Source organism: Chaetodon auriga, chromosome 3, assembly GCF_051107435.1.
Source record: "Chaetodon auriga isolate fChaAug3 chromosome 3, fChaAug3.hap1, whole genome shotgun sequence".
Lineage (NCBI taxonomy): Eukaryota > Metazoa > Chordata > Actinopteri > Chaetodontiformes > Chaetodontidae > Chaetodon > Chaetodon auriga.
The window spans coordinates 15,510,630-15,654,808 of NC_135076.1; the positions used below are offsets into that span (position 1 = coordinate 15,510,630).

Sequence of the window (144,179 nt, forward strand, 5' to 3'; positions counted from 1 at the left end):
TGGAAGACAAGATGACAGCGATGTTAGAGGAGACTGAAGTCAGGCAACACGTATTATTCTAAAGAGTGGGCTGACAAATGAAGCCAAACACACATGTTGGGAGTGTGTCGCTGCTGCAGAGAATGAGGAGGGGCAGAAAGACAAAGCTTTGGCTGATATGAAACAGAAGTGGTCTGACCTTAAACTATAATGGGAAAAAAAGAGTAGCAATATGTAACAGCAGCATTAAGGCAACAGGACGGGGGCCTGACATGACTGAGCTCTCCCAAATGGACCTGCACCTCGTGGTAATCATTGGGGAAGACAGATATTGTTCATTAAGCTCCAAAGTTCACCACAGGCTTGGATGCATATACTTACCAATCTGCAATACCCTGCATAAACAGCAGGAAAATGATTTATGTCAGGTCTAGACTACGCTTAAGAGATAAGATCATTTCCACATCAAAGGAAGGTTTTATAAATAACTGTTTATACAAGGTTTCGGCTTAATACATGTTTAAGATCAAAATTTATCATAAGTCAGTTTTTTAAATGAGGCCCCTGAACTGAGGATTAATTAAGAACTACAGTCAGTGTGTATTCTTTGGATTACATTGTGACGAGTCTCATCTTTTGAAGAGCAACATGAATCAGTTATGGTGAAGGTCTACGCATTTGGCGGCGGAGATAGAGCTTCTCTTGTTTCATGAAATAATGAAATAATCTTTAGCTGTTTAACCAAATCAACCATGCCCAGACTTTTATTTCAATCACATTCTGTTGACTGAAATCAAGCCCTTCATACATTTGAGCAATTTTTCTGTACTGAAGTGAAAGACGAAATTCTATTGCAGTTAAACAGTATTGCGGTCTTTCTAGAATTAGTGCTCTGTACTCATTTTGACAACCAATTTGTGATTATACAGTATATTCTGCTTATACATGCTTCCTCATGGTAACTGTTATGGGACAACCAGCACAATGAGTGTAACTGTATGAGAAGACAAGGAGACATGTCCTCCCCATATCATCATTTCATTGAAATCAACTAGCTAACAACCCCATTCTCAGCTACACGAGTCGGTCAATATCTTATTTTTAACACAAACATTTCATCTGATTAGTTGAAAATGGAAAGTAGAGTCTGGGCACTTATGCATCTGAATGCAAATACTTAAGGGATTGAGATTTTTATCTCAGTGGCATTATTTATTTATTTTCATTGATGAAGCAGAATGGAAATTTAGCAAGAACAGAGCTCAGAGAGTCTATGCTCTTATCTGACCTTTATATCTGAGAGAGGGCTCATGCAGCCCTAAGAATGCCCCAATAATTCATTAGCTAAGCATCAGATTTTGAGGTCCTGCTTTTACATGTTTTTAAATGTATTTCCATGCAACAAGAAACAATGATTTTTATATGCTCACATGTGGCAAGCAGCTGCCTTAACCACTGGACAGTAATCAGACTCACATTTGCATCCAGATAATTATGGTGTACTTGATAGAATTTGCTCAGTCCAATTAATCAATGACAGCATTTTCTACTTTAATTTATTCTTTTTATAGCATATGCTGTTCAAATTGTAACTTATATGCTATTTTCTCATCTCAATACACATTCACAGTCAGGAGCTCATATTAAGTGCTTTATATAAGATGGATGAGTAGTATGCCATTAAGAACAACCTATTGTTGGTGCAGCACTCTTCTGCAGGCGTTGACTGTGCAATTAAGTTATTACATCCCATATTTGTTTTTACTCTTAGGTGGAGACATTCAGTGGTCAAACTAATTATGGTGGGAGCAAAGGAAGAAGTCATATGAGTCACATGGAGGAGGTTCGTGTCCCGTGTGAAACTGTAAGTCAGCGGTGATTTATTTTAACTTACATAATGTACTTGACTCACATCACATCATACCAGAAATGTACTTATATTAACTCAAACCATGATCTTTTCTTAAAGCTAACCAAGTAGTTTTGGTGCCTAAACCTTAGCAAACTGTGACTGCTTCACAACCACATGATAAGGAATATCCGGTACGCCTGTCGCTGGTACTCTCCAACAACTACACTGTGTTTGTCAGATTGGGATTCGTTGGCAATCGACCTATCAGGTGTTTATTTATGAGGAAGTGTTGGTTTCCATGTCAGTCCCTCCTCCAGAGATTAGAATTCCGTCCTTGACTCATATCCAAGTATTTCAGTGAGGGTCTGGATTGGAGAAGGGGTAGCAGGTAGTGCTAGAGACAATAAATAATAAATTCCTTTCAATCTGATCCCTGTACAGTCACACATCCAACACTGAGAATCAGATATGGTCTGCAAGGATGAACATTTAATAATTCAATTGGCTGCTATGGAAGGACATCTAAATACATTCATCTGGTTTGAGCATTCTGTTGAAATGACTCGCCAGAAAGTCGTGGAGAGCTCTGGTTTTGTACTGGAACAAGCACTTTTCTGTGGAAGTGGGTCTGAGATGAACCTCCACCCTAATCCAGTTACTCAAATCCAAATGTTACTAATAGTGCAGCTGTACTTCAAATAGCACTTGAAAGGTGACTGGGGGAGGGGAGGAAACGCAACAAGCAATTTGCATTTTTCAAGCACTGCTCTGGCAGGTGGAGTGCTAATGAACAATTCTATGATCCATTAATCGGGATCTCGTTTGTACATGGCTGTCATCACAAAGTGGCACTTGAGTTTGCATGTTTGCGTGGCTCCATCAGAAGGGTTAATGGAGACAATGGCGGTAATCAGTCCAAAACAAACAGCTCTCCTCCACCAATCAGGTGGACAATGGCCTATTGGGGTGTCTAGTTTAAATGTATCCCTGTGCTTCACAATATTCTCATATGCAATGCTTAACATGCATAAGAGCAGGCATTTTGGGAAGCTTGATGGCCCCACTATGACTCAGAGAATTGCTGAATTAAATTGCTGTTGTGATTATAGTCGCGATCTTCCTCAGAGATGACATACATACCACCTGAGGGAGAATCCTGCACCCAAGTCCCATAAAGAAAACAGTCATACTTTTAAAATCAGTTTCACTTTTTGCAAAGCAAACCACATGACCAGAATATAGTCAAACCTCAGTGTATATCATCCCCATCCATCATACAGTATGTAAGCCAATGCAGCCCATTAGATTCCCCCACCTTACATAATCTCCGCTCCCCGGCGGCAGTAGTCCTCCTTTCTGCTCTCCTTGTGAGACGGCACATTGACAATTACACCAAACAACTTCTATTCTCTGCCTGCTATGTAGGCCACCTTTTAACCAATATTGAGAATTGAGATGTCAGAGAGGATTACAAGGTGGGCTGACAATAGCACATACAGAGCAGGAGGCACACACCTAGGTGTCTTGTTGCTAACATAAAGGGAGAGTGGGGAGACACACTGGCCCAGCCTTGACCTTATTAGGTAACCTCTACAAAAGGAAGGTGACTGGTGAAAAAGATGACTCATGATGTCCAACAAAAGAAAGTGTTAGAAGCTCTTTACTCTGTGGCAAATGGATGGGAATGACATCTGGATCACAACAGTAATGTCCTCCTGTATAGCAAACATGACTTCCATATAATCTAAATAAAAGTGGCACGGCAGGAAGTTCCACCTGTGCAGAATGTACATATACATTATTAATGATTAACCCAGGGTTTGTAGATACAATAGGTTCAATCCAATGACGCTTTTGCCATGGCAACACATCAGCCATCTCACGCCTCATTCCCTTGACAACAGTATCACATCTTCTGTGGCAACCATTTAAGTGACGCCCGTCATCACAGTAACCATTGAAGATCATCAGAGTGGATATCTCTGTTTGATCAAGTTCAGTCACTGACCTTTGTCCTAAACTCCATTCTGTATCATACGTTAGTGGAATAAACGATGGAATGATTACAACAGAAAAACAGAGGAAGTCAATAAGACAGTGCCAGTCAAAGAACAGTGATGAAAAGTGAGATGTTGATTATAACAAAATGACACAAACAGCTTTACAAATTAGGCTGACTATGCCAGGTTATCACTGTAATTGCACTCCAGTTATTGTGCACCGCATGCATTTCCACCTCATACAGCGAACCATACATTTATGTCAGGGCCATAATATAAACACTTGACAGGGGGTAAGCCTTAATGAGTCAACATGGGGAGCCGTTAGCTGTGCAGTCCTGAATGATTTATTGTCATGGTGAAGATAACGGCCAGTTAACTTAATATATTACTCAAGACATGAACGCGTCTTCATCTCAGTTCATCATTTGTTTGTGTTTGTCGTGTCATTTCTTTTTGCCTCATCTGTTCAAGCTATTTTTTCTCTGCATGTTCCAATTTTCATCACTTGTACATGCAGTACATCATTACAGCAAACACATACACGGTAAGCAATAAATAAATAAGGAGGTAAACAAAATGATGACAAATCAGGGTCAACCAATACAAACTGATCATGACATTAAAGAGAAAATAGACAGTATGGATATATACAGTATGTGGCAGACAAAGGGTTGTCGTCAAATCATCCCATTTGGGAATTAAAACAACATCAATGCCTGTTGTGAACAGACTTGATTTTCCGCTTCACTATCCCTCCGCTCTGCTCTGTGGTAGATACTTGAATGAGCTCCCAGTGTTAGTCATGTGTCCCGTCCAACCGATGCGCAGTGATATGCAAAATGGCACCGATCTACCCAGGAGACAAAAAAAGGAGACAAAGCAAATGTCAAACTGTGTTCCTCTGAACTGGGACTGGGGGTGCAGGGGTGGGGGCTTGTTGGTGTCATGGGGAGGTTATGCTAAATTTATGTGTGTGTGTGTGTCTGTGTGCTGGCAAGGGCTTAAGTGTGCAAGCAGATGTGTGCAAACACACGTTAGTGAACTTATGCATGCATGCATATGCGTCTATGTTTGCACGTGCAATTATCAGCTTCATCAGACACTACCTTGTCACAACTATGTCCCCCGTCACCCAGCTATCCATGCAAACACACACACACACACACACACACACACACACACACACAAACACACAAGTCTCACAAGGCTTGATACTTAATGCATGGGGGAAGGAGGGTGTCTGGTGTTACTGTGGGGCCCTAAGCCGGTTAATGACGCCGGGCACCAGAAGCCCCACAGATGGCTAATCTAACCATTGTCTTCCCCACCCAGCCCCTTCGAGCAAACTCCCATCCTATTGGCCCCCCATGCAGCATGCTACTGTTTACCCCCATTCTAACCAATTCTAATCCTGTTTAGCAACATTCTCAGAACTCTGAATGGCCTTTCGCCCCAACCCTCTCCCCTCTCCTTTCTCTCTCCCCTCTTCTTTTGTTTTTTCAAATGATAAAACGGGACGGCTGGGTGAAGAGGGGCCACAGTTATCCTCACTTGTGTAAAAGGAGAGATAGGGCCACTGGGGAAGGGGTGGGGGTGCCGAATGAAAGCACGAGGGAGGGTGGGAAGACCTTGGAATGTTCGGGGTTTCTTTCAAGACGAGTTCATGCCCCAGCTAATTAACGATTATGCTTCATAGTTCTTGCATTCACTAATATGCAGGGATGATGGATATGGTGCTGACATCTTCAGCCCCCCGATGCTGCTCCCGGTGCCTCCCTCTCTCTTTTCTCGCATAGTCTGTCACTCTAAGTCCGCTGTGTCAATCTGGGCCCCAGTCTGGCTGACTGATGTACCCAGAATTCTTCTCCCTCTATCTGGAGGGAGGTGTCAGTGTGTGAGGACGGCATTGTATGTGGCATATAAAAAGGCCTCACTTGTAAATCCATTTCTCCTCAGCGCACATATGCATAACGAGATGACTGCACGTACGCGCACACGTACACACACACACGGCCTGTCTGTAACCTCTACCAAAGCGGGAATGTCACAAAGCAGCCCAGAGAGGATCAGTGGATTGGGCCTGTGTGTTCACGTTGCCCTCTCTGCTAGTCTTTTCACTTTTGTTTCCATACATATCAAAGCATTTTTCAGTTCTTTCGCCGAGCCTGCTAATATGACACATTGCCGTTTATACTGATTTGAATAAGTGGATAAGGGCCACAAAAGCCCACACAGAATAGGGACTGACTTGAAACTCTTTCATCGCCCGCTGAAAAGGACATTGTTACTGTCCGACCTCACCGCCGGGTTCCAGAGGCGTTTCAACAGCGCAGGGAGATTACAGGCGATGAAAGAATCCACTTAACACGTTTTGTTTTGTATTTTTTATCATTTCTTCTCCTCCTGTTTGCTCAGCAGCGAGCATATGAAAAGGAGAAATTATACACAAATGGGATTGCGGTCTATCTGTTGCACCCAGGTATTGACGTGCCATGACTTCAAAGGCCACAGTAGCGCTTTGAAGTGGAGCTTGAAGAGAGACACCTGGTTTTTTTTTTTACTTGTTGTAATAATTGTTCAACACACTGATACTTAACACTGCGCTGAATGACAGGCTTGGATTCTGTGGACATGACAATCAGTCTTGGTCTCCAAATCCTCATCCAATGACACAGCGGAGGGACGAACACCAGGGACACCAAATGATTCCTTACTGAGGCGATTTCAAAACGTAACTGCCCCGGCACTGGCCAGTGTTGGTAGGTACTCATCAAATTATGCCTTCAGCTGCAAACTGTGATCTTATTTTAAACTGATTTGATTCACTGGCACCTAGCTGTTGCAGTTTAAATCCACTAATGCAGTGTCATCAGCCACCTTCTGCTATCACGAGCTACCATATTCCCTTTAAAATCCGTGCAACAAGCTGTTCAGATAATTAAGAAAACCTACCATCAGTCTACCTGGCTGCTGTCTGTGCATGTATTTTTTTCACTCTTAAATATTCAAGAGATCTTGAGGCAATCACATCATGGATGTGAGGATGATGGGGAAGACCCTGCCTCAGTTAATCTGTAGCCGTACCTGTGACTTCACAGTCTCGCCTCTAAAGATTAAAATAAAAAGGCATTATGTTTCTGACCTCAAGCCAAGCACACGCAGTCCCCACCCCTCTCAATTGAAAACTCTAAAAGCATTTCTCACATCCTTTCTTCTATCTCTTTGCTTAGTCTTCATACGGTGTGCTTTTATCCAGTGCACCTTACAATACTAAAAGTGCATGCATTTGTATTATGGGTGGCAAGTTGAAGCCCTGCAGGAATAACACCTCTTCTTTTCATCTTTCCTGCTTTTGCTTTTTTTTGCTAAATCATACAACTGTAAATTAGAGAGACCTTTCCCAGTGCCATCTCATAAAATACTTTAGTCTCCTAAATCAGCTTTGGATATGGTGAGTGTTGGGGTTATGTTAACCCTTGCACATTGTCGAAAAAATATTGATAAATTTGTCATGACAAATGCGCTGGCAAATAGATTTCTGCTTTCATATCCGGCAGATGCAAAGAATTATTACCGTTCAAACGGAGCCATGGTGACCTGATGCATGCAGGTCCAACATTCATTCTGCTGCTGAGACTCAACCATAAGGTTAATAAGCAGGCTCAAAAGAAGGAACTTGGGTGATAAGCCTCTTTGATGTACCGCATGCAATACCTTTCTCATTTCACAGTCAGTCTTATTCACTGTTAATATGAAACATATTGATTCATGCAGGTTTAACGCTGACTAATTATTAAAGTGAGGCAACACTGGACTGTAAAGTAACTTAAACCAACTTAAACTGAGATTTTGTCTGTATTTTAATGCATTACAAAACCTGAATTTCATCAGAAAACAAGCTTTACTTTCAGCTGTTGCTCTCAGATAGCTTCTATTCTACTGTTGCAGAGCAAAAAATCTGTTATGTTGCCTCAGTGAGATTCCATTATGATAATGTCCAGTGCTGACTCTGCAGAACATTTTCATATTTCCCACTTTGCCAATATCCCTTCACTTTCACATACATGGCATAAAATTATTAGAATACATTTTATGAAAAATGTCAGTAATGTGGCTTAAATAGAGAGAATAGGAGCAGTGCTCTATGTGCAAGCATGCATGTCGAGGAAGTAGAATTGGTGCCAGTGGACAGTAAAAAAGAATTCTCCTTTTCCCCCCTAAATTATCAGGTCTTCCCTATCTAGTTAAAGCATTGACTTATGATCACATTCTGACAATATTAGGCTAGTAATAATGTCATTAATGTCAGAGTTTTAATAAAATCTGTAATGGAAACTGCCCTTTGCATAAGATTAAATTCGTGCTGTCAAGGATAAATGTACATAACTATCCTCATTATTCACCTCTATGTTACTTCAGTGTCAAAATAATCAAATTTTGTCTCACGTCCTAGTGTTTTATGAAGATGTAACATGTATTTTTCCCAATTTTTTGAGCCCAGCGCACATTATTTACATTTTAAGACATTCTGCTCATTCTAAAATTTTATGAGACCAATCAGCCATTACACAGGTATCCCATCCTCAGACTTGTAAAAGAGCACGGCAGGCCAGCAGCATCAGCAGCATGAATCTACAATGTGGTTTCCAAGCTGAGCAATAGGACCGCTCCAGCACAAAGAGAAGCTCTGTTCCCCCACTGATGAGCCAGCACAAACTGCCAGTCCCCTCACTGAATCATTCCCCTAGTAAATGTCCTTCACCATTGGCTTTTATGCAGCACAGCTCCCTCGCCCAGACTTCAGGCACTGTAAACGGCAAGCAGGGTCAGAGTAATTGAAATCATTAATCGTGTTTTATTCCACTTTGGGGCAAAGTAAGCTTGAATTGGAAAGAGGTAGGTAATGGCTTTGGATAATGTACCAGTCTTTGAGGGAAGCGAAAGAAACAATATTGAGTTGTATAGACTGCTGAATTTCAAAGGTGGAATAGTTGTAGATCATGTACTATTATGCTGTCATAATAAAATCATTGATTTATCTTTTGGAATAAATCTCATACTGTATTTATTTATCACATTAAATTAAAGCCACAAAGACATAAACAGACAGAGGAACACAGTCACCCTCTCACACACTCACATACACCTTTCCGTCTTATCAAAGTAAAACCATTCAGCAAAGGCAAACAAGAGAGCAGTAGAAAAAGAAATAGACAGCGACGTGGCTGACAGTGACAGTGAAGCTGTCAGGCTGAAATCAAGCAGTTGGGCATTACTAAACAGCTTTTCTTTTTGGCTATGATTCTGTATTTGTGTCATATTGAACCTTGCAGGATCACAGTCTCTTCAGAATGTACAAATCTTTACAATAATCTAATCACATTCAACCCTGTGTCACTTCAGAGACCACAGCACTTAACTGCTATCATGTGTGTCTGGACCAGACAGGGCTTAAGTTCAAAGGTGACTGTCTGGTTGATTGCGTGTCCACTGAACACAGCACCCTGGGGTGCAAAGACACAACATGTCCTGTACCCCTATGGGAGCTTAGCGGCATGCTGACCTATGGCGCCATGCTCCCAGTCTGGCTATGACCTCGTGATGTTCCCCCACTTGTTCAGACAGGCCAATATCAGCTTGTGTCTGACCTGTCTCCGCCTCACCCTGCTCCAGTTTCAACATCGATAGACACTCGGGATGGAGACTCTAAATATGGTGGCCTGTTCATTCCTACGATAGCTGCTCACCATGCACCAAGTTTGCAAAGGTTTTTCCGTCCCTGACCATGCTCATTACCATCTTTCTCTGCCTTTGCCTGGCTGACCGCTGGCCCACATGAATGAAAGAAAAATATTATTTTGACGCAACATATTAAATAAATTGAACATGATTGTAATAATTCATAGAGTGGGTTTAAAATGTTTGTAAATCCTTTTATTTTTACAGACTTAGGGGTTTTTTTTCCGGGCTTGGTTTTGAGCAACATCATGCCATTGTGATAATTGATGTAAATGACTTAAAAAATGCTTCCATGTTGAATGCATCTATTTATGACCAAAAAATCATTACCTGGCACAACAGCACCAGCATTTTGCTTTTGGCTCTTGTAAAATATTGGCTGAGAGGAGGAGGGAGAAGACATGGAGGCAGGAGTAATCTTTGCCCAGTGTATGTTTTATTTGTACTTCACACCAGGCAACCAAAGCAAACCTAAGCTAGGCGCATGGCTTTTGAGCAGCTAGTATGCTTTTTTACAGGAAGCCATGTCGTCCAGAAAAAAAGCAAAGTTAGTTCACAATCAATTAAGCCATACAAATAACATTTCTATGTGAAAACAAGGTCTAATCATTATCTATTTATCCTAACAAAGAAAAACTGACTGCGCCATTTTAGCACTTTGGCTAAAATGGCACAGTCTGGGTTCCCCTTCCTATAAAGCCCACGGGAAGATGTCACTTCCTGTTTGGCAGTTTGGACCCATGGCCTACAGGTAACATGGATGTGACGTCATGCAAGCAAACATTTGGGGGACTGAAACTGAGAATAAACGATATATTAATGATTGAATTAAATTGTGTGTGCAAGAGAGAGACAAATGAATGGACAGTTATTGTATTAACAATGTGAATGATGGCAGTATTCATACTAAACTGACCAGAAATGACTATTGTTAGCAGGTTAGCATGCTAAACTCCATGTGCTCATTATGCTAACTTTAGGCCTCAGGCCTTAAAGCTTCGTCCACATAGGCTACTGTATGTGAATGGCTGACTTTATGCTAGCTGTGCTGTAACAGGCCATCCTGGATGGGCTACATGGCTGTGTTAGCTAGGTAGACAATATCATAAATGATGTCTACCATTTTTACCGTATCCAGCATATTAATATTAATAGTAATTGTATTGATAACCACAATCTGAAAACCATTACACTAAAGTTGCAATTCATCAGTGCCTCACATCTTTAATTTCAACAGAATCATGACATGATACTTGTAAAGCTTGTATTTTATAGCTTTGCGGTGAGGTTGGGTGTGTTTTGATTACTGGCTGGAGGCACAGAGAGGATGTGGTTGCATCCTCCTGCTCCAAAGCAGGTTGATTGCCTCAGGACAGGGCAAAGCATGCCTGCATGCTGACACTGTGTGGCATGGCTAGGCAAGCTTGGAATGGGATGGAATGGGATTGCTTTTGCTCCCATCATGCCAGCTGGCGTACCTGCCCTTATCAGGTTAACTGGCTTGGGACAGGCTAAATTGTGCTCACTCACTGACACACGGGTCTAACAGCAAAGGCGAGAAAGAGAGTGACAGTTGCTTCTAGAGTGCAGTTTCTCTTTTTAGTAGTGGACACAGTTTGTTTATGGATTTGTATTTATGGTTTGTTGCCTGTGCATCTTTACCACATAGCTTTGTTCAAATATTAGTAACATGGGAATTTGCAACAAATGAATTAACTGACAATTCAGTACAATCAAATCAGTCTAATCCACATGACAGTGGCAACTAAAACCAGACATAAAGCAGTGCACAAAGCATTCTTGCCTATTCAGTTTCAACACCTTCCCGTTCCCAGAGCGTCAAATACCAATGCTTTGTCATGCACTTTGGCGTCTCATACAGAGGCAAAGGTACCCTTGAGCATCTGTATGACATGCACCAGGCTTTCAACTAACTGCAATGTAAACCCATCCACGACAATATTAGATGCCCAGAGCAACTGCTTCGGCTGTCCGCCACGTTCTCATCCCACTGATGCACAAAGCCTTCCTGCTGTAAAGCCTTTCTAACAAGTTTGATTAGGTTTAGACACCAAAACTATTTGGTTAGTACAGGAAAAGATCATTCACTTTTGGTTTCATTTTTTTGTTTCTCACAGGACACGAATCCTGATGGTCTACTGGGTGAAAAGGAGACCAGGCTCCACGTTTGTCACTCCCACCTCCAGGTTTGCATCTAGATTCGGCAGTGACTACAGAGTTAAGAGGTACGGAAGCTTTGCTTTACAGTCTGGTTATGGGCTGAGTCTGTGCTAACATACAGTGTGACAGGGATCCAGAAGATCGCTCATCAGTGACCTCTGGATGTGTGGGTGCTACTAACATATTTTCAGTATTCTATTGACGAGGTCTGCGTTTCTGTTGTTCTCAGACATTAAAAAGTGCAGTCATCTGTAGAAGTATTTTCGGACCAGATCAAAGCTGCTCAAGGCTGGCATTCATGTTAAGCTTGATGAAATGTGTCATTATTAAAGGTTACACCATATTGATATGCATATTTTGCCAAATTGCCCACAATTAGCTGTTCACTGGTTTGTTTTCTTTAATTCACAGTTAGCAGGTTAAAAATGACTTTAATCAGTGATTAAGGATGATATGACATTACCCAATGGTGTAATAAAAATAAATGAAACTATAACTTCACTTGAGCCTGATTAAATTCTACAAATTGATGACACGTGTTCTTATTGCCAAATCCTCAGCCAGCAAAGTACTCACCAACCTTAACAACTTTCAGACCTCACACAAATCAAGTTTAACTTTAGCTGATCCTAGGCGAATACAAATGATCTTAAAAGTGAGTTTAAAAAGACATTCCATCTTTTGCAAGGTTAAATGTTTTTTTATGCTTACCACTGATGAACCCCATCAGATTGTAATGAATTTCCTACAAAGTAATCCGAATAGCCTTTCTTCTGAACAGCAATTATACGACTAAACCCCTTCCGAGAGGTGTGTGAACCCATTTTGTGGCCTGATTGAAAGCTATTCATCACAGTTGGCAGCCTCCTCACTTCTGTGCCGTGCACGTTCGTGTGCCACGTCTCAGTCCTCCACAAAAAGCTTCTTACGTTACAGAAGAGAGCATAACAGTCTATGCCTGTATTTACTGCTCATGGCAAGCTAAAGGCCTTTTAGCTTTCATGTGGCAAACACTCTGGGAATAAAAACAAACTGCACTGAGTTTTTGTGGACGTGTCGGTGGTGACAGTGTAAACATTCTGTTGTACCACTCTCTTTGGTTATACACAATACACATCCAGCTGCACGCTTGGCTGTATACATATAATGTGGCATGGTAGAGGTACAATCTTAAAATAAAACACCTGGAAAGCTACTTTGTACTGTGTTCAACAAGCCAGCTAAACATAAATGGTTACTTTGATCAGCATCACGGTTAGTGAGCAAGACACAGCAGTAGCTGCATGGAAATGTGCACAAAAAATTGTCAATGTATATGCATGCATTACTTGTAGATAAGCAACAATATGAAAGACAATGTTGGAAGCATTCAGGTGTCACGTTGCATTGAAATGGTGGGAAGAGATATACAGTGTTAGAGATATGCAGCATGTGCAGTGTTTTTCCAAGGCTACGTTGATAGCACACACGCTTAATTTCCCCATTCATGAGTTTGTGACTGCAGGGAGGACAGTGCAGGGAGGCTCAGGAGGAGAGAGTCTGTGGAGGAAGAAGGAACAGCATGGCTTTGTGATAAACCCACAGTGCGTCATAATTTCTCACCAGAGCTGAACTCCATTTTAACAAACATGACCGCTCTTTGACCCTCAGAGCAGGGGGCAGATGGTGATGAGGATTAAAGCGAAGGCGACAGATGAGGGAGGGGGCCAAAGTCGTGGGGGATTGACGAGACGAGGCAGGAAAAGAGGAGCGTAGTGAGGAGTTAGCATCCCTGTTAGAAGTTAGCTGTATATATATTTTTTTCTTTTCTATATGCCATAACAAAGACACATTACCATAATCACCGCTTTCCCACCATCATCAAATCGATTCAATTCCCCTCCGCTCTTCTCAGAGTCCTGTGGGAGAAACATCAGTAGCGTTGTCTTCAAGGTGAACCTCGTGTGTGCAGGAATGCATGCTTCGTGCATACAGTGTGTGCGTGTGATGGCTGCACCACGATGAGCAATGTTTGTGTGTGTATGTGTGCATGTGGAGAAAGTTCCCTGGCAGAGGCAATAAAGTCTGGCAATAATCGCCTGTGCAGTGAGGTGTGTGTGCTGAGGAAAAAATCGTCTCAGCCAGTAACCACAGCCACATTATCTCAACTACACACAGTGGCAAGTTAAGGGTGACAGAGTTGAGCTTTTGACCAGAGGGTTGGCAGTTCAAACTGATTTGGAAAGTCTAAACAAGGTGTCCGAGATGTCTGCTTGCTTCTCAAACTCACCCCGCCGTTAGTCTTTTTCCACCCGTCTTCAGAAAGGAGATGTGTCCCTCCGAGATTTATAATGCTGATATGAAAAACATATCCAATAAAGACAATTAGAAAGAAATGTTTGCAGCTTTGTGCCTTGTTGTCTGGTGGTGTACTTTATGAACTAACATAGTTTCGAAGGCACATTTCAGCTAAAAACCATCAGTTGTAAATGCAAAAGTTTGGTATCAGCCCCTCAGACTCAAAGCACATATTCTTGTTTTTTGATGCACCACTTTATATCTACATGTTTAAGCCAAAGATACCACTCAGAATCCATTGACTGAAAAAAAATATTAATATCCTGGACATCTGTTACCTGAAGTAGCAGATGTCCAGTATGGCAGGTTTGGGATAAGTGAACACACCAATAAAGTTAAATTAATCCGTTAAATCAAACATTCACTTAATCAGTTGTTACATTAAACACATTGTGAGAGAGCCCAGAGGTGCATGTTTCATTTTATTTCCATGCTGCTCCTGCAAAGGCAATTCTGCAAATGTGACATATTCACAGTCAAGGGTTAGAGCTTGGTAGAAAATCAAATCAATGTTAAAATAAAAAATGTTCCCCTTGGAATTGAATAATGCACCATATTAAATATACATTTGTGCTATTGAAAGCGTTCTGTAAGGTGCAGGTGCTGCTTCTTTTCAGTTAAATGGTACATGGTGTGCCAGGAGAAGTGATAGCTATTGGATTGTGCTGTGCCTGTGCATGTCTTCCAACTGTCTGCCATGCCTCTCAGGCTATGATGCTTTATATCACATCACACGGGACCACTGGAGCATGTGTGGAAGGAGGTGTTCTTGTATTGTTGTTGTCAAGCATGTCTAGTTTTTTCTTCTTTTTTTTTAAAACCTGCCGCTAATCCTTTTTTCTGCTCCCGTCAGGGTGGGATGGTGTTCATATGTCAACACAGCAAAACCGGCTCCTCTGAAGACACGCACAGGTTCTGCAGCTGAGTGCGAAGGCACGAAAAGTAAACACGGACAGCCTCAGGTATGACCACACACAGTCACATGAAGACACACACAGTGGTCTGAGAGGTGGTCATCCAGGTCTGGTGCAGGTGCAACTGTCTGACAGACGCAAAAAATCCCGACACACGTAGCTCAACAAAGATACTCGAGTTGAGAGCAGCCGATGTCAAAATCAAATGTCAAAATCTCTTCTTGACGCTTATTGTTGTAAAAGCTACAATAGCTGAAAATCACTGGCTTTGTAATTAAAGCATCCTCTCTAATTTCACACCAATATACTTTAACAATTGAGTGCAGGATTAAGAGGAGAAGGATTAAGACTGCAAGAGCAGAACAAACAGGACATCACTGCTGTTAAAATGCTCCTACAGCCATTTCCCCTTCAAGTCTGACATTTTCTTCCTCTTCTATCAACACTTGCAACATAGCACTAGATAATACTGCTTCACAAATTAGCACATTCTAATCTTATTATAGAAGCTGAGTTCATGGGCAGCCTTTGATGTGTGCAGCATAGCTTTTATTTCACATTTTCCATGTGTTTAATATGACGGCTCTAACGATCTAGAATGTAATGAGAGGTAATTGCCGGCGCTAACTATGCCTCTATCGAAAGCCTTTATTGTTCTTTATTGGACACCATTTGCACCCTGATAGCGCGCCCTGCTAAATTAGGCTTGATGCAAATCTTTGTTAATGAGCGATAACTGAACACTGTGTGTTTAGGCTTGTCTCAATACAGCTATTAAACACAACGTTCAGTGGTGTAGCATGAGGGCAACAACTATCCGTAAAGCGTGGATGTCTGATTAGTTTATTTAAATCCGTGTCTAGTTTAACAGAATGATGGCTTCTCTGTTCACCAGCTGTCCTACATTTTTGCTTTCACAACTGCCCTCCTCCTTCTTGAAAAAAGAGGACACGTTTTACCCGAAATGCATCACGATCTGGCCTTTGTATGACCTCGTCGCCGTGATGCGAGTGTCTGGCCGCGGGCGGGGTCACATATCGGTCATTTTTGGCCAATCAGAATCCTCTGCTGTGGCTGGCTGCCTGTGATTGGTGCTGAGACAGAGCCCGGTAACACGATTGGAGTAGCATCGCATTGCGAACGCAACAAACATAACGGCAAAAAAAAAAAAAAAAAAATCCGACATAACATGTTCAGTCTCATAATCTGTGAAGTTGGACAATGTCCCACTTTTCACGATTCATCTTATTTTATTGGACAGAAAGCACTTTGGCTTTCCTGCTGCGTTTGCCCTACGCTCAAGCGCCACATTTTCACCCTCCGCCTTTTGTTTCGTGACAACTCTGGGCGACTCGGACTGTTTACAGGTCATTGGCAGTGCAGAGAGGTGAAGCCGAGCCCGTAATGAGTTGACACTTGGTTCCACATAAAAACACCTCGCTGGCCTTCAAACCTACACAGCTGTGCAGCCAACAAGAATGTTAGCGCATTATCTAACACCCCCCACTGCCTCACCTTTGTCTGCCTGCCACCTGACATTAGACTGCTTCACTTTGGCCTTGTTAGAGGTCCTTAGTGAGGTCAAGGGGGTAAGACTGGACACCTGATGCTAGATGTAAATGACTACAATTTTTGTGTGAACAAAAAATTAGTTTGCCCCTTTGATCTAATTTTTATGGGGTAATTTTGATCCTACATGGGGGAGAGTTTGTCAGGCCACTCTATTTAATACAGACTCTTTTTTTTTTTTCCAGGTCGATTTGAACCAGTTTGTCTCAATAAAACCATATGAAACAGGTTTTTCCAGCCGCTGGATACTGGTGCAAGTTTTTACCAGAGATAATGGTTCCATTTTCCTCTTTGCGTCTATCTTCCACCTCTTGATGGCTGAGTTTCTAGTTTTTCTTCATCTTAATAATGTTTTGCATTGTCTCTTTTGCTGATGCTATGGTTTGTGTGGGGTGATTATTTTCCCCTCCCGCTGATTGCATGATGATGATATTTTCTCTTGGTTTAGGCTGCGTGTTTGACTGTTTTGTGATCGAAAATGTTTTGCTCGGGAAATGCACAGGAAAGAATTGGCCTGTCATCGGCTTCAACATTTGTCTTTGGGAGGTCCGCAGGATTACGTGCCTGAATACTTAACAAAACGGTTCGGGGAATATAGTAATCGGAGGGTCAGAGTTTTCCTCATATTTTTAACTGACAAGTTTTTTTTTCTCCTTTATTTTTTGGTCTATTACTAAAATTAGGGTGATGCAATGTGTCACAAATATTCAATTATTGGTCATCTTGTCTTCACCTCTTAATCATTTAATCATTTTGGAAATCACTATCAAGGTAGATGTTGATTTCCCGGAAAAAAATAAACATGTGTTTTGATGGTGGGAAACGGTCTTGGAAATAATCCCATCTTCATTCCAGTCTGAACGTAACAGAGAAATTCATGTGTGCAAATAATGTGTTGCATTTCTGAGATGCAAAATCTTGACAGTTTTCTAAACCCTCTCATTCATTGTGGGCTCACAATAACACAACCCTTTACTGAATTTTCAAGAGAGAAAACAAATAGTTTGTCATTATTGCCAAGCTTGAATGCTGATGTATTTTTATCTTGTGCAGTATGTTTGCAATAAGGAGAGATAAGGCAGAAGCCAGGAATGTGCTCCTTTCAATACCGTCTTCCTTTTTACGCGCCCCTCTCAAACTTCCTCAAACATGCCAGACTATTTTTCCCTCCTTAAATCAAGGACAGTGGGGAGGACGAGGTGTGATTGCTTTCACGGCCAGGAAGTAATCACACCAGACCTGCCACAGCTCTGATTAAGACTGATAAATATCGACAAGCAGTTAATGAGATGTCAGGCAGGAACAAGGCCCTTCCCTTCATGCCTACCGATGACACCAATGGAGAGGAAAAATGACCTCGACTTGGCAATGTCATGACCGTCTTTCATGAGTGCAAAGCACAAGCTATTAATTATCTTTAGTTGGGCAGCAAGATTATCGATGGTGCAGCTGGATTATTCACATCAGAAAAGAAACCGTGGCCAGCAGATGTTTGTTGGGGTATCATTCTTCATAATTACATCAGCTAAACTCAGAGTTATTATCCTTCATTTCATTCAACACAAAGGGGTTTTTTTTTTTTGTTCCATCAGCAGGTTCAGACAGACGTGCAGTCAACATAACGCTTGTGCAGGCATGCCAATTAGCTGATTAAAAGATTATCTGAGATGTTTGTTGCCTATTGACTGTGCTGCTCATGCAAGTTGACGCCTATTATTGAGCTTAGAGTTTAAAACCAATATCAACATCAAAATCAATATAATTCAAATAGGTTCAGATTTACATTGCCATAGAGATCATTTATGCCTTTGGTTTGTATAATAAGACAGACTTGGTTTTCTGTCAACATCCCTGAAGCCTTTTGCAAACACTGCAGTGCATGAAACTCCCATAAAGGCACACAAACATGAGCCTGCTAGACGTCTGCTGAACAGTGATGAGGATATAAGCTCAGCAGGGGGCTGGAAGAAAGTAAATTCATTATCTCACCAAGCATCGTGTATACATTGCTTTATGTGTGAGCCCTGTACCCCCGAGTCACAGGCCCACGTCAGTGCCATTTCATGCTAGGCCATGTGATTTAAGCATTACGGTCCTGGGATTACCCTCTGTTTACAGTAAATTAAGGCTCTATCTTGATAACTGCAGCCATGAGGATATCTTATCTCCCCACAGCAGCGTTTTGATGTGCTTGTTCAATGGCCTCGCTGTACCTGAAGGCCGCCATACCTCTCATGTGTGATAGATTCCCACCAACTGTCCAGCTTTGACCGTGAACTCCAGGTCACCCCATGGTGCCCGGGTGCAGTCCTGTCGAACATTGTTTCCCTGGCAGACATACTCAAGCCATCAGACAGAAAGAGCATGCAGCTGCACCCAAACACCCAACAATAGGATGCTTGTTCTGGAACAGAAAAGGTCGGGTCCCCTTTTTGGGGAAGGGGGTGATGTGAGCGGGTGGTCAAATATTTCAGGGGTTTTGCAATAGGATAATCCTGCGTGGTGTTCCTTTGAATGGAGGCGATCGTCTGCAGACTTCGGGAGCATTCGATGAAGTGAAAAACTCACCCTTCCACTACAGGAATATTTATTTACTGTATAAAGCTATTAAAAAACAGAGCATGCCTCATATTAGATACAGTATGAAAAAAGTGGTAACCAAGAACTTTTTAAAAACATTTAGTTCTTTACTTTTTAATTCATTCATTGATAGACATGACTAACTAATAGGCCAAGACAAATAAAGGGAGAAACATGCTGGAACATAGTTAATGTGATGTTAAAGTAAGAAATTAATCAAATTGCAAAAAACCCTTGGATGTGAAAGTCAGTTCAATCAGGTCTGTAATTGAGTGCATGTGTTGGAAAGATGGTGTGGGGGTGTTGAAGGCTGGTATGATAAATAGAGGAGGAAAAAACAGAACAAAACGACCATTGGAAATGCAATTTAAGGAAATTAATGACAAATTCTAAGTCTTGTCGGCAAATCTCTGTGACTTGTATCATGCATATCACTTTTCTGTCTTTTTTTTTTTTTTTGCTGCGTGCCTGTTTCACAGAAGCCTTGACAACAGACAGGAAACAAAGGTGCAGACAAACATACACACACACACACATGCATGCACACACATGCTTCTTTGTTGGAAGTATTTGCCAATTAGCAAGTTGTGGGGTTGGAGTGGTAATTAGGCTTTCCAGTCGGCTGGTGTCTGTGTACAGCTTAGCTGAGACAGGTCCGAAGCTAAACACCTCGCTATTTGTCCAGCAATTATGTCAGGTCCCCATGTCACAGTACAGACGTGACCAATTAGCTGTGCCAGGCTAAAGTGAAAGAGAGGGATTATGGCAGAGGAGATGGGAGAGGATGAAACAGTAGACAGAGAGCGGGTGTGGGGGTGTTAGCGGGGAGCTCATAAGAGGGGGAGAGTGAGGGATAGCCTGTAGGGAATGAGAGAGAATAAAGGGAGACAGAATTTGGTTTAGGAAATGAGGGGAAGGAGTGGGTAAGGCAGCAGATTTCTTTTCTTTTTTTTTTCCATTGCTGTGTGATCATGTTTTGCATTGATCCTTGTCCTGACCGACATGTGGCTAAGACATGCTAATGCGGAGTGATATTTATGCTAATGCCGTCTCCCTGACCGAGTAGGGATAAGAAATTGATCTTTATTGACGTCTCAATAATTCTCTCTTGCATTATATGACATATTTTGATGAAACAAGCCTGCGTACAATCAATATTCTCCAGCTTGGAGTAATGTGACACTATGTCAGCAGCTGTAGGAAAGCATACAGTGTTCTAGTCCGTCTTGGCATGGGTCCATATTTACTTCATACTGACACATCGAGCACTGAAGGAGCACCTGCTATCTGGACTAGTCAAAACAAGTGAAAACCTATGATATGGTCACAGTCTGTCCCACAATATGTGCAGCAGCGGTGGTTAACTTTATCTCTTTACATCGGGTTTCCTCTGCCAAAGTGGTGCCACAACTGTTTCAATACCGAGTGGCGATATAAGAAAATAGAAAAAACAGATTGTATGTCCGTGAAATGCTGCTAGACCTTCAGTATATGTCCAGTGAGTCCACCATCTGACAACATCAAAGGAGAACAAGAAGCTGTAAAAAGTTGTGGAGATCTGAGCTGAAATGTATTCTGCCCGCTGCAACACAAAAAGAACCCACATAATCCTCTGTTGAAACTTCTCCGAGCGCATCTGCGGGGGGGGGGGGGGGGGGGGTTGAAAAAACTGCTCTACGCAGACACCGAGACCACCCGTTCCAAGACTCTGTATTTAATTGGACAGGGAAAGGGAGACGAGGGGAGCCAGGGGACAAGGCGAGGGGTGGATGAGGAGGAATATATGATCTGAGCATCTTTTCTTTCTTTCTTTCTGTTTTTTTTTTTTTTTTTGCTTGAAAACAAGACTGTTGGCTCAGGGCCTGCAGAGATGAGTGCAGCTCATATATATTAGTGGGCTAGAAAGACAATATGGGGAGCTCGAGTGTTGCATGGTGTTGACCGAGCTCGAGTGTGGATTGCAAACTTTTCTGATTTGGTGGCGACAACTTGTCTTGCTAACTTGTGAGGCTGGGAGGCAGATCGACCCTGTTGTGATGGCAACTTTTGAGAAAGTGTCTCTGATCTGGAATTAAGCTCCAACACTTTGGTATTCGTCTGGACATATTCGCAATTTAACTCAGCTAAATTTGGCAAACTGCTTTAGAATGGTGATCTTGAACTCGTAGTAACAACCTCAATAATGGCAAGGAACTTAGCAACTAAAGGAGCATTAGAAATAGATGAACTCTGTGTAACTTCTCCCAAGGATCAATATCCATTCATCAGGTGCCTGTAGCTATAAAGATGAAAGAAAGCATTAGAAAAAAATATTTTTTCTAAACACAGTGTTACTCTGAATGTCCTCGGGCTTTTCCATGGCAAGGGGAATCATGCAGCCTAAACCTGTCTGAAACACAAACATCAAATCAGAGAACTTTGGATGAAAAATGAACAATCCGTGCTTACAGGTACACTGAGCACACTAACACAAACATGCAGAGTTAAATCTGGGGGTGTTTGTTTATCTGAAGCAGATAGTTATCTGGACTGAGGCTTTGGTGCCACTTTATCAACAAAAAATGTTATTGTGATAACTGCTGAACACTATGTGAAGCTCTGGTAGTGATTATAGGAGCAAGAGATGGCCATAAATGATAATCAGTGAAATTGAATGTGTTTGTCTTGGGCGAGTTCTTGACTGGAGAACACGTGTGTGATTATGTGTTGGCATGGTCGCTCATGGAAGAACAATTTAGTCCTCATGGATGAATTATCAGTTCAAAACACAACATAAAGACTCAGTCAGGAGATCAGGTCACGTTTCTTAAATAATTTAATTGCAAAAGGGTCTTTTAAAAATATTTCTACAAGAATGCATCATCATTTTTTTTTTTTTAGTAATTTGTTGTGTATGTCTGCACCATTAAATACATCTTAATGCTTTTCAAAGAGGAATTAACAATTGCATTTCTCAGCGCTTTATTCCATCCCCACCTCCCAGTTCTCTACACATGTACAGTACTCTCTCAAACATATCACTTCCTTGTATGAAGAGGGGGTTTTCAAAAGTGACCAAAAAGACAGATGTGGGGTGAGCTTGTTAGAAGACAGAAGAAAAGACTGTATATATTTATTTAAAACAGACAACTGAAGAAAAGGAAGTTAGTAAGTGGTAAGGGGTTTCGGGCAGGGTGGGTGTGTTTGTTTGATGATCTGCGGAGGATGTGAAATGGCCAAAGAAAGGTGGAAGGAATGTTGGGATAGTTTGAATCCTATTGGCACACACAGAGATAACCACATCTGACAAAGCTTAAACTCTGCTGATCAAAGTGTTGTCTGTATAAAATGGCAATCCTTTTATTTCGCACACTGTCTCAAACACACACACACACACACACACACACACACACACACACACACTCACACACAGGCGCGCAAACATAACAGTCCATCTTAATTTCAGCAACATGCAGTCAGAAGGATGAACAAAAAACACAAGAGAGCGAGTTTTCCTCTCTGTGAATGCTGAATATTAAACACTCCGGTGAATGTGTGAAAAATCCACTTAAAGATTAATTGTTTGCAGTTGATGTGGTGGCAGTTTAATCATTTTAAGATGTGCAACAGTGCCAGTTGAGCTCATCACTCATGGCCCGTTGACTTCGGTGAACACAGCTCCAGACCCCAGTGCACCATGTGCACCTCATCAATAGTTCATGCAAGCTGCAAAGCGTTGCCATTTTTCATGAGTGGGCATGTCTGCCATCTGATTGTGTTTAGCCCCCATATGCCCCCCTTCTCTTTTTTTTTTGAATGCTCATCAACTGTGTCTTTTTCGGTGTCAAATGTGACTTTGCAGCAGCGTGGCTTAGCCGATTGAATGATCGAGCTGAGTGCAGGGATAGGGACTGGTATTCTATATTCTTGGGAGACTTCAGGTAAACGTGAGCGTTTTGATTGCATTAATTATGCTCTTCTATCAACCCAAAATGTAGACACTAAGCTTGTTTTCCAATCAAAATGCTGTTCTGCTTTGGAGGAAACAAAATAATTCTGCAGAATGATATATATATTAAAAAAAAAGTTTGCACATCTAACAGGCACTTTCAACACTGTCTCATCACGGTAACAAATCAGGCTGACGATGTACCAGCACTTCTCATCTCAGAAATCTGAACTGATGCTTTGATGGAGAGAGAAAAAAAAAAAAACTATATAAGACTTATTTCCTGTGTAGTTTGAGTACACAACAGTTAGTCACTGTGCTACTTCATTGTGTACTACAACTGCTACAGGTTAGTAAGCCCTTCACAGAGTGTTCTAGCAGTACTGAAAATGTCTGTATGTGGAATAAGATAAAACAATGTAAAACGGGAAACACAATGCTGTTTTGCATAACATCCTCCATGACTTTTGAAGGGACTTAAGAGAGGCTGACAAAAGTAATATGGCAAGACATGCTGCATGGACACTAACATCACGCTATCATTACACACCTAACTAATAATATTCACATATTGCATTGATCAGCTCCAGCCCGTACGATATGGAGACTGTCTGGAAGATCACACTGGTGTTGCAGCCCCATCTTTTCATCCACTACCTTCAAACACCCCTCTGTGAGAAGTGCAAATAGTACAGTCTCCGTGATGCAGCTGCTATCATTTAGGATGGGGGGGGGCCTGCAGATTTTGGCTGTCTGCATGCCAGGGCTGTTGATCCTGCACTGTACTAATCACGCAGCCTGAGCTGAGACAGGATGATTGCAGGCCATACAGGAAATGAAGAGAGATAATGATAGGTCAGCCCGCCGTATGTCTGCCCTCGCTGCATGCTCATATTCTAGTGATGCCAGATTGGCTTCTGAATTAATCGACCTGACAGACAAAGACCAATAGGTTTCTACTCTGACAGCCCTGGACTCTCTGGCGAGGGTCCTGCTGCCAACTGCAGGTCTAGTGATGGAGGTCCGCCTCCGGGGCGAGTGAAATGATTGGCAGGTAGGCTGCATCATCGCAGGACCTTCCTTCTAATGAGTCCTTAACAGTCCCACACGAGATGAGTTCAGAGGATCCTAGGTGATGGTAAATAAGTAAAATCAATAGGTAAACCACAGAGATGCTTCAGAGCGGTTTGCAGGAGGTTTTGGGTTGAAAACGATGCGCCTGGAAGACGATTAGTAACAGCTCAGTGCTTCACAAATGCTCTTTCTGTTGAGAATGAGAATAGATTGGGGAAGCTTAATATCCAGGTCTGGTGGCACACACAAGCTTGAACACACCTACACAGACACTCACACAATGGACGGAGAGCAAAAGGGCGACATGTTATTACCAGTAGTCTAACCATTGGTTGGTGTTCATCTCCTCCTCTCTACCTCCTGACTTCCCACCCTCATCTCTCCTCTTGCTTTGCCTTCTGCTAAGTTCACTCCGAGTCAAACATTTCACAACAGCACTTCCATTTTGTCAAAACACCATTTTTCTTGTTATTTATCGTATTTTTGTTACAAAACATGTACAGGCTGTTTAGAACAACAACAAAAATACAATATCCAATTTCTATGCACTTTCTTTTAATAATAATCAATTCATTAGGTGAATCCTCTTGGAGTTTCTCTTCCTTCTGATTGTTCCAAGTCCACTGTCCCAACTGGCCCGAAGTCCATCTGGGTGTTGGTGGGGTGGGGTGGGGTGGGGGGGGGTACAAATAAATACATAGGGCAGGATGTCAAGAAATTAAAACAAGAATTTTGATTATTTCTAAATCCAGATAATAGTAAGTAGAAAGGAAGGTGTCCATCATGGTTTCTCTCAGTTTCTGCATGATGCATATATATAATTTTATATATATATGTATGTCCTAAGTTCATTTTTTTGGATTCAATAAAAAAGAATGTTTAACAGTTGTCCACAGAATATAGCGTAATTGTTTCAGATATATTTGCTCCTTGTCACGGTTCAGTTCATGCGTTAATTCTCCACGGTGGCAGATAGCGGAAGCTGTATTGTACAGTATACTCGTGTGCACCTTGACACACCCGCACATCCAAGCACACTTAATCACACATACACGCGCGCACACATACAAAACGCACACAAAAGGCCAATTGGTCTTTCTATCGTGTTGCCACAGTCCTCGTCTCCCCTTAATCACGTGAAGCGTCCAGCGGGGGTACTTAGGTTTGACCGGCCGTTATTGAAACCACAAATCTCCCAAAAATGTCTAAGAAAGCCAAGAAAAGACACAAAAAAAAAAAAAAATGGTGTGTGGACAAACAAAAATAAAACATTTATGCGTAAAAACACAGTTGATGAGCAGGTGATCCCAAGCTGTGGAACTATCCTGAGTCACTTCAGGTCAGCGTGAAGAGGTCGTCTGGTGAACTGTTGAGGGCTCAGCAGCCAAAGCAAGTGTCCAAAAATGCCGCTGCCCTCTTTTGACCTTTTTGACCTCTGTCATCCTCTTGACCTCTGACCTCATTTTTCCTCTTCCATCACCTCACCCTTCTCCAGCAAGTGCCCTTTTAGATAACACACCTTCAATATGAAGATGGAGAACGACACACACGTGCACAGTAAAACAACTTCTATCAGGGAAAGAACTGTCCTCTATCTCCTGTGGGTCCTCTTTTTTTGTTTGTTTGTTTGTTTGTTTGTTTTTTTACGTGTGAACGTTTGTTCACCTTTTTTTTTTTTTTTATACCAGGGTGTTCATTCTTCACTAAGTATTACGTCCGTCAATGCTGGGTTGAGAGGTCAAGGGGAGGTACTCTTGCGTGAGGATCGGAGTGTGATGTTCCAGTTACCGGGCTGAGGCCAACCTCACTAAAACACACATGCATGCAAACGTCAACCCTCACCAGAAGTCGGTGAGGCACGCATGGGATATGAGGGGGGCTAACTCTTCTTCCTCTTTCAAAAACACACTAATTCTGATTGGATGGAAAAAGAAATGATGACAAATAACAAAAAAAAGCAGGAACAGGAAATGGAAGTGGTAGTGAAATAAAGAAAAAAAAAATAGTCATAGGCACTGCAAGCCAGTTTCATAGCGTCTAATTGGCAGAGATGGGTCAGGCAGCTAGGGTTTTCCAATGGCTCTCTCTGGCACAGATCCTCCCCCGTTTTCCTGTCTGGCTGTCCTTCGACTGCATCGGTGTGTGTGTGTGTCCCGTCGCTCACACCTGGACAGGAAGTGTTTGGTTCATCTGTAGTCTCATGTCCTGAATGCTCCCAAGAATCTTCTTCTGATGGCCAGCCAACGTTACCCCTATCCGCAGCAAGTCCCTGTGGAGCGAGAAGAAAGGAGAAGAAAATAAGAACAGGTGGCTCAGTTGGAAAAAAAACAAAAGCGGACAACATCACGTCCGAAGCTGCAGTGCAAATTTCACTTTTCACCCACAAGTAAACACACACTCGACGTGCTGGGAACAGAGACAGGCAAGCACCTTGGCAATCACTCATAAAATGGTTGACAGAGGGTATGTCAACAAAATGTGGACACTCATGCAACTATAGTGATTGGAACATACTTGCGTTGCCTGGCAGGTGGGCAACAGGAGAGGTGTCAAAGGGCTATAATGTGATGGTTAATGATTAAAGAGCAAACTTTAGCTACTGTTCAGCAGCTGGCAGGCTTCACAGAGTCCACACCACTTAGCTACAGAAACAGGGAAGTAAAAGATCCTTTTTTTTTTTTTTTTTCCCTGTAAGATACTGGACAGATTACTCACTTAGGAGCATGTCATTCATGCTTGGAATGGGTCCGGGTGGCAGTAAATCAGCTTAAACTTGCTCACTGTTGCACAGCATTCCTCGGTGCTTAAAAATATCTTAGAAAACCTACAGCAAGTAAGTGTGAATTAGTCTTTGAGCCAAGGGGTTCGCACCAGCTACAACGTGATCTTTATATTAAATGGAGGGCTTTAACCTCAGGTTGAAGGTGCACTGGGAAAAAATGAAAATGTTGACACACAGTTGGTGTTACTATACCCTTAACAAGGCCTGGGATAGCGTACCTACTTTGGCTGTCATTAGTCAGATGGCATAATCTAATCATCATGGCCATGTTGATTTAACACTGTACAATAATATCACGAGAACCTCTCTTTTCCGCTCGCTTGTTTGATTTCCCCTGTCGATAGCTGAGGAGAGAGCGGTCGGCGTCTGGGGCAGTGATTAGCAGACTGTTGGGGCTCTGCCACAGTCTGCGTCCTCTCGCGCACACACACACACACGACACACACAAATACTGGATAATCTAATATTACACACAGACACCATACACTCTGCTTGTCTCAATGACTTTGTGGCTCCATCTATTGTGGTACAAAAGCATGCACCTAAACACACACATGCACAAACACATGCAGTACCCGCATGTGCGCACACACCCAAACCCCCACTGCACATCCATCCTCTCCGAAGCTAAATACGGGTGCATCACTGCAATTTCGCACAAATAAATGGAGTTTTTTTGTTTTTTCATATTTCGCCATCTCCATCAGTGCAGCAATGGAGGATGAAATGATAATAAATGGGCACCATTAGAGGAATTACTGGCCATTAAGGGCAACAGAGAGCCTCAGTACACCACACCTGTCAGCCTGGCCAAATTGAAACAAATTACCCCCACCTCCATTGCCTATTATGCTGCTAATGAGGATAATTTATTTATCATTATAATCCTAATTCATTTATTTGATCATCACTGGACTCCAATTTCCATGATTTCCATTACATCATTTCCTGTTTGTAAACACTGCAGAAGGTGGGTGGGTTGTCAAGGTCAACTGGATATCGTCGAGAGGGAAGCATCTGCAAGTGCTTTCTGAAAAATTGTATGAGAACGTGCACTTTTAAACACACAGTTAAACTGTGTTAGCTGTTGATTCTAAGATATTGTTTCGCATCTGACGCAGGTGATTGTTATTAGTCCCCTATCCTGATTACATAATCCTCCCCATCCTATCCTGATTGGTCAATTACATACCAAATTACAGGAAACGCAAAGAGGATCTTATGTTTTCTCATTTTCTACTCCTACATAATGCCTTTCTTATGTCTCTTACTGTGTTGTCAGTAAATCTCACGTTTTCCTTTTTAAGACTAGTGGTCTTTATTTACTACATTATGTGTAGAGAAATTCTGGAGCAGTAAAAGGCATGCAACTGATACTGTCTTCAAGATGTGGTTTATCTTCATAGCATCACAAATGTATTTCTGAAATGTCTCCTGAATATACCAATAGAGTAAAATACGCTTTTTTTTTATCCTTTATGTTCTTCATTTGATGTCTGAGCCTACTCAGTGCCCCTTTACCACATCTTATCATGTTTAATTTAGCCGTTAGACTATTTTTATTCCCTCAAGGTCAATCTGTATAACACTAATTTGACTCTCAAACTCAGCCCAGTCAATCACTTAAGGCCTGATTAGCTGAATCCACTCCCTCTCCACTCACTCTGCTGTCATCTGGGCCACCAGGTCAAAGGAAGCAAATCCGGCGTTGACGAAGTTGTCACGGTAGCGGCTCATCTTGATGGCGTCCAGCCAGTCCCCCACAGTAGTGAAAGTGGTATAGTCTGGCACACAGCGATCAAGCAAGGGCTGGGATACCCTACATTGATGAGGAGGAGGGAGAAAGAGAAACAGAGAGAGAGAGAGGGTTAAGGTCGTCACTCTACTGCCTCTACCGGCCAACCTCACCCCTAAAACGCCCCCCGCTGAGCGCCACCTCTCCATCTCTCCACCTCTCCATCTCTCCACCTCTCCTCATCTCTTCTCCCCTCTCCTCTCCTCTCCTCCACATGTAAGGAGTTGTGTGCAGGGGGTGGGGGGGTATGTAGGGTCGGGGGCACTTTCATGAGTGTGGAGAGACTGGCTGGAGGCTTGGATGGTGGATGCTGGCGCTGCAGCTGGTGAGGCGAGGTGGTGTGTGTTCACAGATCAGATTTCAAATCTGGTCTTGAATGATGACTAAGCACACTGTAACTGGCAATTAACAACATCAGCTTTGTCTTTAGAAACTATCATTTCAACATGTGTAATAGTATTTGGCAGCATCTGTGAGAATGTGCAATGTTCACTATGTGAACCCTCTTGAAACCCTGGAGATATCTGAATGGCTTATTTCCTGTTTCTGGTTCATGTTTTTCTTGTTGTAATGAGATGTCACTGAGTTGCATGGGAACTGACAAAATGTGACAAAAAAAAATCCTAAATGAAATCCAATCTGAGTAGTTGTACTCAGCTGCAGTTTCGAACCACCTACAAAGGTGGCTTAAATCTGATCTGGAAAGATTGGATTCCATGCGGTTTTGCCCAATAGCTAAAATCAGATTTGGGCTGCCTGTATGAACGTGATCGTACTTAACTAGAAGGATATAAGCCATATTCTTTATAGTACATTGTTGTTGAATTTTAAGTACATTGTCGCAGGGTGTGTTTGAGGTGAAAATACTTCATGACACTGAAGAAATATCTGTGGAATGTAAACACCGATGTTCACGTGTGGTTGCATGGTAGGACACCTGAACCAATGGATGATGGCAATACATGGAAAGAATGGATGACTGTGCATCTGTGGGCATATGAACATACCATATTTAGTCATGTGATAGTTTCGGTGTGTGTGTATGGCTGAAAATGTGTTTGAGTGTGTTTTGCATGTTCCTGTGCACCTGTTGACAGCCCAAAAGGGCCTTTCTAAAGAAGAAAGTGTCTGCTGATCAATGCTGTAGATAGAGAGGCCACCTTGGGAGTTTTAATAAAACTGTGCTACAACTCAGAGCGAAGTGGAGCGGATGAACAAGAGAGGAGGTGGAGGGGGGAGGTGAAGGAGGAGAAACAGATGAGGGAGCAGGCAAGCTGAAAGAGCACCACTGTCTCCCCTCCTCTCTGCTCTGTTGATCCCTGTCATCCTTTTTGATGGCATTAGATTCATTAACAATTAAAAGAGGAATGGAGAGAGAAAGAGGGAGAAAAGTAAAAAGGCATGGAGGGGGAGTTAATAACAGTGATACAGAGGCTCCATTGAGTGGTGTAGATGGAGTGATTTTTAATAAGGCCTGTGCTTCAGAGCCCAAGGCCTCAGGCCGTCGTTAACGCCAGGCTCTGGCTTCTCTTAATGGAGTATTGTTAGTCCCCCTTCTCTAAAGTTGGCTTCAAAAGGGTCCAGATCGTTGATGAACACATGTGAGCCACAAGCAGAAAGACAGCAGGAAAGCTGGGTAATATTGTACGCTAACTAGTCACACAGGCATAGCCTAAATTCAAGGTCAGTGGCTGACACCGTCACAGGTTCTCCAAAGAGGTTGTCTGCTGGACTATTTTGCATTTTTAATAAGTTTAGAGAGTGGACGTGATTCATTTCCCAAGTGTGAATTTCTGCATTTATAACTTAACAGTAGAAGGATAAACACAGAAATGACTCATGGCACTGCTGCCAAAATCCTAACGCCACCAAAGCTCAATTACTCATTACACTTTACACCTACAGTTCAATAAGCAGTCATATCAAGCACAGATACCACACACAACCGCAAGACTTTTATACCAGACAGCATTAGCTCACCTCCAGCCACCCTTCAATGCCGAACAGGACGACGGTATCATTTCTCACTTCTCCCTTGTTAGGTTTGTCGGCAGGAGGCCACCTCTCCGCTGGCCCGTTTAAAATCTCGTTAGTGGCTAATTAAAAGGCGCTCCCATCTCTTTTTTGCATCGCCTTAATCGAGCTAATTAACCGCAAGCTTAATCTTCTAAGAACGTCACTCCGGTGGCCAACCGAGACCCTGGTTTCCCTCGTGAGCCCAAACCAGGATTGTCTGCGGCCCTCCCTCAAGACAGAAAGACCCTGATGCAGGGACAGATAGGTAGGTCATCCCCCTCCCTATCGCTCCAACTCTGCCACCTTCTATCCTCCAAATTCTTTCCAAGAAACAGGTTCCAGAGAGAGGTAGTGCAGCTAAATGTAGATGTGACATCATTGATTGAGCTTCCAATTGGTGGGGGAGCTGCTTTAAGGGCTGTATTGAGCTATGGTAATTTGGATTTGCACAATGGCCCAGGCTGCATAGATGGGAACTAAAGAGTTCTATGAGAACAAGTGTGCACTTTCTGGGAGAGATTGTTACAGCTGAGTCAGAGTGACTCACATACACCGGATCAACTTGGATAAGGAATACTTGCACAATGGAAATCATTATCATGTTTGCTCTGGCTCAGGTGTAAATGAAATAGCTCAGGCCAGAACTCTCGCGGCTGAAAAGTCAAGCGGCTTCATTCAATAAACTAATGACTTTTTGCTGTTGTCTATCACAGGAGTCCAGCAGGTCTCCTCCAACATATGTCTTAAAAAGGCAGAGATTTTCAGAAAGTGATCAGCACTAACATCCATAAAGATTTGACCTTAATTATACATTATTGCCCTTTATGAAAATCACTAATCCACCTCATAAAACTTGACAAGGACCTCAAGGGAAACTGAGAGAAACAGCATCAAGCTGAAGTCTATTTCTGTAATTACCAGCTGCACCGAACATACCCAAGATACAGCATTTGCTCTTAGGCTTTGCTTGACAGGGCTTTCACCCTGATTCTGAACTTAATGTGACTAGCATACTTTTTATATCATAATGTTACAGCTTACCCAGTGGACTGTGTGCTGTTGGTGACCACCTTGAGGCTGGCAGCATTGCGGATAAGCTTATCCAGCGTGGCCACAATCTGGGTGAATTTGGGTCGCAAGTTCCTCTCTTTCACCCAGCAGTCCAGCATGAGCTGGTGCAGTGCTGTGGGGCAGTCCATGGGTGGGGGCAGTCGATAGTCCTGCTCCACGGCATTTATCACCTGAGGAAGGACGACAGAGAAATCACAATCACTTCTAATCACAGAGTACGGTGTAGAGGGAGGACGGGCAACACACGGAGAGAGATGGGTCGATGAAAAGAGCAAGTGAAGGAGGATAGAGGAGGGTGAATGAGGGAAATGATGGGGGAGTCAGAGATAAACAGGAAAAAAGGCTTTAGAGAATACATAGAAATCAGGGCCAGAGAAAGATGAGCTTTGAGTGGTAGCTGTGGGTGGGTGTGCAGAGAGAGAGAATGGCTATTGGACAGTGATAGCAAAAGTGGTTGAAAACTATCATAATTTTAAATATCTACATCTTACCTTCTACTGCAAAAAGCCGCTTAATGCTGAATATTTTCAGCATAATACCTTTTCTTACAAATCATCTACATAATCATAAGAATTCTTCATCTCAGCTTACATCTTGATTGCTCATGTCCCAGTACGGCCGCTCGCCGTACGACATCACTTCCCACATGACAATGCCGTAGCTCCATACGTCACTGGCAGAGGTGAACTTCCTGTAGGCAATGGCCTCGGGAGCCGTCCAGCGAATGGGGATTTTCCCTCCCTGTGGATATGCGAATGAGTAGGTGAGCATGAAATACTGGAGGGATGGAGCACAAACACAATCACACACATACGAGAGGAAGAGAGAGGGTGAGAAAACACAGTCTAAGGGAAATGTTGATGCACAACACATGGGTGCATGCTGCAGAGCCCAAACACCACATACACACAAGGTTAGTAACACAGTTACAGGAAATGGTACATACAAACACATGAAGCTATAGACTATTTAATGTGCTACAGACTCTATTTTTCAACATCAATATATCACCATCATTGAATCCTTTCGTATAACTTATATATATGCTATAACTACATAACTATCCTTTTAAGACACACTTCCCAAATAACACTATTGCTTCGTGTCACCAGGGGACTTGTCATTCCTCAGTCTTCCTGAAAAGTGTCTGCTTTATTTTTTTCTTTAGTTAAGATTATATACATGTTGAAGGTTCAATCAGCCTTCATCACCTGTAACCTATGAAACCTATTCAGAAAGTTTTAGGTGGTTTGCACTGAAAGATAAAAGCAGTTTTCCTGTTTTGAGAAGTCAGCAAGCCCAGCAGCACATTTTTACAGACTGAAGGAGGCTGACTATCTTTATGCCAGAGCTTACACTCATTTATGACAATTATACTCAATCTCAAAGGACTCTTTCCTATGTGCCTTAACCTGCTTTGCCAATTTTACATGTTGTCGTGAGAATAGGAACTAGAATAATTCTTTCATATCAGACATTCTATTAATTTGTCGGCTAAGATCGTTGTAGAACTTCTGGAAATCTGCAGCAGCTTCATTGGAAACGTGTACAGGTAAAACTTTTACATAGCCCCAAAGCGCCCATAACTCTCCCCCTTTTGAAGTATTTTCATGTCTCAAAATCTAACATATTTAATATCACAAAATCAGCTATGAACATTAATTCGGCTGCAGTACATTTAGCTTCAGCCATTGTTTTAACTGTTCTTATTTTTCCCACCTGCACCTGTCATTCACAATGAGAAGAAAAAAAAAAAAAAAAAAAACTCCCTTTCTATCCATAATGGTCATGTCATATGGGAGCAGACACAGATCTATTTTCTGAATACACTCATACTTAGCAATTTTGTTATTAATTTGTAAAGGTGATGTACTGATGTTAAAACGTTCTGTGTAGCACCATTGAACATTGATTTCACACATGAATACACAGACACACACACACACACACATTTGTATCCTGACTCACCAGGGAGCTGGTGTAGGTGGGGTCTGTAGGGTCATCCTCCAGGAAACGCGATAGACCAAAGTCAGACACCTTACACACCAGATTACTGTTGACCAAGATGTTACGGGCAGCCAAGTCTCTATGCACGTAGTTCATGTCTGACAGGTACTTCATGCCTGCTGCGATACCACGCAGCATGCCAACCAGCTGGATCACTGTGAACTGCCCGTCATTGAGCTGGCAAAGGAAGAGCGAGAATGACCAGGAGAAATTAGAAGGCAGATCAAGGTTGCATTTTCAAAGAGATACAGTATATGTTCCTCTCCTTCTTTAACTTTATTTGTCTCCTCTTTATCTTTCAGGGTGTCTGTGCACACCTGCAACTTTCATCTCTCATCACTTCACACTGTAACATCTTTATCTTTTCTACCTATCCATCCTCCATTCCCCTCTTTCTCTGGCAGACAATGTATGATATGACTTTGAGGCAGTGATTCATTGGAGACTGAGCTCTTTGTAAATGTCACCAATTGCCTCAATGCAGCATTTGTCAGATATTCACTGTGAGCTCTGCAGCAGAGCTTAAGAAGACCTTTCATGGCTCCAAAGAAAGTGAGATAACTAAAAGCAAGATCAAGCAGATTTTGATAGGCTTATTTGCTGGAATAGAGTTGCATTGTTGATAAAATCACAAACCCGTTTTACAGGGAGTAGCTAATATTAGAGCTATTCCTGTGTGTAGTGTGATTGCACATTCCTGTGTTTGTCACTCACCCTTAAGAAAGAGTCCAGTGCTCCATTCTCCATGAACTCGGTCACGATCATCACTGGCCGACTCTTGGTGACCACACCTTCCAGACGGATAATGTTGGGGTGGTCAAACTGGCCCATGATGGAAGCCTCAGATAGGAAGTCTCGCCTCTGGCGGTCAGTGTAGCCCACCTTGAGAGTCTTGATGGCTACTATGATCTCCCGACGCCCAGGCAGCTTGAGTCGACCGCGACACACCTCCCCAAACTCTCCTGTGAGAGCCCAGGTGAGACAGCCAGAGAAACAGCAAAGGGACAGAGAGAGAGAGAAAGAGGGAGGGGAGAGAGGAATGACGGAAGAGTGGAGGAGAGTGGGGGAAAAGAGGGGAGAGGGGACAGTTAACTGGTTAGAACCAAGGAGCCAGGGAAGGGTAGCAGGAGGGGTGGGGCAGGGGGGAACTGCAAGAGAAGCCAGGACTCTAGGCCAGTGTCAAGGAATGGTGGTGATGGGGGAGCATACAGTGACTTTGTGCTGTTAAGATATGGATTAAAGAAAACAGCATAGTGAGTGTGAGGCATGATGACGGAATGTGAGAAGATGTAGAGCTGAAAAAAACGAATGTTGAGATAAAAAAAAAATGGGTAAAGTATGGTGACAGGGTGAGAGGAGCTCAGGGGGACAGAGGAGGAAGGGGGCAAGGATCAGGGGGCGGTGCTAAGCTTCGGACTGGCTGGAGAAACGGGCACAGGAGGAGGAGATAGGTGGAGACAGAAGCTTGGGGGTTCTTGGGGTTGTGGACGCTTTACGTTTAGAGTCTACACCAAGCGTGTGCAAGAATGCAAGACAAATTAGGCAATGAGAGCAATGTGTGTCAACATAGGTGCAAAGGTGATTAAGTGGGGGAAGTCAGGGGAGAGAGGGCAGGGGATGGAGGAATGGAGGGAGGGATTGAGGAGGGGTAGAGGAGAGGAGGGGGACAGGGAAGACAGGGGTTGAGGGTTTGTCACTTTAAAGGCGAATGCTGGGAAGCGACGGGTTTCAAGTAGTAGCCTCAGCAGTAGAAGAGCTGTTGTAGTAGTAGTAGCAGTAGTAATGGTAGTAGCAGAAGCAGCAGTAGGGACTCCCATCTCTGCCGTCACAACGTCCTCCATTTTGGCTCAGATACAATGCTAAGAAAATCAACCTCACTTGGCACAGTCCTGCAGTTTTTGAGCAGAGATATTACTATCAAATATATCAAATACAGAAAATAACCCTCTCTAACATCAAATGTTAGGGAGGGTTTCTGAAGGAGGGGACACAAAACCACATAGTATACAGGTGTAAGTGCCAGGAACAGGGGTCAAATAAAGTGATCCAGTAGAAGCCTTCTTTAATAAAGAGGTTCTCAAGACACTGAAAAGTGGGCAGGGTCAGAGACGGCCAATCCTGGACTAGAGACATTTTAATATTAGGCCCCATCCAGACGGGATTAACATTTCAGGAGCGTGCAGGAGACAAGTATTAGGCATGCTCCTTTGTAACAGGAATTGGTGTGCGCAACCAATAAATTTATAATTAATATAAGAAAAAAGTCCCTTTGATAAGCCTATAGGGTCACATTCTCAACATGGACTTTCGATAACAACTTTATGTCAGAAACTAAATGATGGGTTTGTATTCAAATATGGATGAGTGTTGAAATCCAGGACTTGGACATGGGGACCTTCATGTGCAATTATATCTTACAGTCTATCTGTATGGGGAGTTAGAAATGGAAGGGCAGTAAGTGTGCCAAAAAACAATCTGACTATAATTAATATCAGAAGAGATAAGAGAAAAACCACACACGTGCTCGCACAGGATTAAAATGTCCCCTGGAGAAATAAATCCTGTCTGTATGGGGCTCGCACTGTCCAAAATCTGCTTCCATTAGATCCAAGGAGATTTTTTTTAATCAATTAGAAATGGCCGCTGTTAAATTCTTATTTAAATGAAATAAATGTCCTCACACGCATCTTCCTTGGTCCAGGATTGGGTCTCATTTGTCATGACACAGGTGAAATGATCCACCATACAAAAGGTATACAGCTATTCTAAATGCACATGGCATGGCAAACAATGTAAAGGTGCTAAGACTGTGAGTCTCTCTAGCTTAAAGAGGACATACTTTAGCTAGCAATTCTTAAAACACAGGAGAGTGCTGAGGACGTCTGTAATACTGGAAAGGGGTTCCTAAGAGCTGACGAGTGTGGGAGGGGAGGGAGCAGGGAGAGGGCTAGCGATGAATTGAGTGAAAGTACCGCTTGGTGTGAAGTCCTCTAACGGTATGGCCTGGAGGTGACTAGCAGTCTTCCCCCTGTAGCTCAGGAGCTTTGGTGGGTTACCTGCGCCGATGACCTCCTCGATCTTCACGCAGGAGACGTCGATCTCCTTGGCAAACTCGCGCACCGCCTCATTGGGATCCTCGTACGTGAAGGGGTCAATGTAGACCTTCATTCCAGGCGTTACTATTGGGGATTCAGTGGCAAGAACAGGAAAGTGAATCTATGCTATTAGACAAAATTTCAGTTGATGCTATGCAAAGTTCTGAAAACATATTTTCTATCAAGAACGGATCAAAGCAAGAGCCCTCATAATACTTTCTTATTGCACTATATGATCAATCCAGGTCATGGGGTGTGAGCTAGCGCTTGGTGATACTGAGCATTAGCTAAGTTACACTGCTGTTGGAATGGAGGGGCATCTCAGCAAAGAGACTTACTGTACTGCTGCAGTTTCTCTGTGTACTCCGACTCTGAACCGTTTCTCTGCTTTCTGTTGAGACAGATGAAAAGACCAACTGAGTCACGTGGACTCCACACAGCATGGTGCAAAAACTGGAAAGGAACAAAGCCACGAGGAGAAAACAGATCCCTAATAATGTTACATAGCTGCAGCCACACTGCAATGTGGCTTGGTGAACATGTCTCTTTACATTGGAAGCAAGGGATACGGTGTAGATAAAGATTGGATCAATGTCTGGTGGTAAAATGATTCATACTTCAGGACTGTAACACGAGTCTAAACAAAAGGATATCATATCATTGTCTGAGGCGGCAACTGAAAGCCATTTGCTCTTGGTACCTCCAAAATGAGCAGCCGAGACAAAAGCAGACTAAAACAGCAAACTCAGCTGTCTCGCCTTCCTCGCCCTGCAGACATCACACTGTTCATTTCAATTCAATCTGTCTCTTATTTTCTTCTCGTGGACTCTCGCTCTCTTGCTGTCATTCTTCCTTAGCTTTTTTTAAATCCATGTCTCTCTTTTTCTCTTTAACCCATGTCTCTGTATCCTCATCTTCCTGCATATGTCCCCTCTGCATTGGGGGGGGGGGGCACAAAGACGATGACAGAGCGAGGGGGCTGGGTTGTTGAAATTACATGTTAATGTGCTTCCTTTGTTGTCTAACCAGTAACCAGGGCAATAATACCCGATGGTGATTTGCATCTTATTTCAAATTCTAATTTGGTTCCGGAATATGCCGAAGCTCTGTGTTTTGTATTATTACTATTTTCTTCTTCTTCTGTGGCAGTCAGAGCGGCAGCTAAGCCAAGACCCTGAGAGAGACACAATGTAGCGGTGTGAAAATAGAAGAGAACGAAAAGGCAGGAGGGAGAAGGAGAGAAGGGGGAGCCGGGGAGATTATTATTCAGTCTAGCGTGACCGATGCCCACGCTTGTCAGCCGCTGCCTGAACTGGCCTGTGGAGGGAACCCAGTGGGCGCCAGTCAGCGGTGGGTGCCAACCTTTCACACGTATATACACACACGCACTGCATTTGCTGCTTGACAAATGAGTGGTATAAGGATAAACGAGTGTGGTTAGACCCAGCTGATTCAGTGTCAGACTTTTTGAAAGGTCTGAGTAGCTGCTTGCATCTTCCCAGTCAATTGGGCCCAGCAGACAGGGGCGCATCTGGGTTCACAGTTGATTCTGAGTGCTGGGCCATGAGGGCAGGCCTATCAGGCCCAACAGCTGCTCCACCATGCTGTGTCCAGTGAGCAAAGTAGCATTTTGGCTGAAGCTGTTTACTACTCACAGATTCAGGAGGCTAATCTGGCATTCAGTGGCCTCACAGGTGGCATAGCAATCCACTGAGACTTTTCTGGGGTGGTTTGGAGGACAATGAAACAAAGTTGACATTTGAAGCTATCTCTTTTTTTTTTTTTTCATCTTGGAGGAAAAAGTTTTCACTGTTTGAACATTTTTTGTAGGATGGATCAGAGTAAGAATCAGTGTTATTTACCATTGCTACCCAAGCTGTGCATGCTCACACATGCTCAGAGGCTGAAAGAGCAAAGTTAGATTCTGACCTGAGACAGACAATAGCGATGACCACCACTGCAATGATGAAGACCAACGTGGCGGTGGCTGATCCGACGATGAGTGGCAGCTGCTCCTGCCATGACTTTGGAGGGTCAGCTTTAGGAGGCAAAGAGAGAAAATGGTTACTTGGTGATCTTGTCACAAATGTACACCCACACTAGCTGCAGTCCATTTCTATAGCTGAAATCTGTGCCGCTCTGTGTGTTCTGCTTTAAGTCTAATTATTGGCTTGTATGCCTCTTGTGCATACTTCAGAACTGTATGCTTACATGGGGAAAACCATGTCCTTGTATTCTTCAGAGAGCTAACCTGGAATGACTAAATGCATTTAGGAATACTTTAAGATTGACTTTTCAGTTCTTTTGCTTTGTCTTCTTAATGATGAGTATGTAGAGCAAGAGTGAGCCTGATACCTTGACTTATTGCTAAGAAATTTTCACCAGATCACAAGCCAATTTCTCTACGAGGATTTCAGTTCCTTTTGTCTGAAAAATAGGCATAGTAACTTCAAACTCTATAAGCTTTTGAGCCTCCATTATGTTCATAAGCTTATGCACAGCACTGTTATAGAGATATTGCCGCTAAGCCACAAATATCTGAATATATCCCTCGGTAATGAAGTAGGTATCGCAGTAACATACTTTGCAGGTTGGTGCTGAAGTCGGCTGGGCTGCTGTAACGGCCGTAACCTGCCACTGTTCGGGCACGGACCTGTACCACATAAGGCGTACCAGCCTTAAGACCTTCAATGCGGGCGTTACTCCGTTGGGCAGTCATGGTATGGGCGATGGCCTCACCCTGATCCTGCGGAGACAAAGACAGTCAGTGATGAAAGCAATGCCAAATAAGAGCCCTCTGTGCTGTCCCATTTATCATCACCCCCCCATGCTCTACTTTCCCTTACATGGCTGACCAATCTAACCATACAGGCTGATAAAAAAAATATATAGAGACAAGAGTAAGAGAGACAGATTGTAGCCGGTGTGTTCATCAGACGGGAAGGACAAGACAACAAACGGAGCAGATATACAGTGAGGGCCTTTGTTCTCTCCCTCAAGCAAACCAGTCACAACTCTCTGGGCCCCTGGAAAATACAGAAACTTTCTAATGCATGGATTGAGAGAGGACAGAGGATAAGAGGGAGGGCAAGAGGGAGAGATGGAATTAGGGGTACAGAAAAGGGCAGAGCATAATAGAAATATGGGAAAGGATTGGGAGAAGAGAAAGAGAAAAAGGAAGGAGGGATAGAGGAATGTAAAGAGGGGAATAAGTCGGGGAGGATGATCACACAAGCTAAGATTGGAAATGGTGACTTGCCTCGCTGCAACCATGTGTTTATCAGCAGAGGCATTGTTTTCCACATTTAGAGAAACACAGATGAAACAGAGACCATGCAAGTCAATGAAATTGGATTGAATTAGAGGCGTTGACTTACATTGCCGCTTACCTTCTCATGGTACTTAATCTCATAATCCAGAATGATTCCGTTGGGTTTCTCTGGAGGCAGCCAGGACAGGCTCATGGTGCTCGCTGTGGCCGCCATCAGGTGAACTGTGGGCACTGCAGAGGGAGCTACACAGGGCAAAACAAATAAAGGAGAATCAGCTTTATTTATCGTTTTCTGTATTATGTCTTTTCAAGTTCTATGCCCTTTGTGTGTCCACAGAAGCTCAAACACAAAGTCTTAGGCTGTGGGCTTTGTGAAGAGCTTTGGTCAATAGTTAGTATGCAGAACCATTCCCCACTAACGCTTAATTCTCCCACCCGGAGCCTGTTAACCACATGCTTGCTGAGCTACTGCTGCACTTTTGCTCCATACTTCAGAGGAAGCCATGTTTTACTCTTTTTGTAGCCTTGTTTGTAGTTATAGTTCTAAAAATGATCTGCATTATGTACTGTCATACATGTTCTGTACACAAACAAACAAATTTGTCCACACTATGTAGACTACACCATTTATATAATGGGAACACAAATACACAAATAGACATGCATGCACTGGTTTGTGGATATGCACACACACATACTCAAAGAAGAGCATAAAACACTGTGGCACTCCACCCACCTGAGCTTTTCATGCTTTGTTCACATGTGCCTATTAATGGCCAAGTGCTGTCTGCCTCCCTGTCTCTCTTTCCTCTTTCCTAAGTTCAGGCTTGTTCTCTACCTCTGACTCACTCCCTCATCCCAGTCTACTCCATCGCTTTTGTTTCATAACTTCAACTGTCTATCTCCAGTGGTGCCTTCTCTTCAAAAATAAAGTTCCTCACTTTTACCTGCACCTCTTTTAATTCCCCCTGTCGCCTTCTGCTCTTCACTTCATCTTCCTTTTCACCACTGCGGGCTTTCATTTCTGCTCTGTCTCAGTCTCTCTCCCCTCTTTCAAGCTTTTTAATCCCCAGTTTTTAGTTATTTGATCCTCCCCTTGCATTTCCCTTCTCCCTCTGCTGCCTGTGTTTGTGTCCAGACATCCTTCTCTCTCTCTCTCTCTCTCTCTCTCTCTCTCTCTCTCTCTCTCATTGAGCCCTCTCTGTCCTGCCCCTTTCCCTCCCAATGGCAGCCCAATCCACCTAGGCCCTCCACATCTCTCTTTCTCCCCAGAAGACAATGCTTCCTAGACAGATCCCCTGGTTACTCCGGCCAGGGGATTAGGGGCCCTCCTCTGGGAGAAGACGTTGCAGTAACCATGGAGGTGGCCTCTGGGGCTTATCACCACCCTACTATTTATTTTGGTTCTTAAAAGGTGAATGCCCATGCAGGGATGGTTTTGGGACTACATCAAGGGATAATCTGATCACAGTTGATGCTATCTTGCCCCATCCTTTCCCTTCACCTCTCTCATTGCGTCCAGCTGACCCCAGGCACCCAAGGGTGGTCAGTGGTCCCTGTTAGCCCAGTGCCAGACCCCTCATAAAACAATGAGGCCCTCACTTGGGGCCCTGAATGGCCTCTGGGTCCTAGACCCACAAACAGAAGGCATTCCTAAAGCTTTTAGGAGCAGGAACACAAGGTTAGAGGTGAGGAGGACAAGTCCATGGAGAGAAGAGAGAGATGATGGGGAAAGGAGCAAGGGATAATCCTGGGTGTCGTCTAAGCCTGCAGAAATAGCAAAGTTAACATAGCGACTAAACACATCCAAAGCACAATTTAAGAGCCCTGGGAGAACCTCAACAAAGAGACCAACTCACAAGAACAAAAGTGTAGAGTAAGCTCAACAGCACTGAAATTTATTGAGGTCATTTAAGGTAAACTGAACCGTCTAAACTTACCAAATTTCCTCAGTGATTGAATGATGATGCATCCATCTACCCAGTTACCAACCCACATACCAGTTGACTTATTTTAATCCCAAGTGATTAACCCTGATATTTGTTTTACATCATGCATCTTGATGTTGTAATGAACACATGCAATAGCTTCTAATTACTACCCTAAGTCATTCTGTACATGCATCAGCTGGGTTTCAGTCTCCTGAACCCATAAAATTTCATCTCAGCACTGATTGCTACATTGGCCTAGTTACTGTTGCTGCTGTGGGCAGGAGGAGCGGTGGGTTGGAAGCAGTGGGCAGCTAGAATACTGAGGGTTCAACACTTTGAATACACACTGCCTCGCTATTGCTATTTGCAGCGGTGTTGGTACAGAGCATGCTGTGGGCGTGTGAAAAAGGTCCCATTCTAAGCTCATTCAGAAGATTGTCTTCCTTCTCAATCCCTGTTCAAAGGGAAATATGTAACATACTCCTACATGCATACAAGAAATTGATCTCTACTTCTTAGGCATAGAGTGTATTCTCTGACATTCTTTTGTATCTTTTTCCCGTCTTCGAAAGTTGGCAGTGCCTACAAGTTCAATATTGATCTCTGACAGGTAGCCACGAGGCTGCAGCAGTACCTACCGGCCTGATTTGTGGTGATGTTCACAGTAGAGAACTGAGGCGTATAGGGGCTCTTGTTGGAAACACCGTTGACCGCCTGGATCTCAAAGCTGTACTGCGTGTGGGCTTGTAGGTTGCGGACGGCCACGCGGCGCTGGGTCAGGCCGAGGTGGCGTGGCGAGATGTCAACGTTGTCGTCACACCGTGAGCACATTCCCCGCTCAGGCAGGCACTTCTTACAGATGACATTGTAGAAGATGTCGGCACGACCACCCAGGTCACGTGGGTCACTCCATTCCAGCACGAGCGAGGTTTCGTTCACACTTGAGATGACATTGCGTGGTGCAGATGGAACAGCTGCGAAAGGGAGGTAAAGCGTGGATGAGATGAGGAAAATGGGTTTGGAATGAGAATGAATTTAATCTCCATGCACAATAGGTGTAAAGAAATTTGCCTTAGTGACAGTACAGTGACATACTGACAATAGACAGAGATTCATATTGAAAAACACAGTTTACATATCATTATACGCGCAAACATTCATTATTCCATAGCTGCTATCAACACAATTCATGACCCAGGATTTTTCCTTGTGCTGTGGTATTAGTACATTTTTCATGCATTAACAAGAACATTTTTTTTCTTCCACGTAACAAAACACACATAACAAGAGACTGTTCCAGCAAAGAAAAAAAAGGACAGGAGTTCAAATTTGAATTGCATGCTCATTTCTTCTGTGTGTGTGTGTGTGTGTGTGTGTGTGTGTGTGTGTGTCTTTGCCTGTCTGTGTCTATGTCTGTGTGCGTGTGAGCATGTGTGTGTGTGTGTGTGTGTGTGTGCTGGGGGAACGAGCGAGACAAACTATTGGCAGAGCCTTGGCAATTCTTATCCAATTACCGGAGCCTTATCTCTCACAACACTGTGGGAGAATCAGCCCCCCCACCCCACCCTCCCCAGCAACAGAAAAAAGGATCTTCTTCTGTCTTCAGCAGAGAATGAATTAGCGCCTATGTGTGCGTGTTTGCTCTTAACGAAGGCACTGCTACTAGAAAAATTCCTCCCTTGTCTGTCTGTGAAGGGGGGACAGCGTTGTGAACAGATAGACTTCACAGAGAGGCGTGGGAGGAGTTTAATGATAACGTCTTAGATAATGTTGGGAAAGCAAGCAGACTTGTTTGCTCTCTGTGTGGTGTGGTGGGAACATACTCCTAAGGGTTTTTATCAGCCACCGAGGGATTCAAAGACGCAAGTTTGGGAGAACATTAACCACACAGTTAAGATTTTTGTTTTATGGCGGCAATACAGTTGATTACTGTCTGATTATGATGTGGAGACCCATTTCTGTATTTTGACTAGGGACACACACAAGTTGTCTGGTTTTCGAAAGGACTGTAATAACAGCATTTTCACTCTGACTTTCAAACATGCTGATGTGATACAGTCAGTTGGAAGTGGTCTTTACTTACTGGTGCACGGGGAGTCGGGAGAATCGGTGTCTGAGCGGTAGTAGCCATTTCGACAGGAGCAAATGCTGGACGCTCCTGAGCTGGCACGGCTGTTGGCTGGACAGGGCTGGCAGAGGCCTTCTCCCTGTTTGGACTTGAAAGTGCCAGGACTGCAAGCTGATGGCAAATGAGAGGAAAATGGAGAATGAAAAGTGTGAATAACAACATAAAATGTTGACAGTGAATTTAATGGTTTAGAAATTAACCATCGAGCAGTTGAAGGATTGTATATAACAATTTAGGCTAAAACTAGTTTTGCTACATTTATTATGTGAGTCACATTTTTCAAATGGCCACTCTCATTTCGGAACAAAATATAACATCTTAAACTAATCCCAAGCCTTTGTGTGCAAGTGTTAACAGGATGCAATGTCTAAACTATAGTGGATAATTTTATTATCACATTTCCTGCATTTGAAACACTGTTTCAGCTCACTGGTAGACATGACTAAAACGCCCTCTTTGATGTGTGTAGCATGTGATGCTTGTGTGCATATGCACATGATTTGTTTTTGTTCCCTGAACCCCACATGTTCCCCTCTTCCTCTCTTATGGGCAATGCATTTTACTAGCCGTTTGCATAAACCCATGCTCACACGAAGAGACTTGTCAATCCAAATTACATACGCGACCCTCAGAGCCAAAATGCTGGCATGTTGCTTTCATCTGATTTCAGTCTTTTATGCAATACATATAAACAAGCACACAGAGAATTGAGGCACACATTACATATGTTGATGTGTACACAAACGCAAGTCTGTGCAAAGATACATGTCTCTACACACACCAACACACACACACACACACACACACACACACACACACACACCTTCAAGTTACTTCAGTGTTATCAGTGTTTAGAAGTTTTTCCTCAATAAGTCAAAATGTCTGCATCCTTCTGCCGTTGCCGCGCTCTCTGTGCAGACCTACCTTTAACATAGTTTTACCTTAACTGGCTCTTCATTGGTGAAGCAGAGTTAATCAGATGCTAGCCTTTGTAAATGCCCTATCTCCATTTATAGTAGCTGTTTGGACATTTATAACTCAGGTGATAAGTTGCAGATGTACAGGGAAACACTGACAGCGGCACTGTGATCCAGAACACTTTGGCAGGCTCCATATCTTTGATAAACTGTCTCATTAAAAGATGAATGAGTTTGCCGCAACGCTTAATAAAAAGAGTCGAGAGCAGGTGAGACAGGCAAAGTTTACAGGGGCCAGTTGATTAGCTGACCCACTAGTGCGTTTGCTCATCAATATCAAGGACAGACTGCTGCGTTTGTCCCGCTGAATGATAATTATCACTGTAGACTCTAGGTTTGTTTTTTGCTCCCTGTTGAAAACAACCACGGTTGGAGGTCAGGTCTACAGCAGATCGCTTCCTGCTCCTGTTGGTTTCTCCTTTCTGAAAGTTCAATATTAGCACAAAACCACCGGTTGACTTCACCGTGTACATTAGCACTGAGTGTATTTGCTCTTCCACCATTAATCAGAGTCATTCACACCACTGGCTAACAGGAAGTACTGCTTGATAAACAGATAAGAAATGACCTCGAGTTTTAGCAGGTGGGAGAACAGCTTCTCCGACTTGGTGTCATGACACAAGTTCATTTAAGTTCGCCTAGCACAAAGTAAACTACAAGCAATTTCTCCGCTCGCAGGGGATGAATATTGTTTTTTGAACATGTTAGCCAAATGAAAGATGTTGAGAGAGCATTCCCATTAAAGAAGCAGTTTTTTTCTTAAGGAAGGGCTGAAAGTGCTGATCAATCACTTCCAGTGAGTAAAGGGGTCATCCTCTTCCTTTCATCCATCTTCCCCTTAGAGGAACCACTAAAGAATGAGGAAGAAAGAGAGACAAGGGGCGAGAGAAAAAAAGGGAGGGAGAGGTGGAAGAGGTGGAGGCATAGAAAATGCTAATCCTGCAGGCGCTTTTTTCCCCCCTCTACCCCACTCCCCTGTGTCTTATCCTCTCATGCAGAACATAGAGCTTAAGGAACTGATTAGAATGTATGCTGAAATTGGAAAGTGTGGAGCATGGAGAAAAAAAGTAAAGAATATTGTGGGTGAAAAATGTGCAGCAAACGAGTGGAAAGGCAAAAAAAAAAGGCTCATCGATTAATATTAATGCAGACATCCTTACTGTAACACCGGTGGGGTATTAATGAGAGCAACGGCCTTCAGATTAGGGAGGAATGGGAGAAGGAGAGGTAAAAAGAGTACAGTGCAGAGAAAGGGAGCTGGAGGAGATACTGTGTGTTGGAACGAGGACAGAAAAGTAGAGAAAAGAAGAGTCACGGCAAGTACATGATGAGAAAGGCGTAGGTTATGGAGTAAAATGGTGGGAGAGGGGAGAAAATGAGAGTGGACCAGAGGAGAAGTGATGTGAGAAGGGAAGAAGAGGGAGATTTATCCCTTGTGGTTTCAAGTGAAGCTTGATTAGAGAACATTTTATCAGGGTGCAGTCACCAGGGCTTTAACCTTGAGCTGCTAGGAACAAACAAATGAGTTTTTAACCACACACACACACACACACACGCACACACACCCACCATGCTTCAGATTTACCATGCTCGCTCTCTCGCATAGACACACAAACATATGTGCTCTCCTTCTAAAGGCGAGCACACATTCAGTATTTAGGGTCTGCCAGAAGTTGCCAGAGGAAAGTATGTGCCCACTCTCCTCATCACCGTTATGGGTGCTTAACAGAATTTCTTCTCTGCCTCATCTCTGCCTCTCAAGAATGAGACAGGTGAGGATGACTGCTGCTCATGCACAAATCAAACTAAGCCCTAGCTTATCAATAACCTCGCCAACTCGTCCCTCTTTCTCTCTCATTCTGCTGTCTCCATTTGACCTATGCCCCTTAAGCCTAATTTTACGCCCCCCCACCCCTCAACACGTGCACATTTTCCATTTATCCTTCGCTCTCCTCCTGCTGTCACCTGCACTCCATTTTCACAGAGACCTTGCTGTTTAAATTCACCTTGCTCTCAACCTCTCTGAACCCGTCATGTTTTCCATCAGACCTGAAACCATCATAGGGCCTCTCAGCTCCCAGAATCAGACAGCCTCCCCTGCATTTCCATTTATTTAGCAACCAGCTGCCAGGCAAAACTGAGGTCAGAGGAGTGAACAGCCGCCTGCTGACAGTGTCATTGACTGTGTATTATTCTACGTTGTAGTCATTGGATTAATGTGTCAAGGAATACAAGGCAAATAAATGGCTCATAATAATGTGGCCACTAGACAATCCAGTGATGGAGGCTGTAACCTGTTGCCGAAAGAATACAGATTCAATCTCTCCAAAGATCAGTGTGTCCATGTGTCCAGATGAAACGTCCTTCTCCAAGACTTTGACCCCTTACTACTCACTCATTGTAATTCAGTCTGCATAGAACCACCAGGTACTATGTGCCTAAAATGCAAATGTACCTTTTCTCTAATAATGTAATACATTATTGATCACCACAGGGAAATCCCACCGACCCCATCGTCATCCTCCAGGATGGTAAGACTGTGGAATAAGCCGCAAAAAATATCACACTGCTCTCTAGATTTGTAAAAATTCATTGACTTACTTTGGGTCACTTAAGCAGCGAACACACCTTGAACCGTGTGAACCCTGTTGAGGCATGTCTCTCGAACCTCTAGATTATGAACGAGTAATAAAATCCTGGACTGGGATCCTTGACTAAAATATCCATTGTGAAAACACTCACCTTGACATTGGGTATCCTTCATGGCTGGTTCAAAACCAGCCGAGCAGGTGCAGGCTCCTACAGGAACCATCCACTCGCCATCTCCATTGCAGTAAAGCTTCAGGGGGACGGACACCTCCAGGGCGTTAGGGACACAAGTTCCCGGTGCAATGACCAAGGACGTTGCCTCAGCCCCAGTTGCTGTCTCTGGGAAAACAGCAAAGTTGGCGATGGTGGTGGAGCACTTCTTGTAAAAGACCCTCACTGAGATGAGTGACATGCAAGCACCAAGGTCCTGGAATGCCAAGTAGAACCCAGCTTTGGACAACGGCCCGAAACTTCGGACTTTTGTGTTTACGCGTCCAGATTCAAGCATGGAAAAGCTCTCATCTGGGGCAATAGTGTCCACCTTCACATAAGGGTTCTCCATCCAGAAAGGGCTGGTGGCTGTGGCTGAGTCTGAGTCAGACTCATAGTAGAAGAGGTTGAAGGTCTCTTTGCAGGAACCTGGGATGTTAGGAATGCTGTTGCAGTCACGCACTGTGAATTTCATCTCCACATATACACGCAGCACATCCTTTCGTGGGATGAAGTCACTGCGTAGCCAATTGTTCTGGTTGAGCTCACGTACATTGCAGACTTGGTATGTCCGGATGGGATTCATGGCGTCATCGTAGCCACTCACCTCTTCCCACTGTAAAGAAAGCACAAGAGAAACATAGACACGTTAGGGGCAGTAAATGTTTGTTGATATATGGAGAGACAGTCATTCCATCTCTGTACATCTTGCTATGTTTAGTCAATTTACATGATAAAGAAAGCATGAAAAAACCAGGGCAGAGGTTAGGACTTGAAATAAATAATGTTTTTTTTTTCTTTTTTTTCTTTTCATTCCTTTTCGAGTACTTTCAGTTACATTCCCTTGCCTTTGCCATGCTATGCCTTTCATCTCTGGTTAGTCTAGCGAAAAGCCAGGGACAAGGGACTGCAAATTCATCACAATTACAGCAAACTGTCACCTCCTCACCACAGAGCCACCACAGCATGTTTACCTCATATCTGTTTGGAAGTAGCAGCCACATTGCTTCACAACCAATTACGCCTCAATTACAGAGCAATGATCGCAACGTCCTCTAATAAAGACAGGGAATAGGCGCCGGTTAACCTTCATGCTTTTCTGTTTTTACACTCCTCTACATCTTTCAATGCTACTACGGTACCCAGGGGGTGAATTACTCCGGATAAAATGGGATTAAATTTTCTAAACTTTGATTACCAGCTTCATTAAATGAGCGCAAGCAAACTAGTCTGTAAAAGCTTTGCTGTGAGACACTGTAATCTAATGCATTTTTCAATCTCGAATGAGGACACCACGATTAAATCATTTCACTTCAAATAGCGATTCCTGTGTGTATAATATATCTCTGTGCATGTGTGCTCAGGGATCTGCTCCCCTTTCCTATCAGACAAACAGAGTGCATTTATTTCTTAACTAAGCCGAGGCCTGGCAAGTTTATTTGCATAGCACCTTTCAAATACAAAGGCAGTTCAAAGGGTTTTGCATAAGGTATGGCGATGCATTAAAGCATTTAAAAGACACTGAGCAAAGAAAGAAAATAGAGCAAACTTAAAGTCTGTACTTCTTTTCATGGCTGTCAGTACTACCTAAATCCATGGGATTAAACCTGTGACCTCCTGATTACAGGATGGTCTTTCACATCTCTCGGCCCCCCTGCCACTTTAAATGCCAAGACGCATCTATAAAAAAATTAAATGTCTACAGTTGCACTCTCGGGACCGAAGTTTGCCGCGAAACATTTGACTGTCTCCAAACTCCGGCATAAACGCACCAATTTGTTCTCCAGAGTCAGTTGTTTCCATCTGAGCTCTGAGCATCTTAATTAAGGCTGTGATATGGATGTGGTGGAGACAGGGCTATTCATCCAAGACCCTGGAGGCCACGAGAGAGGGGGAGAATGGGCGTAGCTCAGCCGCGGCATTAAAACGAAGGCCCGACAAGAGCGAGGGAGAGGGAAGCGAACAGAGGGAATCGATAATCACCAGCCAGGTCAATGAGATGGCTAAAAGCATGAAGTGTCAATGGGTATTTAGTTTAGTGTAATAAATCACCCACTGCAAAAGAGCAATACAGCCAAGTGTTTGTGGATGTGTGTAGATGAGGTCGTGCGTGTATATTTAAATGTGCTTGTGTGAGTCCATCTGAGTGTGTACTTGTTCTGCCTGTTTGAGAAGGTGTGTTTCTGCTGTTTGTGTATGCGTATGTTTAGAGAGAGGTCATCCCCCCGAGGCACGCACCCGTGGCCAAACCCTCTGAGCGTCTGCTTACCAAGCCTGAATGAATTAAGTAGGTCATGTGAAAAAGGGTCAAGTTTCTTGGCATCGATTTCGAGCAAGATGAATCGTTATGCAAGATTTGCGATCCACTCCATTTTCTCTTTGTCCTTTCCAATCAAAGCTTTTAAATTTTACTTTAAGGTGAAAATGAACAATGCTTCAGTGATGCATTATCACCCTCCTTGAAGGTCCAAAGCCCTGCTGGAAAAATATATTCACAGTATTTTGGCATAACTTCGACCCTTAAGAACAAATTACAGATATGAATAGAGAATAAGGAAGCAGGCTGTGCTGCAGGAGTTCTTTCAGACATTTTCATGGACATTTTGATATATTTTGATATCTTTTTCATTCCTCAGCCTTGAATTCAAGGCGAACATTAGCAACCTTGATGACAACGTGTATAAACTAGTATTAGCTTTGGGCATTAGCTTAAAGGCTGCAGCTCCAACAAGTTCAGTGCTGGCAATTAGTGTGCTTTTACTTTTCTGTTTGTTGTTAGCATGAATAAGCTCTCTGTGACTAATTTTAAGGACATTTTAGCTTGTTCATAACATGTTTTAGCATGCTGGGGGTCTGTGAAGTAGACACTTAGACACTAACAATAGTTATTATCTCCACGAGCTGACTAACTTTGTATATTGTTATCAGTGTACGGCTATGGAAAACCCTGTGGGTGTCATTCCAGGTATGAGGGGAGCCCTGCTATAAAGTGGAATTCCCCTTCCATCACCCATCTGTTTTGCAAGATAAATGATATGTTATAAGGACAAAGAAACACACAATACCTGGAGACATAATGAAAATTGGAAATCCAAGCAAGAACCCAAGTGCAGCTAGAGACAGTCATTGACATGCGCACACAGACAGACACACACACACCTGAACACAGACATATATGTTCTAAAAACCCTACAGGCTATACAGACCGATACAGACAGTGTGAATGAGTAATCCACATACCGAAGTGCAGACACAGAGGAGAAAGAATACATGTACACACACAGCATGGGATGTGAAAGCCTTGCACTTATCAGAACTCGAGTTTGCTCTAACAGATTCACAAAGAGTGGTTACATGAATAGTAGCGCCTATATGCCGGTTGTCCCTGGATTCACTGTCACAAATAGACACAGCTTATGTTCCCTATTTGTAGCTTTATGTCTGTTGCTTTATCTGTATGCATTGTGCAACACAAAACAAGACAGAGATGCTGTGACTCAGACTTGGCTGGACAGCATCCCTGGGAGAGAGTGCGTAGTCTGTTTGTGAGTGGGTTTATTTCAAAGATTTTTTTTTTTTTCTTAGGAATTGATTTTTTTTTTCTCGCTGTCTCCCTCTCTCTGTATGGACATTTCTCTGGATTTTACTTAATCTCAGTCTCACTGCTCTCCCCTTCGCTCCCAGCTCTCAGTATATTGCTTTGTTTGTCCTCTCAGCCACTGCATCGGCTCCTCTTAAACACTCGTCACCTCGAACAGTAACAGGCTGCGAGGACCTCAAAAGCATGGGAATAAACACACATACGATACATTGTGCATAAACACACAAACAAGACAACAGAAACAAAAGGAGGAATAGCATAAAGGGTGGAAAGATAACTCAGGGACAACCACCGTCTGTGGCACATTCTGCAGCAAAACAAAAAACAAAGAAGGTAGTGGGGAAACTCATCTTCAGTCTTTTGGTTGGTAATGTGGGAAATCTGAAGTGCAAAAGGCTCTCCACTGTATGTATATCTCTTGAAAAGGAGCATCTGTTGCGGGTTTGCTTGGAGAAGAAAGGGGGAGGCATTTTTTAGTTCCTATGCCATTCTGCATGGGACCGGTGGGAGCATCACTGCTGTTTTGTAGCTTAATGAGGAGGAGGGGGGCGGAGGGAGGCAAAAGAAGATGGACGGATGGAAGGAGGGCACGAAAGGCTTTGAGGGGGTTTGTCCTACTGATTGCAGCAGCTGAGGTGGCCAGTGTGTCTGGCTTCATTAGTGCTTAGTTACTTGGAAATAAAGGAAGGGAGGAATACGAAGAGTGGGCCGGTTCCAACAGCCGGGGCTGAGTCTCCCTGCGAGAGCATTGGGTTAAAAACAAAATATAAAAAATGGGGGGCCACATTTCAAAACACAAGCGCCAAGTCAGAGGGCCGCACAAAGGCGAGGGGAGGAGTGCTGGGGGTCTTTGAAGTGCAGCTGAGGAGGGGTCAAGACTCTTTTTGCTCCTCTTTAGGCCATTGTGGAGACCACATGGGAAAGCAAGATGAGACTGTCACTGGCACTTTGTGTGTGGTAGATTTGGATGCCTGGGTGTGAACGGGTCAAAGCTGAGACATATTTTAGCGTTTATAAGGTTAGATCATGAGGAAACTGGCGTTTTTCACATGTTTTAAGTGCACTGAGGCAAGAAGAAGGGAACATCTGTGACGGGGCGGGTCTCTGAAATTGGATTGCAGTGTATCTTTTTCTGCTCGCTAAAAAGCGCATCCTGTTGAATCCTAAAACATAGCCTGTTGAGTGATTTGCTAATGAAAGCGTTCAAAACTGTTCAACTTCCAAGAGACATGCAGACACACTATTTGTAGAGGCACACACACACACACACACACACACACACACACACACTGAATTTATCTCTTGCATACAAGTATAGAGTCAAAGTTATGTGTATATCATAACGTTTAAAGTACAAAGACCAAATCCAACAGCAGTTATGCTTTATATGCAATTATCTCTTCTCTTTCACCATCTGTGTCTCCATTAATAAATCAGTCTTACTCTGCATAAACACACACACTGCACAGTAAACTCACCCCGGTCTCAGGGTGTGCAGTCCAAGCTAATTCTGTCGTGGCCCACTTTGTGTCCATCAGCGTCTCTGTGAAAGAAAGCAGAAAGAAAACATCCAGGTCAGACAAAGAGGAACAGGGTGACGGAGGAGATCAATGGAAACTTTCAATAGTTTTACAACAATGTCATAAATGTTCTGCGGAGGAGATAAGACGCTTTGAGCAGAGTTGTTCTCAGATAACTGGAGGAATAACTCAGTGACATAAAGCGCGGGCTTACAGCGATATTAGATTCAATTAGACAAAGAAGCACTGTGTGCCCGCGTGTGACAGGAAGACCATGAGACAGCGGCGAAGTGAGACAGATCTAGGTGGGTGATCTGTGAGGTATTGTGTGACATTTTATTGCACCTCCTTGTCTGGCTAATTAGTTTCAATTAGACATTTGCTTTATACAGGGGAAAGGAAACAACTGAGAAACAGTTCCGTTTCCCACAGGGCACTGTGAGACACACACACACACACACACACACACACACACACACACAGACACACATGCAGTAAGTAACAGGTTGTAAAACTCCACAAGATATATAACCGAACAGAAGGCTTGAATGGAGAGGGGGGTTATAAAGTTAGGTGTCACAAAAGAGAAGCTCTTGAGCAGAACGGAGGTCAATACACTTCAATTGGATTCACTTTCTGTCAATAATTCAAGTTTACCTTACGTTTACTCCTGTCTCTTGGTGCACACATCATATACACGAAACACACAAAAAAGGACTTTTGCGCAAATCCCTTCTCTCCTCTCCACTTTCCACTCTTTTGTTTCTACTGGCAAAAAACGCCGGCTTTGTGAGAGCATGGACGGAAGACTATAAATGTCGAATCTTTTACTACCTGGCGCTGAAGGCGCAGTATGCAGCCACCGTTATTATCTCAACCGCTGTGCTGTTCTACAAGATAGTAAAAGATGAAGAAACGGCACTGCCAGAAAGTGAGCTCGCACTGTCGCTGGTCATGGAAGGAAGTGCGAGATGTTCCATTTTTCCTGCCTCGGTTGCAGGGGGACGAACCTCGAGATGTCTTTCTGCCCACTTTGCTACTCTGCCATCATTTCTGAGGTTTTCTCTGCCTCTGTCTCCCTCTTTCATCTTTGAAAAAAAAAAATCACCTGCTAAGCTGACAGGCAACAGGACTTGGGAGCAAAATAAAAGAGAAAACTCCAGGATTTCACCATCCCTTCTCCAAATACCTGCTGCCATCACTGCTGCATTCAGGAGCACCAGCAGTGACAAACGCAAACACCCTCAAACTCAAAGACCCCTTGTGAATTATGTCTGGCTCTGTGGAGACGACATGCTCCTGCAGCTAGGAATTCCCATTGAATTCCACCCCCTCATGCTTTGAGTGACAATGCCTCTGACATGTGTATGTGCCTATTACACTGGTGAGAAAACATGACTTCCAAGAAGGTTCCTGCCAAAAGGAGATATCTTCTTGTGCAAAAAAATAAATAAAAAACACATACAATCAGATTTCAAATGTAGCTTTGGCTTGTTGGCCTCAGGCGAAATGGTCCGGAAGCTTTACTGTGAGCCAGTTCACGCAGCGGGAACTGTCTCTCTGGGAATGGCACTGGGAGCTGAAGTGAATATCATGTTCTTGTAGCAGCACAGGGTCAAACCCAGCTCGCAGCCTTTGTCACAGACACTCCTTTCTCTCTCTCTCTCCTGTCAGTCTCCAATATTCTCTCTGTGCTGATAGTGGAAACGCTTTAAAACAAATCATGAATGCGGTCTGCTTTTGACGAGAGCTCTTTTTGTAAGCAGATGCAATGAGCCACATTTGTCACTTGAGCAAATAAGGGCCTACTAGTGTTTTCATCTCAGAAACTGTGTCAGCGCATATTAGCTGCGGGACTTCCCCTGACTCATACCGTGACAGTGTGTGATTTGGGGCCTGTTACCTACAGCTACGTGGATAGGTAAGCCGGTGTGGTGGAAATGATACACCTCTGCTGCCTGGTGTTTACTGTTATGACTGGGCCGTGTGTATGGTGCATTGGCTTTTCATTAGAGCTGACCTTGCTGAAAATGACAACACGTTGAAACACAATGACAGACCGGGAGAGTCATAGAGTGGAGAGGAGGGGGGAAACAGAGATGAGGGAGAAAGAACGAGAGCCGGAGAGCAGAAAGAGTGATATGCAAAACACACACAGCTGTGCAGTCTGACTCTGTGGTTTAGACAGTGGATCATTCGGGAGTGCATGTGCAGCAGTAGCCCTTCCTTTCTCGATGCATCTGCATTGTATAACCTCTGTGCTGGTGTGTGTGTGTGTGTGTGTGTGTGTGTGTGTGTGTGTGTGTGTGTGTGTGTGTGTATGACTGCGTATATGCATGTGTGTTTGGGAAGGTAATTGTGTGCATGTGTGTATTTGGTGCAAAGCCCTGTATTGTGCCCAAAGTGGAACACCAATCCTGAGTCAATGGGCCAGAGCAAAGGCACTGAATGACCCCGACCTAACCCAGCCGCTCCCTCTCCGTCAGTGTATGTGTGGTTGGCTGCTAGGCTCATTTGTCTCTGCACACCATGTGTATGTGTGTGAGTAACACACCAGGCAGTCGAGGCACACTGCAATATTCATGACTGTACAGCAAATTCAGACACCTGCACAGTCACAGAAAATAAACACACACACACACACATACACAAAGGAAACAAAACAAACCAGAATATAAAATGCTATATGCCCACGCACACAGCAACCGGTTTTTTGTGCGCCAAACCAACAAACTTGTGCTTTATGGATGATAACGGATGAGAGAGAGAGGCAGAGTACGACAGATTAAAGAAAGAGAGGTATTTTTTAAAGCAACAACCTTTGAAAGCGTCTAAGACCGTGCTGGCTGCTTGCCTAATGGGCCCGGTTTATAGAGAGAAAAAAGAAAAATAGGAGGAAAAGAAAGCCAGAGGGATGAATTGAGGGGAAAAACAACCACCATGTGACTATAAGACCCTTCCCTGTACATAGAAAGTGCCTCTGTTTGCCTTTTAGCGCCATACATTTCGCTTCACTAAAAACCCGCAACTGTAAAATGAGAGAGGGAAGGGTCGTGGGCTGGAGGGGGAACGAAAAGAGCAAACAGAGTAGATCAGGCAAATGAACATGCAAATTTTACTGCCATCAAACAGGCAGAGAGTGACAGTGGAGCATGCAGATGTGGGAGGTAGCAGCGGATCAGGATGCACAGATGCACAAGGCTGTTTAATCCATCTTCCTTGCATGCACTTTTTTCTCATTCATTTCCAATCTCTTTCTCATCATCCCTGTGAAATGATGGATCTAATTCCCCATTGTTTCCCTATCTCCATCTCTTTCTCTTCATCTTCCCCCTTTTTATCACGCACTTTCTCAAACTACTTTCTCTCTCTCTTCCCTCCTCTGGGAAGTGATAGGTTTGACCTCTTTTCACTTGTCGTTTTGCTCTTTCTCTTCCCTCCCGCTTTTCTTGCCAAACTCTATATCTGTACTTGTGTTTTCACGCTGTGCTGTGATGGATGTGACATGCGGTGTACAGGGGAATGCTTTTCAACCTCCTACCGCTTACGCAGACTATTCAATTAGCGAGTCACTGTTTGAATAACTTGAGCATCGCTTTAGTAAAGTGTTATTTATGATAGAGGTCAAATGCACCTGGGATTAGCATAACAAACACAGGGGAAAAATGGCAGTGACATTTGTTTTCTCGGCGAACTCTGATTGTGTGAGAAAATTTGCTGAAGTACAAACAGGCTTGGAGAGATCATATTCAGGCAAATACATGTGCACACGCGCATACACACACATACATGCACACACGCAAAGCCAACCCCTACACTCTAATCCTGTAATGACAGGGCAGGCCTAATAACAGGGGAGGGCACTGAAGCATTCGTCCCTATGGCCGCATCCAACACACACTCACACGCACACAAGCAAACACACAAAGCACCCAGAGTTACAAGGCTCTTAAAATATTTCTTTGTTCAAACAAGCAGACTTCTTAAAAGAAAGAAAAAAGAGGAGGACAGAAAGAGGAAAGGGGGAAGAAAGGCTATTATTGAGGGAGAGGAATGTGTCTCACAGGGCTAAGTCCCCAGGACGCAAGGAGCAGACAGGTGAGGGATTTAGCTTGGAACTCGCCGCATCTTGAGCTTTTTAGCATGGCCGTCTTTGTCAGCGTGACCCCGTCGGTTGACAAGTGAAAGCTAACCGAACTAAAACCCTCAGGGGAGCTAAAAGATATGTCTCGACACCCTCGGAGATAAGGGTGTTGCGGAAAGCGAGGCACGGCGCTGTTTGAAATGTTAGCCGAGAGCTTTTTTTGTTGACGCAACAGCTTCCTGTTAGCTTGATTTCCTGCTACAGGCGCAGAGCAAAATGGCTTCTCCTCATGCTAGCATCAGCTGCTGTATTATTGAAACACGATGACAGCAGGATTTTGTTTTCAGCCAGAAAAAGGAAAAAAAAAAAAAAATATTCAACCCCCCTCTAATGACTCCTTCCCCTAAATCCTTCCCCTCAGGCTTCTCCACTAGTTAATTATCTTTTCCCCACCTCTTCTCCGATTTGCTTTTGTTGTGTTCTTCCACAGTCAAACAACCAAGCACATGGCAACCTGGCATGGGGAAGCCACTCCATTAAAATACTATGCCGCCTGGTTGCCAAACACTTGAGCCTCTGTTTAGCCACAGAAACAGTGAAATGTGTCAACAGTGAGAGCGAGGACCCCACGCTCCACTTATTAGCGCTATTAGCCTGATTGCTTTGTGTGCCATCTTTGTTGGCTCGGCTTTTGTCGTCCAACGTGGAGCAGAGAGAGAGGAAGCGACACGCAGAAAAGGAGAGCAGGAGGAGAGATGCTATTCAAATTCAAATTGTCCGAGCAGCCTTTTTGCCTTTGTGCGGGGCCAGAGTGCGATGATTAGGAGAAGTCCCCTCCATTTTATGGCGAGACCTCCCCTTCAGCACCCACACACGCACACACACACGCACACACACACACACACAGACTCTCACAGTCACGGTAATTGGTTGCTGCGACATGGACAGGCCAAGGAGGTGATTCCTCTGTGGAATTCCTGAACGGACTCGTCTCCCACGACAAACCCTCCCTCCCCTCTGCTCCTCATCAGCACACACACACACACACACACACACACACACACACACACACACACACACACTTCACCCTGCTACGACTCACTGTCAGTCATCCCACAATGGCTGTCACACAAGACGTTTGTCCTGTGTGTGTGCTAACAGTGTTGCACCGTCGATGCCTAGGAAATAAGCTCCCTTTCTACCTTTCTGCCTCTCTCCTTGTCTCCTAGTTTTTTCTTTCCCTCTCTCTCACTCTAACTTTTGTATCATCTCTCCCCATGGGGAACTCTAATGAACGCGAGTCTTTGCCCTCTGCATTTGCCACTGGGCCCCTGCCCTCAATTATTTTCCCCTCGTCAAAAGATACCTTGGGGCTGAATACAATTTGGGTACCTTTTTTTTGGGGTCTGTCTGCCTGCTTGGCCCATCTTGTCTGCAGAGGCAATTTCTAACAAGCAGCTCTTACCCGATGACACTGGGACTGGTGATAAATAAACAAAAACAAACACAGCCATGTTCTTTTCTGTCAGTGGCTTTGAGGGAGCGGAGCGGAGCAGTTGAAATGGAAAAAGAAAGAGCTTTGATCTCCGCATGGAGGACATTGTGAGCTAGCGCAGCTGCTTTTTGAAATTACATATATGTGCATGTGTGTGTGTGTGTGTGTGTTTGTCTCCGTGTGTGCGCTGCAACCAAAGAGTGTATTGCCTTTTTCAAGGGCTCATGAAGTCTGGTTTAGTTCCTGTACTGCCACTGGAATGGACCTCTTTGTCTCCCCCCACCCTCCTTTTTTTCTTTCTCTCTTTCTCTACCCCTCCCTATCCCCTTCTCTCACTAACTCTCCTAATTACAAAGCACAGAGGATCTGACGAACAGGTAGCCCTAAGGGCAGCTGTCTACAAAACCAGGTGTGCCTTCATGTGTGTGTGTGTGTGTGTGTGAATACATGTGCGTCAGCATGTGTGTGTTTGAATGAGTGAGTGCACTGTATGTACGTGTGCGTGCTCAGCCATTTGAAGCCGGCGTCTCGCTATGATGAGTATGAGCGATTGTACGTGTGCCTGTTTGAGTCACCACTGTACGCTGTTAAGAGGTGGAAACTGGAGTGTCTGCTTTGTTTACTGCTTTGTCGCCGTGGCATTTACCCATGTACCTCTAAGGATTAGTCGTTCAAATGGTGACTACTAGGAATCCAAGCTTATTTCATTGTTGCACTCAAAAAAAGTCACTGTAGATAACTGTATTTTCTAACTTTTATGGAAATGCTAAAACCTGAACATTCAGTTGTGTGAATGTGCATGTTCTCTCGCTTCTCTTTCCCAACTTCCTAGTTATCCACCCAGCCCCTCACCCTGCCCAGCATTCACAGCTGTCTGCATTGTCCCGTGGGTTCATTGAATGGCTCTGTGTTCGGTTGGCTATTGAAAAAGTCACAGCCCCTTCATCAACAGGACTGACAACATAACACATACGCGCACAAATACACACATTCACGGTTGGGGGTGAGCCATTAGCACTTGTTTTATTGGCTACTTGCTCTCTGACACAAGCACTTTAGAATACCTTCAAAATCCAATTCTGGAAAGGTTCAATGGGAGTCCTCCATAGTGTGAGTGTCTGCATTTCATCTGGAGAGCCATCTTTGCTCCCGTTAGTGTACCTCTATCTAATCAGCATTTTCTTTTAGCTGTTGTTCGCTTGCAAATGAAAATACCAACCTAGCACAGCAGATTGCTCAAGACATGCAGTTTAACTTACAGCTGACTGACGTGTTTTCCCCTGAAAACTTAAACAATCTTTGAACCTGCAGCCTTTTAGTCACCGCCTCATTTCCCTCGCTGTGAGGGCTGCACTTAACATTTTGCTCTCCGAAGGGAATGTGAAAGCTTTTGTTCACCGTCCATAACATTCCACATTTATCTTTAAGTCCCTCCCTGCCCCTTTACGCAACATGCACACATCTTCACATGCGTGTGCACTTTCCACAAAACTGCTGATGCTGACTATGGTGACTTAATAACAGAGCTCTGAGCCTTTGTCTGAGAAGACCTAACCACCTTTGTTTTGTTTGTTTTTTTTAACACTCTTGCTTCCCTGCGTGACATGAAGTTTACTGGGTTTCATTCCCCACTGAAATATTCCTCTCAGGAAATCATCCCGGACCCTGCTGATTTACGACACTGAGATGTTTGGCCTTGTCACGTGAGATCTAATTAAAGCTGCCGGTGCTTTAACTCAGCTGTAACTGGAAATCAAGCATGGGGCTGCATATTTGATCCTGACATCATCTGAAATGGAAATATAACTCCTGCATTTACAGGAAATGAGAGTATTGCCACTGCAAAGTACCACTTGCCCTGTTGTGTTTTTCCAGTTGGAAAAGGTTTTTAAATCAGTCCAAGTATTAATCAACCAAGTATTGTTTCATTATAGCAATGATTTTATAAGGTTTGAGCCACATGTACCGCTTGCATTTCATTTTGGAAAGGCATGCTCCTCATTTGCAAATGATTATGTTAAGGGCATCAGGTCTGCTTGTGTTTAACCACCACCAGGAAATGGGCACAAAACCAGGTTTCTGTCGGGACACGCAATGTTTACATCACCTAACATGGAAACTATTGCCTCGACCTTTACCATAAATGAAGACATTTCTCTTACAACCCTTTGTGGAAATTCTCCACACCTCTCTCCCCCTCCCTCTCTCTCTCTCTCTCTCTCTCTGTTTTAGAGCATTTCATGATTCAGTCTGGGTTTTGATTTTTCGAACGCTGACAGTAAACACTGTTTAAGCATAACACTTTAGTCATGAATTAGATTGCTGAATCCAAGCATGGCGTGATTCGAGCAGTGTGTGCCTCTGCGTGAGACGCCTAGATGCCATCATCCTGATTTCCTGGCAAAGGACTCAGCCAACTGCGACTGAAAAATGCAAACAAGCAAGCAAGGAGCAGGTTCGCGTTTGCCCCAAGGATCTCCATATGGAAATATGGATCTCCTTGTTGCATTTTGTGGGTATTTGTGCATGTGTATGTTTGTATTAGTCAGAGCGAGAAAGGAAGCGAGACAGAGTAATTTGGGTGTCTATTTGTGTGTGTGATAGAGTGTGCGTGTGTGACACTACAGCTGTTGATTTTATTCATTTCACCTCATGCTCCCTGAGGGGGATGCAATACCTGGAGTATGATTCATATTTAAAACACAATATAGTGTAACTGCAACCTCAGCAAGCTCTGAGTGATTTATTAGTCTGCCACACATATGAAAGACAAAACACCCCACATGAACATGCAGAGGTGCACATTTAACTTCAGTGTTTTCCCCTTCTATAATAATACTTACTCGACACGTACCAAAATAACAAGCGTGCAACACACCTCCTGACATCAGCTCCACCTTTACCTAGTTTTAAACCTTGCATGTGCAGCAAAAAAATGACACCATCTTTTTTCAGGCGACACCTTCCTCTGTATGTGGGTTTCAAAGAGCACTGCAGTAGGAGACTGACTGTAATTTTTTCCAGTGAAGTTACTGTATATAACGAAAAGGATATTATTTATCAAAAAAATATTTTGTGTTTTTCATTCCAGCTAAAATCTTCCTTTTTTTTAATGCAACCCACGTTCAGCCAGAGCTGAGCCAGCGTCACAAAAATGGCCTTTCACATTTTCTAAAACAGATACATGCCTCTTTATCTATCCATCTCATACTCCAAGTACTTTGGCATGTAGGCTACTTAAAGCTTGTTACTGATGTTCAACAATTGCCTCATTATATGTTCATCTACAAAGAGAGAGGGGGGCGGTGGAGTAATTTTCTAAATGAGATAAAGCAGTGCCGATATTCTTTGATTTGCTGCTTTGTCAAACCTGCAGACTGCTCTGATGACTCCTCAGTGGTTACGGCTAATGAACAAACGGCGCGCTGTAGCTCCCAACCCCAATAAGGATCATGTGAGGTAACGCAGATGCTAATAAATATGAAGTGTCTCAAAGGTCAAACAAGAAGAGGGAAAGATATAATGTGATTTAATTAGTTTTGAAATGAGCTTCAGTCTTACTCAACAGTCTCATTTAAATGTTGGGATTCCCAAAAAAATTGTAATTAGACTGAATCAAAGGGAGGCGTGCAGATATGAGAGGCAGACATCCACAAAGTGTATACATACAAAATCAACCATCAGCTACTATCTGTCTGTCTATCTGTCTTTATTTCGTTATTGGAGGAACACGGCATCCCAGCAGCTCAGTCTGTGTGTGCGTGTGTGTGTGTGTGTGTGTCTGTGAGCAGAAATTCACCTGGCGCCTCTGCGTCTCTGAGGGATTTTGGGTATTAGAGATGCAGGCTAACATTGTGACAGGTGAGTGTCAGGACTCGCTAACCCCATCCAAGTCACATTTAGCATTTCAAGTCTGCTGGTGGGGTTTTGGGAGACAGCAGTCTCCCCTGATACTTTACCTTCATTGACCCCACCCCCACCACCACAGTCACAATTCTGCAGATTCTGTTTGTCCTTTCATGGGAACAAAGACTTCTTGAGAGAGTGGCCTTGTGGTTATTGAGATCACTCTGTAAAACATCACAGCGTATATCATCAAGGTCAGTGTGTGTCCATTAGTAGACTGTTAAAATGTCCTTGAGAAAGAAAATGAACTTTTATTTGCTCAGTGATTGTAAATCTCTCTGATCAGAGCACCAGGCAAAACTGACTGCAGCATAATTAAAACATTGGGACATCCACGCCAGAGACATAAGGCAACGAATGAGGAGTGACCCATGTGTAAAACAATAATAGAATATGTGCCAACTGTCTCCTGCATTTTCAATGCATTACTTCCGAGCCTGATACAGCCACAGCACAGAGGAAGTGACTACTGAAAACGGGTTTACTTGTCTAGATAAGCAAGAGGGAGGTGGGTGGAGAGCTGAAGAAAGAGGGAGAGATAGATTCCCAGCTTTGGGTGTGGCTGCTTGTGATTAAAAAAAAAAAAGTCATTCAGAGCATTTATACCAGCGATGCTTGTAAGTCTCTCTAGATTTCAGCAAAAGTAAAAGTAAGAGTCAAGGAAAAAGAGGAGGGGGGAGGGGGGAGACAGAGATGGGAGAGCAAAAGAAAAGAAGGGATATTCAAAGGGAGCGAAGCAGAGAAAAAGATGGGAATGAAAGGCAAAGGGGGCCAGAAAGGTAACAAAAGGGGTGGAGGGGGGGCAGGAGGGAGGGGCAGACACAGAGGAGAGAAAAGGAGGGAGAGGAGAGGATGGAGAGCTGATACACACTCTCTTGTATTCCCCACAGCCCCTATGCTTCTTTCATTGCCACTGTGTTTTTGGCATGCTGACATGCAGCGGCCTTCAGAGACTGTGTGTGAGTGAATGTGTGTGTAGACGTCTACAATGTCGTGCACATGTTTGTGTGTCTGCCTGAAGTGTCTGTGTTTAACATGCAGCCTGATGGGAACTGTTTTTGCTCATTGCCTTACTGCAGCCCAGGGAGCCATCGTCTACTTCACGGCTGTCCTTTTCTCTGCTCTTCTCCTCTCTAGTCCTTTTCTGCCTCCTCTCCTCTCCTCTCCTCTCCTCTCCTCTCCTCTCCTCTCCTCTCCTCTCCCGCTTTCCTCAGCCCCTGTGCCAACCGGGGCCTCCATTCACAACAGCTCGATAGATTTGGCAACAGGCTGCGTAGAAGATAGCAGCACAGATTCCCGGACCAAATACATGAAAATGTGATAGCAGCAACTTGTCCTTGGGGAGCTATGTGTGAATTTCAATGGAAATATTTCACTGGTGCTGAGAACGCACACGCACACACTCACCTGTGTGAATGAATGAGTATTTGCTTGTATGGGTGGAAGCCAGTGATTATCAGAGTGTCTCAGAGGCACGAGAAGCATAAACATGCATAGATACACACACTTTTGTTCAGTAGGAGGTGGGCCATTGTGCTGCCTGTGCAGTCGGATTGTGCTCGAGCAGTTACCTCACAGCTCTAATAGCAGGTTTCAGGCAATTTTGTGTGTCAGCAATGGCTGACTCAACAAACAGAGCTCAATCACATGGGAACACAAAACCATACTGTACACTTGCATAATGCTAATGCACACACATTATGCATAATACATTATTTAAACAATAATAACACTAAAACACATACAAATAGAAAATGAGACATGTTATTAAGACTCGTACACACACACATGCACACACACACACACAAATCCTGTTTGTTCACTGGGGGTGTAGCCTAGAAAGAGCTGGAACCGGGCATTGAATAAAAGCTGTGGCTTTTTGAATGGCTGAGCACCACAAGAAAAGGGCTTAGCACCCAGCTTTGCCATTCTGTTTCAATAGCCACTCAGTCTCTCTCACAAACACATGCCATCTCTATGTCTCTCTCTCTCTCTTACTCTCTCACTCTCCCACTCTCTCTCTCCCCCATTGTTTCTCTTTAAACAGTCTCTCCTAATACAGTCATCTGCCAACATATCAGATCACCTTACAATGCACTTCCACTGCAGCATGTAATGATCGTGTTGAATCTAATTAAAGTTGGCTACTTCCTGTTACACCCGGAACAGCTGCCCATGTGTCTGAAAGCGAGGGGCAAAAGCCCCAATGTGGTCCGCATTTTCCGCATGCCAGTGGCTTCCAATTACTTTAAAACAGTTTAAGAAATACTGTGGTGGTAGAGACCAAAAGTCTTTGAGGTTTGCTTGTTCCTTTTCTGCTTCTCCTCGGAAACTTTCACAGACAGGATAAACAAAAACAGAACCAAAATAGGAGCTGGGGACTACCCTATTAGCAGGACTCCAACTACACATACTAAAAACCGTCTTTTGGCTCATCGAGCAACCGCTGATGATTTATGAAGATGTTTCAGGGTAATTATCAAGTCAATTATCACCGCCAGTCATGTTAATTTCCCAGGTATGCCCTCGTTTACCTGTGAGGAGGAAAAAAAGAGAAGAGTGGGAAAAAAGAAAGGTAGAAAAAACGGCAGATGGGGAATTTTAGTAGATGAGTAATTATACTCTACCACCACCACGCATATGCCTCAGCGCACCCCCACTCCCCTGTTCTGTCTTTTCAAAAGGAAGGATAAGGAGGACCAGGTGACGTGCAAACCCTGCGGGCCAGACGGGTGCTTCTCACATCAGCTCGTTAAGCAGACAGAGGCCTCGTTACAGTTTACCTGCTTGCCCAGTCATTAACCATTCAGGTCAAAGACACGGAGAACAAAGGGGAGGTTAGGGCAGTTGAAGTCAGGAATGCAACCTGCCAGGTCAGGGCTCTGTGTGACTGAGACACTCTCTCACATGCACACACCCTGTCTGTTACAGCCACGCAAATCCATACACACAAAGATCACATAAAAGATATCTCTCTCTGTCTCTGTAATCTCACATACAAAGAAGCCAGGGAGGGGCGCTTTATGTAAAACAATTAAAATTCAAATGCAGCATGCCACATTGCAAATACAAACAGGAACAGGAACAATGGCCCAGATGCACTCACATACCAGATGCTGTTTATATAAAACACTGGACTGGGTAAACTGGGCAGGTCAGCTGGTTTTGTCTTGTTTCTTCCCCTCACAAATCCTTCCTTCCTGTTGTGTCTGTTTGTCTTTTGTTTCTACCTTTATGACTCTATTCTTCACGTATATGGCTACCACTCCCATTCTTCTCGATCTTTTTCCCCTCCACAGATGTGTGTTTGCTAGCTATAACTGACCAGCTCTGGATCTTTGGAGTGAAGTAGTTCAAGTTTCCACCGTGTAAAATCTTGCCAGCAGCATTGCTCTCCTGCATGAGATAGCTGGAAACAACCTCATTTCTGGCTGCCTGTTTTCATTCTTTGCACTGCGAACAATGGTTAATGGTCTATGATGACAAACAGCTGCGGATTGATTACTGAAAAAGGTTTATATATTTATTTTGGGGACCAGGCTTTTATTTCATTTCTGAAGCGGGTGGTAGCAGATAAATGCGTTTATTTGTTCTTTGGCATCATTAACATAGAGTAAGAGGTGCAGAGGAGAGATCATTATTGTTTATGGCTATTTTGTTTTTCAGTGCCACATACCCACAAATGGCTGAATGAGATTAATCACGTTGATCTGTTTTGGAGTGGAGGCTCTCTCACACTATCTGCGTGTCTCCCTCTCGACCTCCCCTCCCCTCGCTTCCAGAGATTCTCGTCAGACCCGCATTCTTAATCGCCACTGAGTTAATTAATCTCACACTTGGCTGCTGTAATAACTTGACTTGTTAGACCTCCTCTGTGCAAATGGACTTCGCCTCTTTAGCAGCTAAAAGCACCAGTAATGAACCAGCCAGGAGCCAGGCAGAGAGAAAGAGCATCACGAGCATCCAGAAAGCGCTTAAAACTTGGCCATGTCAATGTTATTATCTGCTCAACCCTACATGTACATAGCATTTAGATTTTAGCCATTTCGCTTACATCCCTGCAAAGTGGCTTCTTGTAAATGTAACAGTGCTGTACAACAAGCTCCAGTTTCTAGACTGACAACGCTGCAAGATATGAGAAACTGCAAACATCAGCTACAGCATTCTAACAACAGATCCAACTAAATCCTGGTGTCACTCTAGGTATGATGTAATTTAGAAGAAATAACTAAGAGCTGGGGAGATTGAGAAGAAATTTCTGGCTTTAATAGGCACTAACTATTGCCTCACTTAATCATTGCCATGTTTATTTTAAGGCATTAGTATAATTACCATAATAAACAAAACCACTGCTGTGAAGGTTGGCAACCTCTAACCTCCAAAATAAACTTCACATTTTCTGCCACACAGATTCCAGGAACATGGCTTTATAACTTTACAGTACACAGGGGGATTAACTTTATGACACAAAACAGTAATGACATTTATATTGCAAACAATACAAAACTCCATTCTAGTTCTATGATTTCAACGACATGATCTCAATACAAAGAAGGGTTGTTCTTGGTTCATATTTTTATGTTTACTCTTAAAAACAAATAGAGGTGGAAGTAGCAGTACCTACTTTTTATGGGAAATTTGGTAGCAGTTTTGAGAGACATTTTATTCACTACAGTATAAATCACCTTTATATAAAAAAGTGGAGTGGAGAAAAAATTGATGTAAAATGGGCATGATGACGACCGAAAAGGAAAAGTTACAACCAGATTTTAGCCTTTCGCATCCACACGCTACCTGTTCAGCCCAGCTCAGCATTATCTGGTCAATCTCATGGTCAGGGATTGGCGAAGTCCCAAACCTTATTACATATTAATGTATTTAACCTATGGAGAAACCACTCGATAGATAGTCACGGCACAGAGTCCTGGCTCTGGGCAATTAAAAGAAATTGACGGATGGACAGACAGACGTCCAAGGCTGCTGGGGTCCATATGGCAGGGGGCTTTCAGAGGCCCACTTCAATTACATAAAGACCTCTGCGCATTGGAATGACACACAGAGGGCCCCAGACAGCAACACCAGAGAAAGATGGAATAAACCATACAGCGGTTAGTAACACACAGACATGGACACACATATATGCACACACACATGCACAGAAATAGGCAGACTGGCAAGGACACAGGTCCCAAAATACAGGTTTCACACACACACACATACACACACATGCATCACAGGCTGACATAGACACAGACAAAATGAGCGTCCTATCTTTCTCTACCACACAGAAGCACATCCTGTCATTGTCCTAGTAAGATGGATGTGTAAATAATCACACCATGATTACAGAACCACTTGCATCACCGATCCACGCTCAAGGACCCTCACACACTCCAGCAGGTCTGTTAAGCCCAAGCAAGCTGACTGGCCTGGACTTCATGCCTCAGCTCCTCTTTCATCTGAAGGTGTCCTGTTGTCCTTAAAGCACCTAAACAGCAGCATAAATCTAAGAGATAGAGGCTGGTCGTACATCAGGACAAGGGAGGAGGAGAGGGACACTATCTAAACAAGAAGTGAGGAAGGTTGAAGTTTGATGGTTTAGCTGAATGATGTGGATGACAAATAAGATTAGGGAGGGAATGGGGAGCTCTGGGTTAAATATACTTTCTCTCCTAACTTGTTTTTTCTCTCTGGAAGATACATAGTGTAGATTTTTTTTCATTTGGTCATCTATTTATCTCTCCATCCCTCTGTCTTTCTCTTGGGATATGTAGGAGGAATATGGGCTACCCTGGCTAATGTATTATTCACCCTTCGCTGATGTGTAACTAAAACTGGCAGTTTGGAGGGAGCAAGGTGTCGCCAATTACCACCACACCACGACCTACACATACTGTACACACACATGCACACACGCTGTAGCTTTAACCACATGGCCGCCAGGCACCCATTGATTTATGTGCTTAGCACACAGTGCTTGTCTGCACACATACTAACATTCTGCATCTAAAACATGGATTTTCATTTTGAAAGGATGTGCATCTGTGCGTATGTGTGAAGGGACACAGACTATAGTGTGTAGCTATGTGTGTGTTTGTTTGCATACGTGAATACTCTAGTGTGTCTGTCATCCTTGTAAATAAAATGCATGGCCTGATGCCTCTGGAAGAAAAAGGAAAATAAATTAAAAATGATTCTTATTGAAACAGAAGGGGAAGATGGTAAGTAGATAAAAAAGGACAAGGCAGGGGGTTAAAAAGACCAGGTTGCAGGGACAGCCACTAGTCAGATTATACATTAACCTTTTTTGACAGCCTTCTCGGTTTTAACAGGACAAATTGTGTGAACAGTGCTCGGAGATGAAGCTAGTCAGAAGAGAGCTAAAATCAAAACTGGAATCAACTTAATTGGCCAAGTATGTGCACACTTTCAAGGAAATTACTTCCAGTTTTAAGATGCTGTAAGTGTACTTACACACAGTTGCTTGAACAATTTACCGGAAGCCAGAAACAGACATACAGCTAAAAACAAGGACAGAGCATAGCAAAGACAGGCAAGAATAAACAAAGAAGTATAATGTACATACAAATACAGGAAGCAATAATGACTAGGAAAAAACAATATAGTAACTGTTTTTTTCTTATTTCTTTTACACATCTATGTGCACATTCAAGTAAACACAAATAAGAGGAATCGTGTTTTGTACCAGGGATGTCCAAGAGAACCAATGGTTAACTTTTTCATAACTCACCCAGAAGTTTCCCCCACCTAACCACCTGCCTTACTGTGATCCTTGTAACACTGCCTCTGGCAAATTTAGCAAGTTAAAAAATAACAATCCCAATGTTTATGCCTAAACTCACCCATTAGCACAAGTGTTCAGCTGGGTTCAGTTCTGTTGTGGCCTGTGGCGATACAATCCGAGGGGAATAAACAACAACGAGGTGCAAGTTTGCTTTTTCTCCCCAACTGGAGACATGGGAAATGAGATGCACCAAAAATATCAGTATGTTTCCATCCAGCTCATATGTGTTCCATCTACCTTCAACACACACAAACAAATTCACAAGCCAGACCTCTTGGTGGTCCAAATGAGCTAGGTGGGGTTGGTAATGCGCCAGCCACAGGGTGTGGATCAGCACTGACCTGATTAGTCATCGGCCCTGACCCTGAACCAGCCAAAGTGGGCAGAATACAAATGAATCCCCAGGGCCACTGGCCAGTAAATCTGACTCGGGACCAGTGTTTATGGCATTCAAACCACACCAAACAAGGCCAGAGTGGATGGGCTTACTGACCCTGAACAGTGACTTCATTTAAAGGAGGGGAAAAGGCTTTTGAGCAGGGTAACTGCAGCACCGATTGGTAGCTGCAGTAATTATGAGACTGGGGTTATACAATGATGTCTACCGGCATACTTCACCCAAAAAGGTGTTATGAAGCCAACAGTACACATCTGTTGTTTTTCCCTGCATGCAAGAAGCCCCTGTTTAAGAGGGGGATATACATATCAATAAATCATGGCAGAGTTAAATCTGCAAAGCCCCTGCTGCTCTGGGAAAGTGTTAATATTTCACCAACGTGAAGCCCTCCCGTTCTGTTCCTTCAGGTTCTCTTCCATATCTTAATGACTGTCGAGGTTCAACATATCCGGGCCGCTATTTTCTTGGGTTAATGAATAGGTGAGGAATTACTAAAACAGACGGAGATGGAAATTGATTTTTTTAAGTGTTGCCTCATTATCCCATGAGGTGCACTTCATTCAGAGCCACAGAAACACAACACCAGACAACGTGGGTTGTATAACGTCAAGGTCATATGGGTGTTATGGTTCTGTGTGTGCATTGACAGAACAGGGGTCGGTTCTCTGGATTGAGATTGTATGGATTGTGTGGAAGCAGGGCCATTAGTGAGGGACTAATTAGGGAAGACCAAGTGGTCTCCAGTACCGGTCGAAGCCAAGATTCATAAATAAGTAAGTGCAGGGGCAGCCTGGTCGCTTAATTAACAAAGCGTGAAAAAAGGGCGTGAATCCCAAGAGGCACAAACCCAATCTGGTTGCAAGGATGGGCTATCGGCAGCATTTCTGTCTATCTTTGGTGGCATTGATTGATGGCAAGCCAAATTGAATCTCTAATCATCACTACCCTTTTATATCTGCACCCCTTGGGATTTACAGAGGCCAAAAGTGGCACAGGGGGTAGTTCTTTTATATCCCTTTCCTGACACTAGTGGCATTAACATTGCAGCCCCCCCACAACTTTTCTCCCCTGCTCACTTGACCATCCCCATCTGGCCAGGGGTTATCTGACCCCTGTGTGTGTGTTCTCGCTCACACTTTCATGTCTCTGTCGATTGTTTTCACACTCTAAGCTGTTTGGCTGACGTATTCAAAACCCAGACACCTCACACGACTCCCACTTAGACACCCTCTGCCACCTAAGGAAACATATTGCGTTACAGCCCACTGAGGCACTCCCGCCTTTCTTGTTTCAGCCGTTCCTCTTGCGCTACTCTTTTTTTATTGTCCAAGCTGACAGGAGAGGAACATGTTTTGTGGAAAATGCCTAGGGTGACAGTGACACATTGAAAGAAAAGTGCATGTCAGACCTGTCATGTAAGGAAACAATTTCGGTCAATGGAATAAGGGAAGATGACATGCATTTGCCATGCCTTTCAACGGCAGACTTTTCTCTCTATATACACATAATAGGGGGAGTCATCTTGACAGTCAAGACCTTATCAAGTAGTAGGCAACAACAAAGGGTCTCTGAGCAGTAAATAGCATCTGTCTCCCCGCTCCTTACTGTCACTGTTGGGATTTTGATATTGCAAGAGTGTGAGATAACAGGGAAAGGAAAATAATACTGCAATTAGGACCTACTGTAGCTGTGATAAGCTGCGGTTACAGAAGAGGGAACTGAAGAGGGGCAGAGGGCAGAACGATGGACAAAAAGGATGGGATGAAAGAAGAAAGGGCAAGAATGACAGTTAAAGAGAAGTGGCGGAGAGATCATAGGCTGAGAGCAAGGCTGGGAAAGGGACAAGGCCAAAGAGAGTGACAGGGAGGTGAAGAAAGGGAAGGTAAACAGCATATAAAAGGAGGCTTTGTCTGCAGAGGATTTTGCTTAATGCCCACCTTTTTTGGTGGAAAGCCTTGAACCTTTCAGTTCTTCTCTTTGGCAGGCCGGAGCGCCAAGCTGTCTGGCTGGCACAATACATACCTTGAAGTTGGTGGTACCTGATTAAGTTGAGCTCAACCACCACTGTGGTTAGACAACCTCAGACTTCCCCTAATCAAATGGCATTAAAATATATTGGTCCATATAAATCAATGAGCATCTGAACCAAAGGTAAACTTTGCCACTCTATAAAGAGACACCAAATGTTGAAAAATGACACCACGCTTTGTTCCTGGTGATAGCCTAGTTTAACAAGGCTTTGAATTTCTCAGACATTTAACTGTGAGCAGGTAATAAAACCGCAATGCTCGGCTGTTGGTTAGGCTTGCAATCATAGCTCATATGAGATTTGTGTTTACTCACTCAATCCCTCTGCCTTTTGTTCAACTCTAATTATTTTATTCCATCTGCCAATGACTCACCCGTTCTGACACTATCGGAGATTGCATCTTGAAATCGTCACACACAATGTTTCCATTGATCGGCACTGGCTTGCTTGTCACATTCATTAAAAAAAACTGCTGGCAGATTCTTCCCAGACTTCATCAAAACCTAGACCTTTCATCTGGGACCAATGTGAGTGTATGTGTGACCGAGATGCAGAGACTGAGGGTAAAAGATAGTGAAAGGTAGAAAGCAACGGCGGGCACACTCCTGTATCTGGGAGGAAGCTGCATGGTATGTAAGTGAAGACTGGGGCAAAAGGTTGGTGGAATGCATCCAAGTCAGGAGATTACAGTTTCTCTGCTCAGATGGATCTCAGATGGAACCTGCTGCTGCTCTGTTCCTCAGCTCTTAACAGTCTTTCACCCTCTTCTTCCGCCTCCTACTGTACCTGCCCTCCTCCTCCACTTCCTTTCCCCAAACCTCAACATAATTGACCTTGGCTCCCAGCAACCTCCCTGCAACCTCTGTCCTGCATAGTTGCTTCTCTCAACACCTTTTGAAATGAAGCGACTGCCCAATAAACAGAACTAAGTGGCTTTTAGAAATGAAAACCCTCTCTTATTGCCTCCCTCTGCATGGCTTCACACACACACACAGCTCCAACTTTGAGGGGCTTTAATAACTGATAACCTTTCTGACTTTGACTCAGTAGGTGGGGGAGAGGAGCATGGCATGAGCTGGACCCAGTATCCGCATCGCTCACCTAGCCAAGCTAGAGATTCAAACGCCAGAGTAGGGCAGGGCAGTTTATACCTCATGGCAAAGAAGGGGCAGCCCTGGAAGTATACGAGCTTGCACCTGGCTGCAATCCACCACCTGCTAGGTTCAGCCTCCCCGTGACGTTGGAATCTACAGTGCTAACACGCTAGTCTCACAGAGGTAAAAGGAAGGTCAGATACCATGTATAACCTCTAGGAGAAGACGTCTTGCCTTCTTGATCTTTTTTTAATCTGTTCTGGCCCTTTGATTTCACACACATACATACACACACACTGCTACACACCATCAAAACGCCATATTTCTGGGGAACCAAAGCGGATAAGAAATGTGGAGTCTTTGAACTGCCTGGATGTTTCAAGCCCCTTCTTCTCCTCTCGATCTCTGAGCTCTCCTGCTGCTCTGCTAGGACAGAGAGAAAGGGGCTGATCGATGGGGTCTGACAGCAATGAAATGAATGGAACCAGGCACCAGCTGATTGATTCATTAGCAGAGGAGTGAGTGGATGTGGATGTGGGCTCTGACCCTAGGAGGTGGGTGGGTGCGTGGGTGAAGATTTCGCGGGGGCTTGTGTGCATGTGTATTGGGCGGAGATAATGTGTGTATGCGTGTGTATGGCTGTGTGATTAAGCAACTGTCACCATTCATGTGTGTTAAATGTGTGTGTGTGAGAGTTGAGAGGTCAGAAGGGATTTCCATTGGGTGCGAGAGGGGAAAAGGAAGCTGTTTATGGCCTGACTTGGCACAGAGGGAGGGGGTCAGCCTATATTGTCCGGAGCTTTCATCTGAATCATTGCAATTAGTCTTTCACAGCACTCGTTGTCAGATCCCTGTGAAAATCACAGCTAACAACCACAGTGTCACACAGGCAGACAAACACTAAATATTTATTTTAAATGGTATGATATAATGTATATCAATCACTGTCTTATCCACAGTTTGCAATGAAGTAAAGACCCAGTAACAGATGTTATGTGGACATAAATAAAAAAAAACTCCTTGGTGAAATAAAACCTACATTAAAGTAAAATACTCAACCAGTTACTCTAGATTACTTTTATCAAAAGGAAATTCGGCTGCAGAACAGACTTTCTTATCATAGCGGAGCAACAGCTCTGTGAACTGGCTGAAGCTGATGGAAACCCACGGGGTGGCCTGCCTTCCCATCCTCTGCATGCTGCTGAAAACATACATCATGACTGTATTTGTGTCACACACACACACACACACACACACACACACACACACACACACGCACACAAACACAACTTAAGAGCTCCCTGCCATCAACCAAATGGACAGGTGTTAGGGCCATCTGACGAACAAAAGACCAAAAGCAACACCTCCACATTTGCTAGATTGCCTCCATTAAATGCTTGCCTAAATAATAGCCAGTTAGACTTTTGGACCTTTCTTACATTGCCCTCTAAATATTGCACTCACTTAGACATTAAAGTCACTGTGTCACTGAAACTCCTTTTCAGCTTGAGCTGAGGTTAAATAAATGCTCCCCACAGCTGGCAGTGCATCTAGGAGGCCACAGCGTGGAACCATGGGGATTATGTAAATAGCCTGACAAAAGGTCATGTGCGACTGGTGCTGCTGCCACTGAAATGTGTTGGATTCAACGTGTATGAGCTGTGCAGTAGAGAGTGTGTATAAGATGTTCAGAGTGAGCTTGATGCACTGTTGATAGCAGAGAAGGGGTCTGGTTAAACCAGCTGCTGTTCTCAAGAAGACAAAAAGGGAAAGGGAGAAATATTTAATAGAAGTGGGGAGCCCTCCTTTAACCTGTGGGGCTTTTGAAGTGTAGATGAAGTGCAGGTGGTGAGTGTTTTTGACATCAAGGATGAGAAGTGGGGCAGAGTAAGGTGTAATGGTGCCCTGCTGCAACACTGCACTCAACAAGACCCCTTACCAAGTAAAATATACACTGTTCAAACACTTGTTCGCACACATGCATTATGGTTAATTACAACGGACATTTGAGCCGATCACATCAGGCATGACTTCAGCTTTTCCCTTGAAGCTGTTCCTATCATCACACATAGTCTCTGTGCGCTGTTTGAAAATTAGCAAAGGTTGTTTTACTGCTTTTGAAGGGAACAAGGCCTGGAGCTAGGCCTTGCACCTCAAAAAGTCCCACCATCAACCACCCAGCTATGGTTCAACTCAACAAAGAAATTTCCCCCATCTGTCTTTTCTTCTTACAGTTAACAAGGCTGACAAAGGCTGAAACCAGGTGATGTGGCCTTTCTCCCCCCTCAAGGCACACTGTTTTACAGCAGCGTCCACTTTCCAGACAGATGTAACTGGCTATTTTTTTAAAGAGAAATATCAAAGATCTCTTTCAGCTCCATCGGCAAAATTTGTTACAAGAGTCCGTAGCTTGTAAAGAAATGGTAGGAGGGGGCCCTGAGGTGGATCAAACTGTTGCCTGGAGAAGTCTACTCCCCCAAGCTCCACCCCGCGTTTCTTGGAATAACCTCCGCTGCTCATCAAGTAAAAAGCGCCATAACGACTGTCATGTCCATACAGAATCCTAGTCATCTGTCCGAAGGGCTCCGGGTCCCACATGTATGTAAATAGCACGACTGCTCTGATGAGCTCACTGGCCATGGCGACAAAAAGAAGTCAAGCGCACATCTCTGACCCAGTCTCCAACTGTGCCTTTGACCTGGTCTGTTTGTGAGTTTTTGTGTGCGTCAACGAGCCATGGAAAGTTGCACAGTCTGTCTTTCTAAATGTACACATCCTCTTTCAGGGTATTTTTATTCGCCACTGGAAAAGGATAACCCCTGGAGCTTGATTGTGTTAAAACAGCTATTGTTGAGAAGGAGCGAGAGTAGCCTTGGGGAGTAATCCCCCCTAAATTCGTCCAAACAGACCTCCCTCATGACCTCTGGATAGGGGTCACAGGACGTGGGTGGAAAGCACAGCGGGTCCTAACTCACTTATAATCTGGACATTTTGACACATGGTAATTTTAGCTACACTTTATGGACATCCGGTGCCGACAGGGCCTATAAAACTCCAACTCTGATGGCCATTAATATTATGTCAAACATTTCATCAGTATTGTGAAAGCCATTAATATAGTTCGGAAAGGACCAGAGAGGGGAGACATCCCTGTCTGAGTGATCTGAGCAATGTGAAACACCCATCATGCATCTATACGAACACACACATGCACACATGCTATGAAACTTTCATATGCTGGGCTTTCCTCTGACAAAAATGGACAGGTTCTGAGTAACTTTAGACCATTGTTCAAATAAGAGTCTGTCAATTAACACTTTTTATGTTTTCCATTGTGCAGGGAATGCAATTATAAGAAAAAAACTCTTTAACTGAAAGGTTTAAGTTAAGTTATCAATAACAAGGGCTAATACAGAGGGTGGTGTCTCTCTTTGTGCTGCCATTACATGACTTCATTTTTAATTCAGTCCACCTTTGCTGGCGGAGTAGACATATCGTGACATACTGCACTCCCGACAATATACACACAAACCCTCCCCAAGCCCTGTAACCTCCCAAACACTGCTACCCCCTCGATGCACCACCCATATTGCTCTCGCCTCACTCTCTCCCTCTCCCTCCCTGTGTCTGTGTGTCTCTCCCTTGTTCTGCTTGGCTGACTGCAGACACCAGCAGTGTGTCTGTGCAGTGGGCAGGCCCAGACACACTCGCCCTCCTCTGCTTGCTCTCGACAGTGGGTGCAAAGACGTGCCATCCCACAAGGCCCCTCTGTCGGATGCCAGGATGGACTGCACGCACAAATGCCATATACAAAAAGAGACGCGCACACGAGCTGCATACACACATACAGCTTTGGAAATTGTCCAGAAAATACCCTTAGTGTGTCTTGCTCTCATGAAGCTGACATACTACTCACTAAGGTGTCTTTCATGAACACAAATGTTTAACTTTCAAGCAATTACAGCAAAAACATGAGAAAAAACAGGACTCATTTTAACACTACACATGACTTTATTTGTGTTGCTGTTATGCACAAAGCCTTTCACATTTATATCAGAATATTCATATCAGCTGGAAAAGAAGGTCGGATTTACCTACATGTGGAGGTAGCTGTACAGTAACACTGATAACCTACAGAACATATTGTATTACGGTAATATGCTTACACTCATATTTCTCTGACAGCGTAATGTTGCTGCTGGTTTTGTACTCTGCTTCTGTTGAGCCTGTTTTGTAAGCTCCTAAAGCTAAGCTAGAAACTACCTTTATGTTTCAAAGCCCCAAACAAATACAATAAAACAGACATGACTTGACAAGTTCCCCGGTGTCGTGTTTTGTCTCGTCAATCAAGACTCTGCAGTACAGTGCTAGAGAATCAAAGCTGAGCTCATCCCAGCTGCCTTATTTTCACCGGTCATCCTGCTTCGTCCACTTTGTGGTGTGTGTGAAGGCCCCAGCAGGCCTGACACGGCTGTTGCTTGCCTACATGTGAAATTCCAGCTCGGTGAATCTTTCCGCGCCGCCATATGAGCCATGAACCATCAGTCGGTGCACATGAGTGCTCCCGCAGGCCCGTTGCATCTGCAAAGTCTGTCAACTCTGCTGCTCTCTGGGTCTCTGATCCAACTCTGCCCCATATTCCGACCACCACCTCACTGCTCCCCCCGTATCATCCCACCCCAACTCCCACCATTTCGTCATCCACTCCCCCTTCTTTCTGAGCGCCTTACGCCAATCTGAACCTAAGTCACTGTACATCTGTTCAACATGGCGGCCGCCTAGCGTATGACCTACCGACTGGCTGGGCCCTGTCGAGGTCACTACACCAGGATACTGCTGAGAGCGACGCACTGATACTGTTGTTTTCTCTCATGGTTCAGTTTATTCTCTTTAACAAGGCTGTGAGTGTTGAGATCAATCTTCATTGCTTTGCCAGTTTGTTACTCTGAAGCAAATATAAATTCAATTGCACTACCAATGAATTAGACCATCACTGACAAAAAGAACTTGAATTTAAAAGATATGTAAAACAATGATGTAAACTGAGTTAACTAATAATAATAATAATAATAATAGCAAAGATATAACAGAGTTTAGATGCATATTGTATAAAAGTCTACTTTATTAATTTATATGTTAATAAAATAAATGACAAACTAGATTTTGTCTATATGTCTAAATTCTTATTTACAGATAATAATAATAATAATAATAATAATAATAATAATAATAATTTTGTTAGGATTATGACTGATAATTTAATGTATTTTATTAATGTCTTAAGTGTTATCATTACCATTATTACTGGAGAAGCAGGAACACGTTGTGTCGAATGTGCATTTGTGGCTATTGCACAGTAGTCGAAGTTATGCTTCGCCCGGCCAGTTGATTCAGGACATTGATAAATATCCTTGTGAACTGGTAATCGCCTCTCTCAAGAAGACAGCCCGCATCCAACCTGATTCTGCGGTTTTGAAAGGCTGAGCAGCGTTCATTCGGTCGATCGATAAGACCACATTAGTTGACACTTTGAACGCTCTTTGTGTGTTGTGCGTCTGAGCCACTGTCTCTTTCTGCCAGCGTGCTCTTATTTCTCACCATGAAAAAATGTCTATTATTTGTTTAATAAGCCTACCTTTACATATATAAATATAACATAAAAGAAATTCAGAAAGATAGATAGATAGATAGATAGATAGATAGAATAACTGATCCAAGTCCCTCTCCGTTTTTCTGACCTCCACAGGCAATGATTCATTAGCAGAATTGCCAGAATGACTTTGCTTTTATTTTGCAAATTCACTTTCACGCCTCTTCAGTGCGTATCCACTCGGCCCTTGAATGGTCTGAGTGATAGCCGCCATAGAGCCACTAACAGTGCCCTTTGTCTCTTAAATTGTGACCCTCAATACATTTGTTCAGTAGAGGAGCTCCTGGAGTAACGTTTAAGATCGGAGCTTCACTGTGAGTCCTGCTCAGGCCACACACACACACACACACACACACACACACACACACACACACACTGATGCTGCGCTCTTAAATATAGCCTGGCGATATGAGGGCCGTCGGTCAGCAAGTGTGCCGGACAAAATGGCCCCATTACTCCCCTTATCGTTCATATGAATCGAGTATTACTCAGATGCAACCCTCCAAAACATATGAAAAGGCCCAAATTTGAGTTTGCGCTTCATAATAATATCAAAGGGCACAAACTTCAAACAAGGCGCCACATTGGCTATTTCTTTGGAAACAAAAAATAAAAAAAACGTCAGTTGAGCTTTAATCAGTATTCCCTTAAAATTGCGTCAAATCACCTCAACTAAACGTTAGGTCACGCACGTTTTCTGTTTGTTTGAATACAAGTTTACGCATATTCTTCACTTCTGATGGAAAATTCCCCTTGCGCCCGATATTCTACTCTGTAATGAAACATGATTATTTATATTTCCATTCTTAAATTAACTCTAAGTCTTTTGTAAGAGTGTTTTTCTTGTTGCCTGGTGATCACCGCCTGGAAATAACATTTTACACACCCCCTTCCCTCACCTTTCGTGATTTGCCACTGCCTCACTGTCTTATAATACGTGTCATAAAATAATGATGATGACGAGGGGTCCTCCTCTGCTGAAGAAAGACCAAGGGAGAATAAATCATGAAAGAGAGTGAGGTGAGAAATGTGCCAAACGCAACCGGGCACAGGGAAGCTCCTGTGGAGGTGTGATCTCACCCACGTAAAAACATAAACATGCGCGCCTCAAAGGCCCTGGTTGTGCGTATAATCGCTCCAACACACACCGCAGTAAATAGAAAAAACAAGCATGGAGAGTGAGCGGGGAACCCTGAGCAGCGAGCATAAAAGTCCATTTGTTTAAGTTTAGTCAGAAAATGATTCCAGGTGAGAGCTGCTCAACTGGAAGTCGTCGTAAGAGGTTTGGGGTTTTTGGCTTAAGTGCAAGCGTAATGGGTTTGACGTCATTGTAAATACACGCAAAACTTTTTCAGTCAGTTTTCAGTTGTGGCACCTGAAACTCACTCCAATACTCGCATACTGGAAGAGTTTAGCGGGCTGTATCTTCTTTCAGCATCATATAAAACTCGAATGCCTTGTGAATTAAGACTATCAGCTCAGATAAACAGCCTGGAAATGAGTGTGCCGCTCGTCGTCTGGTCTGAGTGTCGTTATGGTGCCTTTGTTCGTGGCCCTTTTTTCCTGTGCTTCCTCTCTCCATCACAAGTAATTTACACCGAGCAGTAACCACACCGCCTGTGCGCTACAGAGGACTGTCATCGACGCAATTTGTCTCCCCAGCACGGTGATTACAGCTGTAAGTTCACCAGGCAGGGCCTTTCTTATACTGAGGCCACCGATTGGCCTGACCTCTGCAGCACCGACAAAAACATAATGAATTACACTTTCTAAGACAGAAAATAACTGAGGTGGAATTAAAAGGTCATGGTCCTCAGACAATTAACACATTTAACACATTTGAATAGTCAAACTCTTAAAAAAAAAAAATCGAATTAAATAAGATGAGCCATAAAACAACCATTATGGCAGGAAGATCTAATCCCGCGGTGAATAGCTGGTCATTCTTTTTGGGGAGGGCCTCATTTGAGCCACGTAAACCCAATCAGTTCAACGAGCTGGAGTGCATGGACAGATTCAGAACGTCGTTTAGCATTAATGTTTGCAGCCACCGAAACCAGAAACGGATGAAATGGACTCATAATTAATCAATTAAAAGCAAACAAAATTTACAAGACTGTTTACTGTGGGTTTAACTATTACATGTAAGTTTAAGGAGCGGATGTGAACGAGAGGGGATAAAAAGAGAGAGAGAGAAAAAAAAGAGGAGAAACAAAAGAGAAGAAAACATGAATTCATTAAGAGCCTTTCCCCGGGCTGTGTGACCCCGGGACCCGGAGAGACGCACACTGGGGCCGCTGAAAACTTCCCTATCAGGCCGCTTGTCTCTCCCCAAATCGCCATAAAGCCAGATATCCCAGTAAGAAGCCCCAGCATCGGCCATAAATCATCCGGCTGTATTAAAAGCTTTGGTAAACCCCCCAGCCAGGTCAGTCGGGTACAATTTATGGCATCACTTACGTAGAAAATAGATTGTTCTAACGAAATACACCAAGCCAGTGCGCAGCCAACTCGCTAAAATTGTCAAGTAAAAACCAAGCTCTCTCTCTCTCTCTCTCCCCCCTCTCTCCCCCCCTCTCCCTTTCTCTCTGGTAGCCCCAACTTCTGCACAACAAGAATCCACTCATCCACTCAAGCCATGTGTTTTAAGTCAGCGGTTCCCAGCTGAGGTCCGGTGACCTACAGGGGTCAATGCGAGGGGTCCAGGGGGGGTCCATAACAAAATAAAGAACTAGAATTTCAGAATAATTTGGTTCGGGTGGGTATTAGAAACATGTAATGCTAACCGTACCTATCCATCTACAGAGTGGGACCATAATTAATTCAACATTTTTCCATCAACATGTAAAGTGCATGTAAGTTTGAGTGGTGGTTCTAATATAATATATTCCTGTGACTAAGCCACTTCTGTATTAGGACTCTTATCATAACGGTCGTCCGGTTATTTAGAGGTGCCAGTAAAACAACAGACCTTATCAGATAACTTTTACTACTCTCTTTTCACTCATGGCACTCGTCTATTCTTTCCACCGCCAGGAAGCAGTGGTGTGAAAAGCGACTTCGCCAAAAAGATTAAAAAAAAAAAAAAAAAACCCGGTGATTTCACGACGAGTTCAAGCAGCAGTGTGATCTTTTCCCAGCACCGACTGTAACAGGCCTGCGGATGTTTTCTCAAATTAGGGTCACGACACTGGAAAGTGAGTTGAGAAATAGAGTCGAGTCCAACGCACGCTGGGTGGTGTCGCGCCAGACTGCGAAACATAATCTTTATTTTAAATGATTTAGATGTGCGGAGGCTTCTTAAGGAACACGACCTTGGAGTAAAATAAATTAGCGTTTCCTTTCTGGGATAATGTTTTTGTACTTCAGCGGTATCTGTACGAGTCTACTTCACACACATAAACAGACGTATAAGGCTGATGTTTGCGTTTTAATTCGAATTATTGACATCAGGCAAAATATATACACATATATATATAAAAAGTAAAAGCAATAATAAGGACACTAAAAGTCTAAACAAAAAAGAAATGACCCGGTGTATTTTTAAGGGAGAAAAACTCTTAAAACACCGTGCGGACAGGTCCATAGACACAAGCTGAGAGAGAGAAAGGCGTTTACTGAGCCAGTGGCCCACTGTCCTACTTTCCTACTGGCATCACAAGCCAACCGGGAGCCTCGCCTGGGCTCCAGCATGCACAGTTCAAGCTTTAGGCCCCTTCCAACCTTATTTCCACTATTCCTTCTTCGTATTCTCTCAAACAGAGCAGGGTGAGACGCTCCAACATGTAGGAAAGGAATAACAGAAGACTTTGCTAAGGAGAAAAAAAAGCTAGAATTTCCCATCGATTTTACGCACGGCAAACGTCAACACTCCGCTTAAACAGATGGCTTTGTTATTGGAAGCAAGTGTTGTAAAATGTAACTGTAAATAATCAGTGGATGGCACTTGATGAAAAAGGCATGAACAAAAGTAAAAAAAATAAAATGAATACCCTACAGAGATAAATGACACTTCATTTGACATTAGTCTGTTTGACAAACATTTTGCGTCTCAAATCAATTGAGGATGAATTAGAAAAAAAAATAACATATTGCAGCTTTTTCCAAATCAATTCACTATGAAAATAAACTATTTTCGGATTTTTTTGAACGTATACTTTGACCTCAAACTGAGTGCACATGTCAAAAGGCCACGCACTCGCACAGCCCTAAAATACACGCAGCCGACCTGGGGGAAAGTGTCTGGGGGGGCTTGGAGCCGCGGCTCCCCGATGAGATGCAGTGTGGCGCTAATTTCGTTTAAGCGACGAAGAAAGCACCCACAGCCGGCAATAGCTGATCTAACAAAAAGGAATACACAACTGCCATTGAAATGGATGAGCTTTCGTTGACGCGCATAACAATTGTGTACAGAAACCAGTGCCGGCCACAGCGCTTGGCTGCGTAAAGCCAATAATGCCATCAGTGATCCCTAAAAAGAAGCCAGATGGCCACTTGGAAAATGAAACCTTGCTTTTAATTCGGAAATGACAGAAAAGGGGAGAAATTGGGCACACGGGAGCCTCGCCCGCTGCGGCGCCCATCCTCTGAGAGGCAGTGGGTGCAGGCTCACTTCAGGGAAATCGGCTGTAGGCATCGCAACAACACATGAAGATGAAAATTCTTACCTTCAACGGCGGACACCACGGGCAGCAAGAGGCTGCATAAAAGCAGAAAGTAATCCATTGTCATAAAGCAGTCAGGTCGGACATGTAAATAGACCCACGAGAGAGAGGAGGGAATACAATCCTGGGTGATCCGATGCTCCACGCACCCAGTCCCGTCCCAGTCCCTGTCCCAGTCCCAGTCCCAGCTGTGTCAAGCCTCCAGGAACAGAGTCACCCCCATTCACCAAAACACGTAGAGGTGAGCGGTGGGAGGAAATATCACCCTTGGTTTAAAATGTGTGAAAATAGCAGCCCTTCTCTTTTCAGTGATCTCCAGCGTGGCTTTTTAAACCAGAGTGAAGGCAACTGGCGCAAGTCTTCCAGCCCTTTCCCCTCGCGTGGAGCAAATCAGCTGAAAACAGGTAGTCCAGTCCGCGGTCACCATCCGGAGAATATTTCCTGCAATATTTCGTTGAGAGTCAATGACGGAAAAAAAAACCAGGTAACAGCCTTCTTGAGGAGATCCAAAGACTTTCTCTGTGGTCAGAGGATCAGAGGCAGAGATAGCCGCACTTGTGTCAGAACCATGGTGTACAGTCCCAGATAGGCATGTGCGCGCTCACATGCGTCCGCGATCAAGTGGTATTCCTGTAAAGAAACAGCCGCGCGGTTTACAGATATTTATTCCCTGAGCGAATTTATCAGCTTTGGCTGCTGTGTGATCCGTCTGCTTCGCTCGGCTTGTGCACTGGAATGAGGCACACGGCTGTGGAGGAATAACGGGAGAGTGCGGAGAGAGAGAGAGAGAGAGAGAGAGGGAGAGAGAGAGAGAGAGAGAGAGAGAGAGAGACCGGGGGCCACCAGCAGGAGGAGGGGTTACGGTCAAAGCAGCTGCATTGAAAAAAAGTCTACCTTGACAATCATTAAGTCTCATATTAATTATCAGAATAAAATGTATTTTAAAGAAGGGTGCACTTATGATATTTGTACTTCTTCCCAGAGCAGTCTTTGTTCCTCGCATCTCGTTCTTCCATAGCAAACCATCGTCTCTCCCAGACACTTGCTTTAAACACTGTAAGACAAAAATAACATAATTGGGCATTTTTGGAATAATTTGCGCAACATTTTGAAATGCATCTTCACTTGATTTTTTCTTTTCAAGTATTTGCAAGCCCTATATTATGGCTTCATTATCGAGTTGGTCTTTTATTTCTTTTTCTTTTTCCTTTTTTTTCCCTCCCCTCTCAGCGCGTCACTCTGCCTTTCCTTTCCCGGGACTCCAAGCCCATGCGCAGGCATGGACACACAGCGCCTCCCTGCGGGTCGCTCCGCTTCGATGCAAAGGAGAAACAATCATTCTGCTGAGTTTTTTTTTCCATTAAAACCCTTCTCTGTTCACTCCAAAAAATACTTAAACGTTTCGAAAATGCTCCGGCGGACACTGGACAACCCCCTCCCACCCTTATTCCAAGCGCTGCTCGGTCGGTTTGACATTTTCTGTGAGTATGAAAGTGCATCATCACATCCAATGCGTTTATATCCTAGACTTCTTTTCGTTGAAAAAACTATAGAAATGGATGAATAAAATACGTAATTTCATATGTTCATGCAAAACATCAAAGTTTTCCACTAATTTCTATTTAAGCGTCCGTGGCATCGAAGTTTTCTGTTTAATTTAAAGTAATACCAAAGTTGAGAAACTCTCCCAGACGCTCTTACTTGAGCGGAACATAATAACTGCGCAGCCGTCTAAATCGCTCGTTTGTGTTTATAATACAGTGAGACATTTAACCTAATCGGTCGGGCAAAAAGCAGCAGGCAGAGTTTTTTTTTTTCCTGCAGGATTATAGACCTGCAATTTACTTTTCCTTCTTCTTGGATATGTTGAAGAAGGGGGCAACAGTCACGACCAGGCTTCTGCAGCCTTTCCCCTCATTCTCTCCTTACACTCGTTTTATTGTATCAGAGCGTCTCAGTCCCTTCTCAAAGCAGCAGTGAACAAAGTTAAGGAATCTGCTGAGAAAACATGCATTTCAGTCCAAACGGCACCCCTTAATATACGTTACTTTTTATTTACAGAAAAAAAAACACTGTTGCTTCACGTTTTTCAGTTTTAGGGCGCCATCACAGTACTTTAAACCAGAGGAAATAGCCATTTGCTCACAGAAATAAAATCCTGTGATCTGTGGGGAATTGCAGGACTGCTGACAAAACAAAAGCCCACAATAACTCAGCACACAGGTCACAGGCACGCCCTGATGTAAAGGAAATATTTCAATAATATTGAAGCTTACTTTAATGCTGAGTAATATTGTGTTCAGTTTGTTTTGTTTAATTGAGTAATAACCAACTGATGCATTAAATTAAGTCACACACATACTGTACAGCAGAGATGACAGGCACGGTTCTGTGAGAGGCTGAACTTGGCACAGTCAGCATTAGTACCAGGCTGCTAAATAGCAGAAGTCGATTACATTATTAATTATGTTGAATACTGATGTGTTCTCTGCTGTAGTTGGAGATAAGAAAGAAGCGGAGAGCTGAACTCGGCTCCTCAAATAAAGTTGTGAAAGTTAATGTAAGGGATTTGCAGTATGTTGCCAGGCCCCGTCTGCCCTTGACTTTATTCTCTATGCAAAGAATAACAATTATGTTAACACAATGGAACTTGCTGCCTGTTCTGCGGGTATGTAAAGAAAAGTTTTAGGTGTGTTTCGAGGAAAAAAGACCTGTGAAATGTCCAAGTGAAGCCAAATGACTGGTGGGAAGTTAAAAGGTGATTGGATGCCATTTCCTGAGAGGTGTAAGCAGACAGATGTAACCCACGGCTCTGTTGTGTCTCTCAGTTTTATGTGTCAGGGTCGACACTGTGGCAGATAATAAATAGTTTCAAAAGATAATCTGGTGCCATTTGGCTAATTTCTGTAACGTTTTTCAGTATTCCATCACCAAAACTGCACAAATTCATCTCCTCAATAATCAGATTTGTCAGAATATTTTTTTTCTTGTACCTCTGTGTGAAAAAGCAAACGTGCTTCATTTCATTAGGAAGAAATATGGCCAGAGCTTTTATTGATCCAAAATAATGCCATTGTACAACAGTGCATTGTGCTTCCTCAAATAATTAATGTTTCTAAAAGTATAGTTTGACTCCATACACATTTAATTGCCAAAAAATTGCAGTGCAATAAAAAAGAAGTTGTGCTTTTAAAGTGTTACTGATATGCTGCGGTTCTGCAGTTTTAGGCTTCATTTGGCTGAAATGTTCCAACACTTGTGGAGCTGCTCTAAATCTGAACCCTACATTTTGGCTGATATCAGAGAGGAAACATATCAGGAAAGGGTTGGACTCTTGAATGTGAATGAGAAACTCTTCAAAGTTTTCCAGCGAGGTGTTACAGGCCAACTTGTGAAAGCGATGTTTTCACTTTGTGTTCCCTCACGTCTGAAAACTACTTTCATGTGCGCATAATATGATACAGTATTTTTTAGAATGACTATAAAGATGATAAAAGGAAACTTTTAGGAGGTAAACAACTGATCCACACTGTAGTTGTTATGAAGAGAGATCAACGAAAATCTTAAAGAAATATAATGAAACAATAACCTCTGCCGGTCATATAAAAAGAGCATTTGCAGCATTTCCTTTAAGCAGTTCTCAGTCTGTTTCCCCCCCTGTGATTACTATTATTGCTGGCGTTTGACAGCAGCATGTGGAATACACTGTGAGAAATAGTACTAATTATTGCAGTAATATTACTGTATTATCACCAGTTATTTGATGTTGGTGCCATATGCAGGATATTGCTGTCCAATTGTATGTCTTTACTGTAATCTTAACAACAGTGCTGTCATTAACTGTGCTTTGCTGTTGGTGTCACATACAGGTTGTACATTTGAAAATAAAAATACGTTCTAAAAGAAGCTTTTCTCTTGTCTGGTAAATGACAGATGGATTTTTTAAGTAGCCTCACATTAAATGTAACCCCCCCAAAAAATAATCCATGCAGAAAAGTAACCATTCCTTATGTTTATTATATTTTCTGTGACGAATGCGTTTAGCGTTTTTGGTCTCGATGTGTTAAAATACCCAGAAACTCAGAGGGAGGTCCGTCTCACTCAAACACACAAAATTTGTCAGATTCCCATATGAATGTCTCACAACGACATAGTCCGTTTGAAAGGAAAATCATTTCATAAGTGAAGCGACGTGGGTAACAGGATCTGTGGTGGCTTCAAAGAAGACTGTCTCATTTGTTGCCAAAACCACTGAAGCCCCAGATCTCTTGCCTGGTCGCCATTAAAGGGCAACCAGAAGCACACTGAGTTCACGACTGCCACCTCAGTTACTTCTATACGCTTATGACTGCTCTTAAAAGGAAATGAGGGAGAAAGACTTTAGAGCAACTTCGCTAAGAAAAGAAAACATAGATTTTACAGATTTTTGCCGGCTCTGTTACACCTTTGATGGTTTCTTCCGCAAGATCAGAAAGCAAATATCTCGGTCTATGATAAACAAAAGATTACCAGGGGTAAGTCTCGGAGAATTCCTGAACCCCCAACTGTTTGCCAATGTAAAAAAGTAAGTGTGTCAAACCATAAATATGGGCTTGGTATAAACCAACACACTGGGAGGGGGGGGGACTTTTTCCAGTGACTGGAATGTCCACATTAATAAATCAACGGTTTTGTGCTTTATAGCCGCGATTGGGTTTGCTCAAAACTTATGGAGCAGGTTTATTTTTCAACGTTTTATAGTGTTTGAATGTTAAGAGTTTTCCCATCTATGAATGGCAGCAGTTAAACTGTATATGCAGCCTTGCTGTGATGAAATAACTGTAACGGGTCAAGATTGGTGCTGAAAACATACACCAATACACACACAAATAGCTTATTTCTGGAGACTCTGCACTATTTTTTCCTGGAGGATCACCGTAACCATTACCCATAACCAAAACATGACTGACCTTAACCATTGCCCTCACCTTTACCCTATAATCTAACCCCGAGGAGGACAAGAGGAAATTTCAGCTGTGCCTAAATGCAACTGCTCTGAAACCAAATTGTGGATACCAATTTTGTCCCAAAGCGGCGGCTGATCTGGTTTGGAGTCCACAATTTGTTCCAAATGCGACTTAAAACAAACACATATACACACACTGCACACAGGCAGGAGAAATGGTCCACTAAGTGCTCATGAGAAGCACCTGGCACACATTAGAAAGTCAATAAGTAAAGTGGCAGACATTTTACTGCCATATGGAAATTTCTCAAGCTTACACCTACTGCGCCCTCGCCAGACCTTCGCTAACCTCATCCATCCTTCCTCCCACTCATCTCCTGCCAGGATATCAGTGTCCCTATTTTCTCTCTAAAAATGCAACACGTACACACTCACACACACACACACACACACACACACACACACATAGACCCAAGACTTTCCTGACACACACTAAACTTCTCCAACCTTTCCTCCCTCACAAATCACATCCCCGGATGCAAACACAAACACATACACACACACATGCAGTCACCCCCTCTGGCATGCATAAAACTCTGGCAGACTTTACACACAGACACACAGACACACACACACACACACACACACACACACACCCTGTAGCTCTCATGTCTGGGTATGGTCTAATAGCAGCACTAATGTGATGTGAGTGTGAGGGGATCGCTTTACTCTGGAAATATTAAGGGAATGGTGAGCCGTTGGTATGTTAGAGTGTCTTTTGACATGTGTGTGTGCACCAGTGTGTGTGTGTGTGTGTGTGTGTGTGTGTGTGTGTGTGTGTGTGTGTGTGTGTGTGTGAGTGAGTGAGTGAGTGAGTGAGTGAGTGAGCAGGCAAAGAGTACTGGTTGTGCTGGTGAAGGAAGAATTGATGGTGGGTGGCTCTGGAGAATCTCACAAGGGCTCAAAGCTGGAATCCAGGCAGGAGGAGAGGAGGTGCGTGTGTGTGGGAGAGAGGGGGGCTGTTTACAAGAGTTTTGGGGGAGGGGGGGGGGTCTAATCCTAAAGGCCTTCACCACTGACCGAGCACTTAACACAGGATCACAAATGCAGCCCCAACTGAACCCCCTCAAGACCACCATCATCCACCCTCCTCTACACACACCAACACAAACACACACATCCACTGTCTCGCCTCCAGCTAAGGTCTTGCCGCTGTAAATCCGCACCTCCTTACCAAACCCCCCTCCCCTCAACCCCCTCCCCCCAGCTTCTGCCACAACCAGCTACTGTCTGTCTCTGGTGAGTATCTATCACCTTTCAGCACCTCCTCTACCTCACAGAGCAAAGATATACTTCACTGTCTCAGCTGACTGCAGATTTATGACTCAACCTCCCATCACCCTTCCGTCTTTGTGCCGACAGACAGGCAGGCATTTAGGCAGACGGGCAGTCACACACGTATGAGGATCGTTGTCTCACAGGCACACATGAGCAGCTGACAAACAGTTGGAGCATGCAAATGACACGATGTGTGGACAAAAAGCGAGAGAATTAACCTCCTGCATAGAGAACGCGGTACGAAACAGGCAGTGTCAGGTATTGAGGTTGAGTTGGTGGGTAAGTGATTACATTTGCCTCCAATTCTGGCAGCTGAAGTTTAGTTCTTGACTTCAGGGCAAGCTTGTAACCGTAAATGAAGATTTTAAAGCCACAACAAAAACTTTATCCTAAGCTCAACCAATTCTCTCATCTTAACTGAAGGTGATTAACTTGTCAAATTAGCATGCCCAATTTTTCACATATCGCTGTCACGACATTATGATCCACATTCACATATATTGAAAAAGTAGCTGTACATATATTCTTTTTAAAAAAGTAGCTTTTGGATGATAAATTCTCCTCTCTGGTTTGTCATGACATAATCTCCTCTTGCAAAACCCGAGAAAAACTGAACTGGGTATAATTGTATCACAACTGTAAACTGTAACAGAAAGTAGGAAAGCTAAAAAATGGCCTGTCAAACACGTATTTTGCTTATTGATACTTCACTCGAATGTTTGACCTTCACGGCTCAGAATGATGCATGTGTAGACACTCGAAGGCTCTTTTCACAATCATCTGCTGCGGAGGTCAGTTTGTTTCCAGATATGGTCTTAATTCAAAAGCACTTGCTATAAGTTCCATACAAAAACAAACACACATCAGTCCACGCACCTGTATCTCAACCCTTAATTTCTCAACCATGTTTTTCTCTGCCTGCTCTTTTCCCACCATGCCTCTGTTCTCTGTATTACAGTATTTTGTCTGGCCTGGAGGGTAGAGTATGTGGGGGGAGGTCAAGGCAGGTGCACTGGCCAGCAGAAACACTGCCGTACGCCTCAGAGCTTTTCCCATTAACACAATGGAAAAATCCTGTGTGCCATGTGCTGCTACTATCATTGCCATTGTAAACGCATGGCCTCCCCAATGTGCGAGCTGCTCCCGAGGTACATTCCAGATTTATATGCTGTCCCCTTACATCCATGGCTGAGCTTGAAATATCTCGAGCTTAACCCGTGCCAACAAAATCGCTTTAGATTCATAAATATTCTGGACGTTTGCACGGTGGCAGCGGATTACTTTCACATTGGACTGAGAGAAGAACACTCAATTTACTTTAATAACTAAATGTTTTGAAGAAAAAACAGCCATGACGAATTCCCAAGGACAAAGTCCAGACAGAGAGGGAAAAAGACGGCTCACGCAGGAGTCATTTGACGTCGGCCAATATCAAAGGTCCGGGATGAATAATCACCGGTGCTGGTCCAATAACAGAATGATTGATTGGCCCAGAGCCCCACACTGTCTGAGATAACATTGTTCAAAGTGTTCAAACACAATGTCAACACAGTGCCTCCCTCGTGGGCGCCGCTCTTCCTCCATACCCACAAAACCCACTGATGACCTTTCACCTTTCAGCAAGTCCAGCTGCAAAATGCAATCTTCCATGCAGTGTGTGACCCCGAGGGTTGCCAACAGTGGCAAATGGTGGCAGATGTTCTCCACTGTAGGTTATTGGAGGTCACTATAAACATCCCTCAAAAACAAGCCAGGAAATTAACACATTAAACAGACCTGGAGGAATTTTTCAGCCTTCTGAAAGAACATCAAAACCTCTGATAGCATAGTTACTGCTACGCTCACATCTCATTCAGAAGACTTACTTGAGGCCACTGACAGAAGTAGAGGTCAATAGCTTTGGTGTCTACTTTTTATAAGCATCAAATCACAACAAATCGTCCCTGTCTAGTTACTGTCAGTCAGGTGAAAGGGGATTTTCTTCCTCCTTGGTGTCCAGCTCCACTCCAGCGCTCCCAGAGGTAGTTAGTCATGACAAAGTTTCTAACCACAAAAGCACATGGTTTCAGTTTAGCCCTCGCTACCATTTCAACATGGCTCTCATCCGGTCGCTCTCTCTCTCTGTCTGCACGATCACACCACTTGTATATGACATACCATGACCCAAAAGCTGCGTAATGGAAAGCAGAGAGCCTTAACCACCACCACCACCACCACCCCAAAATCTGGACACCCAATAGGAAATGTCATCCACATCTTTGGGTAGATGCTTGTAATATTTGGAATGACTCTGCTTTTTGGGCAAGAGGGCTCTATTGAATGATCTGAAACCTGAATGAATGAGTCTAAATGAGAGTAGACTGTACCAGTACCACAGAGGTGGTACTGGTACAAAGGTGTCAGCTGGTCAGTTGGTTAGCTGGTCTTTTGCTTGGCTATTGGACATTCAGTGAGAGAGCAGACACTTGGCAAGATGCCGCAAGACTGTAGTCATTCAGTGTGTATGTCTGTGAGTGTGTTTATGTGTAAGCCAAGCCTTTATTACCTCAGTGTGGGTGACTGTGAGGTGGTCTGTGCATGTGTGTGTGCGTGCTAAGTCCTTATTACCTTAGCGTATGCGTAATGTAACCAAAGTACTTATTACCCTGGCATGGTAGTGTGTGTGTGTGGGTGTGTGTGTGCACGTGTTTGTCCCAATGAGTCCTCCATACCAGATATTCCCTGAGCACCAGTTAGCACGTAAAGCAACAAAAGACAGTGGGATCATGCCAGAAATGCCATAAACATGAAGAAAAAGCATAATTTGGCCCATTACAGGTCAGTAACTGTCATTATGCTCAAACAGATACAAGAGATTATCATTCCTTTAATGTATAGTTTAGTAAAACTAAGAAATCACACTGCTGACAATAGTTTTTGCTACGTGAACAGAAATGTTTCATCACATCCAGTATTAAAGGGTTGGTTCACCTACAGTAGAGTGCCCACACAAAAGAACATATTTTGAGGTCTTTTGAGGTTTCTGTCCCAATACAATGGAGGCGTATCAGATGTCTTTCGCAGCTTGTCTTTCCACAAATCCTCTCATCTAGGGTCAGGTTATGCTTGAAAAGAAGTCATCCATGCAAAGTGTTGTCGATCCTTGTCAGAAATCGAACAACCACGCTCGAAGGCAGAGTGAAAAACCGACCATCCCAGAGAGTGGGACACACAATTATTGTTTGAATACGGGGATATGGATTGTTGGATGTACACAGCCCCAGTTAATCTAACATCAGAAAGGTGTGAGGGTTTCAAAAGCTGTTCGAACATCTTACCAGCAGTTCTAATGAAGCACAGTGCTTGACTCTGGATAATTTACAGGCTTTGTCATAAACACTTCTCACTGGATCTACTTTCTAACAAAGAAAATAGTCCCTATGAAAACTTTTGTGGGGGCAAAATCTCATTTATTTGCCAAAGACAATAAGAAAAAACATGGTAGTTATGGTAAGTTATGTAAAGTATGTTTTTTGTAATTTGGGTGAACCAACTCTTTAATATGTATCTTGTGATGTTTAAATATACAGATCCAAAAACCTAGCATTTTAGAATTGGATTGTGTGGATTCTGTTCAGATGATGCTGTGTAACACAGTATTAAAGCCTGCATGCTATTGTGAAACAATGTAAATGTAAGATAGCAAGTACACAAAAAGGAAGAGTTGGCAGAAGTGACTGAAAATACATTGTTTTAATCTAGAAATCTGAACACAAAGCTCTTAAATCCAGCTGCAAACTATTGCAGCAGTTAAAATTCCATCTTTCATGTCTGTGCACAGTCCCACATTCATCTGACTTTACTGCATTTTTTTTTTCCTGCATTTGCGCAAATATGGCCTAGATGAGTGCCGTAACACATAAAAGTCTAGCCATAGATGAAACAGACACTCACAGTCGCCCTGCAGTTTCACAGTTGTCTCGGGTCCTGCTTGACTCCAGGCAGCCCAAGCAGGGCAACATTGCTGTTTTTCTTTAGGGCTCCGACTTGTCCATGCACTTACACATGATTACATCATCAATATTTGGTGCAACAAGTGAAACTAGTGCTGCTAGGCTGTAACTCCTATGATTTCACCTACTTATGAGTCACAACAAGTTATACTGCTATAAATGCGGGTGCACTGTTTCACGGCTAGTCACTAGCGGATGTTGTCTGGTATCGGGGGAAGCAGCCACTTTAACCAATAATCACTGTGACTGCAAATGACTGTCAGCAAAATTGTGTTATTGGTCATGTTGATTCAACTTTCATTCAGCTTGAATTTGCTCATGCTGGTACTGAAATGAAATTTTAAATGCGTATTAGTTTAGCTCTTGCCCAGACTGTAATGTTGTATACTTAGAACTACTTCGGCCCCTTTTTTTTTGCCAAGGTTGTTGTATTTGTTTTTAATTGCTCTAGCCTACACTATCATGTCCAAATGCTACACAAAAAAACTGCAGCTGGCTCTGCAAGCTTAAATATGAGGTTTGGACTAAGGGTACAGCACGTTGCTCTTTTACTTTCTCTGAACGCTGTGACAGCAGACTGGCAGACTAAGAGAAAGGCAAGGTCCCTGGCAGAGAAGGCAATCTGGTAAAGCGGATATGTAATTCAAGAACGCGCACCCATGCACAGACAAGCCTGCACAGTATGCACATGGCAGTAGGGATGAATGCATGCAGTTGTGCAGGAATACACACACACACACAAACACATGACTGTACTCAACAAGCATTTGACAGACAGCAACATGCAGGAGGTGGCCAAGTTCAACCACTTTCCAATCCCCAATGACATTTACATGACACACAGGTTGACTCTATGAAAACATTAAAGCCGCTTTGGGGAAATGTTTGGGAGCTGATATCATAATGGTATTTAGCTTCTGATTTTATGAACCAATGCATGCAGCGCTAATGGAAGACACATCATAAGAACCTTGGTGCCATACAGTATCTACATGAGTGCAGTGCAGTCCCTCAAAGAAAGATTTATTCAACGTTACGATGATCGTGTCGCTCGCGTACACACATGCACAAACACAGAGACGAGTTATGAATGTGCAGACTTTGTTTTCCCTCTTTAGCAGCCCCACCCATCTTTATGGCACAGATATACGCACACAAGGAAACAGTTGCACTGCCAGTGCCTCCCCACACACCAACCCGAAACCACCAGTCAGCCGCCTTATGCCTGCAACTGATACAAACAGACAACACAAAACGTTCTGCCAAGAAGCAATCATTCAGAAAGAGTGCCTCAGTGATTTGTTATGAGCAGGTGCTGTGAAGAAAATTGACAGGCAATGTTTTATCAAGACAGAGTGAATTTACTGCCGGTAAATTGATAGTAGACATAATGAAACAATAAAAATGTCTGCGGCGGCAGCCGGGACAAGGTGCTCTGTAGTTGCATATATGTGTGCGTACATGTGTGTGTGTGCGTGCGTGCGTCAGACAAAGATCCATTGCCTTGCAATTCACCAAACCCCCACATTACATGCTCTCATTCATGCCCCATTGTTTTCTTAACTGATAAGGAAGTACTTGAGCTGTTTGCAAACAGTGTGTCAACAATGGCAGAGGACAATAGAGCTATTCAAAAGCTAGAGAGAAGGAGAACAGGGTAATAAGGAGGAAAGAGGGAAAGAGAAACAGAGAGAAGAGCATGAGTGTGTGTTTCAGAGGTGTGTGTGTGGTTTGTGGGGACGGAAAATGGGTGCTGTTCAAACAAACAAACTTCACCAAAGTGGCTAATTTTCAGCATTGTTGCATTATATCACGTCGCCGTGCTGCAAGTCAGAGGGTGTTTAGAGACTTTGCCCAGTGCTCGCCATATACCTCTGCCCCTCCCACACACACACACACACACACACACACACACACACACGCACACACACAGGTCTGTCACCCATGGCGATGTGAGTGATCTCTGTATGGACGCTGCTGAGCAGCTCAAGGGGGCATCTGGTCTTTTTCCCCTCTCAGTCGCTGAAATGTAAACACCCCAGTCGCCTGGATTTGCCAAATGAGCACCTGGTATTTCAAAGTGGCCTCCTGGCTGTGACTTTTTTTTTTTCAAGTTGGGGTGAGAGGCAAGGCTGTTCTGCATTACGTAGACATACACACAGGCATGCTTGCACGCACCCACGTTGTTGTTCACCACAAATGTATAGTGGGAGCGGAGACACAGGGTGAGACAGGCCAGCAGGCCCACACACGCACATGTACACACATTGACACAACTATGTTAACTCAAAAAAATGCATGCTCAGGGACACACATGCACACACACACGCACACACACACACACACACACCACGCAGTTCGTCATTCCCTCACCTGGCCTTGTGTTTAGTCTATACGAAGTGTAATGGTATATGGTAGGATTACTGCGGCCCTCTGAGGTGCTGCAGTACAGCGGCGTGGTGTGTGTCAAGACAGCCTGTCCTCGTCCCCGCGGGCTGCTGCGACTTGTCATCAGAACAGTTAGCCACATGGAGCAAAGCCAGATCCCAAACCTTCACACTGTTAATCTGAGAAAAATAATTGAGGTCATCACACAGTATATACATTGTTGAAAATAAAAATACATATTAAAAAAAAGGATAGATAGGAAACAGTTTTTGTCACATGGTCAAAATAAAGAGACATTTTTGGTCCAATTTAAGTTTTTCTCACAAAGAAAGCCACAGACAGAAAGTTGCCTGAGCCTGACTGCTCACTGGAGGGTGAGGTATCCAAACATTCACAAAACTAATGTGGCGAAGACCACACTGAATTCCATCGTTTATTTTCTTGGCCAATTTACAGCACAGAATCAAACCAAATTGCTCAGAAGAGGATGTACCAAACACATTTTAGGACACAGGGCTCCACTGGGATTTCACAACGCATACAAGAACTACAGTGGACTAAATTGAAAGATGAATCAAGACTTATTAGCTGATGAGCTTACACGGATTCATATGATGATCGTTCCATACATGTTAATGTCCAAAACATAGTACAAAGTAATCCTAATGAGAAAAAACAGGAAGAAACTAATTTATTCAGCTGACAGTTCATTCATCTTGAAAGTCATCATCTCTGCGTAAATGTTATTATTTTAGAGAATTAATATGTTTTTCATACCAGCTTGGGATGCTTCACATCTTCCTTTTCCATTTTTTTTTAAATGAAACAGCATGTTTACATATACTTACAGTTGCATACACCCCTGCTGTTATTATATTTGCTAACAAGCCTATTGTACCCCTCCTACTCCCTCTGCTGCCTTTTCATACTGTCTTCTTTTTTTTTTTTTCATGGTAAAGGGAGAGAAGAACAGATAAAATCTGTGCAGCAGGGGGGACTCAGCTCCCTGCACCATAAAGGAGGATGCAATCCTCTGTGGTGTAATTGCTCATTGTGTTGTTGATGGCGACACATGCCAAACTGATTCTTGGCCAGATTTTTATTTTAAAAAAATAGCATTTCTGAAAAATGATTATTCTTGTTCTTTTTGGCAAAGTGAAAAAGACTGCAAATGAGACTATAACAGCAGCAGAACCATAATTATTACATGAATTTGGCAGGGGGACACATGCAGCACATTATATATATATATTGATATAAGAAATATAAATGATTTAAAAAAAAAAAAAAAGCTATGCTACGGCAAGCAGCCACTCGTTGCCGTCTGGAATGAGAATTAGCAAATGTAATCATAATTATAACTAAACTTCACAAATTACCTTTATTACCACAGGTTCTAGTATTACGATGTACTGCAATATGCAAATCTGCTTCAAAAAGAAAAATGAAAAAACAGAGCAATGTAATACAGTACAGGAAAAAATAAAAAGTTCATCACATATGATAGTGAATTTTTAAATATTTTACATTTAATTAATTTATTCTTTTTCTTTTTTCAGTCCCTCCTTCAATGTTAACTGTGTGCCTGTAGCCTTAAAGTGCAGTATAAGAAAACAAGTGAAAAGTAATGATATCATTTTGCACATGGACAATGCCTCAAAAATGTAATCACTGCAGCCTGCCACAAAAAATACATCCACAGACAACATCCCCATTTGGCCCGAGGAGCCTTTTACTCATCCCCCCCAACCTCTTCCTAAAATGGAAAATGTTGTCCTGTGTTTTTTTTTTTTTTTTTTTTTCTTTCCCTTTTTTCTTCTCGCTGATGTGATTTGTGGTCTGTTGCTCTTGGGGCTGATTCACATTCATGTGATAACAGACTATGTCATACCACTGCATGCCTCGACATTGACAGTGCAGGGCCGACACTGGCTGTCTGTCATCGGTGCACGCTGACACATCCTGGACCACGCCCACCCAGACCTGAATGAGGCACCGTGCGTAGAAAGTAAGGTGCCTCGTTCTGGACTCCCAAACACATTCCATGGCTCGTAGTCACAGGAATCAGCAGTTTGGAAGATAAGTGAGAGTCTGAGTTGTGTTTATTATTTATGTGTGTATGCATATGTGGTGACTGGTTTCTGTGTACTTGACTACAACAACAAGTACAAAACTTGGGCTTGAGTGGGTGTGTGTGTGTGTAACAGCCTGCTTTGTGGGACATGTGTTTGGTGTGTGAGATCATAGATCAAAGTGTGTTTTTAAGTCTGTGTATGTGTGCATTCCTGTACAGTATGTGGGTCTGGATGTATGTGAGTCTTCCGACACGTCTCAGTGAACAAATCAGGCGCACTTCTCGTCTCATGCTTTCAGGAAACTTTTCACGAGGGACTGTGATACTCTCCTCTACCCACTCCTGCACAAACGTGGTGTTCTGCCTTTGTAGCAAATCCCTGTTTTCTCAACCGGCTGCATCCACTGGGGAAAGAGAACACATTCTACAGACAAGCATGAGAAACACCCTGACAAAACAGACTACAAACAGCGAGCACGGGTACAGAAATGCTGATAACGTCAGTCTTTTTTTTTTTTTTTTTTTTATGTCTTTTCCCCTGTCTCCATCAGGGAAAAAGTATGGTATCTGTCATTGTTTGTCATTTTGTCCGGGGTATTTTCTGCTGTTCTGTGTGAATGTTCAGAAGTTTCCCATGGGTGCTGATGGGAAAAAAAAGATCCTGGCAGCATTTCATATAGACTCCCCAAGGTTGCAGGATCTTCAGTCTTTCTCTCTCCCTAACAACGGCCCACCTTTGCCTTTCATTACCTCTCTTTGTCTTCCTTTCCTTCTCCTTTTGCCCTTCCTTTCACTCATTTTCATCAAAACTTCAGCAAAACACGAGCTCTGTGGTCTCCTCCTATGCGCTGGGGGCAAAGGTGCTCTAGATTAAAAAGAAACCTCGCAAATTGAATTCACACTTGATGAAACAAACAGATTTGCATGTGTCTATCCGCCTGAGACGGGGTGGCCAGCTCCAGGCAACGAACTGTCCCACCTCTGAACAGTGTAATGCACTCAACTAATTAATGGGCTGTTATTGGAGAAATGTGTCACAGAATTTGAGGTGAGGCGATGTAGAGCGCTGCGACCCCAGTCCAATAGAGGTCGAGGTCCTTACTAATAGGATGGAACCAGGTCATTTCTGAACCTAACGAAAGTTTCCAACTTAAGTTTGTAGAGTTGTGTGTTAAGTTTTCAATCAATCTGCCTCACTCCCATCTCAGACAGGGAGCAGAGACTGATTCTAGTCTTGTTGGTCTTTCTTGTCAAAAGACTTACATTGTCATTTCTTTTGTATTATGGTGGCAATATGTAAAGTATTCAGGCTTCTTTGAAGCCATATTGTGGTGACAGCTGTGCATTCGAGTTGACAGCTGAGTCTATTATCCCCTTCCTTTTTTCATCAAAGGATGTGTTTCCTCACATTACATCAACTTAGAAATTACAGTGATTTGCTGAGGCAATCGGCTACGTGTGCGCGCTCTTTGGTTCATTTATGTGATGCATTAGCTTCATTTGTTGCTGTTTGGTCCCAACTGGTGGTGTTATTTTATGATGTACCCTAAGCTCTTCATGTAATGGCTCAGGCCACACACCAACACAACATGGCCTCTTCACTCAAGCCCCTTTCACACATCCAGTCTGTCCCTGAAATGTTCAGGAAGATGATGAAAGACCTCTCAAGACTTGTTTAATATTGAATACATTGGCTCCGGACAAAACAGCTCCTCGCCCACCACGTTCCTGAAAATAGTAAGAGACGTCTCCTGCCGCGTACACATACATCTGGCCTTGCCCCAACTTCTTCTTCTGTTGAGTTTTATTGTGGTTGGCATCCATAATTGCTGTATCCATCTGCTGGACTGTCCCTTTCCCCTTGTATTCCAGTATTGGCATGCCATGTGAAAATGCGCACAATAGAAATATTCCTGATTGTATCTGTTTGTGTGAATAGTGAAAATCACTAGCAGTGTCTGAAAGATTATCCCAGTAATTTACGGGGAATACATGTGAAAGAGGCTCAAGTGTTTTGTCGGCCTTTCCGGCAGCCTCCCTGCTGGTTGCCAACAGAGGTCAGTGGGGAGATTGGTTGGGCATCAGCAACCACAGATAAACCCTCCTCTCTCCCTGGGCATGATGGGAAGGCTCAGGGGAGTAGTGTGGGCAGACAGGCTGACGCGTTTCCTCCCCCCCTCTGTCCCTTCAGCTATTTACCAGACGGAGGTCCCATCCAAGCAGGAATTTCACACCCTATTGACAATGTGGCTTCTGTCAGCTGCCGCTCCAGCATCTTTTACCACAGGCTCATCCTTTCTTCTGTCCCTTCCTTGTTTCTCTTGCTGTGCCTTTAGTTTAATCCTTGAAGGGGGTTCTGCCCTGTAGGTTGTTAAAAGAAAAGACAGGATCCGGACTTTAAAACCAAGGGTTGATGGTTGATCAGAGATGTGTGACTAGGGTATGGCTTTGTGTTCAAGGTGCTCTGTTGGTTTAGCTGGGGAAGGAGGTCATTGAGTGTTGAAAACAGACAAAATGACAAGTCATATGACCTTAAAGAAAGGAAATAAACTATTGTACTTCTCACTAGGCTTTAGGATGATGTATGTGCGACTCATGTCATGAAAAAGATTTGGACAACTTGTTTATTGACCACTTGTGAAAGGGGGTAGCTATCCACCAGTCCCATGAAGGTGTTAACTGCTAAGTGTGGCCTCTTTCAGGGTGTTGGAGCTTCTAAAACTGCCTGAAATGTACCAACAATGATATAATTTACTAGGAGGAGAAGTTAATGATGTTAAGGAGTGAGTTAAAGCCCAGCTCAAAAGCAGTGTTCCACTGTTTGAAAGTTTCAAGCCTCTTTTAGCTGTGATCACACCTTGGATCACCAATAAGTGTGGTTGGGTGGGGTAAACAGAGACATGAGCTCTGTTCCACCTGTAATGACACCCAGCAATGGTGTCATTGGGTCCGGGAGTCCACCTATACAGCTAGGTGCTGGTACACAAGATTCTGCGGTTGTGTTAAGTTACTCTTTCAACATTACTTTTGTTCAGACAAAATTTCCAGACAGCTTTTGGATCACAGATACAAAATGATCAACAATTCAGTCAGATCCACTCAAGATCAACAGTTATATATTAGGAAAATGGAAGAAATCTTCAGAGAAGCAATAGTAAAGAGATATACAGTACCCTCTCTGTGTGTACAGCGGTGGTGTGATGGGAGTTGCATATGATGAATCACAATTGCAGAAAGTGTCACAGTAAAAAGGTAATGTGTTTTTGACAAGTGCCATTGCCTGTATGATAAACCCAGTAACTCCAACAAGGCCTTCATAATGAGTTCAGTATCAGTTCTGGATACCACTCCATCTGCTAGAAAGGTTTTGTGGGGCTGGGTGGGTGGGGCATCTTGGAGGATCAATATGGAGAAGGCCCAAGCACAACACTAGTTGTGGGTACAGTATGTGCTCTGGCAATTATATATTACTCACGTAAGTGTCCAGTAGGCCTGCTTCTTTGATTTAACCTTAACCTTTCCAATGCATATGACCTGTTTTCTTTTGAGGGCATTAACAGGAAGCTGGTTGTATGTGTTTGTGAAGGCAATGTAGAACATGCCATACGTAAATAATCCTACTTACATGATTGTTATTCTAAAGGAGGGCAACCTGCGTTCCCTTGTCTAAGACTGTCATAAAATGTCTCTCATCACACACAAGTGTTCCTTCCCGAAAGGGAAAGGTCACATCCTCTCCTGCAACAAGACGTGTGCTGTGGGGAAAGGGAGTGTCGCTTTCTCTTCCCTGTGTATTTATGTGTTGGCGTAAACATCAAGACTGAGAAGATTAAAGACAGACTGCACATGTTTGTTTTAAATTTCATCAAGCAATCTGTGGTATGTGGCGTGATCGATAGACGTGTCAAGGTAGGCTAAATTCAAGGTGTGTTTTTTTTGGTTTGTGATGGAAATATTACAAAGTTTCCAACAGCAAAGCAGATGTGGTTTGCTGGTTTGTATGAAACACAAAGAGAACTATTCACCACTGCACCATGTTTTATGTTGTCAACACACTTGAATCATGAGAGATATATAACTGAACGCTGGGTGTCTAAATATTACAGATATTAACATTCCATAGCGCAAGATTACTTCATTTCGAAAATAGTACACAGTGTAAAAACAAACTTAATACCACCTGAACTATAAACATATATATACATTTGGAGAATTTGCTGTAATCATAGAAGGGATGAGTCACAAACTTATCCTTCTTCATAGCACTGTTTGTTTCATTCTCGTGCTGCAGGTTTGGAATAGCATGTGTTGCTTCATTCTGCTGGCCAATGTCTCATTTTGGGACATAAATATCATTTCAAATGAATGAAGGCTTACATCCCAAGCAGCTGCCATACGTTACGTTACATCCTGTATCAGAATATGTTCAGCCGACAGTATCGTCTGCTGGTCCCCTTGCTTGAGAGAAAGTCAAACCTAAAACACTCATATGGTATGCTTTTTGAAGCTTGACTAAGACCATATTGCCATGGAAACAGATTTTTTTTTTTTGGTCTCATAGAGGCTTTTTTTTTTCCTTTTCAGGAGAGACAGTTTGAATGAACACACTCGTAATGTTAAGCCCATCTCTGTCACTCACATGATGCCTGAGAGCAAGGGTTCTGGTAGAGGTGCATTAAGATTACCTTAAACGTGATTAAAGAAGGGGTCGGGGATGGCAGCACCTAAATGAGATGGAATGAAATTGGTGGAGGGGGAAAGAGTTAATTAGCTTAATAAGATTGGGGAGACGGGGAGTGGTCGGAGCAAAGAAGGTGAGGAGCGCAGGGCTGTGCTGGTGTTTTTGAGGGGGTTGCTGTGCCGCTGCACATCTCTTGAACATGCCAGAGGTACAATAGGGGTGCTAATCTGGCAAATTGAAAGGTGCTCGCAGGGATGGGTGTGGGTACGGGAGTGGCAGTTGGGCTTCCATCCCTGGAATGAGAAAAACAAATTAAATTTTTGTAGCCTCGGAATAGCCCCCCCGTCTCCACCCTACACTCGTTTCCTTGATTGAATTTGTGCCTTGCGCACAAGCCTGGTGTAATTTTATGAGCGAGAGAGGGCTGTAAAGGTAAAATCATGTCCGACATTTTCCAAGGTGTGTTTATAACCACATCTGACAAAAATCTTCTTTGTGAAAGGCAAGAGAGCAAGTCAGTTATTCCCCAGTCTGTACAATTTACAGCCTATATGCGATTCTGCCTTCAAAATTCAGTTTGTGAAGTTTGCATCTCGGATTAGAAATACTTAATTACTGTTATGAGAAACAAGGTGTAGTGACATTTTATTCAACTGTGAATTAATAATAAAAAACCTATAGAAACAGTAGCCATGATCCACAGCAATAAAATCAGAACATTTTCAGCAGCTTTTTTGTTGTTCCTGTGGCTTTGTTGTATGCTCATTCAAGGGCTCCAGCAGCCATAAAAGCCCAGTCTGCAACTTTGAGCATCCCCACTCTGCCTTTTAGCATGAATCAATACTTATCAAGCTGCCCAAACCCTCATCTATTAAGACGGCTTGTCATTTCTTGTTTAAAGGCCAGATCAGCTCTTTTATGAGGCACCTGTTTGATAACATCACTATTCCCCCGGAGAGGTGTCTACTCGGCCAAATCTGACAGCCTGAAAAAAAAAAACAGAGGCAGCCTCATCTTTGCCTGTGGCCAGTGTCAAATTAGTTATAATTATCTGCTTGTTGTCAGAATTAGACATATTTTTGTCCTCCACCTCACTGGCAATAAAATGAAGGGGGTGAATGACAAATTGAATTCACAGACTTAATTGTGGGGTCCTTGATGGATGAGGGTCCATTCAAATAGGCAGATAATGAATGAGAGAGGCGATAGGAGAGCTGTTGCCGAGCAGTGACGAGGACAGATTACCTCTGCGCCCTGAAGAAAGCTGTGATTGGTGGAATTTGTTTGTCAGTTTGACTGCCAGGAAGAGATCAGGTGATGCTATTGTTTCTTTAAGGTGGGAATATGCACGAGATGATATATGAAGCGTTGGCAGCGATGTAATGTCTGAACATAACTGATTTTAAACTTCCAGAAAAAGGCCCCAACAGAAGGAACACGCCTCAGAGAACACAAAGATATCACTGGGTTTTTTTTTTTTTACGATACAGTGTGCTGCTGACAAGTTCAGAGTTAAGATATTTTTGCTCTGTTTTAGCTGTGATATACAGCATTGTTTCAGCAAGATTCATGGCTGAATGGAATATGTCAGTCACACTGTGTTTTTCTCCTCAAACTGTAGATATATTGCAGGAGATTGGACAGCCTGCCATAGATAGACTTTGGCACATTAAAGCAAGATGTAGGAGGGGCATACATTTTGCTCTTCTGCAGAAAAATGTCCTCATTGCATTATTGAAAAAAAAAAAAATGACAAGGAATTAGTACATATCAAATGACAGGTGAGACTTTAAAGTTACATGACAACTTACAGTTTTAACATTGAGGGCCCAGAACCTGAAGGTATACTGCTCCATCCAGCACTCATGCATCTTCACACAAGTACAACCTGATACCATAAAGTTGGGATGCTGTGTAAAACATAAGTATAAGAGAATGCAATCATTTGCAAACAAACTGTTTATCGACAACAGTTTTACAAAGTGATCCAGAGCCCATGTAGTAACGTCCTTTATACAATCATGTGTTCACACAGTGGTGAACCTCGCTCCATCCTTACTTGTGAACGACTGAGTCTTTCCAGGATGCCGCTTTCACAACCAATCATGATACTATCACCTGTTACCAATGAACCTGTTTACCTGTGGAATGTTCCAAACAGGTGTTTTTGGAGCATTCCACAACTTTCCCAGTTCTTTCTTGCTCCTGTCCCAACTTGTTTGCAGTATTTTGCTGGCATCAAATTCAGAATAAGCATATATTTACAAAAATCTATGAAGTTGATGATGTAACCTTTGAATATATTGTCTTTGTACTGCTTTTAATTGAATATATGTCAAAATGGATCGGCAAATGATCACGTTCTGTTTTATTTATGTTTTTCCACTGTGTCACAACTTTTTTGGAATCAGGGTTGTGAAGTATTTCACATATTTAAATTGGTGTTACGTTGTTTGAAAGATTTTTCAGGTCAGAGAGAGGTCTGATGAGAATGTGGTTTATGTCTAACTGGATTACGATGTCATCTAACTTTGACAAAACCACCATGTGGAGTTGCCAGTGGCTACCGCACAAACAAGGAGAGTAGATCATTGCCAAAACCTTATGGCAGACATCAGCAATTCTTTCATGATCCCAGTTTCATTCATATTAGCTTCACTCCATCTTTCTGTCTCTCATTCTGTCTCCTCTTCTCCTTCCAGTGTCTCTACAATATGTTGCCCTAGAAAAATGCTAATAAATAATGGATTGCATGATTAAATTACAATTTCCATTGTAAATGCACTAATGTAAATGCGAAAAGTAACTTGCTGGCAAAGAATTAAAAAAAAAGGGGGCTCATTTGATTATGTAAAGAAGCGCTCTCAGAAGTTAAAAAAAAAAGAAAAAAAAAAAGAACAAGAAGTTGGCAATGACCTGTTGTTGGAAGGGTGGACCTGGCTCATTATCCTGTGTGTATTAGTGTGCCTGAAGTCACAACATGTTGATGTAGTCATTTCACAGAAAGCAGTATGACATACAAGATGGGTTCTCTTCCATATGTCCTTTACACATTAGTAAGACATTACAACAGACATGTTATCGCCGGGTCTGATCTCTCTGTAATGTTTTTATTGTAACCATCTTTTGGCTCAGGCCACCGTTTTCACTCATGCCCTTTCATGAGCAGCAGCTTCTTTGTCCCGTAATGCGTGCTGGTCTGCATCCCAGCAAAACATATGACCTGGGGTTTCCACTGGCCCTGGAATCATTTCACTGCCTTACCATGTTGAAAATAAACAGCATTCGCTCCCATAATGTGGCTGTCAGTAAAATGCACATCCATCCATTAAATAGACCACAGACAATAAGACTGGGTGTCAATCAGATGGGGAGTAAGATGCCAACAGGGTGGGGGAGATGAAGGAACCTGAATTGAAAATACTCCAATTGAAATCCAACTTTGGATTTAAATGTCTGAGTGGAGGCTCAGTGTGGATTTGTCATTGAAATGCAAACGGTTTTGCTTGCAGTGCTGTATACTAAGGGATGAAAATTAGCATAAATTTTGATTTTCAACACATAAGACCGTTGCTTTTTCAGCCAACATGCCAGGATTGAAATGCATTTATTCAGCATGCAGTCATTCATTATTCATGTTTATATGTGTGCACCTCATAATTGCTTTATTCAGAGTCATGTCTTGTTTCGGCGTGGGGCCTTTTGATGGCTTACAGACTGACTACTTGAAATTTGGCCGCTTTAGATGTAATGAGTGTCTAATGGACACCTGCACTCAGTCTGCCGGGGAGACCAGCCATCCAAAAACAGCTTGGCCACTATCCCTTTGAAAATGAGTCACACAGGACGTCCTGGTGGCCAAGTGGCTCGCACTTCCTGCTTCATCTGTCACCTCAGGTTTTAGGGCCCACTCTCTATTACACCAGTCTGGTTCCCAGCACAAAGCTGTGTGGTATTGTTAAACCTCTAACCCCTGACCATCTGTGCCTTTTTGTCACCACAAGGCCAGGCATGCCAGACACATTTTGTATATGGTTAGAATCATTGCAAGTGACAAGACGTGAGGCATTTCCTCACATGGTGGCTGCCATCCTTCCTTTAACCACACTGTCTAAAGTGACCTGGTTCACGTGTAATTAAAGAGAAAAATTGGCCCAAGCTTGAGTGGGGTAGAGGATTATTCCACTCGATCCCCTTGTGTTCTTTTATTCATTCTTTTTTTTCTGGATGACTACATTCCTTTAATATGATGAATGGAAATGCAACAGCTCAGTAATTTCATTCTCCAGCTATGGCCATTTTATTATTTCTTGGGGCTTAAAGAAATGCTGCTGAAATTTTTTGGAACAAAACCACTTCAAAGTCACACCAGGCCTCAGGGCTATCGAGACTAAGAACAAACAGTCTTCAGTATTGAGTTGATACATAGAAAGCAATGAATTTAATCCTTGACAACATTCACATGGAGGAGAGGAAAAAAAAAAAAAACGCATCATGGTTATTACTTCCCATTTATGTTCACTTTGCATTTCAAAGGCACGGCCTCTCCTACTTGTCACACCCTAGTTAACAGTTTAATCCTGACATGGATGAAGTGCACGGCCCTCCTTTGTGAGTCGACTGCTAAATGTCCAATGGCTAGATGGTGGGGAAGTGATGAAATCAGCAGGGAGGGATGTGGAAGGAGAGCAGGGAGGGGGAGATGATCTGAGGGCTACTTTATCTGCCAGAAGTCACACCGAGTGATTGCCATCAAGAAGGCAAGGAGATTAGCGAGTGGGTGTTTGGGTGGGTGGGTGGACAGGAGGAATAAAATAAAGCATCAGAGACTGCTCACAGCCAGGAGGTGTGTAGGTGCGTGTGTGTGTGTGTGTGTGTGTGTGTGTGTGTGTGTGTGTGTGTGTGTGTGGCGAAGTCTTCAGTGAAAGGTGGCAGTTACAACCAATGTGTCTGATCCCACTATACTTAACCTCAATGCATTTTTCATAAACTAACCTCATTATTACCAATCCATCACCTCCGACCCTCCGAATTCCACAAGCTTTTCTTTCATCTAAGCAAGATAAATGTTAACCACTGATTTAGTATGAAATGCACCAGTAATAAGTCATTTATAAGATAGTGCCTGCCCTGTACTTTGGATAATAAGCTGCACAAGAGTATATCATCATCATATCTGACTGCAATGATGTTACTCTGTACCGCCGTGGAAAAGGCAAGTGTTAATACAACTTATGGGCATGGAAATGTATTAAGTCTGTTGAATTTCTTACTATTTCCTCATGACAGTTAAAGGCCAATTCATGGATGCCACATTTATGAGGTCTCAGGGTGTTCCTGGCTTAAATATTGACGTTTTCTGATGAAAAAATAGTTTACTAAGAGTCAAAAAGTTAACTAATCTTCTTCATAAGGGCTGTGAGGGTGAGGTTTGATCGGTTTTGTTGAAGCAAAAGGCAAGCCAGTGTGCCTAAGTTAGGTTTTCGGGACATGCTCACAGTGATTAAAAACACCAGTTTAAAGCATCACTACAGCTTGAAACATGCTAAACTGAATGAGATGCAGGACCAAATGTGTTTGGATAAAGTTGACACTCTTTGGAGAAGTTTGGATGCCCAACAAGCAGCTTTCACAAGGCCACATTCTGACGGAGACATTGTTACACAGGCAAGTTTTGTGATCAGTGAGTTAATAGTGAAGAAGCTTAAACCTCATTCAGGAGAATTTGTGAAGGAGTGTCTTGTTGCTGCTGTGGAGCTCCTAGCACCGGACAAAGTAAAGCTGTTCCGAAATGTCAGTTTGTCCAGAATAATTCAAAGAGATGAAGGAAAACCTGTTGTGGAAACCAGTGAAACTGAGTGTCTGTGTGATTTGGCCTTCATGGTGAAGATCAAGCACCTCAGAGCTGAACCTCCACACAGCTTCTCAGCTCTCTGCTTTCAAATGTGAAATCATTTGAAGTGAAATTAAAGATGTGGCGAGTGCAACTGGAAAGAGGAAACACCGTACATTTTCCTGCTCTGCAAAAACAAAAGCTGCTATGACATCAGGGCAAAACTCCCTCAGGCGTTTGGTGAGCAGTTTCAGGGCATGAATAGTAAACAAAGGGAAGTGAACATATTTAGAGGTAGAGGTTATTGTGATGTATGTGTTCAGTAATTGAGCCCACAAATAGAAACTGAAATGGGCCGAGATAAGAAACATGTTCCTCACTCCTGCTTTAAAGTTTAGTATTTTATGGAATTGGCACACAGCTAAAGTCTGCAGGAGCTGGTGTTGACCATATGTTTCTTTCCATAATTCTCAGTTTGGACTGCCCTTTACTTCTGAATTAGCAATAACCAATTGTCTTTATTCCTGGACCTCAGCACTAAGCTCCACCACAAGGATGGGATGCAAGGCAAGTGTAATTAACAGCAATGAAAATACGCTGACTGATCAGCTCTTTTATACAATTAAGAACTCTCCAAACCTCGAAGAGGACAAGTGTCCCTTCTGACCGACGGCACACCATACAATTTGCTTTATCTGTCAGCTGCAGTCTGATCGTTTTGGACGGTGTCCAGTCAATCCCCAAACACCAGCAATGACGACAGAGCATCCAGTTTGGGAATACAGTTCAGTTTTATGTTCGTAAAATGGAATGCAATCTTGCTTTGGCAGGGAAGGGCTTTTTGTCACGTCGCAGAGGTCTGCAGAAGGGCACAGAAGTTGGTTATGAGAGCAGAGTGTGCTGTGGTGTTAGACTTTGTCAAGTTCGGCTCAATAAAAAAAAAAAATGAACAGATTTTGATGATTATGCAAAGGTGTACAGCTAGATTTTTTCTCTGACTTCTATAGGCTTTGCGATTGAGGTTGGTTTACATGGTAGCCTGAGGATCCTTGGCTACCCATATATTTAATCCCTATTTGAATGTGATGTAAGTCAAATGACTGCCAGCAGAAAGTATGTGGGGGCTCTTTTTCTCTTTATTGGTACACAGTGTACAGTACCGTGCAGGTGGAGTCGAACCATGTTTGAATCTTATCAAAATTCATCAGACCTGCAAACTCCAATTTCATCAGCTTATTCCATCAGCTTTTGAATGTCTGCAAAGTGTCTGTGAAGGCTGGATAAATGAGCAGGAAAGATATTATTATTTCAATAGGAGACATCAGGAAATCAAACCATGTGGCAGGTTGTGTGAGTGAAGAGAGGCAGTTGAAGTGATTGTGTATGCATGTGTGCATGTCTGTCAGAAGGCGTTTTTGTGTGTGTGTGTGTGTGTGTGTGTGTGTGTGTGTGTGTGTGTGTGTGCGCACATAATGTACATCTGCATGTGTTTGAGAATATGTGCAAGCATATATGCAAGTGTGTGTCCTCGTGTGTGTTACTATATGAAACAGGGGAAGGAAAGAAACAAAAACAGGAGATTGAGCAGTTGATCAAAGACGAGAAGGGAAAGAAATTCATGTATGCGTATTGACACACCTGTGAGAGTGCTTGTGTGATTTTGCGCGCGTGTGTGCCAGTCGTTGTCTTTGAAGTCAGAAGAAAAGAAACTTGTATTTCCGTGCCTATGCTTTATTCAGTAGGACACACACATCCACAGGCCTAAACGTATCTGCAGTGAACTGTAACTACACCCTTTTGGGCAGAGATACTGAGTTTTTTATTTGATTTTATAAAACACATGCATAGCAAAGCGCAAGCTAACATTCGCTGTTTGTGGAGCAACGTGACTCTGGTATACCCTTGTGACTGAATCCACCACGCTGGTGCCCCTAAACTCTGGCCTCTGTGGAAGTGGACTTGATCTTTTAACCTCTCTCCTGTGACCTCCTCCCAGTCACATGGTTAGCTAAGCTGTGACCCTTTGCGACCTTGTTGGTTAAAGGAGAGGCAGCTGTGTTGGGGAGGTCAGGCAGAGCTACTACTAATAACACTTTACGCACCTTTAACACTTGGAGCTGCTGGGTGAAGTAAAGCGTGCTTAATCACTCCTGATGCAGATAGACCCGCCAGAAATGACTTTAAGACCATGTCAGAGTCTTTGTGGCTGTCCGTGAAGAAATTTGAATTCATTAAAAAGCAGCAACGGGGACAATTTTTTAACTTTATTAATGTTTCTCTCTAGAGCAAAGTCTAATGACACATTTTATGGAAAATGCAATTAATCCATTTCACTTTTCTCTCATTTTATTATTACATTTTTGTGAGCCCACATCCCAGTCCCAGCACAGGAAGAAAGGTGTAGGCAGTTAAATATACAAAAAAGAATAAAATTAACTAAAATTAACTCATATTTACACATTTTCTTCAAAAACAGCAGTAGGTATGCAGTGGACAACGTGCTCATATGAGGTGTAATGACTCACACATAATACATAATATCTAATTTCCTTTCTAATGCTTGTGTAGTTTTGGTGTTGACTTGTTCTACATTCCCTTTCGAGTTTGTTTCTTGAGTTCATTGCACTAGGTCTTGACTTGACTCTTTTGCTCTATTACACATTATCTACATTTGTGCTTGTTTATATTATTTGCTGTAAAGTATACAGCAAAAGAGAGTTGATTGTAAACTTGACTGTGATGGCTTAAATGCAACAGTTCAACTGGAAACAGGGATGGATGCATGGTGATACTTCACTATATGAGACTTGTAGCCTTGTCATCCACCCTGCCGTGAGATGGCTGGAGTGCTTTTGTTTAATTTCTGTCTCAAACGGGTGACCCTATCTTGGACATCCCAGTTGTACCATTTTTCTCTATTTTTTTGTCAGCAGTTTTGTAGTGTGAGCAGTCTAACGCGCCAATTTGTCACTGGCCAATGTCAAGAAAGCGATTACAGTGGGGCCCTGACCTGAAGAAGTCTTGGCTGCAGTGATGGACCACACAGTTCACAGTGTGAACAAGTTGTCCGTGTGAATACACATACGGTATATGTTTATACACACACACAGCACATGCAGTCGGTCTTTGTGAGTTTTGTCTATAAACACATACAGGCATACATACAAACGTATTGCTGCATTGCCAGTTTTTTACCTCCTCATTAAGGAGTGAGCCCAAACAAATGCAGAGCGCAGAGTGTTTCAAGAAGTGAACCTGACATTTATTGAATCAAATTGAAGTAAAAATAGTGAAATAAGAGCCAAACCTCTGTAACCTTTTCTTGGCCTTCTCACAAAGATTCGAGCTGTTAGAGGGGTATTCAGTTTTCCACAGACATGACTCCACTGACGCACACACACGCACACACACGCATGCGCACCCACACACACACACACACACACTCACACACACACACACACACACACACACACACTAAAACTGATACGCTCTACCACAATGTGCTCCTCTGTACAAATTGTTACATATTGCCACAGTTACTAGATACAGCAGAAAAGGATTTCACAGAGCACTTAGAGAAAATCCTGACTTATTCCTCATAATCCCTGATAGACCTGATGTTAAAGGGTCTTCGTAGTATTTTCCCTCAGGGTAAATTCACTTTACACCCAGATTAAGTTCAGGCTAGGACTTTAGCCTGCTTTATATGGTCTTTCTCTCGAGAGCTCAACTGGCCTAGTTTCACCTGTGTCCAGTAAGGACCATCTATTGTTTAAAACCTAAGGAACCATTTGTTTCACCTTATTAGTTTGGCTTGGCAGAACTTAAAACCAGCAAGATCCCGCAATGCAGACGAGCCCTACGGTGGCACAAAATCAGCACCATGGCTGGTTTCTTTCAGAAGAGTAATATGGTGTGATATTGGGGTCAGTGCCACGGGCTGTCTGCTTCAACCCTACGTTCAGAAAAACATGACTGTTTTCGTTTCTCTGTGTACATTTTCTGAGCTATGTAATTACCCCTGTCATCTCTATCGTGCAGCAACTGCAGCCCAGCCAACACAAATGTATAACAGCGACCTGAAATTGGGAAAAAAATATATATATATCTTGGCCCATAAAATCCTGCTAGGAGGAGTTTCAGTCTGCTTTCTTTGTTCAAAGTGTAAGCTGCATTAAAAAAACTGTGGATTGCCCCCCGGGTTTAATTCTCTGTCTGTGCTGTCAGTGGAAGGGATGGGTGGGTGGCCCGGGGAATGCCGCACAAATAACATACTTGTTTATGCTGCTTGGATGCAAATGATAGACTGAGGTCACAAACTTGGAGAGTTTGTGAGACAAAAGGCGTCTTACATGCAGCCATGCTTTGCCGATGAGCGTGGAGGTTTCACCCTGAGATTCATCATTACTCCCTAAGGAGTGCATTTGATCTGGCCCCTCCTCGCCTTGGTCTGATGTGCGCCACACTGTTATGCCAGCATCTTCTTTGCTTTGCTGCGCATCGTTACAAATTCTGATTCTGAAAGTTCAAACGTGCAGTCCCCGAGGAGGACGGCTGATTCTACAACAGAGCAGAGAGAGAGAGAGAGAGAGGGCGCCCCGCTGAGAGTTCCCCTTCTTGTCTGAAAACTGGGGAAGACGAGGCTGGAAAGGAGGACTAGAGAGAGAGAGAGGAACATTTGACTAGCTGATCATCCTCCCATCTTCTTAACAGCTGTGCAGCACGATGGGCCTTAGTTCAGAAGTGTGTGAACAAGTCTATGCATGTGTCGCTCATCTCACATCAAACACAAGGACAGTGTATAGTAATTGAAAAGAATGTGGGTTGATCTCACAGCACACAGTTTGAAAGCTTAGTCTTGTTGTATACACATATTGCTCCCAAACTTACAAATAGGATGCCACTCTGCTCTATATTGTGCAGGGAAAAATACAGAAAGAGAAGTGCAAAAGAACAGCAGCTATGGCAGACAGAAAAAGAAACAGACACCAGTGTAGCAGAAAGTTCACCTCAGTCCTCCATGATCACTTCTCAGCTAAGACTAAATGGGTGGAGAGATGATGAGAGACAGGGGGAAAGGCTGGAGGCAGACAGACAGAGAAGGAGAGCAGACCTCTGTGTCAAGTACATCAATTGTAGGATGTTGAGAAATGATGAGAGACGGCCAGAGTGAGGGATGGATGGAGGACGAGACAGACAACGCAGTGGAGAGACAAAATGAGAGGAAACAGGAAACGATGAGGAAGGATGTCCTAGAGAGAGAACAGGCCTCCATGTCAGGGGTGTCAACACCAGGAAGTGCAGTTTTGATGACAGGCAGAGAAGGAGCCAGCGGTGGGCAAATGTGGGTAAACATGTGAGTGAATGATGCCCCTCGCTGATAGCTTATTGCATGCTTCTACACTTTCATCTTTGTTATTTCTAAAAAGAGGAGGAGAAGAGGACAGCGAGCAGTTGATTGATTTCCCCTGCAGAAATATCTGGTTGCATGCCTCCAAGACAAATTCCTGTCCTTTAAAAGATTAAAGTGATTGTGATTTTAGAATGACAGCCAGTTGAATGTTCAGGCGCTGCATCACGGCAACCTGAGCGATGTAAAAACATTTAGGAAGGGATAATGAGCAATGATCTCAAGGCGCTTTTCTGTCCCGTGACAGAATAACAAAATACCAACAATGTATCAGTAAAGTGAGACTAAACTAGATGAATGTGTGCACGGCATTTAGAGCGAATCCGTTACTGAATGTGTCGTTTGCATGGGACATGCCATTGTTGGCGGTGTGAGGATGATGAGAGGGGAGGGGGAAGTGGGGTGAAAGAAATTGTTAAGGAAGAGAGAAATGGGTGGGGGGTGGGAGTGGGTCCCAGTCCCCTGGAGAGTCTGGCCAGGCATTAATCTTCTCCCTTTGACAGCTCCCTGAAAGTTTCTCAAGAAGGGCCATTTCCGTGAGCTATTATAATGCTTCACTCAAGCACAACCCCTGTGCTGAGTGTTTGGGGGAAAGAGGGAGGACCGGATGGATAGAAGAGGAGAAGGAGTGGAGAAGTTTGTGGGACCTCAGGAGCAGAATATAAGGGATCACTTAGTGGCTCTAGCAGCAATCTGTCACATGGGGAAAAGTAGTATGGAAACTATTATTTTGGATTCCCAATGTTGAAGCACTTCAGATCAAATGACTGAAACTCTTGATCAAAGCTTACTTTACTATAATCAAATAAAAAAAAAGGAAATAAGTATAAGCTTTAACAAATGCAAGTAAATTGGATAATACATGGTCCTCCCGTAAATATCACAGTCTAATTTTTGAAGATTTTATAGTTGCATGCTTAAGATTTTATGTGTCGTGGCTGCCAAGACAACACCACTATTCACTTATTTCTTCTCACAAAATGTCTGAGCTTGTATAGTAACGCCAGAGGGAATCTTTCCAAAATCTTTAAACCAAACCTCACTTATAAAAGTCAACAGCAAGGCAAAATCCAAAAAAGCATACTTCCACATTAAAATCAAATCCAGGATTTGACATGTCTTACTAATCTGATGCACTGCTTCTGGGGTTGTTCCACACTGAGAAGAAGCTAAATCAAGCTTCAGCAGCCACAGTATTCACACAAACCAAAATTAATTCTGGAATTTATTATTCCAATGTTAGTCTATCATTAGTGTCATTGATTATAAAGTCTTTTTTCCAACTTAAAAGCCTTGTGGCTCTGCACTGCAAAACAAAATTATTTGCTTCCTATTAGCATGTGTCTCCCATCACAGGAATATTTGCTGTTCCCCAAACTGTGGAAGACAGCATTGCAGTAAATAGTTTTCCTAACGAGGGTGCCTAATGTGTCTTTTGAATTCAGATGTTCTTTTTTGTGTCCTCAGCTCACTGTTGATGTTCTGAAACCACAGACTTCAGAAACATGGGCGTAGTCTTTGTGTCGTCACCCACAGGTTTCTGAAGGGCCATTGTTAAGCTCACTGACAGGGACTCTAGCGGTTGCCATCTTGGCAGTACCTGACTAGCAGCTAGCTGTCACTCAAAGTCGCCATGCTCATATTTATACTTTAACCCTTAATATGATTTAAATAAGTAAGTTATAGAAAAATTCACCCCCCATACAGTTGTCATGAATGGGGAAATTAGGTATAGAGATCAAAATCCTTTTTTGTACCAGGCTGTAAACATGTTTATTTCTGCTGTAAAGTTGGGCATTTTAATGTGGGGGTCTATGGGGACTGGTTTGCTGTAGATCTTGGCACTTTTGCATTGGCTTTAGTATTCAGCCCTGGAGGTTGGCACTTGTTTGAAACCTAAATGTGAAATATGTAGGGTTCCTAAACATACGTTTCTGCTGCTGAATATGAAGCTACAGCCAGCAGCTAGTTAGGTTAGCTTAGCACAAAGACTGGAAACCAAGGGAAAGAGCTAGCCTTTGAGCTGAAGGTTACTAGCAACGGGAGCTTCACTGTGTCCTAACAGCAAGTGAGCATCCAGCTATTGTGTCCCAACATTGGACGCTCTCTGTCCACTCTGAATCTGTTAAATATGCACCTTTGTTATGTCATGTATAAAATAATATCAGCTGTATGCTCTACATAAGACTGGAGATGCAACCACTGAAGTAAAAGATGAATGAGTATACTTGCTATTTTCTGACATTTGTACTGTTTAAACAGAAAACACAGGTTTTATATTGTGATATTTAGATGTTAACTGGATGTGACACTCAATATAGCCAACAGCAAGTAGGTTGTAACAAGTAATGGTCATTTACCTCGATAAGCCAGCTCCCTGGTGATCTCCCTGAGCCAGCTGCCACCTTATTTAGGTTTTTCTAGTTACATGAGGAGGTATCGTTTCCTCATTCAAATTCATGAATCAAATGCTCCTCGGCCATGATGCAGCATTTTCAATGTGAGCAACAGGAACAAATAGAAACAGGATGTCAAAAGTTCAGCTCAAAATGAGGCCCTGCGTCACTCATGGAGGGGACATTCCAACAGAAAACAAAGCAAATCAACAGATTTAGTTACTGATGCTCATTCCCAGTGCATTTAGTTAGGACAGGGTGTAATTCCAAAAAAGAGCTTTTCCCAACAGGTCAATCTATTCCTTTACATTAAGTATGAAGCCCTTCATTGTGACTTTCTTTTCAGCAAAAGTAGGCCTACAATATAAATAACCTACAATTTATTTGACTTATTCTTGTTCAGAAAGAGTGCAGGAAAAGATGTTCCTTTTGGCTTAAATAAGCTCACATTGATTCACAAACACCTGCTTGGCTCATATCCAGAAACCTGTATGCTTCTGCAAAACATTAGAATAAAGCTGGTTTCTCTGTTTCACTTCCTTCTGCCTCAGGGCTATCACACGTTAACGCCTACTAATCTGTAAATCTCCTCATCACTTCCTCTGTCACTCTGTTTTTTTAGAGCGACATAGACACTCTATTATGACTGTGTGCACCTTATGTGAGGTCTCGCTGCATGATATTCCATTATGCACTGTGAATCTTTGTATGCTGTCAATATGTCTCTGCCCTGATACCACCAAACATGTGCTCTATTACAATTCACCGCACACACAGACCCACTGTCCTTCTCACAATGCAGTCAGGACTGGGAATGCTGGCAGTGACGGCTGTCACAGATTGTCCTTCAGGTATGGACAACCCTGGCACGATTACCCAACTCCAACTTCACCCATGATTAAAATTCACCACGGCTCACACAGGGTCAGGGCCACTGACTGGGCTGGGTAGCTTCGAAATCAGACAACAAATTACTTTCTTGACCCCCCTCCAGTTCAAGGACAGCAGTCTAGCTTCCTCTGGAAGAGCAGGCATGGTGGTGGTGATAGCTTGACAAAGCAGAGTAGACAGAACGTAGGGCGACAAAGATGAGGTGGGGGCAAAGGAAAACGCTGGCCATACAGAAAAGTGAGAGCACGTGGAGATAAAAGGTGGAGATGAAAAAAGAAATACAGAGTAAGCAAGAGACATAGATTTAATGAGAGAGGAGGAGTGAGAGGGGAAGAGAAGTTGGAGACAAAGTTGGCTTATAGAGGCAGAGTGGGCAGGAGAACGGTTAGAGATAAGTACTTAATGTAAGAATGTTGCAAGATCCTGTAATTGCTTGGTAAGTCTGTGCCTCTGACTGTCTCCTCTTGCCAGATGCTCCTAAAAAGCGGACAGGGCATATTGTTGGCATAATCAAAAGCAGGAAATGCGGGAAAGTGTGATGAATCACCTTGGAACAGGTGAAAATTAGATGCTGTGTTGAATTACGATGCAGGAAGGAACTAAAATATTCAGCCTCTGACAGAATAGAAGCTTACATGCTCTCTTAAAGCTTATTTATTTATTATGTTTTAGCCCACCTGTAAGACTGCGCACATAAATCACTCTATTAATGACCATTTTTTCTATTCATTTTGTTGTGGCAGCTTGAATGGAATGACAAAGTACTGCATGACAAAAACAAACTTGATGGCCTCGCGTATATTTTCTATTTACTTTAAGCCCAGTGTCCAGAGAGTATGTGACTGCGTGACTCAGTGTTTTTCTGGAAATATAAACCACATCCTATGATCTCCCCCAGTGCCACTTTACTCTTTTTTTCCATGCTTAGTTTGTAAATGATATTTGTTATTTCACAAATGTAAAGCCATATAATTATTTAGTTCACTAGCTTTCTTTTCAGTGCTGTTTTGTAGTACTCATTCATTGTATGAATAGGCACCACGTCGAATTACCTGAGATGAGTGCTTCATCTATATTTACATATTGTGTGATTTTAGCAGGTATAGTCACAAAAATACCAATATCATGCTCGTTTGAATCAGATGTTTCTGTTCCTTCATAAGATGATTTTATTGGTTTTCAACTCTGAGGGGTTCCAGAAACCTTATTCAGTGTGTGTTCAGCGATTTGTTCAGTGGGGCATCCTGCAGTCAGTATTCAAACCCTGCTGCGCAGTCACTCATTCAGCCTTTTATGCACATCTTTTGTGGACCTCGGTCCACAAAAGACGGGCACCAGAACATGTCCCAGCAGAGTGGGTGCTTTTTCAGCAGCAGAGAAAGTGTTTCCTTTTTCATTGCCTTTAATTATCTCCAAATTGGGATGCGGGCAAGGGATTACAACGTGCACTACTCCTCTCTCGCCGGGGCCCCAGTCACCTCTCCAAGAGCTGCAAATGTGTACTGCAGACATAAATGCTCACATTCATGCTCACTGCAACATAGATGAACAGTGATACACTCCTTCATATGTATAATGTATGAGCTTGATCTCACAGAGAAAAAGAACCAATGTATATTTATGCCTGTGTGCACACAGTAAATATACGGAAAACATGTGTAAATGAAACTTGACATGAAGTTTTCATGACTTAAGGAATGGACCAACCCACATTACAAAGCTTTGAGTGAGACGTGACTCTGGCATACTGACAATGGACTATAAGTTTGGCTGAGCATTTAGTGATGAGAGAGAAGGGAATTCACAAAGCTGAGACTGACATCAAAAGTCCAGCTGACAATCTCATTTCATGCTGAAAAGTGTGCTTAATGAGTTCATTAACAGTAAATCTGAGTGAGTAAGAAAGTAATGAAGACTTAAATGTAGAACAGTTTTTAGTTAAAAAAAAAAAAGAAGGAGAAGCAGCTCAGTTGTAATCCAAAGAGAAGATTTCACAAACAGCAGGCCTGTGATATGTAGATTCATGGAGTAAATCAAACCTCAGAAGAATAACACAGGAGACAGATAACCCGCAGGTGATGCGTGACCGTCCGAGAAATTGATATTTAAGTATCAGGCCTCACTCTCCATTTTCCATACCATCATTCAAAGAGGGGGATCGGGAGAAAAAAAGAGGACAGATTTCAGCCCGCAGATCATAGACAAGTTTTCACCGTCATGGTGGTGGGGCAAAGAAGGTATCTTCTCTGACCCTGCGGTGCTCTGCTCATCAATCTTCAACAGGTCATCAAATGGGCAGGGACAGAGAAGGCCAAGGCAATTGGATTCGCCAATCGTGATGGATCCGCTGCTGGTTGCTGGGTGGCTTTTATTTTTGTTAGGCGATGGGAACAATGGGACAGAGAGGTGGGATTTAAAGTCTGTCACTCTGTGGTGTTTGAGGACTGCATGTTTGTAAATGTTTACAAAGAAATGTATGCTTTCTTCTGTCTGTCGTGAAAAAGTTTCAGTTGTACGTTGTGTAACTGACTTGCACATGCACTCTCAGTCACAAACACACACTCACGCAGCTTGGCCTTTAAACAAGGTCAAGCCTGTAGCCGGGTAACAATCGCAACTCATTAACATCTGGGAAGATCCATTGCCCTGGATATTGGCTTGGACAGTCCCTCTGAAGCGGATTGTCTTTGGACGTTTCAAGCTTGTCAGTTCCATCCTATACAGCCTGTACAGCTGACAGACATCTGCAACCCAGAAAGACAACTCTGTTCCTGCTATTCCCATATCTGCCCTTCACTGGTAGACCATGCTCTTCTTTATGAAGAAGTTAAGTGCTATTGGTACTTCCAGTGGCAGTCCTGTGTAGGCTTCATCCACTCACTTTTGCACCACAAAACTAGATGGCGGGGTTGTGCATTTTACGTTCTAAGTAATTGCCTTTATATTCTATTGCTTTCGCTTTGTGGCGCACAGCAGTAACAATAGCGGTAATGAGAAGGCTTGTAATGGAAATTGCTTTGCAAGATGAGGAAGAGCTAATTGATCTGGTACTATTAGGAAAGAGCAAGCCTTTCTTCCAGCTGCTCCATGTTGTAGTGGAGTACCATCAGTGTCTATGTACAAACACTGAATGTATTGGAAACAGGTAAAACAAATACTCAATCAGACTGATTCATGTAGCTGCACATGTAGTGATATTTTGGATGCGACACAGCCCCCTGTGCCTCTACACGCTGCAGACACCCGTGGCACAGGTATAGTTACCATGAGCTGCATTAAAACCGCCATCTGGGTGTCTAATCACAAAGGCCCTCATATGGGAGAGCATGCCTGCAGCCCTGTTTACTGCCGTCTTTAAAGGAAGTTTTTTTCTTTCTTTCAAAGCTATGACTTTGTATGAAAACACTCCCTATTTACTACACAGTGCACTATATTAACTCTTTGCCATTTTATTTGTGAAAATGTCCATTATATCACCCCCTCCAAAAATCTAAATCGAACAAAAAGGGTCGTGTCTGTAGCATGGGATGATTAGCAAGTGTCCAAAATCCAAGAAGTCCAAAATTTACTGCTCGCTGTTGTGTAAACTATTTAGCATCTGTCACACAGGGAGTAGCGAATGAGTGAACAAGGCAATGGTTTGGGTCACAGCCTTTGACTGTCGCATTGGTTTCAGTTTGGACAGTCTGCTGCTAATATCAACCCCAGCTGGCACAGATCTACAGCGGTTTAACTGACATCGTTACATGCAGGCTTTTGTTGAATTGTAGAGGACTGACAAGTATCTTTTATCTGTTCTCTAAATTCCCTTATCCGTAGGTTCTTATTGTTGACTTCTAATTTGCTAAGTTTATCTTATTGTGAAGTGTAGCCTTTGTAGTGGCTATCTGAGGCTAATAAGCTCCTAACACAGTATTCTAAGTGGAATCACTTACAGGTCAGCAGTAAATGTTGTGTGCTTTACTGTTTTAACTTACTCTTGTGGACTCTCTGTGTGTATTTGCCCAGTGTTGATCATTACTGATGAAAACTTGTTTCTTCCTAGTATGAGGCACATTGACTGATATGACAGCTAGTCTGTACTTTAGTGAATCAAGTTTCCTTGTTACTGTGCTAATTCATTTTTACAATTCCTTTCTAACCCTTATTTATGGTAGCCAGCCATTTTCTGATTTTTAATCACAGTCATTGAATGTGTTTTCCAATACTGTTTTCACAGTTTCACAATTGCTTCAGGTGAAAACTATAAAGGCCGACTACTGTTTTCAACCTTTATTGGAAGTGTGTTTCGCTCGCGGCATAGCTGGCAGAAGACTGACTGTTATGTAAAATAAACCCAGTAAGTCCATATTAACCAATAACACCTATCACTTCCCTCAAAAACAAAAGTCAATACAACACACACACACACACACACACACACACATATATCTTTATATCTTTTAATGACGTAGAAATGGACAATGGGGTGGGTGTTTTGTGCTGCTGGAGTGCAGTTCAATAACCAATCTTTCCAAATTAATTCTCAACCTTCTTTTATTTTATACATTCAAGTATAGATCATCATGGATAAGGCAACAGCCATGTTTTGAGTTGGATGTATACAGTCCATCCGTTCCAGCAGGAGGCATGTCTTCATGGCTGTTTAAGCAGATGAGGGAATTGTAGAGAAGCAGGATATAAGGAGGGTTAAAGGGGTCATGAGACATGGACATGGAAATGGTGTAGACAGTCACTGTCACAGCCAGCCATGAGGAGGGTGTGAGTGTGTGTGTGTGTGGTGAGGTTGACTGCTGTGAGTAATGGCTTCTGTCTGACAAGGCCTTGGGAAATGGAGTCGAAGCGATCGATACGTTATAATGTTAACAACGATCCCTCCTCCCATTGTGCCGCCCGAGACAAATCTATTAAAGATCCATCCCATCCCGTCATCACCATCCTCTGCAAACAGCATACAGAGAGAAAGAGAGTGAGAGAAACGGGAAAGGGAGGAAGAGGGGATGAATACCAAAAACACAAAGCAATTTTCAAAGCTGCTCTGCAGAACAGTGGTTCACATTGTGTCAGAAAATGTTCACTGACATTCAATGACGAGCCCTGTTTTCTTTTTCTTTTTTTTTTTTTTGTCATGCACTTGTTGGTTATTAGCTTTGGTCGATTTGTAGCTCAATGGAATGTGTATAGCAGTGGAGTGATCCCCTTGCCGCCGCATTGATTGCCCATTAACAAAGCAATATCGACAAAGACATTTTGACGTCTCTGAAATCGTTTCTGAAAGGTGTTTGGATGACGCCGCTCGCAAACACTCAAGTTGCCAGTGTCTTTAAAAGTAATTCTTCTCACATAAAAGAGGATTTTGTTCGGAATGACTTCATTTTATATCCAAGGGACAATAGCTTGAAACATGTTTGGATAAATTTTCTTGTGGCTTTTAATGTCGGATGGAGCGGAGTCCCATGAAAAGTTGCCATTGTCTCAGAGAGGCTTGAAAGTGCTGGCTTAAACAGTTCAGCCTGTCATTGTATCTCCCCAGAGAGAGGCGAGTGGAGAAACACTTGTCGTTTTTTTTTTTTTTTCCTCTGGGGACTTTGTGTATGTGTGTGTTTTTGTGTGTTTGTGAGTGTGCAATTTGAGTAGCCCCTCAGACCAGGATGAGCAGTGAGTAGTGACGACAGCTAACATCAACCATGTCTGATGTGCCACATGTGGAATTTTCATCACAGACCAAAAGTCAAACAGTCACACATGCATGCAACGCCATCCGCTTGACAAGGATGAATGGGGGGAGATATGGTCAGCTGAGTTTGGGCAAAGTCTCAGCTGCCCCAGGACCCCCTGCTCTCCACCACCACCCATACACATTTACACAAATTCTCACAGCGAAAGTATTTTTCCCAACGTGCACAGGGAGGATAGAGGTTACATTCACAGCGCGTTATGTCAGAAAACGTGGGTCACCTCCTCTCTAACCTTGCTCCCATATTAAAAGACAAGCTGTGACACAAACCATAAAACCCTGCACACAAACACCCAAACATGTCAATACACCAATGGATACAAATAGGACTAAACTCAACCCCCCCATCCTCCCACCAATGCAATCAGGGACCCTGCAGATCCTCTGCGACCCCAGCAACTGTACATTCTGAGGTTTTATGATCTTGACCTCATATGTAGTAAGTGCCACGGGGTTGCATGGAAGGGATCAGCTTAAGTGAAAGGGCCCCCACTCGTCCTTCCTGCTACGACCCCCCAAGCTGTGGACACAGATCAAGTTGCCCCCCCCCCCCACCCTCCAGATGTGAGCTGGGGGGGCATCTTGAGGCTCCAGTCATGTGTGTTTGTGTGTGTGTGTGTGTAGGGCACACTCCAGTGTCGGCAATGTCACACCCCCTGGCACTTGACGCCATCGACCTGTCAATGAGATGGATAGGCCTGTGATGCCAATGTAATGTTAGGGTGGGGGTGAGGTGCATACGTGTGGATCTTCTTGCTGTCTGTGACGCCTTCACTTTCCTGTAACAAGCACCCCTTTGGTAGCTTGCCCTGAAACACCGACCCCTGGGGACAGCGCTTCAGAGGTCTTTATTTTAAGCCCTGGGTCCAGACAGAGCAGTTTGTGTCAGCATCCCCCCCGCATGTACATGAGTCACCACAGGCGATGAACCCCCCGCCTCCCTGCCCATTCCCCAACGGTCAAACTTTGGGTTCAGATCAAAAGAGGTCTGGGTGTTACGATGGCATGACTGTGTACAGTCAGGACGCCCATGCTGTTTATAACTTAATTCGCACATCTGTTTTCCTTATTGATTGCCCTGCTCAAATTTTAATCGGGGGGGGGGGCAAATGTCGAGAGAGGAGATTGTATTTCTTGTTCTGAGTGGCCAGCTTATCAGATTTTGCTCTCACTCTGACGTTGTCAAACACTGAGCATGGGTTTGAGCATTAAGCAGGCAATAAGTCAATACGAAGACCAAAGCGGTAACACTTAGAAACCTTTCATCCCCCCTTCTGCCACTTGAATATTTCATGCTGGTGTCTGGTGTTATGACTCTCAAAATGGCTGCTGAGGACCTGTCATTACTTAGCATGTGCCAAGTCCTTCTTAATGCATGTCTTGGTTTGCACATTGACGGGTGTTAATTTATGTTCAAGGTGCAGACTCGTGGTCAAATTCCAATCAATACAGTATCACCGGGAGGTTCGAGGATTGACCTGGCGAAGGAATCAATTTCCTTATCCATAACCAGTGAGAGCCTCACAGCAAGGTTCCCTAATGAGCTTCTTTTCACCACCGCATTTGAATTAACTATTTATATTTTGAATTTCAAATTAATCTGATATAATTTTTTAATTTATTTGTGGGAAATAGTAGCATACAATCTTAATGAGCTTTTTCCCCATTATCATTTAAGCAGCACCAGATATTACATGTTCTACTCATTCTATCCTTCGTCGTAGTCTGTCAGTGGGTATTAATGAAACCGGAGTGTGTGCTGTAGTCTACAAATTTCATATGGAAGAATTGGTAAAGGCTTTTGCTGATCATTTCTTTTCCATATAATTATTCAGAGGACTTTTACGTGGCATTCCACCCTGCAGGCGAATCCCTCTCCACGCCAGGAAGATGAGCCGCACCACAAGTGGCTTCTTCACAGACACACATACGCATGTTCGCACACACGGAAGAAGATATTCAGACAGACACATGCTTTCAGACAGATAGATTTGCACACACAGAGCCAACAACATTCTCAGCAAACCCCAACACACAAACAGTCACACTCACACAGCCTCTCAGTGGATATAACCTAACCCCTACCCTGTTACATTGCTCCCACATTGCAGAGCAAGCCTAATGAGTGTATGCTGTGTACAAATTAATGCCTGTGTGCTGCTGGGGTCTAATGGAAAAATTGTAAAGCATGCAAATCTCTGTGAATAAACACATTCACCCAAAACAAGAAGATGTTCACCCACTCAGACAAATGTACTTGTGGACAGACAAATGTATCCACGCAGCACGCATTCCTATATATACACACATTCTCAAGGGATATGCTTTCTCCCAGGGTGAATCTGCTGAGTGAGACGCACATATATCAGCATATGTTCTCTGGGTGTCAGACAAGAGTCACAGGACGATTTTGGCATATTTCTAAGCAACATGGCATGCTGTGAAATGCGGTTATGTAGTGTCCTAACAAGACAGGTGTGGCTGTCTAGCAAAGTGCTAAAACTTCTCAGTGTATCACCCACAGATGTTTTCCTTTTCACTGAAGGAGAAGAAAAGCTTAGAATTAAAGTAAAGACAATCAGCCCCTGATTAACTGCATTTAATTTGTGTTGGTTTCTCAAGAGGCGTTGGCAGGACAGGTGGACGCTCTGCTAAGAATAGAACAGAGACGTGAAATATTAGCGAGTTTCTGAAGCACACATGTGAGGAATCACACATGCATGGACACAAACACACACACACACACACATATAAGCACGCCTGGGTCTTTAAAATGCATCTTTGCACCCATGGTAAACAAGGCCACATGCACTCAGGCAGATACTGTTACACGTGTATCGAAATTAAATTAGCCAACGCTATCTCATTTCTCCCAAGAGCAGCAGGGCCCATCTGCAAACATCAGACAGCCTTCCCACAAAAGACCTGTTGGTTCTCATTGTTCCAAGCCAGCCCCCACTTCCCAAACCTCAACTCAATAAGCACTCCTGTGTTTATACAGAATGCATTTTCATTAACTGTAGCAAATTACATTTTAATCCATGAAGCCCATTTCATTGAAGAAATTGTTTGACTGTTCTGAGATTGGCATTGAGTTACTGCCATGCAAAAGGCAGGGAAACAAAAGTGAGAGATGATGAAAGCCGTTGTTTGTTGTCCCCCCCCCCCCCCCCCCCTTTCTCTGTCATGCTGATGGAAATTAGCAGAGATACAGGAATCTCAATGATGGCTCAGAGCTGTTGAAATTCTCTGCAGACTTGATTCCATCCAACCTTTTCTCTTTTTAATCTCTCATCTTTGACAGGCAGAAAGATTGAGATATCTCCCCACTGAATTTAACTATACGTTGCACCAATACAAAAAAAACCATAACAAAACATTTGTTTGTGCATATCTCGTAGAAGAATGACAACTAATTGCAACATCAAGCTAAATAGGATTTAACTCATTTTAAAACAATCCTCTATTTGTTTTAGTTGGAAATAATAGGCAACAATATGATGTATTTCCATTGGTCAGGTTCCCATTAAGCCAGACTATTGCTGCTTTATAAAAGTGCTGAACTCTCCAGAGTGGCTTCTCCTCCAGTAGTCTACTTTGATCTCTCTGCTGTTTCACCGCCTTAATTGCCCCTTAATTTGTGTGACCAGCAGACCCTGATGTTGGGGGCCGATAAAGAGGCAAAGCTCAGTTGGGTAAAAACAGTGACCTACTATGTGACAGTCAGTATGCTCTATTGCCCCACACAGTTCTTCTGTGGCCCCCTGATACCTACTGAGCCTGGGGGCCCTCTGGTAGAATGGAGCAGCACTAGCAGTGGGGCTAGGACCAAAGGCCCATAATTAGCAGTGTTGGTTGGGAAACTAAAGGCTGGAGCAGATCTCTGGAGCAGCAATCCTCCGTCTCTAGTGTGTTCCGCTTGGAATACTCATAATGTAGGAGCGCTCTTTCTGGAGTCAGCAAACCAATAACAAACTTAATTCTACACTCAGACAAAGCTCTGACTCCTAACAAAAACATGCACACACCACAGAGAAATTCACATATTCACGCAAAAATATTGGTACCAGCTATGTGCAGTGACTCATAAGAGGATGTGGCATGCTGTGGAAGAGGGTTTTCATGTTAATCAATGCTGCCGCTTCCTTAAACAATGCATGTGTTATTGGGACGCATCTGTTTTGCAAAATGGAACAATCTAAAGCAAAATGCTGCATTAAATTGGGGTCATGTTTACATTCAGTTATGCATAGATCATGATTGTATGAAAATGAATGAACAGTAAGGGGAATTTATGGAATCTTGTCCCCTAGCTATGCAGTCATTTGTTGAGCTGATGCAAGGATGAACCGAGTTTCTGACTGGGAGGTTTGTGTAATGGTAGCCCAGTCTGAATACTTTGACAGGTTGTAAGTCTCCTTTTCCTCAACAGTGACTGTCAGAGTATCTGTATGAGTAAAGCCGTCAACCCCAGTTGCTCCAATGATTTTGCTGTGTGAGCAAAGGCTGCAGCAGCCCTGACAGCAATGGTGAGAATATGAGGCAAGGTTTCAACACAGGAATAAAAAAAAGGTTAAATGACGAGTAGGGTGCAACGTAACAGTGACACTTAATAATTCAAATGTGTGCAATTTTGCATATGACAATGATAAATAAACCTTGTTAAAGAATACTAGTGAATTTTGTGTCTATTAAACAGGATTAGTTTGTTTTTATTCTGGTCAAATGATGAAATTTTCATTTTCTCTATCATTGAAAAACATTTCGGGGGGTTAAGGTCTGATTGAGATGGATGTTAATCTTTGACTGCACACTAAAACCTGCCATGAAAAGAATTTGGGGGAAATTTAAATATTAAAATAAACCAAATGTCCCTGATAGTTTATTGAAACTGTCTTTGCCAGTAAATGTCACTATTGTTTTCCCTTTCAGAATTCATCAAATTCAAAATGATAATTTAATAAGAGAACGATTTCACCAAGTAGAGACTAAACAACGTGATTTAATTTCAACTGATCGTATTTACTAAATTACTTGTATTTTTTTATTTGAGTTTGAATGTAAATAAAAACCATAATAGAAGATACTTCGATGTATCAGTCATTCAAATAATTACACTATTTAATGTGAATGTAACAACCACATTTAACCATAGCAAAACTATTACAGCCTATTTTAGTTTTTTACACTTTTCTGTTTAATCCTCTAACTTAGTCAGAGTCAGAATAGAGTTTAATAGGCTGTGTAAATCCACAAGACAAAAACACCAAAATCAAGGCATTTAACAATACCCAGCAATCCAATAATTCTTCAGCTTTACGAGTCAACAAGTTAGCAAGAGAAAACTTAAGCCCAAATAGCAACTCATTCCTGTTTTTTCTTTTCTCCCCTTTTCGCTTTTGTACTGAATACAGCTGTAAAGCAGCTCTTACTGTTATTTTGTCGACATTTTCTCAATGGAGCCTGTTACTGTTCTGTCCACTGAAGCAAGGACAAAACTGTGAAAGTGAAAAGCATGTTCCAAGCTGCTGACAGTCACTGTTGAGAGATCATGCCATTAAAGTGGAAAATAATATGCCTTCTCGTCCAAAAAGTGAAATAGAAACTGACAGGTAATGGGATATGGTAGAGAGGTAAAGTATTTCAGGATTGGAAACAATTCAACCTGATGTCTGAGGAGAACTCAAGACTGTAGATGTAGCAAAATTCACACTATTTTTCTCTGACTTTGAGGTTGAGGAGTAAGAGGAAAAGATGTGAACTGCTGACATTAAATTGTTGGATTGTTCCCTAGTCAGGCATTTTTGTGGCTGACCTTGGATTGGACCCCAAGGCACAATCTCAGGGACTGGTTTAGAAGCGAAGACACAAGGTTGAAAGGAGTTCTGTGAAGCCATATTATTTTTGACCTTGTTATTTTGGACCATCCTGCTACATGGGTCATCACAGAGCGCCTTGGTGATGATGTAATGGGTGGAAAGTTGTCCTCCTGCCACATCATCGTTTGGTCCCCCAGCTTGCTAAGCCCCGAGCCGAATCTGAGCTTGAGAAAATCCCTTACTAATAGCTGTTTATGAGTGGCTGAGTCACCTTAATAAATTCCTACTTATAGCCAATGGCAAGCGACTGCCCAACAGCCGAGAAAATATCTAGCGCCACCTGTTTGTTTTGGCCTATGTGGTCCATGAGCGCTGGCTTGGGGCCTCATCTCCTGTGTCCTGGCCAGGTGTAGCTGAGAAAAAGAAAGGTCCAACTCCTCTCAGAAATCTGCGGCTCAGGCCAAAACCAACCCGGCTGCTCCTCCCCGTCCTCCGGCCTTCCTCTTGTCTCTGTCAGGTTCCTGTGGCCCATGCAAAACCAGGTCCAGCCCAGCAGAGAGGCCACCCCAGTTGTTCTAGAGATGTGCAGACATAGCAGCGTGATTAGGGAAATAGGGATCAGTACACACAACTGGTGTGCATTCAGAGAATAGTGGCGCCATTTGACTAAGAGGCATTTAGTCATACTTAGTCTGAAAAATGTAATAATATAAACACTGGCTCTCTGGTTTGAATTCTCTGCTCTGGAATAGGTTCATTTGCAATTTTTCTGCATAATCTCAATGAAACTGGTCACATATTACATTTACTGTGTGGGTTACACACACAAACACACACACATATTATTATGCCCTGGAAACAGTTGCTACATGGGTTGTTTGCTCACTTTTCATGAAGCATAACAGTTCAGGCTGAATATGAATGATGCTCTTAATTCAATCATCCTTAACAATTGGCATTGGGCAGAAAACAAACACCTTCACCTGCGCGTAATTTTAACTGGATGAAAAATAACTTTGCATGCACAGCATTATTATGGAGTGAAGAACTTTTACAATCTCTCCTCAGCATCCCTTCCTCCGCATCACGCCATCTCACCATCATCTGCTCGCAAGCCTATAAATGCCACCGACCGCCACATCTTGTTTACCATCTCTCCTCTGAATGCGAGATGTCACAGCTGTTGTCTCCCTCTCTCTCAATAAATGCTGTTTAATACGACATCATTAACTTTGATTGGGGTTATGCTCATTATTCTCCAACACTTGTGCAGGGGACTGTTTATTTTTATCTCTGCTATAATTTTGTCAGCCAAGTTCCCTCAGCCATTTCTGTACCAGCCCAGCCACTTGGATCAGATACACCTCATACATCTCAATGCCAAGGTCCATTATCCTGACACAAAAATGCAGGTACTTTAATGTAACTAGGCTATAGAATGGTGTATAATATCTTCTCATAGAACAGCAGAGTAGCATTACTGGTGTGGAGAAGAGGTGAAGGGAGCAGGGGGAGTGGAACCTCTCATATGGTTCTTGGTGTGTCTAACCAAGGCGATTACATTCAATCTAACACAGGCTGTTTCCCCTTTGCTGGTGCGGCAGTTCTCCTGCAACTCATTCTGCTTAATTAATGGAGGACATTCGCAGCCCTTGGATCACTTCGTTAAGAGTGAGAGAATAAAAGAAAAAGAGGGCGTAGATGCACGGCAACAGAGCGCCGTTGTTGTTGAGATAATCCACATTGAGCATAACTGGTCTTTCCGTAACAAAGACTTTATTGGATCACTTTATGCACAAATTGACAGCACGTGTTGGGACCATTCTGCTGCCACAAGTACCACCGTATTCTCACAGTCATTGTGTGCTGAGCCGACACAAGAAAAATGGCAAGGCAACATAAACACATCAACATCAGCTGCTGGTGCTGCAGGCAGTGCTTGAATTAGAAGCAGAAAACCTCAATAGCATGCCTCATGTGAGACATGATCAATGCTACAGAGAAATCCAATCAAGTGCAGGATTCTGCTCAATGTCAGCCTAGGTCACAGAAGATATTGTCAATATTATTGTCATTTTCCAGGGTATAATAGTATAGATATTGAAGGCTTGCATTGAACTTCATATCCAGGAGGTTAGATCATGCATTTTTCAAGTTATTCTGGACCAGAATCAGTGTAAAAGTTCTGACTGCTCAAGTGCCGTTCTAATGGCTTTACACTGGAAACAATTGCCCTTAGTTTCTCTGGTGGCAGTTCCAACTCGCCTTTTTAATAGGCAGGATATGGGAGATTATCAAGGGGTATGTTTTTAATAGGACATAAAAAGCAGAGGAGGAACTTGCTGGTTTGTTTCTCTTTTCTTTTCTCGACTATTCCCTTTCAACCTGCTGCCATTCTTTGGATGATCTTCCTTCCTTCATCTCAGTTTTGCTTTTGTAAGACCAAAAAAAAAAAAAAAAGATGATCCATCATCAGCCTAAAAACACCATATTTGTCTATTTTGTGGCCTGAATCAGTAAAATACGAGACGACTTGTCTCCAAAAACAACATCAATGGTACAAAGCAATGGTCCAGTTAAGGACTGTATCAGAACGACTGTTTTAGCGACCATGGGAATGAACCAAAGCTTCATTTTAACATTCAAACATCCACTTACTTTTGACATTTGGAATGTTTGTGATGCATCAACAAAGTTGTTTTCTTGGTTTTTGCCTGAAAACCTACCAGCATCTAATATGAATTTCCCTGAACCTTGTTCTCTTGTTTCATTTATATTAAATACAAAATGACTCTGGAGCATGGGAGGAGGCAGACCACACAAAATAAATCCCCCCTGCCCGGTTCCTGTTCCACACTGGGAAAGCAATTGCAAACATCCAATGTAAACAGATAGGGCTGATAGTAATTGAATTGAACTGAACTGACACAGACCGTGACAGGACGTGTTTTCTACTAGTGGCGCTGAGCCTGATGTTCCTTCTCCACTTCCACCGCTGCATCTCTGGATCTGCTGGCATATAAGGAAAGGAGTAGCAGGGGAGCAGAAAGTGTTGCAGAATGTGAGGTGAAAAGAGCAGGCAGGCAGACACAGTAGGAAACGGCTGTACTTTGTTGAGGGTAGCTTGTGGTATTACTGTTGCCGTCTGTCTCCGAAGTGAATGTTGTCGTGATGTGGGAAGGAGGAAGGCGAGCAGGGAGGGGACAGATGTGGGGAAAGAAGTGAAGAAAAGTGAAGGGTGAGGCAGAGATTTAGGAAAAAGAGACGCCAAGGCTTAAGGAGAGTTTTAGGCTCAACTCACAGCCAAACGTGGGTCACTTTGGGTTTTTTCACTCAAATGTGATTTGCTAGATATTATTGTCAGCAACAAATGTATTTTTGGTTTATAACATCACATCCTGATGCGTGCATCTTACACGCCACTTGTATCAAATCTGAAATTGTCAGTGTTGCCATGACAAGCAAATGTTACATCATTCACTTGAGAGCATTGTCATGAAAAAGAAGCTTGACTGAGCCAGTGTTTGCACTGAGCACAGGAAGACACACAAAAACAAGAATAATAATCCAAATATGTTTCCGAGAAATGCAGTTAAAGAAACAAACATGTCAGTCCATATCGGTATCAGATGTGGCTTGAATCCCAGTGCATGTGATCTGAAGAGATCACAGTGCTGATACGAGCAGGAATTTGGAGTTGAGCTTGAAGATGTGCAATGTGAATATATCCACAGAGTAAGAAAGACAAAGATATACGGGCAAAGTGGAGTGTCAGAGCATGAGAGAGATGTGAGAAAATGAGAAATAGAGATGGGAGGAAGGAGGGTTGGAATTAGCAAGAGAGTGAAAGGGAGAAAGATGCGTTAGCCAGCGTTGGAGCAGAGACAGGAAGAGAGAGGGAGACTTAGAGGAGGAAGGAGGGGGAAAATTGAGAGGCTGCGTAGCACTTTCCTCTGCAAGCTGACAGGGCTTGACGCTCAACTAACAGGGCTGTTTTGACAGGTGTCAGATGGTCCATATTACTATTTCACCGCCAGGCCCTTGGGACCCTGCATCACGGGCCACAACAGGACTGGCCAAGCTGGAAAAAAAAATAAAGAAAAGTGGCATGGCAAGAGAGTAAAAAACACTACACTTGACTTCCTCCCTCTGCAGCTCGCTGGCTCTGCACTCTCCCACAGCCTGGGCATCTGCTGCATGTTAGCTATCGCCTAACTGATGTGTGTATGTGTGTGAACATGCGAATGTGTCTGAAGGACAGGATAAGATGCATACCAATCATTCTTCATGTCTTTTTTTTTTTTGAAGATGACTAAAAAGGTGAGGCAGTCAGATGAAGAAAATCAAATCCATCTTCATTTATCAACGTTACTTTCCTTATCCGGCATGCACTAAGCAGATGAAATACACGATCGCTATCAGATTGCGACTTTACAGTATGCAGGGAGAACAAATCACATCATCCCTGCGAGGGGTTAAGTTGTGACACCGGAGGGTTTCTTTAATGTGGTTAGAAACATCTCACCAGGCAATGAAAAATATTGATCTTATTCTTTTCACACTGGAATCCATTATCTGCGCATGAAGTGCTGCCCAAAAAATGTGATAAGTGAGTGAAAGGTTGCCTGATTTGATTATCTCCTGCGACGGTGTGCACTCAACGATTCACATTAAAGATCAAACAGTTTCAGTATGACAGTATGGAGAATTTATGTAATATTTCTAATATTGCCGGGCTGCTTTTCTATTGTTAAATCATATAACACTTTTTGACAGTGATCTTAGCTTTCCTGAGCTAGCATTCCACACTGCTGCTGCCTAGACAAATAGCAATATTTCAAAACCCCTTCAGCTTTGAAAGCGTTCAAAACCACGAGTCATCTGACAACTCCCAAAAGCACACGGCCATAATTTGCAACAAGTTTGTAATTGTCCCTTGTTAAGTGTTTCAGGGGGAATACTGTGGCTGCGGCTTACAGCAGAATTGTTGCAAGTACTTGGGGCATGTTTTATAGTTACCGCATGAAACAAGAGAGTCCCCACTCGCCTGATGCACTGGGACTCAGAGGGTGGATCTGATGCTGCTTCTCGCTGTAGAACAAAGGCCTGGCATGACCAAAGGAATGGCATGGTTTGGGATGTCAATCTAAAAACAAATGCATGAGGAATCTTATCTGCATGGGATTAACCATAAGAGATCTTGCAGAGGGAGTTTCTTTCATTTATGCAGCAATTCTTTTTGAAATATGCACATATAAAACCACGCTGGTCATATTTATCATCATATACTTCATATCACAGGCACTTACTTGACATTCAAAGTGCAAAAAATGACTAAAACAGAGAAGAAAGGCGTTGATGTCTGCTGATTCGCATACATTTACTGTTGAAAGCTTTGAAATCCTGACTTTGCAGTTTTGAACCTTTACTGCACCTGACTACAGCAGATCCATTTCGTCAGCACTTTCACAGCATAATGGGCCAAAGCAACAGGACAATGTGTCAGCCAATATGACCTCAAATCTATTTAAATCTTTATTTTATCATCTGTTTACATTAACAGATTGGTGGTGTTTGTTGAACCTGGTCTCATTCCCAGGTCGTCAAATACTGACGTTTTGTCACGTCGCTCAGCGTCTCATACAGACACACAGGGTATGCCTGGAAAGAGTAAAGAGCAAAAGTGTCCTTAGAGGGGTGGAGGTCAGGTTTGTCAAAGTGAAACAAAACATGAAAGTCTTTTCCTATACTTTACCAAGAAGTTTTGATGCCTGAACCGAACCAAACTGACCATTTTACCACATTTACCACGTGTTAGAAAAGCTCTCTTGCCAGAAGGTGTGTTGGATGGCCAGAGCAGTTGCTCTCATCTCACACAGATGCTAGAGGGTAGATGCTAAAGGTACCTTGTGTATCTATAAGAGACGACCATCGGTTGGTTGCACCAGTTATGCGTAAATTGAAACGTAGCCTAATTTGCACGTATTTTCTAACTTGGGACGTAGTTTACTTGCTACTAACATTGTAAGGGTTGCACTAGCTGAAATAGCTCCAACGTAGCCATAAGCTACAACTTCAATTTTACAGCTAGCCCTTTGTGGGTGTAAAGTGCTCCATAAAATAGCGGTTGGTGTAAGGCATCATTTTGAAATGTGGGGTAACTTGGAAGATGAGGAGGAGCACATTATACCTGCTCTTTTGTGTTAGCTCCATGGCAGTACAGAAAATAATAACAGTACTCAAGCTAATGTCAACATAGCATTATGCTACGTTATAGGATAGCAAAACTCGTAACCTAATTGAATTTGACACTAATGTTATAATATTGTTACATGATAATTCATAAGGTATTGTTATATTATCCTGTGTTGTCGTTGATGGTTTCATCACTCAGTGTCACTGTTGTTACTTTCACTTGCTGTAAATTAGGGTTGTGTAGTTATAAGCTAATCATCATCCTTTGTTCTACTTCATATATCTTTTTGTTGTTGTCGGTAATGAGTGTTTTTTTTTTTTTTTTTTTTTGGCCATTTGAACTGCAAGACTTTTAAATACTTGTCTTAAAACATTTCTTCACCTTGGAAGATGGTAACATGAGTCTATTCCCTGTGTTGCTTTGGCCAAATTTCAGAGCAGACGTACAGGTAACTGACCTGGACTGATCCTTGAACCTACTGTACACATATACTTTGTACATATGTGTCAAATCCCATAAATATGCAATGATAAAGTAATCTGGTATATCTGTAAAGCACTTTACAAGATTGAGTTTCCAATCAAAAGTCCTTCAACCTGCATGATGTCATATTGACCGCCCTAATGTACTTTTATTTTTCTTTGTCTCTTTCTCCTCCTCACCCACTCCTCCTCCTTGCTCCCTGTGATCACTGATAACAAGATAAAAAGGCCATAGGTTGGCCCATCTGTCAATCAACGAAATTGAAGGTTGAGTTAGAGATTTTCTAAGCTTCAGTAACCCTTTGCCCCTGTTTTTCTTTGCCCTTCCAGAGTTTAAACCTCAAAACTGCAGCTATATTGCAGGGAAAACTTGTGTCATATCGTCAAATATAAGTTCTATTACTGTGTCTATTCTATACAAATATAAGATTCTGAAACAGCCATGGCTAGTTTGTGATTTGTCTCAGGACACCATTTACTGTACATCTCGCTCAGGAGACAAAATGGTCTGAATCAGTTGGAAAAAGGCTAAACAGGACAATAAAATGCTCCTGAACTTTGTCTGTCCAATTTCATTGTCTTTCAATCCAACACAAGTGCTCTGTTCACAAAGAGTCTGATTCAGTTCCCCCTGAGTATGTTAAAACAGGAGGCCTTTTTCAGGGTTTTATGGGGTGTCCTGTTTTTCCAACATACCTCCAGTGATTTAAGTAATATGCCTGAAATAAAGAGTTCTGAAGGCTAAGAGGCAACTCAAGTTTTACTGTGCCCTCACTTAAATGAAAATAAAAATAACGTGAAATAGACGAATGGCAGACTTGAAAATACGCTCTCGGGAGCAGACTTTATTGTAGCAGCGCTGAGGGGGCCGCTGTCCACGGCCCTATTTTCAGTCCCCTGGTCTGTTTTCCGGTGTCTCGCGCTGCACTTTGACATCACACTCGCATAACTTTCCAATTAAGCCACGGTTCTGTACCGAGAATCTCATCTCCACTGAAACGTGGAATATGGATAAGGCGTCGCAGCATGCGAGGCACTGAAGAGGGTGAGAATTTACGGGAGGCTGGGTGAGGTGAACTGGTTCTCTGAGCTCTCTGGCAGTCTCATAGCACCTCAACCTTCCAAGTTAAATACTCTGGTCGAGTTTCCTGAGCGCTCAGATCTGTCTGTGGTCCAATCACGTCAGCTAAGAGTCCACACAAAGAGACTATTTATGTCCACTTGAAATAGCATTTTCCTCATGCTGTCTTCGTTGTCAGACCTATATGCCTTATTCTTAATACATTTACCAAACTGTAATGTTTTGAAAATACCAAAATGACTTTTTCTTAGGTTCTTTTTGCCTTTGTTATTGTACAGGAATATCCACATATTTGAAAAGTTGGGATGGATTTTCATTTTTTGGAAAGCAAAGAGAAGAGGAGAGCCATAAAACACACACACACACACACACAAGCCGAGAGTCTCTTCTTTTATTCATGTTTTTGTGTGAAATCTATTTAACATTCATGGCTCTGTGCTAGAAAAACTACCTTTAACTCACTGTCTAAATATTTAACGTTAATCAGTTGTACTGTATTTTCAACGGATCTTTACTTGTTTGTTGGCTTTTATACTTAGGTTTCTGTTTTATCATCGTTCCATTTATTTGTTCATTTACTTTAACTTCATGTTTTTATCTGCATTTTACATCCTCACTGTGTTGTGGGTTGATAACATAAAAGAGAATAGAATTACTAATCTGGCAGGCATGATTTCCACCAAGACTCATATATCTCACTATAGAGCGAGTCCCTTTGTTCAGCAGACATTTTACACTCTGTATATGTTTTACGTTGTTGTCTTTTACAAATTAGACCTGTAACATGGGTGATTTGTTGCAGGAGCTCACACCAGCAGCTGGAGGAATTAAATAGGTTCCCTGGCGCTCTTCCAGCCCTTTTACAGGGCTCTTTTGCCATTCCAAGTGTACAGTTTACAGTGTTTAATGATGCTCTGTATTTTTACTGAATCCTCATTTCCCAGTGCCGGCTAATGAGAAGGATGGAGACTAAAGCTAAAGCCATTGGAGGTGGTGATGAAAAGGGTTTGTGGCTGTGTTACACATGCTGTAAAAGAAGTAGAAAAGAGCAGTTGTGCGTGCGAGTGCGTGTGCATGTTTGTGGTGGGATTAAACCAATATATCAGGCTGACACTGGTCTTTCAATAAAAACTGAAAAAAATGCCCAGTCAGTATTGACTACCACTGATAAGAAATGCGCTTAAACAGCAGCCTGAGGGGTCAAAGTCATCGTCCAGCTTGATGAACTAACCCATCTGAAAAACTTAGCATAAAGATACTGCCGCTGCAAGAGATTTTTACAAAGCCGCGATGGTCTCAATGCTGTTACAGAAGCATTTCCACCCCATCAGTTTTGGTTGTTTCATGGGAGAGCTCTGTAGTTGTGTTTTTTTTTTCTGTGCACTTCTCACAGTTTAAAGTAGGTGTGGTCACCTACTTCCATGCACCAATCATGGTTTAGCAATATTTGAATGTAAAGGTAATGACAGTAAAATGAGTTGTTTGCTTACATCTGGAAGCCACTGTCAATCAAATCGGATCAAACTACACCCACACAGTCTTCAGTGAAGCAGATTAATTGATTTTTTTAATGTTAAGGTCTTAATAAATTATTATTTTTTTTCCTGTTTTTACCATTTATTGCTGCTTATCAAGCCATGATAATGTTATCGAAAAATACCAAGTTCTCCTTGGCTCTAAATGATTTAAATTACATTTCAAACATTAATAATTGTTATAAATAGCAAAATCAAGTTCAGTACAAACTTGCTGGAATCATTATTAGCTTGAGGTGAGACCCACTGTGGTGCATTGTTCAAGTATTACAGCAAAGCTGCATGTCTCTTTGGACTACTGTTCAAACAATATCAGATCAGCGGCTCTACAGACTTCAAACATTTTACTGTAACAATTAGGCGACAGATCTGGGCCAGGTTTTAAGCTGTCAGAAGCTGTCACTTTGTGTTCAGAGGCTCTGGACTTAAGGCCACACTGGCGGGCTGTAACTGAACGTCCACACTGAGACATGTCACAAGAATATTGACTGAGGAGCAGCAGGGGGTTTTGTGACCAAGAGAAGCAAATCCGAAAGCACACAAGAGTGATAATGAGGACTGGCTCGCTGTTTACTGTGACTTCATCGGGTGCTGTCATCATGTGGTTGCAGAATGCATTCTGGCCCAGATGCTTGTCTACAAACTCTCAACACATGCACACACACCCACACACACCCACACACACACACACACACACACACACTCACGCTCAAATCCACATGTACGCCGAAAAGAAAAATGCACAGACACACTGTTCCAGATCACTACACTCACTGAAAGTCGCAAACCAACATGAAAGGGGCAGACATGAAAAATGAGCTGTTTTCCGCAAAAAATTAGCTGACGGCCTTTGGCTCTGTGAGCTTTGTTTTAATTTCCTGAACGTGTAATAGGCTGTGCATGGAATAAAATAACCATATGGACAGATTCTTTCTCCTTCATATGAGATAGACGCCAGTAAATGACCCCAAACACCTCAATAAATAACGTCAGTATCACCACATAACTCCTCACTGATGCATTTACGGTCAATTCAATTTTAATAATTGAGTTTACCCCCATTAAACAGCTGTGCCAGCAAAGCTTACTGTATGTTCTTGCCGTATTACTTGTTATACTCATAAGGTTATTAGCTTTGTCCCAATTTCTGATCAGAGAGCGAGACCGCAGCTAAAATCATTCAAGGTGACTGCATGAGGGTGCACACCAGGAAAATAAAAACTTCAATTCTGAAGGGCACTTTCAAGCTCACTGTGGATCACCCATCCATCCTCCTTTGGTCTGCTCTCTCTGATCTAAGGCATCATGATATTATCCCTCTTTTTATCTAAAATACCAGCTGTTATGGTTTCCAGCTGGCCCCGAGGAGCGTTTGACCTTCTCCACCCCTGTCTCATTGCCACTGTTGGTACGGCCCTTTGTTCTGACTAATGTACGTTAATATTCTGGGCTGACCCACACCAGCACCACTCAGGGAGCACGCTCCTTGCTAATGTAACTAAATCTCCCCAGTTGACCCTGTCTCCTTCCATAAGGCCGGCCCTGTTCTTTCTAATGGAGGTTAAAATCCTGTCCTCAACCACAGCCCGTCCCCTTTTTAAAGTGCACCTTCAAGAATAGACTAGACCGTCTTGTATTTAGAGCCAGATGTGCTGCTTTACATCCCATTTGATGGCTAGAAAAAGTGATGAGAAGCAGTGAGGGGATTTTTACAGGTGTCAAATTATGATGCATAACTGAAGTTTTAATACATCCTGCAGAATAGAAGATAACTTAATTTATCTTGAAACATGTCACACAACTCTCAGTCACGGGTGAAGAAAAAGATAAAACAGCATTCGATGTACAGTGTGAGGCGCTTATGAAAACACGCATGCATTTGTAACATCATCCACTCTGTTATTCAGTGTCGTCATGGGTCAAAACCACACTGATTCCTGCAAAAGATTCAATTCCAAGCTAGAACTTTATCAAGATAGTTTGGCCTTGACAAGGTTGTTGTTTTTGGTCTAGTTTTTGATTGCCTCCCTGACCACAACCCCCCACCACACACTGGTCTGGTAGTATCATCAGACTCACACAGAACCATTAATTGACCCATTACTCAGCCCGAGCCCCTGTGTGTACAGTCAGCGTCATCCACAAGCTGTGCTATGGTTGGACCCTAATCAAAAGAGGCTTATGCAGGAAAAACATGATATATCACCTTTCTCCCTGCATATCTTTACCTCCTTCCCAGAAAAAAAAAAAAATCAGATGTTCCTGACAAAAATCTGCATGCTCATTATTTCTCCTCATAGCTGTGGCAGTGAGAGACAGGAGATGGCCTTAAGTTACTCCGAGCCATTAGTTACAGATGAACGAGCAAGAAAAGGATTCTTGAGGAAGATATTTTTATGCTGATGTGAAAAGTCTTTGATTGCAACAAATGCGGTTTTACATCTTAGAAGATTCCCACAATTTTCAGTGTAATGTATCTCATCCTTGTTAAAAAAAAATACTTAAAAAAGGTGAATATATATTCTCTCCACTGTCTGAGAGGATTTGCCAGTGATGGCTCACTAACGCTGCTGTACATGTGCTTCAGGAGATCTGGGGGCCATTACTGTACTGTGTGCGAGACTAATTCACACATTTCGGATTTGGAACAATATATCTAAAAGAAATATACAAAAAAAACTGAAAATGAGTCTTGAAATGCGTTGACAGCCTGTAGCACCAGGATATTGAGTTGAACACTGAGAGAAAACCTTTTTGGCAGCAAAGCAAGTATCAAGCATAGATGTATTGTTGGTGTCAGGGTGGTTGAGTGTGTGTGTGTGTGTGTGTGTGCGTGTGTGTGTGTGTGTGTGTGTGTGTGTGTGTGTGTGTTTCGCTGCTCTCTACCTCAGATTACTAAAGTGATAAGTCATATCCTGATCGTGAAAGGTTTTGGACTTGCTGTCAGTGTCAGGAGCCTTTTATAGGAAAGCAAATGAACTTAGGAGAACACAGTTAGCATGAGTGGTGATAGCTGCCCTGATGCATAAACAAAAGGAACAGCACCACCTACAGAAGGTAAAAACAGAGAGTTGAAGGACGAAAGACAAAAGAACCCTCAATGTTTCTCTGATGAGTCAGTCAGACATAAAATATACAGGACAACACAGTCAACACCAGAACCAACCTCAGCCCAGAGCACATTTGCAAACTGCTGGACCCTCGCCTGAAAACCATCTACTTCCAATACAACGAGGGACTTTACATTCAAAAGCATGGCCGTGTCATGGTCTCACCAGTATCTCTCAACCTCTGCATGCAAAGTAGAAAGCAGAGCAAATCCTGAACTCCTTCAGAAGAACGGCAGCGAGCCACTGGTTTACACATGTGGACGACACATGGGACAAAGTCCAAACCCAGGAAGTGCAAGTCTTAATATCATCTCAGTGGAAAGTACCATCAAGATAACACAAGAGGACATCAGGAACAACCGCTTGGCTTTTCTGGACTGTTCTGCACACACTGAAGAGGACAGGACCCTCCACATGAACACACACAGAGACCAATACTTACTCTAACTCTTCTTTACGACCAAGTCCAGTAGCCCTTGATTCAACCCCTTTTGAATAACCATGACTTGGACGACTGAGCTTCTTCACAGACAGAATATAAAATCATGCTGGCATATAAATGTACCACATTTTGGAATATAAAAGTGATTTAAGAGGTTTAAAGACAAAATAATAGTCTGTTAAGGAAGAAACATTTTCACAATGGACATGATTATGTATGCAGCTGTGGTCTCCAGATCCAGACAATGGGTGAGAGATGGTGAGGGGTTGTGAGCATGTGTGTTTGTGTGTTGGTAGTCGCAAGCACAGGTGCTGGATGGGCTTCAGTTTCCACCCTGGCAGAGGTTCTGTGTGCGCTGGGCGCACCTGGAATTTGTGGTTTTCTTACGGCAGCAACAGGGCCCCCACCACACACAGGGTGATAAATCAAATGCAGTGATAACAATCCCAACCCTCCCGGCACAAATCCCTTTTTAATCACTTCCAACAAGACCAATACGCACAGGAAAGGCCCTCTTTTAGGGGGTGCCTTCAGTTTTCCAGCACATTAGCAAGGCCCCAGAGCAAGAGAGAGCAGAGAGGAGGGAATGAAAAGGGGTGGATGACAGAGGAGGGAGGAAGCTGGATGGAACAGTTGTGGTTGTTTACACATTTTACAACCAGAACCCACACACATATGAAAATGCTCACATACAAACTGTGAAACTCACTGTGCGTCTGTGATTGCACGACAGAACAATTAGACAGCTGATGACTTTCTCCTCCTCGTCTTTTCATTATTTTGTCTTTTACACACACAACCCTTTAACATTTGAACAAAATATCTTACACAACACACACGCACACACACACACACACACACACACACACACACACACACACACACACACAGAGAGAGAGAGTGACAGACAGACAAGCACACAGTCTCCTTTACTCACCCCAGCTGGCCACTCCGGCTGCTCTCACTCCTGTCTATCACGTTGGTTTGGGAGAGGACTGATTTGCTGTGCTGGTGTAGATTTTACAGGCTTCCTTTGACATATCCTTGTGTCCTCAGGCTACTGCCTTGTTGTGATAATGCTGGTGTGTATATTTAACAGTCTTTTGATATACCCCACAGTGGTATCATTTTTAAGCCTTTTTTTTTTAAAGTTCAATCACATTTTTTATGGTCAAGTTGCTGCTTTCATGCAGTTGCACTTTGGGGTAAAACACAAAACTCTAGTTTCCTTTTTGATTTATGTCCTTAATCCACGATGGAAATTCACACTACATTACTGCAATACGATGATTTTATATCTGTCTCTGTGGTCTTGTACCTAAGCAACTTTATGCATGACTGTAGTGCTGACAACCACACTGGGAGGAAATGATGAATTCTCAAAACCACTGATTTATATAGAGGATTCTTTACAGGGATATGTCATCCATTATACAGCTAGCTGTGCTGCTTGAAATGGACATTGCCCTGGTCTTTTATTAGAGAGTATTTTGATTGTAATAATAAAAGCCTATTAATTCATCCAAAATAAGCTCTGAAATTTGGGAATACGCTCTTCCTTCACTGATCCTGATTTCAGCTTTAAAGCCGCAGCACCAACATTCAAAGCAATGCTAATGAAAGCCAAGTAGGCTGAACGCCACGTCAGTGAAAAATATACAGTCCTCTACAAACTGTCACTTAACCATTTCACAGCTTGTGGAACTATACAGTGAGACACAACGAAAAAGACTTTCACAAGTTTTGCTCTGAACTTCTGCTTCTTTCAAAGGTCTGAGCTGCTTCAAACACACACGATGAATCAGATCAGTCCTTTAATTAACGCAAGTTTGGAAAAAATCTAAGTTCAAAGGTGTTTAGTCTAAAATGAAATTATACAGAAAATTAAATTTGTTTGGTCGAGACTAATAAGAATTTGGAGAGACGCACTACTATTCAAATGATTGTATTGACTATGGTTTGTGAAGGCCTTGACAGGTTTTTCCATCACAGGGTCTCACTGAAATCTCTTTGTCTATTGTCTGAGAATAACTGGCGTGGGATCAAGTCAAGTCTACAAATGTTATGCTGATGAATAAAAGAAAAAAAAAGAATAAAATAAAAGTTATTGTGTGTACTTTAAATAGATTCTGACTCAAGTTACTTCTTTGCCACTTTAGTTTTACTGGTTGCAAGCCCACTTCACACTGAACACACTGAGAAACACACACATCGACATGCATTCAGCACCATTTTCTTCAGCTATTTCTTAATCGTTAATCAGTTTGGTTACGTATGTTCTCGTTTGTCTTTGTCATATTGCTTTTATTATGTTATTTTTGCTGATAAAGCGCATTTAAATTTGAAAGGGGAGGGAAAGAAAAGATAGAGAAAGGGTTGCTATCACTTCTTCTAATTCTCTCGCCCAGGGTCTTAATGCTCTTCAAAATTGATTGCAGTTTTCTCACTTTTCCTTTCATCCCCTGCCCTTGTTGTTCAGGAAAATGTGCTTTGCACATGTACATTGAAGTGGAACCAGGTTTAATTGGCGTGCACACACAGCCAGAAGACATTACT

General features: G+C 43.0%; 1 protein-coding gene across 14 annotated transcripts; it reads right to left on the minus strand.

The window, feature by feature from the left end:
- Nucleotides 1–21,951: 21,951 nt before the first annotated feature.
- Nucleotides 21,952–84,014, minus strand: ephb3b (eph receptor B3b). Of its 14 annotated transcripts, none has more exons than XM_076725693.1 (16): nt 83,277–84,014; nt 53,108–53,172; nt 47,972–48,644; nt 44,208–44,363; nt 42,763–43,098; nt 40,312–40,436; nt 39,506–39,668; nt 38,852–38,960; nt 37,261–37,313; nt 36,884–37,006; nt 34,542–34,789; nt 33,789–34,004; nt 32,412–32,561; nt 31,791–31,990; nt 28,602–28,757; nt 21,952–26,425 (listed from the first exon to the last, which is right to left on the minus strand). In XM_076725693.1, exons 1-16 carry the CDS (start codon nt 83,338–83,340, stop codon nt 26,317–26,319), a joined length of 2,946 nt encoding a protein of 981 aa, XP_076581808.1. In that variant the 5' UTR covers nt 83,341–84,014; the 3' UTR covers nt 21,952–26,316. The 14 variants fall into 14 exon arrangements, with proteins under 14 accessions (XP_076581808.1, XP_076581792.1, XP_076581769.1 ...); XM_076725677.1 differs by having other exon boundaries at nt 36,800–37,018; XM_076725654.1 differs by having other exon boundaries at nt 32,412–32,597; nt 36,800–37,018.
- Between the last annotated feature and the right edge of the window lie 60,165 nt (nt 84,015–144,179).

Excerpts from the sequence above, each read along its gene's own strand:
- ephb3b (XM_076725646.1), bottom strand. The coding sequence starts at position 83,340 with ATGACAATGGATTACTTTCTGCTTTTATGCAGCCTCTTGCTGCCCGTG. Across the intron at positions 34,790-36,799 it reads AGAGGACTTCACACCAAGCG|GAGAGTTTGGGGAGGTGTGT; the intron begins GTACTTTCACTC and ends GGGCTCTCACAG. Across the intron at positions 28,758-31,790 it reads AACAGCACACAGTCCACTGG|GGTATCCCAGCCCTTGCTTG; the intron begins GTAAGCTGTAAC and ends TCATCAATGTAG.